The sequence below is a fragment of the Xenopus laevis genome, chromosome 4L (assembly GCF_017654675.1).
Source record: "Xenopus laevis strain J_2021 chromosome 4L, Xenopus_laevis_v10.1, whole genome shotgun sequence".
NCBI lineage: Eukaryota > Metazoa > Chordata > Amphibia > Anura > Pipidae > Xenopus > Xenopus laevis.
This window is the reverse complement of record NC_054377.1, coordinates 118,677,068-118,821,246: the sequence shown is the minus strand read 5'-3', so window position 1 is coordinate 118,821,246 and position 144,179 is coordinate 118,677,068. Positions and strand designations below refer to the sequence as shown.

Genomic DNA, 144,179 nt, shown 5'->3' with positions numbered 1-144,179 from the left:
AGCCTGTTTACTTACTCCTCATCACTCAGATCAGGTTCATCACCTGGCTAATGTGTCAGTGATCAGGTTAAAATATGCTGCTCCAGTAAAAAAAAAAAAAAAAGAAGCAGGACCAGCGAGGACAGGACAAAGGGCAGATTTATCTTGCTTCTGTGAATACAGAATCCACTCTGTGTTTGTTCTTTCTGGCCCTCAGCCCCTCTCTATCTTCAGCTTTGAGTTACCCAACAGTGTAATTTTATATCCTGTGCAGAAAATCTCTCCCTCGCTGCTACTTATACAGGGGGCGGAGGGATCCAAATGACTGCAGGGACCTGAACTTTTCTTGGTTTCTCTTTGTGTTAGCTCTTTTAGTTTTGGTAGTGAGACATACAGTAGGACAGGGCTGCCCAACTGGCGGGCCCCAACCCCCTGCTGTGTTTGTTTACCATGTGTAAGATTTAATGGTATCCCTACAGAGATAAACTGGCCCCTGCATTGTTTAAACCTCAAATCTGTAATCCCCTGTATTGTTCACACTTGTAACACTTCTATTGTTAACCCTTAAAACCCTGTACTGTTCACCCCTGAGACTAAGACTGAAACTGCCCACATCAGGAGTTGCCGTACTTTACTAATGCAAGGTCTACTTTTAGTGATGTTGTCCCATTATGATCTATATCCATAAAAACATTGTTAGCATTCTGTTCCATGGAAAATATTACTTAAAGGGATCCTGTCATCTGAAAACATGGTTTTTTCAAAACACATCAGTTAATAGTACTACTCCAGCAGAATTCTGCACTGAAATCCATTTCAAAAAGGAGCAAACAGATTTTGTTATATTTAATTTTGAAATCTGACATGGGGCTAGACATTTTGTCAATTTCCCAGCTGCCCCTGGTCATGTGACTTGTGCCTGCACTTTAGGAGAGAAATGCTTTCTGGCAGGCTGCTGTTTTTCTTTCTCAATGTAACTGAATGTGTCTCAGTGGGACATGGGTTTTTACTATTGAGTGTTGTTCTTAGATCTACCAGGCAGCTGTTATCTTGTGTTAGGGAGCTGTTATCTGGTTACCTTCCCATTGTTCTTTTGTTGAGCTGCTGGGGGGGGGGAGAAGTGAGGGGGTGATATCACTCCAACTTGCAGTACAGCAGTAAAGAGTGATTGAAGTTTATCAGAGCACAAGTCACATGACTTGGGGCAGCTGGGAAATTGACAATATGTCTAGCCCCATGCCAGATTTCAAAATTGAATATAAAAAAATCTGTTTGCTCTTTTGAGAAATGGATTTCAGTGCAGAATTCTGCTGGAGCAGCACTATTAACCGATTCATTTTGAAAAAATGTTTTTTTCCCATGACAGTATCCCTTTAACTATTGAATTGATTTATGATAAAATGTATATTGCTAGGTTTAACTAACAACTATTTAGTATGTAACTTTAATAAATAAACTGTAATAAATATCTTCTGAAAATAATTAAACAGGAAAAAAATAAGTCAAGCTGTTTGTTGACAGTGTCTTGAGATCTACTCATCACCAGCTGAAGGTCTACTGGTAGATCCTGATCTACCTTTTGGGCACCCCTGACCCACATTGTTCACCTGTTCACACTTTATACAAAATGCTAATGGGGCACCAGCACTGTGTCACTGTATGTTGTACATATTAGACTGGTCCTGATTCCTGTCTCCTGCTCTGTTCTGACTTCCCTATGCTCCCTGTGGGTGCCAAACTTTGTCTGCCCTATTCTCTTTGGGTGTGCCATACTCTGCCTGTGTGTGCCCTGCTCTGCCTGTGTGTGCCCTGCTCTACCTGTTGAACATAAGCCTGGTATTTGTTCTGGGGGTTTGTTAGCATTTGAAAATTGTTGTTAGGGGCCCCTAAGGTGTTTAATCTTGTGCTAGGGGTTGCTGTGTTATTGACAGGGGAGGAGGAGGTATATGGATGTAAGGGTATGTCTTAATATGACATTACTTTTTTCAAATAAAAGTGATATCCTTGCAGTGAGCACCACTGCTACCACAATTAATGTGGACATGGTCTTGTGGTAACATGGGTGTGGTTTAAAGTGAGTGTAGTTTAAAACAGGGCATGGTCAACACTAGCTTCATTATCGACCCTCCACCATTTAGGCCAAATAAATTCCAGGCCCTTAGCACCACAGAAGTTGGACAGCACTGCAGTAGGAGATTTTAATTACCTTTCCCACAAGAGTAAATAGCTCTGGCCCATTAAAAACCCTTTACTCTTTCTCTAGCTGTAAGCAGGTCCCATTTCACACCGCTTTTGCCAACTGATTACTGCACATATCTACTACTGGCAGTGGAAATAACATTAAATAATTCATAAATGACCCATAGCATGGTTCCTGGTTAGAGCATTCATATGTGCTGGTACCAAGAATCTCCTGGTGGTCCCCAGCCATAAACAACCCATATCAGCTCTTTCTGGTTGCCACCTAAGGCATGACAAATTCTTGGCCTGTAGGTAAACGCAAGCGGAGAATAGAATCCCCCCTGTCTGACACTATCCAAAAAACATATACAGGTATGGTACCTGTTATCCAGAATGCCCGGGACCTAGGGTTTTCCGGATAAAGCCAATTTCTGTATTTTTGATCTCCATACCTTACTACCTACTTAAAAATAATTTAAAAATTAAATAAACCCAATAGACTTGTTTTGCATCCAATAAGGATTAATTATATATTAGTTTGGATTAAGTACAAGGTACTGTTTTATTATGACAGAGAAAAAGGAAATCATTTTTTAAAATTGTAATTATTTAATTACAATGCAGTCTATGGGAGATGGCCTGTACCATTTATTGCAATCTACAGTCAAATCTTCAATGGAAAGCTGCGACAAACATTCTCCCACATTTCTGCCCCAGGGAAACTCCCTGAAAGATAATTTCCACATCCAATAGTCGCTAGAAGAAACTTACACAGGGATAATATTAGCCAATGAGACAAACCATAGCCAAATAACATCAACTACAGTGCACCATGTAATTACACTGCAGATCCATAAAATAAATTTCACTTAAATGAAAGTGGACATAAATGATACATGTATTTAAAAAAGTGCTAATCCGTCCTCTTTAATTATTTATTTAAAGGAGTTGCTCATCTTTGAGTTAACTTTTAGAATGATGTAGAGAATGGCATACATGGTGCTTTGTTTTCAGAATTGCCAGAAGTTGCCTCACCAGGAAACTTCAGATGACTTTCGAGAGCTGAAGCGCATTCCCGCCGGCAATGTAAATTGCCGGCAGGAGGGCATTTTGGGGAGATTAGTCGCCCGAAGAAGAGGAGATTAGTCACCCAAAGAAGAGATTTGTCAATGGGCGACTAATTTCCCCCGAATCGTAGCGTGTGCCACCACCCTAATAGAGCATTTGTTTTTGAGATGGGTCAGTGTCCCTCATTGAAAGCTGTATAAAAAATAAGGCAAATAATTTTAAAAAAACTATAAAAAATAAATAATAAAAAGTTGCTTAGAATTGGTCATTCCATAACACATGAAAAGTCAATTTAAAGGTGAACCACCACATCAATATACAGTATTTTGCTTGAAATACCCTGCTTGCATCATCATAATACTTTATAGGCATGTAGATCCTTAAATAAAAGTTTAGTAAACCCAATTCTGGCTGCATTTTATAGCTATATTTGAATTATTTCGATAGTCTGCAGAGTTAAAAACCATATGATTTCTGCCTATTTTTTGAAGAACCAAAACCTAAATAATGAGGCTAGAAATTGTGTATTTTGTATACGGAACTTAACCTGCCAGCCCAGAAGTTCTATAGCCCTATAAAGGTAATAAAGCATGCTATCAAAGTAGTCCACAGTAGCCCTCCATCTTTTTAGTCCACCTTTTGAGTGCCAGTGGAACTGCACATGTTCAGGGTGCTTTGGGCTGCTGTTGAGAAGCTAACTTAGGGGACATTGGAAATTATAAAAACTTTAGCAGAAATTGCATCATAGAAGCTATTATTACCAAGGCTTAATGTATTGGTTTATATACTGTAATGTGAAACTGCATTTGTTACTAATCAGCCTTTACTGTGAATTTTATATTGTATATTCAGTATCTTGTGTTTCGGCCCCTAAGCTCTTGACAGCAGCCCAGAGCATGTGCAGTGAAACAGCAGAAAAGAAAATGTTAAGCAGAGCACACATCCTGTTCCCCATGCATAGCAAATGCTGTTGGTGCTCCTATACAGAGACGGTCTAAAGTATGACTTTCCTCCTAATAGCCAAGTAGCTTCAGTTTCCCTGTTTGCTCTATTTAGCCAAAGAAACAGATTTTGTGAGTAAAGCAATAGGCAAAATGTATGTTCAGCACAAGCCCTTTTATTGCACTTATATTGAACAAGGAGGTATACTGCTCCTTCATGGTATAGACACACAAAACAGAGCTACTAGTAGCAGCTGCTTGTCATGGCTACAAAATAGACAGGGTATTGGCATTATGTAGCCACAAAAAGTAGTTGCTACTAGTAGCTCTGCGTCTTATCACCCTTAAGCACTGCAAACAATTGGGGGAATTAAACAATGTAAATCAACATATTGCATATTTTGCATATTTTGCCGAAAGTTTTCTCCAGAGGCAACTTTGCAATATGTTTACATGGACTGGAGTACAAGAACTTGGTTAGTTGAATCTTCTATTCTAAGCTGAGTTTGTTCTGTTTCTGTCTGTTACATGTCTGTTGTTTGACACTGCCAGGCAAAAAAGTCACATTACAGGAATGCGTACTGTATGCTTCTGTTATTTGTAAGGAGCACTGGTTTTTGGTTTAGCAAATCCCACTGTATGTATTTAGATTGTAAGCTTTGTTACATAGTTAGATTGGGTTGAAAAAAGACCAAAGTCCATCAAGTTCAACCACTCCAAATGAAAGCCAGCATCCATACATACACACTGACCCCTCCATTCACTCACATAAGCTAGCTATACTCATACACTAACTATAGAGTTTAGCACAATAGCCTTCGATATTATGTCTGTCCAAGAAATCATCCAAGCCATTTCCTAAAGGCATTAACAGAATCACCTACACTGCTTCAAATGAAAGTTCTTTTCCTCTAGTCTGAAAAAGTGGCCTCTTTTGTGATCCTCTTTGTGCATAAAAAGATATCCTGCAATTTGTCTATAATGTCCTCTAATATACTTGGAAAGTGTAATCATGTCCCCTCTCAAGCATCTATTTTCCAATGGAAACAACCCCAACCTTGACAGTCTATCCCTCTAAATAGTTTGGTTAGAAGGGACCCCCTTCATCCTATGTCTCAACACCTAGAACTGTATTTGTTTATATTTATTTATTGCACTGCCTATTCCCCCATCTGTACTATTGATGAATTAAATATAGAAATAAAGTTCTATACATACCAGCCCAGCTGGAAGATCAGCTTAGGGTTCGGATTTGTCTCTTACCCAAATGAGTCCATCAGACAGAGCAGCTGCTTCCTCTGAGCTTTCAGTATATGCAAATGTCCAGTGTTTGTATGCTGATGTACAGAAATGAAACCCAATATGTAAGTGTTGATATTACTTGCAAACGTGCAACTCTCAGTTTTCTGTAAGACTGCTGCCTCTTCTGCATAAACATAAACTATGATAAAAATATTGTATCTAGTGCTGCTGCTGGTGTGATAAATTCTTACTCAATCCCCTGAACTACCTGGGCTCCTACAACCACACATATTTGTGGGGTTAAAATGTGCTATTTAGGAGACAAGGGCTCTGAATTTGCCAAGTATGTGGTCCCCATCTGTGATCATGGAACTCTGAGGTGCCTTCTAATATTCTCATTGCTTGGATACAGGTTAACACCTAGAGATCCAGGGAGATACAAAGGTTATTGCACTCTTAGGCTCTTGCCTGTGGGGCACTGGGCCGGTGCACTTATGCCTGTTTATTAAAGTGGGTGTGAGTAAAAAAACATATTACATACCCTACACACAACAAAATCCTATAATAATGCTTCCTTAGAGCCATAGCATATTTACCAACATTTGAAATATAGAAAGACAGTCAAAAGGATCTGCTGCCGGTAGTATGGCAAACAATTTTGACCATGCTCACTTTGTGGATCAAATCAAATATCTGTTGAGCAGGCACTCCATTAAGGCAATCTCCCACCAGGCAAATAAAAGCAAGTAAAGACTTTTAAAGACAGATAGGTTTAGCGTTTTTGTCCTACACAGACTTTTGAGTTGTTTAATACACTTGTTGATGTGAATAGATTTGTGAAAGTTGATATTGAAAAAAACACTTTATTCTTTCCGTTTCTCAGTCTAAAAGTTCCAATTCTATAACTGATGGGTCCAGTCATCACTGTGATTGTAATGATCTGAATAGTTTTCAAGAGACTTGCATTCTCATACATCCTACAGAGCTACAGAGAGAGAATCAGCCCAATGCAGGCAGAGTAGGAGCAAACCTTACCTTAGATGTTGAAAGATTCAAAGATCCGTTTTCCCCCCGTCTATCTAAGGGATGACATCGTCAAACTGTTTCAGAAAAAGGTAGAGAGGGAACTTGCTAAGCTTAAACTCTCCACCAAAACGTATAATGCTAAACAGATCTTACTCATGCAGAATCAGTAGCTTTGGTACAACTACAGAATGACAAGGACATAGTCATCTGCCCAGCAGACAAAGGGAACACCATTGTCATTATTGATCATAATGACTACATCAGCGAAGCTATGATGAGAGAGAAAATAACAAGTGAAGACATAACATTAAGAAAAATGGTAAGGAAAAAAAAGATAATAGTGCATACCACAATGGAACACGTAGCCATTTTGAATCTTTTTTCTGAGTAGCAGGGAACTAGAGTTGGACAAAGACAAACAGGGCTTTTAAAATACAATTAAGGACAGTGAGCTGTAAACTGCTAAAAGTGGAACAGTTGGGAGGTATATTTGGGGACACATGACATTTTACCTGCCTTTACAGACATGCAAGCTGACAAAAGGGAGATCCACTCCCAGATCTGAATGCATGACCCATACCATGCCTCAGTGCATCAAGTGCATAACACAGCAGAGATGTTATCCAGGGGAAAATAAGTTGGGGATGGGGAACTGTGACATAATTGTGTTCATCTGTTGCCTTAAGTAAAGTTACCGTGCATACACATGCTCTGCTGAAGCCACTGAGTGATCACTGTAAGCATTTAATTAATTGGAGAAACTACAAAAACTTAGGAGAATGACAAAAACCCAGGAGAGTGATGTAAGGTGACAGGAGGCCAGGGGCCAGGAGGAGGTAATTGATATTAACCTTTACTGCCTTCTACCTGGCGCTAAAAAGAGAACTAAAGCTTAACAAAAAATAGGGTAAAAATGCTGCATATAGTGTTTTTGGATATTCTACCAGCCCAACGCAACCACAGCTCTGTGGGGGGGAAGATCTGTAACTCTGAAGATACCGCCAATTGTTCCTCATCTTCTTTTCTGCTGATTCAATGCACATGCTCTGTGCTGCTGTCATTTACCTCAGCTTAGGGACCAATGCACAATATATAGAATATGAAAGTTATGATATAAAGCTGATTACTAATAATTTAGATTCTCTTTAAATGGCAGCTCTTTCTGTTACATCACCTTCCATGACATTTGTATCTCATTTTTGGATAGATGATTTACCATGACCCCAAAGCTTGGCTTCTCAACAGCTGACCAAAGATAACTGAGCATGTGCCGTGCCACTGACATTCATAATAAAATCCAAGATGGTGATCTCCTGTTTAAAGTTCTGAAGATCTGAATCGTTACTGTTAGAGAGATTCTGAGACCTGCAACCACCTTAAAGGAGAAACAAACCCCTTATTAAAAATACTCCTCACAAGTTATAATACAACCCTGGTATGCAAAACGCAGATTAATTCTGATTATGGTTGCTATGTGGCCAGTATTTTACTGACCTAGCTGGTAAATATGATGCTATTAATAGGGCAGAAATGTAAAAAATATAGGAAAGCTGGTGTTTTTTCCCCCAGTAAAGGTGGCAACCCTTATTCTGATACAACTATTGGCATAACATTTCAGGAGAGCAGTGTGGCCCATCAGTGCAGAGGATTCTATGGGTTTCTAAATAATATACAAGTCCATTAACTGTTTCCTAGATCATCTTCCCACAGTTTGGGGGGCCTAGTAAATTTTAGTCAAGCCTCAGAATTAGGTAGTCATTACATTTTCTTAGTATTTATATTTATATTTTAGATCCTGTGATAAATAATGTTAAATGTTATCTTTAATTTAGGAGATGCTGTCTTAATTGTTTGCATTTGTTAAATGTTTTGCATTTTTTTATCTCCATACTCAGGAAGTTCTACAGGAGAATCTGGTGCTATATAAATAATAATACTTTTGCCTGACTATACCTGCCATCGCATCCCAACTCTTCCCTCCAGCTGAGACTCTGTTATCTCTATTCACTATGCATGGAACACAGGGCGTTTGCTCCTATTTGCATCCCTCTAAAGACATCTCTGCATAAGTTATGAGCACCTAGTTTATAATATATACAACACATTCCTTTTCTGAATATATAAGAATTCCTGCATACATGTAATAGTAGCCATATTGCTGGCTCCTGCTCAGTTTCCCCATAGATAGTTACAAATCAACATTTCATATGTTTCATTTGTAACAAATTCATACCCTGATCAATAAAATTCTTAATCAATTAGATCAAGAATCCAAATGGAGAACAGGAAGATCACATCTGCATTCCTGTGATATAGAACTAACACCTAAGAAATAATGAGCAAAGTTATGCTAAGTACCACATAGCAAGCAATATAGTCACCGGATTCCAGATGTCTTTATGTAAACTGTATTTTTAGATTTTTTTTTTAACATCCATGTTATAGTTAGCCTTCTATACTTAGATACATCTTACACAGACTATTCTGTATCTGTTGCCTGTAGCAGTGTCTATTTAAAGTGCTTGAAGATGTGTGTTGGCCTGACAGTTATTATTGGGCCAGTTTGAGAAATCAGTGTCATATAAATCTGATTAGGTCATTTGTTTATAAGAAAAGCTTTGATAAAGATGAGATTTTGTTTAAAAAAAAAAAAAAAGCCCCCAATTTCCAAAAACCACAGGGAATGAATAGCATGAGCTTGAACTGGCAATCTCCCTGTCCAATACCTGGTCTGAACAGTGCAGTACAGAAAGCTTTGTACTCCTGCTACAGACATATGAATTCCAGGAAATATACTTCCATTTGTAAGGAAGTAACCATACCAAAACTGAAGTAAATCACTTTTTATTCAGAGCGACGCTATTACACTTAAATTACATATTATTGCTTTTAGGCACAAAGAAAGAACAGACTTTTGTATTTTGTAAAAAAAAAACCCTATAAAATGAGCTAACTGGCAGTTTCCATGGCGAAACCGATGGGCACTCACACGAAGAAATGAAATCACGGCTAGAAATATTGGCGATAAAAACGCAATGAGAATATCAGCAATTGAGACAGAATGGGAAGTGGTGTGAGTACCTGAGGCCCTTGGTAGTTGGGTAAAAGTCCCAAATTCCTCCATGGGAAGTGCTCGGCAATAATGTCAAGGTTTATGGCTACCACTAATTACACAAACATACCTATAGAAGGGTCATATTGTTAAACCATTCTAAATGGGTTGCCATGTTATAGAGCAGTGATCCCCAACTAGAAGATTGTGAGCAACATGTTGCTCTCCAACCCCTTGGATGTTGCTCCCAGTGGCCTCAAAGCAGGTGCTTATTTTTATTTCCTGCCTTGGAGGCAAGTTTTGGTTTCATAATAACCAGGTTGACAATCTACATAGGGGCTACTAAATGGCCAATAACAGCCCTTATTTGGCACCATAGGAACTTTTTCATGCTAGTGTTGCTCCCCAACGCCTTTTACTTCTGAATGTTGCTCACTGGTTCTAAAGGTTGGGGATCCCTGTCAGTAACGTAACTGGAGGGGGGCGGGCCCTGGTGCGGGACGTACAGCCGGGCCCCGCCCCTCTCCGTACCAGATTACCTGCGCTGAAATCAGCCGATGTGGCCAGAAATCAGCAGTGCGCGAGCTACCGGGGGGGCCCTGAGGGGGTGCGGGCCTGGCCCAATTGTACCCCCTGCTCCCCTGGTAGTTCTGCCCCTGATCCCTGTTATAGAGGATAGGGACCTCCAGTCCAGTCTGATCTGTAGAATCTAAAGGGGCTTTATTACCTCAAAGCAGCTATGCCCTGAAGTGGATTCAATAGCCGTACCTAGTTCTTGAGTCTCTGAATATAGTAAAATGCAGGCTAGAACCATAATCTTGCATTGAATCTCATTTATGTGCTGAATCCCATATCATAACTGGCATTGTATCAGGGACTAAACAAAACAGTTAATAGTGCTGCTCCAGCAGTATTCTGCACTTAAAGGGGAAGTAAAGTTTAAAATAGAATAAGGCTAGAAATGTTGTATTTTGTATACTAAACATAAACATGAACTGACTGCACCAGAAGCCTAATAAAACAAATTGTTATTGTATTCAAAGTTAGCTGCAGGGGGTCTTCATCTTGTAACTATGTTAAACATCTTTGCAAGACCAAGACTGTGCACATGCTCAGTGTGGTCTGGGCTGCTTAGGGATCATCATAAATTATCAAAACAGCAGAAGTCAAATAATATCTGCCAGAAGCCAATACAGCAAGACTGATTAATAATCAGAATAGGCAGACTGCACTGGGTCCTTTGTTGTCATGTATTCTAAGGTGGATTTTATAGTTTTTGCATTGTTTAATACAAACTTTCTCCAACTCTGCAGAACCAGTGGCTGCAGCAAAATAATCCTCCAAATAGAATCCCAGTTTATCTGTTTAAATCTGGCTCCATGATCTTTGTTCCTGCAGCTGGAGTTGGAAACAGTAAGGGGGATGTAAAGCCAAAGTAAAATCCAATACAAATCTCTACACAGTCGCCGACTGCTCTACAGGGAAACAAACAAAGCTGCATGAGTTCTGCATGGCTGGGAAGTAAGGTGGGGGCTCTCCCTGCTGTTCATAAGTATAATTGTTTCCCTGCAGAGCATTAGGCACTGTCTGACAATTCCTATCCACAGCAGTATTGTTTTGCCTTTAGATGCCCTTTAAATCCATTTTTAAAAGAGCTAACAGATTTTTTTATGTTTAATGTTGAAATCTGACATGATGCTGGGTATTTTGTCAGTTTCCCAGGTCCCCCAGTCAAATGACTTGTGCTTTGATAAAGTTCAGTCACTCTTTACTACTGCACTGCAAGTTGGAGTGACAGAAGCGATCCTAGAGGGGGCGGGCCCTGGTAGGGAGGAGGTTTTTTTTTTTTAATAAGGGTTGAATTCTCCTTGAAGGATTCAGTTGCTGGAACGATGGTGCCTCCATGGGCTAATAGCACTGCTGCTACTGTCCTGAATTTTAGTAAGTGGGTGAACAAGCATAACTGCCTATACTGGATCAGAATCTGGCACAATGCTGATGGCTGCCATCCACACCAATATTACATTTGTTGGTTCAAGAACAAAATGCTAAATGGTAGAGTGAATTATTTGCAATGTAAACAGTGTAATTTAGAAAAAAAACCATATCAATCATGGTAGAATCCCTTTAATAAATGTCCAGTACTGATCTCAAAGTGTCTCTATAATGCACAGAGCTATAGTTGAGCAGCGAGGTGCCTGATATTCCTGCTGATTCTACAGGGGTAACAAGGCCAGTTTGCTGGAGACTAACTGTAGCGAAACAGATTCAATAATTTAATCATCACAGTGTAGTTTGTGTGTTGTGTATCCAATGTACTGATTATTGTTCATAATAACCTATGTTCATACATGGGGGTTATAATATGTGTCATTTGCTATATATGAGGGGGAGGATGGAAGTTGTGGTTAAACAATAGCCAAAGAGTTTTAGATTGGAATTACTTACCTATTGCACTTACATTCTTTCATTGAACTGAACTCACTTCTCCTTGCTGGATTACTATACATAGAACAATAAAGCTTGTTATCTTGTTCTTCTTATCATCGCTAATGTTGTAAAAAATAAGTAAATAAGCCACAAATAATATCAGAGAAGATAAGAGCTGGCAGTGAGTGACATTTGTCGTGTTTAGGCGTATTGAATATATTGTGTATAAAGGAACAAAATGGAGTGTAGCTATTCTTTGCAAATTTCAGTCTGGTTATGGAATTGTAGCTTGACTGATGACTATGTACAGCGTCTGCACACTTTTGTCTCACCCTTGGCCTGCTTCTATCCATCATTTGTAGAAGGTGCAAATGGTAAGAAAATCTTGGGCAAGAAAGCTACAGTTTTATAAAACATAAATACATACCATGGTTGGCATCAGGTCACAGCTAGACACAGGACCAGATTTACATAACGGGTGCCCCTAGGCCAGATTTCATTTGTTGCCCCCATTCCCTCCCCTTTATTTGAACAAATTTTCATCATCGGGACTGGAGCTATGGGGATTGGTGCACAGAAAATTTTAAAAACTATTCTATATATTTCTCCGGCGCATCCCCAGCGTTTCTGAACCAATGTGGGTGTGGTTGGGCCGCATGCTGCCCCCAAAAATTCTGCTGCCCTAGGCCCGGATTTTGGTGGCCTCTTCACAAGTCCACAAGTGGCAAAATCCAGTTTGCTGCACCAGTGGGAACAAGCCCTGTGCCTTTGCGACCTGCGTCCACCATCGCTTCTTAATTTTCAAAACTGAATTACAAGCAAGTTAGGTGACTGGTGGGGGTGGGAGGAGGGATGCTTACATGCCACTGTGTGAATTATATGGTCCACAGTGTCCCCATGTCTGATGCTCAGTCTACTACAAGTTAGCAAATAACTGATTGGCTGCTATAGTTTAACACCTATTCTAGCAAATCAACACACACAACTGTGAAGAAACAGATGTGAATACACACAATACAGACCTCCCATTCTTAGCTCACTGTTTCAGGTCCAGTCTTTACTTCTTTAGGGTTACATTTGAGCTTGATACCATAGTTAGTGAGTATAATCACATTCTGTCCTCCACTTTTGGCTCATTTGCACAGTTACAAGCTAAGCATGCTTGTGCTCAAAACAGACGTCGCACCTGAACTCACAGGTGAGATCCTTATTCTCTTGTACAAGATCTGCAGAACGTATGTGGAGGAAACCCTATTTGCCAGCAGACTTTAGCCATTATAAATTTCTATTGTCATGCCTCAATTCTGCCTTTTCAAGGCCATGCAAGAGTTCTACAGTGCTTCCCTAAACAATAACAAATTCAATCCAGAATGCCTGTTTTCTATATTCAATACCCTTCTGCATTCCTCATAATCAAAATTACTCAACCTCACATGCTTTCCTCAGGACTTTGCTGAGTAGTTCAGAAACAAAGGAGAGTCCATCTGCAATCACATTCCTAACTCTACTAACACAAACTATCTCCTCTTTTCTAAGCCCCCTTCTGCCTGCCTGTAACTGTCTCCTAAGCCTGCCAGCTGCCATCCCCATGCGCAACTTGCTCTCCGACCCTATTCCTTCTTCTCTACTTAAACACTGTACTGATGAGCTTACTCCAGCTCTTACATATTCAATTATTACTTTAATTCTTAATTTCATTCTGGTTTCTAGATTTTTCCCCTCTATGTTCAAACAGTCCTGTGTCAAGCCTATTCTTAAAAAGTCCATGCTTGACCCGTCCTGTTTCGGTGATTAATGTCCTGTCTGTTCCACTTGTCTCTAAAATCTTAGAATTGTGTTCTTCTGTATTACTAACTTTCTACAGACCCATTGCAATGTGGTTTTCAGCCTGCAGACTTTACTGAGACTGCATTGTGCAATTACACATGGTCTTCAAGTAACCAAAGCCAAAGTTCACTTATGTAATCTAATCTTCCTTGACTCAACATTTGTATTTGATACAGTTGACCACTTCCTCCTAATGCAAATTCTGTATTGTTTTGGTATCTGTAATCAGGCTGCCTCCTGGCTCTCTTTTTACATGTCTGACTGATCCTTCCCTGTCTCTTATGCTAACAAAACCTCCCATTCCACCGTTATGTAGTGGTGCTGCAAGGCTCTGTACTTGGTCCATTGTTATTCTCCCTGTACACTCTGTCTTTGGGAGATTTCATCTGATCATTTGGCTTTAAATATCATCTATATACTAATGATATCCAAATATATTTACCAACCTCTTCATTTAAATTGAAACTGAGACTGAAATATCTAACTGCGTCCTAGCAATCTCCAGCTGGATGAATCAAACCCACCTCAAACTGAAATGAGCAGGTATAAAAATGTAATCTGCAGAGGCACCACGTTGTCTGGTTCATGGTGGTTCAGCAGATGAGGAAGTGAAAAAGAGTCAAGGCTAATCCAAATTTCCTACTGTTCTGATCATTTGTGCTCTTTGTATGACAAACCAGAATGAAAGTAATGTGGCCATACCATGTATATACCCTCCGTCTATTTGACCCGGTAGGCCTGTGTCTTCAGAGAGTCAGAGGGTTCAAATAATGCTAGGGGTGCAAACAATCTTAAGAATTGCTTTCTTAATCTGACCATACATATAAAGATCCACTTTTTTGGTATGATCATCAAATCAACAGATCTTTGGCTGATTTTTCCGCCAAAATTGGGCTGATCTGATTGCTTGGCCCCAGGGCCAAAAACTGAATCATAACAAGAGCCAATCATGAGAGGAACTTATCAAGTCCTCACCCAATAGGATTTTCAAACCTGCCCAACAGATAAAGGTTAGATTTTCAGCCAGATATTTGTCAGGAAGGGCCTATACATGAGCAGATATACTTCTGACTCTTTTTTGAAGGGGCCACATCATCATCTTAAATCTGCCCAGGTGCAGCCATCTTAAGCGACCAATATTCTTTTCATCGATTAGAATGTTTCAGTATAAATTTCATATTGTAAAAATACTGATGCTTCGGTTGGTCAAAGCATAAAGTAGCTGCATGAGTGTCCCAGATACTCCCACCCAACTGACAAGTTGGTTATACAAGGCCAAAGAGAATAAAATCACTCAATGTAAGAAGTGTATCTGACATGCACATCAAGAGATCTCAAACTGTCTCTTTCAGGCTGGTGTATGAAGATCTATTTATACTCATGTATTTGGAGGCTGTGTAAACTGCAGCATGGATGTGGTAAGCTAGTTCCTTTGGGACAGACTTTACACAGAGAATAATGTGATGTTCCTGTAATATGTTATAAGATTAGCAGACTGTGCCGTACTGATTGCAATCACCCAGTGATGTTTATAATATATACGGGAGTGGAGGGAAGCTGCAAAGAGACATTTACTGATGAGAAAAGTGAGGCCACTGGGCCTATGTGCTTGATAAATTCTGTGCTGTATCTAAGTAGTATCTGGAAATAATGAGTAAACTAGATATGTGTTCTACATAGAGATTAACTTGTACTTTTTCATTATTAAACATTACTGTTACTCTTTTTCTGTTTGGGTGGAATATATTGATATTCAACTTCATGAAAATACGACTCAGGAATACCTGATTTGACAGGTGCGGTATCAAGAGATATTATCAAAATCCTGTTCTGACCAAGCCTTGGCTGCTGCTCAGCACTTTTCTCAGCATAAATATGGGTGCGTGGGTGACTGAAAATCAAATGGAAAATGTAATTTGCAATTTAAAAAAAAGTGTCTAGTGAACTTTAGATTGTATGTTAATGTATAGAAATCCACTCCTTAATTATCCCCTCAGTGGGGCAGCTGTGCACGTGTTATTTGCTTCTCATGGCAACAGCAAAAGTGTGCCCCTTAGTGCTCATTAAGTTTGGACTTGTTGCTAGAAGTGAGGGGTGATGTGCAGAGTGCAGCATTGACAGGTGCAAGGCAGTCCTCTGCTCAGTGGTGTAGCTTAACAGTGCCAGGCCCCTCAAAAATCTTTTGTGGGGCCCTGCGCACAGTGATGCCCTCCCACAACTACCCACTCTCTGCCCCCCCCCACTGTCCAGCCCCTTCCACCACCTGCTGAATTCCCCCACTGAAATCTCCTACCTGTCTGCTTCCCCTGCTTCGGGGGATTTTTTTCCCCTTAAACAGCTATAGAGAAAGCAGACCCTGTAGTCCAGGCCCCCCTATTCCCTGCGCCCAGGGCAGGATGTACGCAGCGGGAAGCCATTGACCCGATGTTGTTCGTCTCCCCATCCCCTCCCTTTTATTCGCTCAAATTTTCATCATTGGGACCAGAGCAATGGGGATTGGCTAATGGGAGATTTAAAAAACTATTGTATTTCCTGCTCAACCCCAGTGTTTCTGAACCAATGTGGGTGTGGTTGGGCAGCATGCCGCCCCCTAAAATACTGCCGCCCTAGGCCCAGGCCTTGGTGGCCTCTCCACAAATCCGGGCCTGCCTGTCCTCCCTCCAGTGACCACAGGGTCTGCTTCCTCTATGCACCTCCAAATGCACCCAGTAGTGCATTCACCAAGGAAAGCAGGTTTCCATTTTGAAGGCCACAGACCTGAGGCAAAGTGGTAAAGTTAGGGGTCATTTACAATGCAATACAATGTAGGCCGCACTTTGCACACTTCATGGTAGCCTTAAAGCAAGTGTTAAAAACAGGGCTTGGGATTCTTGATCCGACCCTTGCTGCAGAGAGCAGCAGACTCCTGGGTTAAAGTGTTGCTAGGATGAGAACTAAGGGTCTATGCGCTTCTGCCCCTCAATGCTCTTGCACTTGTGCCCAGGGGCATTGTAAATGAGGCCTATAGTCGAGCTTGTTTTTTGCACTTTGCTCCCTGACCCCCAAAGTTCACAGCGCAAGTTTAAGTCAGCAAAGTGATGTATATGTGCAATTTATCATACATAGTGCCCCTAAGCAAAGGTTCTGGCTTCTCCCTGCCCTTTTTCAAGTCATGTCGGGCCAAAATGCAAAAGCAAGCATTTTCAGCCCAATCCCAAATCCTGCAAATAGCAAAGTGATTTGCATTGCATTCCTTATTGTAAAATGATTTTATCTTTTTGACCAACAATCTCAGGAGGCAAAACCTATTGACTGGCTTCATTGGATGCTAGTGATTTTATTGCATGTTGATTACTTGTTTGGAACTGTGCAATCCTATGCTTACTGGGTAAGCCACCTTAAAATATTTAAGGTGTCTGTATCTGTGAGTTAGTACCCTCTGCCTCTCACTAGATACTGTTCATGGAATCATTGTACCATTATTTAGAAATGTATAGATGGCCTTTCAAATTTAGAGAATCTTAACAGGGGCAATCCTCACCCTTTGCCGCCAATGGCGGCTTTCTGCTGCGGCGCCCGCTCAACTTTTTTGGCACCAGAGGGGGCCACAACACTAGCCCAGAGAAGTGCAATTGTGCTCTCTACACTAGTCTTTGGCTCTTAAAGTTTCCAGGAGCAGCATTTTTGCCGCCCCTGGTAATCAGTGGAGTGCTGACTTTTAGACTGAATGTTCTTTTGGGCAGGGCCCTCTTTATCTTGACTGTTGTTTTTGTATGTCCTAAGTCTGTTGTATGTATATGCTCATTTACTGTACAGCGTTGCAGAATAAATACATGTTAATAATAATGAAAATAATAGCCTGCATTTTTTCAAAGCACAATTCAAGACAATGTATGTATGTATAACTTTATTTGTAAAGCACTGCTAAGGAGCCACATCTCTGCACAGTGCATAAAAGTACAATATATATATAAAAGTATACACAGGGAAGACAAATCACATAATAAATGTATACAGAATGATATCAGGACAAAGAACTTAAGTGCTATGTGGTAAGAGACAATGTGGGAAGGAGGTCCCTGCCCCGTAGAGCTTACAGTCTAAGTGGATGGGAGGCTAACATTTGGAGATGAAAAAGTGCACAAGGTAGGGCATAGTCAGTAGGCACAGGACTAGTCTAATATTCTAGTGCTCCATCCTGGGAAATAAGTAGAATGTGTTCCCCAATGTCTCAATTTTACTTTCAATATGAAAATAATAGATTTACTTTTTCAAAAATTGGATTTCAGTACATGGTTTTGCTTAGGAATGCTATTAATTGATGTGTTTTGCAAACAGCATGTCTCCCTGTGACAGTATCCCTTTAAGTATTGTCATTATTCTGTACCTGACTGCAATTCCATATTCTCTGATGTAATCCCAATGGTGTATTGTGTATCATCCATTTCCTGCTGCCAATAGAACAATATATTTTTGTAACATGATGTACCAACATATGTTTCCATATATAGAAAGGGGTTTGATCTTAGTGACTATATTCCGCTGGACTCAGCACAAATACTTAGAACATACAGCAGGGAAGGGCATTAGATCAATGTGCTAGAAAGATAGAGGGAGCCGTTGGTTAAATACAGCTCAGAATTAGGGAAAGAACGAGTGAAGTTACTAAGTAAGCACAATGCAATATATTCCCTTTTCCAGGGGTCCCCAACCCTTTTTCACCCGTGAGCCACAGAGTTGGGGACTGGGGAGCAATGCAAGCATCAAAACCTGTTCCTCGGGGTGCTGTGATTAGCTAAGTGTTATCCCCTATGTGGGCAGGCAGCGTACAGGAGGCTTTACTAGGCAATACAGCTGGTTTTTATGCAACTAAAACTTGCTTCCAAGCCAGTAATTCAAAAATAAGCACCTGCTTTGAGGCCACAATATCCAAGGGGTTGGTGAGCAACAAGTTTTTCATGAACCACTGGTTGGGGACCAGTGCCCTATCCCATTTGCTTGGTCAAACTCTTATAGTCCACTCTTCTTATAGCCCACTCTTCTAACAGGCTACTCTTCTAACAGGCCACTTTTCTAACAGGCCACACTTTTATAACAGGCCACTCTTCTTATAGACTCTTATAGGTCACTCTTCTTATGGACCACTTTTCTAACAAGCCACTCTTCTTATAGCCCACTTATAGACAACTCTTCTTATAGACCACTCCTTTAGACCATTCTTAGGAAATGAAGGAAATTGTAAATAATCATAACATTGTATAATATAGTAGTGTTTTTTCAGGATATGGGCAACCTTTTAGGAAAGCAATAGAAACTGGACTTACAGTACATCTACACTACAGTGTCCTTTCAGTTCTCCCAGATGTCCGTAACAACTCCTTGTAGGCCATTCTTGTAGAAATTGAGACTCAAGCTTTTTATACATAAGGCCAACAAAGCTGAATCTTGCCTTTGCTATTTACATTGCTAACTTGTGCTTTTTTGCTTGCAGCTGTCCCCTTGAGGGAGTCCAGAGGCACCCGAGGGTCACCCAGCTAAGGCTTCTGTCCTAGGCATGGGCTATTGGGTTCCTATATGGTAAATATAGCCCTGTTGCCTGTCAGAGCTTTATAAAGACAGGGCAAAAGACAGCAGATCACTATGTGACACTATTCTTAACAGGAAAAAAACATTAAAACGAATAATTTTCCAGATTCATTAGAAGGGTCACCATTGGAATTGACTACAATAACTTCCTCTGTTTGTCTCAGAGTTGTGCAAGACCTTTATACTCCTCCTTTCCAAGTACAATTTCATGGACAGTGTGGAAGTCTTGCTGTCTGGGGTGAATTGTGTACAGTCATACAGGGTCAAACTGGGGGGCCCAGGGCTGCTGTCCTGGGCCCCCCCCCCGGTGTGCCACCGCCCGTGTGTGCACTGTTCCCCCGCACCACCCTCTCTGCACCCCCACGCAGTCGATCGTGTGCGCTTGTGCGCAGGGGCTCATGTGCACTTTGTTTTCAACATTCACAGCAGGAAGCAGCCTGGTCTGGGTCGCGGGGCCCAATGGGTTTTTTCCTGGTGTCCCGCAGGCTTAGTCAAACCCTGCAGTCATATAAAAAAACTTCTACTTGTCATTTACTACTTTTGGTGAGGAGAAACAGAAATTGTCGATACTAGCCAAAATAGTAACATATAATCTATATTAGCATAATCTGAGCTTAAACTGCCATTATTCTTGCGAAGTAGGGACTTGAACGTTCTTTATCTTCTACCAGCCTGGCTAAAGGGATGCTATTATACATATTATACTTACTATTCAGTTTCTTTATAGGCAAATGTAGTTTCTTACGAAGGCATAGTGTATATTTATGTTGTGTTTAAAATCCAAGGGTTTATGTACTAATGGAGCAAAGTGTGCATGGCCTTCCCATAGCAGAACTGTACCCAGCATCCCTACTTGTGCCCTAATTATGGGTACCACTGTAGTAAACAGTGCCCTTCCCATTCCCTTGCCCCAGTTGCCAAGCCATTCATTCCTTTTATGCCTCCCAGTTCAACAAGTGCTGTTGTTTGGTTACTCTTCTATTGCACAGTACCGACCCTGAAGGACATCCTGTTAAATAAACATAAAATAGAACAGAATATAACATTCGCAATTCTTTCAACTTCAAAAGAGTTATATGTTATCTCAGGGATAATATTAAATCAATAAAGACCTAATCCAAGTGCATTTCATTTTGTTTTTTTATCAGCACCATCTGTTTCTAACCCCTAGTTCTGTTCTATTTACATCTAGGGAGAATGCTTCTGCCAAAGCAATTAATATGGTACAGTAGTTCACATATAAATGCAAACATGAGGAAAAGCAATGTTCCGTGCACACAGTTAACGATGTCCTCATGATACGCTGGCTCTATTTAAAGGGAAAACAAGAAAAATATTTCCTACAAACTGTATATACAGGCATAGGAGCCATTTGATCAGAAACCCTTTATCCAGAAAGCTCAAAATTACAGGAAGGCCATCTTCCATAAACTAATTTTTAAGCATGTAATTCACCTTTTAAAACATTATTTCCTATACTTTGTAATAATTAAACAGCACATTGTAGCTAAACTTTACTAAAATATAATTAATCCTTATTGGGGGCAAAACAATCCTATTGGGGTTATTTACTGTTTAAATGAGATCCAAATGACAAAATTACCCCTTATTCTCAAAACTCTGGGTCCCGATCATTCTGATAACAGGTCCCATACCTGTAGTTGCCTTTAATTCTACTATGTTGATACTTTCCAGCCACCAGTGTTCTGCACATTTCCCATACACTACCTCTGATGGAGTACAGCCTTTCTGCATTGCCAGCATTTCCTTTTCTCTACCTCTAATGATCAGTTCACCTCCTCTATACATGCCTGACCAGCCTGATCAGCACAAATACCACCTTGCTACCTACAGTATCTCTAGCAACTCCTTGTCGGTCATTTGATACCCCGGCCACCCACATCCTCATATAATCTAAATGGCTGTGGCAGCTGTTGTCAAATAGTTTGAGCTAAACTGGTACAGGGGCAGGATCAGCTCCTGTTCATCAAACTGCAGAACCATGCGCATAGCATAGACTCTATGGAAAAGGTCACACAGGCCGGCACTTGTCTGATTATCTCTACTTGCATTAATGAATGCAAAGCAGGGTAACCGCCCCATGGGCCATTTTATTTAGTGCAAATGTCACAGTTCAATTATATCTTCCTTTCAGGTCCAGACTGGATTTAAAACAGGCCTGGCATTTCCAGTACACAGAAGCCCAAAGATTCCCTCCCCAGCCCAATAAACAGTGTCTATCAGTGGCGTAACTAGATGTTGCTGGGCCCCATAGAAAATTAATTTTAGGGCCCCCAACATATCCAGTGTTTGTCCTGTTTTACCAATATATGTTCAAATTGCTCATCATTGAGAGCCTCGTGGGGCCCCTGTACCTCCTGGGCCCCCCTGCAGCCGCAGGGTCTGCTTCCTCTGTAGTTACGCCCCTGGTGTCTATAGCGGTGATCTCTAACCAGTGGCTCTTGAGCAACATATTTCTCGCCACCTCCATTGATGTTGCTTACAGTGGCCTCAAAGTAAGTGCTCATTTTTAAATTCCTGGCTTGGAGACATGTTTTGGAGCATACAGACACAGGTTTACTCCAAATAGATCTTCATGCAGGCTAGGAGTTCATATGGGCTTACCAATTAGACTATGACAGTTATGCTTGAGTGTCTCCCCAACAGTTGTTACATTTGAGTGTTGCTCACAGGTAAAAAAGATTGGGGACCCCTGGTCTATGGCATCTCACAGCAGCCCCTCTGGTATTTGCCATAATCAACAGATTGTCAGTGTGGTTGCTTCCCTTTTAATTGCAAGATCTTAATTACATTTTTGAAGTGTACAACAGCATCACTATCGTTTGCAGGTACATGGACTGTTTCAACTTGCCCTGGCACCAGTTTTGCTGCTACCTCTGTAGGGCCAGAACCATCCTGCAGTGAGATCACATAACTGAGATACAGCTTCCAATGTCACCTCAAGCCATTGATCAATAAATGAGTACAACTAGCAAATGCCACAGCAATCGCAACTCCCTGTAATTTAGCTGTTGACATTTATGCTAAACATACTGTATGTTCTTTAATAAGACATTTAAGTAAGTCATTCTGGGTACCACCTGTAACCTCTGAGTTACTCTATGGTGGTGGATGACCAATATGACTTATATTTCCGTATTTGTGGGGGCCAGAGATATTTTACAAAATCAGAACCTTGAGATAAGTAGTGGCTTGGAACTCCATAATTTGTTCCACTGGCAGGATTCTGTCTTTCCCAGAGATACAGTAGAACTGTGTTGTGGGGGACTTACCGGCATCGCCAAATAGTGGAGCCCCGCAGAGAGTAGTTGGAGGCATAAAGACTAAGAAACATTCATTAGTTTTCTAATTTTTGTTGATCACCATTCAGTTGGTGCCCACAACAGAAGACATTTGCTGCTAGTTGTAGATCAACAACAGGGATACTGGCCAAAAACTGTTTTGCCCCCATCCTGCAACTACTAATGACAACTATGTCCTTATGTTGCTTTGATGGGGTCTCTGAGCCATGGGGGGACTACCTGGAACTGAAAAGGCCTTAAGATGACGTGTTGTGCCTTAAAGGAGAAATAAACCCTAAAAATGAATATGGCCAATAATGCCATATTTTATATACTGAACTTATTGCACCAGCCTAAAGTTTCAGCTTCTCAATGATCCAGGACTTCAAACTTGTCACAGGGGGTCACCATCTTGGAAAGTGTCTGTGACACTCACATGCTCAGTGGGCTCTGAGCAGCTGTTGAGAAGCTAAGCTTAGGGGTCGTCACAAACTATCAAGCAGCAAATAAGGTTTGTCTGTAATATAAGCTGATGCTACAGGGCTGATTATTAAATTCTGATGCTAATTGCACTGGTTTCTGTGCTGCCATGTAGTAATTATCTGTATTAATTACTAATCAGCCTTATATTGTGACATTTCTATTCTATGTGTACTGTATATTGTGAGTGGGTCCCTAAGCTCAGTAAATGACAGCAGCACAGAGCATGTGCAGTGAATCAGCAGAAAAGAAGATGAGGAGCTACTGGGGCATCTTTGGAGACACAGATCTTTACTGCTAAAGGGCTGTGGTTGCCCTGGGCTGGTACAGAAGCCCAAAACATAATGTACAACATTTCTAGCTACTTCTTTAGTTAAGCTTTAGTTCTCCTTTAAACAGAAATATTCAGCTTTGATATACATGTAGTAAAATAGCAACTGAAGACTACCCACCATTTTACAGTAAATATCCATAAGTTGACTCTGTGCCTCTCTTAGAAAAAGATTTGGGGAGAATGCCTTTTAACTTTATTACATACACCTGGACGTCAGTTAAGAGAAAAGAGGAAGATTTGGGGAGAATGCGTATGAGCTTACCTAGATACACCTGGTAGTCCATCTTGAAGACATATTGGTTGTTATGACACAAAAATCAATTCAGACTCACCCCTGCTTCGCTTGCTGGTTGTTTCAGAGGGACTAGAAGGGATCCAGTGTGCCTGCAACTCCTCACACTGTAATCATATAGAACAAAAACAAAAAAAATGTGGAGCACAGTGTAAAAAACACTTCATGAAAAAAAAACAAAAAACCAGTGGCTGCTGTGTGAGAGGCATCTACCACACAGCAGCCACTTGTGGGTTTTTTTTTTTAATGAAACAATAAATAGTGTTCTTTACTTTTAAGGACACTGTGTTCTAGATTTTTTTGTTTTAATCTTGAAAGCACCTTAGGGAGAAATTTGGGGAAATACCTATTAGACTAAATCAACAAAAATGGCGTGCAAGTCTGCTCCTAAGGAATGAAATCGAATATAAAGTTGCAAAAAAGTAATACCATGTGGTCTCTTCACAAAAACCCCAGTCCAAGTGTTGCCAAAAACTTCTAAAATCACAAAGGTAAAGAGTCCTACTAATAGTAATTGCAGTAGCAAAGTAGTTGTTAAATGTAAAAAGTGTTTATTTATGTATAGTATATGTTTCGTGCCAAATGGGCACTTTCTCATAGAAATACCCATTAGGTCTCTTAGATACACATGGTTGTTCAGCCTGTAGGCCAGTTAGAGAGAGATTTGGGAAGAATTCCTATTAGCTTTCTTAGATACGCCTAGGGGCCGATTCACAAAGGGTCGAATATCGAGGGTTAATTAACCCTCGATATTCGACTGGGAATTAAAATCCTTCGACTTCGAATATCGAAGTCAAAGGATTTTAGCGCAAATAGTGCGATCGAACGATAAAATCCTTCGAATCGAACGATTCGAAGGATTTTAATCCAACGATCGAAGGAATATCCTTTGATCAAAAAAAGTTAGCCAAGCCTATGGGGACCTTCCCCAAGTTTTTTCTTAAAGAGACAGTACTTCGACTATCGAATGGTCAAATGGTCGAACGATTTTTAGTTCGAATAGTTCGATTCGAAGTCGTAGTCGAAGGTCGTAGTAGCCCATTCGATGGTCGAAGTAGCCCAAAAAACACTTCGAAATTCGAAGTTTTTTTTACTTCGAATCCTTCACTCGAAGTTAGTGTATCGGCCCCCTAGAGTTCAGCCTGTAGGCCAGTTAGGAAGAGAGTAAGGGAGAGATCTGGGGAGAATACATATTAGCCTTCTTAGATACACCTAAAGGTTCAGCCTGTAGGCCAGTTAGGGAGAGCGTAAAGGAGAGATTTGGGGAGAAATAATACTAGCCCTTTTACATACAACTGGAAGTCCAGCCTAGATTTGGAGAGAATTCTTATTTGCTGTTGTAAGTAGGATAAATATAACCGTGTTGGGATAAGAGGTACTTGTGCCAACTTGCTCGCTTTGAACTTATTGCAAGTCAGGGTGGATAGGATCAGAGGGCCTACTAGGGTTGCCACCTTTTCTGGAAAAAAATACCAGCCTTTCTATATATTTTTCTTTTTTCCCTATTAATAACATTGGAATCAGCCATCATTTTTATCGGCCAGGCCTGTAAAATACCAGCCAGATGGCAACCCTAGAGGCCTCCCCCTGCATCTGCCCCCTAGGGCCACTAATTCTCTAATGGGAGGGAATAAGGGAATTAGGCAGAATGAAATACATCCCATAGGCAAGCAAAAAATAAGTGTTCCTCATTCCTATACAGATGTCAGCCGTTTTACAAAATGTATTTCTGCCATTTATTCAGTAGCACCTGATTCCTAACCACCAACTTGGTGCCTGGGACTGCAGTTTGTTTCCTGCACAGAAGAATCTAGTAAGGTTATTGGTTGAACTGAGCAGCTGAGGCTTTGTGGTTTGTGTTGTTGTGTTGCAATGCGGTGATGTTGAGTTCACTTCTGCCCTGTATACTCTTCCTGATTCTGTGCGGTTTCCTCCATTAACTCACCCGCAGCGTATTCGGATAACTTTCAGGGGCCTATTTATTATGCTGTGTAATTGGAATTTTGCCAAAATGCTGTGCAAAATAGATGATGTACTTATCAATAATAAAGTTACATGGACGTATATGTTGCAGCAAATACATTACACTACACAAGCCCAGGGAACCTTAATAAAATGAAATAGAGTTGTTATATTGCCCAGTGTGTAGTTTATGTGCCATATGTTAGGAAATGTATGGGAGGAGCCCGAGTAACCAAAAATTTTACGGACTTTTGCAGCCTATCACCCTGAAAAAACTAGACGCCAGCGTTTTTTGGGATTTTTCAACAAAAAATTGAAGAAGCCCTAAACATTCCATTGCACTTCGCTTGGTCTGAGCTGGCGGAACAGGTAACGTTCAGTAACACTCTTTCGCCAGAGCAAAACTTTGCCTGGCATACGAGTGCAAAGTAGTGCTAGAGTCTATCTCCTTCGCTAGCGAAGTTACGCCACGTCACGCTGGCGAATTTTTGTTAGTCGCTTCGCCCTTTAGTAAATTTTCCACATTGAAGCTGTCAGGAGAAAGGAAGAGGCTGCTGTGATGTTCTTCTGGTTAGGAAAAGAATTAGAAACCTTTCTCACATCTTTCCTAAGCAGAACAACATCACAGCAGCCTCTTTCTTTCTCCTGACAACTTCCATGACTACTCGGTGGTCAGACTGGTCAGAAAATGACCAGCAGGTGGCGCTGTAGTAACAAAATTCATTCAAATAAACAGTAAATAAGTACATGTTTCCTTTAATATCATGGAATTAAAAAAAATAATAAAGGAACATTGCAAAAGTGCTTAGAATAGCACCTTCATCAATTTTACATTCATTTATGTTTAAGTTTTACTTCACCTTTAAAATGCCAGGCTAGAGAGGCAATTATAAAAAGCAAACATAAAAAGCAAACATAAAAAGCAAACACTACATTTAGATAACCAATAGGAAGAACATATTACTTGTGAACATTCTAGGCCTTGTTTAAAAAAAAAAAAAAAAAAAAAAAGGGGGAAGAGACAAAGTGCAAACAGCAGGCACAAAGCGCCCTGTCTTTACATCATGCATGTTGTGTCCAGGTGCCATGTTAATGATTTATTAAAGGGGCATGTTTAGATTCACTTTTAGTATGATACAGGTAGCAACAGGTGTCCAGTTTTTTCTGTGGTTCTTGAACTGTCTTTCTACAAAGTTGCTGAACCATTATTTTAATGAAGTTAAAAAACCTGCAGAGAAAACTTAAACATGCCCAGTTATACAAAGGGTTATGCAAAATTGCAGGAACAGGCCTTAAAGGGACATTTCATATAATCTTCATATTCATATATAGTAATCATCCATCTCCAAAACGTGTAATGATGCAGAAAAAAAAATGTTTTGAAAGCAATGTACCTGCTAAAACTGTCACTATAGCAGAGAGTTCCTTACTGCTGAGAGTCTAAGCTGAAATGAGGTGTGGGTGTGTCTGTTCATTCTCTCACAGGAAATGGTCACAACACTGACTGACAGGCTGAACTCTGCTGTATCAAGAAGAGCCCCTCCCCTCCCACACTGTCTGTTGCTGCTGCACATAGCTGTCTTAGCTGCTGCCTGATCTTGCTTTTTCACAGCTGTGGATTGTGGATCACTTACTGTACAAAGGAGTTCTTTGCCATTTGCACCATATCATCCATAGCAGATTACATTTTCCATGCAAATATTTTCCAAAAATCTACATTGTGTATCCTTATTTGATGATTTACACTAATTAATGAACATTGCCAGTTTTATGTGGGATAAAAGCTACAAAGAGTTATGGTGACCCCTAAAAACCATATTAGAAAACATATTTTTGCAAAGTGCACATTCTGACGAATCCAAAATGGTTATGTCTTTCCACTCCAAACTACCCAAGTGCAACGCTACGCTAAGGGCAGTGGTTTTTATGACATTTCTGAAACTCACCTAAAAATATTGCAATTGGTCTCATTTTTAAAAAAAAAAAAAAACTTTTGCAAAGTACACATTGTCACGAATCCAAAATGGCTATGTCTTTCTACTCCAAACTGCCCAAGTGCAAAGCTATGCTAAAGGCAGTGGTTTTCACGACATTTCGGAAAATAGCCTAAAAATATTGAATTGGTCTAATTTTTTTTTTTTTTTAAAAAAAAAAATTTTTTTGCAATGTACACATTCTGATGAATCCAAAATGGCTATGTCTTTCTACTCCAAACTACCCAAGTGCAACGCTATACTAAGGGCAGCGGTTTTTATGACATTTCTGAAAATCGCCTAAAAATATTGCAATTGGTCTCATCCTGCATTGGTGGACATTGCAGGATCTCCGGGATTAGTGCAAGGAGCTTGAACAGTGCGCACTCTGCGCTCGTGATTGAGAAGCTGGGCGGGGAATAGTACAGCAGCCACTGAGAAGGACATGTCTTGTAGGACCCCAGTGTGATGGCGCCAAAACGACGTCAGCGAATTGCGCCGCCCTGGTCTTTGCACCCTCTCCTCAGTGGCTTTGGCTCGATCGAGAAGGAGAGAGAGAGCCGACGGCCGCTAGCAGATTATAGTCAGACCCAGCAGAGGAAGTTGGCAAAAGGGGCGACACAAAGTTCGAAGCGCTCGTAAATAAACTGGATTGGGAAGGTATATAAACAACCACATTTTCTTCTATTTTATACAATGAGGAATGTATTTATTGCAAGTAATAAATAATGGTATATGTCCCCTTTAAATCCCCATACCAGTTGCAACTAGATTTCCAGCACTGTTACTGTGATTTGCATCATATTAAAAACAGAGTGTGACGCACTGACAGGTGCAAAGACGCCACAAGCAGGTGGCAAATACAGGCTTCCAGTGCACATAGGGGCTACCTCATAGCCAATCACAGTCCTTATTTTGCACCATCCAGGAACATTTTTCATTCTCGTGTTGCTCCCCAGTCTTGTTTCTCCCTGGTTTAGTCAATCTGAATGTCTTGAAAAACTGGGTTGTACCAGTGGCTGCCCATGAATCGCACCTCCCATATGCAGCACTGTTCATCTGCCCTCTAAATATAAAGGACTCTTATTGCCAGAGTTAGATGTTACTAGAACATGATTTATTCCTTTATCATAGACACTTCTATGTCATATATGGCCGCCATCAGAAATCACAGGGCCCCGTACAACAATTTTTTGTGGACCCACTGGTCTCCAGCCCAGCCCAAAGCCCTGCCACAGATCCTGCCCACCCCACAGTAAAAATGTCACACATTCATCAGAGCTAAAACAGTAAACCTCCACACAAGTAAAAAAAAATAAAAAGCCATTGGTGGCCAGTGCCTATGATATCAGGCTAATCGGATTGTTCAGCCCTAGGGTTATGAATAAAGCAAGGGAACAACTGCTGCTTCTCTTCATAGTGTATAAGCTGTTCCTATGGCACGGGGGTAAAAAAAGGCAAGAGGACACTGACAATGCCTTGTAAAAGGATCCTTGTCATCCGAAACATGTTGTGAGTCAATAAATATTTATTTGCGGCAGAGTCTGCGAGTTATGTGCTCCATCCATACCTATGTTTGCTGAAAATGTCTTGTAATACCCCAGTCGTAAGCCAAAAAGAAGCACTTTGTAGCTCATACACTGCAATGGAAGTGATTACCGTTAGGTCAGAGATTTTAGGGCCAAGGATAATCAAATGCTCAGTGTCCTCTGGTCTATGATTTTGCCCCATGCTCAGAAGAAAGTACTGTTTCAGAACACAAATGGCTCGCTGGGTTCCTAGGAGTCTCTGGACAAGAGGGATGTGAGATGTCCAAGAGTTTGAGGGTCCCTGTGTGATGTTCTTCATTGACATGTTGGGAAGTTTAGTAATTAATGTTCGTGTCACTGTGCAGTGAGCAGAGTCCCCGGATCATTATGCTCTGCATTCCAAAGCCGGTAAAAGTCTGTGAAGTCAACGTAGGGTTCCACGCGGCCATCCTCATCTGGCTGCAAAGAGGGCAATGGGCGAGATCGGAACAGGCCTCCATCAGAACTGGAACTGCTGCTTTGAGTGTGAGTGTTGGTGGACTGGAGAGTAGCACTTGGAGATTGCCTGGAAGACATTAAGGTACGATGTGATAAAAATATATATTCAAAAAGCAACTGCAAGCTGTTATATCTTTTCCAGTAGGAGGACGCTTTCTAAAATTGCTGCCATCCACATGACCCCACAGCAGCATACATCTTCTTGCCCAAAGTTCACACGTGGGTGTTTCTTACTGTGCTCCTGAACAGAGGCATTTTTTGTGCATTTCACCGCTTAGGAAGGCAGAAGTTAACACTGAGCACAGTCTTCTCTATGGGGACTGCACCCATGGGAGTGCATGAAAACAATGAAGGTATATAAAATGCTGTATGTGCACAAAAGGATCATCACACAGGAATACAGTTAACAATACCAGTGGGTGGGGGCCCTAAGAAATCAGGCTGCTGCTGCAGAAAAAAAGGAGGCAGAAAGCATTGTGCCATGGGATGTACTCATGGGACTGCAGAAAAACACTGAGCACAGGTAAAACATAGCGTATCCAATTTCATCTGAGTTCGGTGTTTCATTGTACTCTCGTGGGTAGAAGACTGGGGTCAGTTAAATACTGCATTGTGAAATGAATAAAAACACCAAAATGCAACGTATTTAGAAACAGCTGCGAGGCCCTAAGAAGTCACGTTGCTTCTCGCTCCCAATGAAACTAGGCTTCCTTTAAACCAGGCATGTCCAAAGTCAGGCCCGGGGGCCAATTGTGTCCCGTTTTCAAATTTAAACTGGCCATCACCCTCCATCAAGAAATTAATAATATTGTGGCCGCCAGCACAGTGTGATCAGGAATCGCGTAGCCGTAATATTTGGGCACATGATTAGTGAAATGATCTGCCACTTGGTCTATACTGCTGCCTGTGTGCTGAAGGTGTTGGCAATAGACACGTACTGGAACGTAGTGATGCCATACTTCTTTAGTTTACTGTACTGGCACGTCTGTACGTCTATTGACACCTTCAGCCCTTAAGAAGTATGTGAGAGCAGGGCATCACTACGTGCCAGTACGTGTCTATTACTAACACCTTCAGCACACAGGCAGCAGTATAGACCAAGTGGCAGATCATTTCACTAATCATGTGCCCAAATATTACAGCTAAGGCTACGAGATTTCTTGTTTAAATGAGGCGCAGAGAATAACTCCAAACAGACTCCACTTTTCCACTTCCTAAACGCCGTGTACGCGTCCATCTCCAGGAGTGAATGATCCTGATCACAGGCTAGCTACCTCGGAATGGATGTCAGGCTGAATGGTCGGCCCCCACACATTTTCACCTCACCAAATCTGGCCCTCGTTGCAACAAGTTTGGACACCCCTGTTTTAAACCTTAAAGGGATACTGTCATGGGAAAAAAAAAATTTCAAAGGGAATCAGTTAATAGTGCTGCTCCAGCAGAATTCTGCACTGAAATTCCTTTCTCAAAAGAGCAAACAGATTTTTTTATATTCAATTTTGAAATCTGACATGGGGCTAGACATTTTGTCAATTTCCCAGCTGCCCCAAGTCATGTGACTTGTGCTCTGATAAACTTCAATCTCTCTTTACTGCTGTACTGCAAGTTGGAGTGATATCACCCCTCCCTTTTCCCCCCAGCAGCCAAACAAAAGAACAATGGCAAGGTAACCAGATAGCAGCTCCCTAACACAAGATAACAGCTGCCTGGTAGATCTAAGAACAACACTCAATAGTAAAAACCCATGTCCCACTGAGACACATTCAGTTACATTGAGAAGGAAAAATAGCAGCCTGCCAGAAAGCATTTCTCTCCTAAAGTGCAGGCACAAGTCACATGACCAGGGGCAGCTGGGAAATTGACAAAATGTCTAGCCTCATGTCAGATTTCAAAATTGAATATAAAAAAATCTGTTTGATCTTTTGAGAAATGGATTTCAGTGCAGAATTCTGCTGGAGCAGCACTATTAACTGATTCATTTTGCAATATTTTTTTTTCCCATGACAGTATCCCTTTAACAACCTAGCCTAGTAAGTTGGGCTGCTATAAGTAATTTGGGACAATTACAGCATATTAGAAAAGTGTCAGTATCTCTTTTAAGGATGAGACATCAGAGGTAATGTACCATTTACTTGGACAGGGTGCTAAGTGTAAAAGCAGCTACAAGTCTCAATTTTTTTGTGCTTTGCACCCTGGACAAGTCTGTAGCACTTCCCCCACCTATATACAGTGCTGTTTGTGTTCAGCAGTGCTCTATCCATGGAGAGCAGGGGGTATGTAGGTGTACCCCCATCCTCTAATTGTGTTTGATACAGACCTGCAAGTCAGGCAGTGCCACAAAGGGACCCTTTGAACAGGGACAGGGCTATGCTCACCAGTACGGTACTCTGCACCTTGTGAGATGCCGAGCACAGCAAGAACCTGAGTGCTTTCTCAATGAGCACTAATGGGACACTTTTGGTTCTCTTAGAGCTCTTAACACTTTCACTATACAAGTGGGTTTTTAGTGTTTTGACTCCCACCCATTGAGGTGCTAATTGAAAGAAGGAATCACCCTGTGTACCATTGCCATAAGATTTCAAGGTTGAAAAAATCTTATCCGAAAATATATGGCAGCAAAATAATGTACTGTATGTTAAATGACCAAAGTCTCTGGAGTTCCCCTTTTATCCGACCCGTCAGTCTTCGTTTCTCCTCGAGTTTTAAATACACAATGTTCCAAATCCTATATGGGTCAGCTCTGAAAAAAAATCAGGGAAAAAAGTATAATGGAAAAGGAAAAAATATTTTTTTTTTTGTGTAGTATGATTAATAATGTTGTAGTTCCACAACTTTATATACTGCCACCTAAGGTGATTTCTAGGAGTAAGTTGTGGAACGACAACATTATTAATCATACTACACTATAAAAAAATATTTTTCCCGTTTTCATTATACTTTTTTCCCCTGAGTTTTTTTTCATCGCTGACCCATATAGTATTTGGAGCAAAATAATGAGTCAGGACTTACAGTGTTGACGTTGTTCCATCCAGTGTTGAGCTGCTGTTTGTTCCATTCACCATTGGACCCTGTGATGGCATCACCAGTGACAGTGTGACACTTGTTTTACTGGTATTCTGAGCACTGGAATATGGCACAGACACTGGATATAAACGTCCACCTGTGGGAAAAATAACTGGCTATAACACTTTAGACTTCCCAGTAAGCCACACACTATATCAAACACACAATGAGACAAACCTTGAGTGGGCGTGAGTGTGGGGGGGCTGATCTCCTGAAGCGGGTAGCCCAGGTTCCGCACAAGTAGCGTCATGTCTTCGTGCTTACTGCAATATTTTGCCCGTTCGCCACCACTTGCAAACGTATCATGGTGAATCCGTTTTACCCTCTCCACCAAAGCCTGTGCCACTTCATCCAGAGAAACCTGCTTGGCAAACTCGGTGGCAATCATGGCTGCTATTTCCTTGAGGAAGAGAATAATAAATACAATTGAGCCATGCTCTTCAGCCATACACTGATATTTAATGAGGTGGCGTTACCAAGGTAACAATAACGGTCTCCTATAAATAAATATAAATATACAGAATGTAGGGGACACCACAAATCACACACAGTCCAATTTGCTGGTATCACATGGTATTAGCCTGTGTTTGGCCAGATTAAAGTTCATTGTTAGGGTATGAATTAGCTCAAATGTTTACAGCTATTACAAGTCATTTCTTGTATTATTTATAGAAAACACAATGCATTCCTGAGACCTGCCCAATTCTGATTTGTGAACTCTGTTAATCTGCGTGGGTTGGAGGCTAAGAGCAACGGTTAGGTTACTGACTCAGATCCCTTTATCGACTCTTTTTGGCACAGCTCAAGGCACCTCAGACATCAATCCTATAAACTGTTTAAACTGTAGAGCTGTTTAGGCCAAGAGTTCAATAAACAAATGAAGACTTTCCTTTGCAGGTGGTTTTTTTTTTTTATAGAGGAGGAGGAAAGCAGAGCCACTCTTACACTCACACTCCCAGAGCTTCATTGAAAGGCCTGTGAGGAGTTACAGGGGGTTGATATTGGTACGAAAATGCATTTGCGTTTTTGCACCAATATCTGCTCTGTGTAGACACAGCCCTGTCAATGGAGCTACTCCGGAGTGTGTATATGAGCAGATCTGCTTTCCTCCCCCTCTATAAAAAAATTGCCTGCAGAGGAAAGTGGACGATCCACTTAGTGTGCCCTTAGCCATACATTTATCAGTGCCATATAAGAATAAAGAGACTGCTCATATAACTGACCAATGCTGCATGCCAATATGTGTTTATAACACATTCATATGCAGGGACAAGAAAGCACAAAGTCAAATGATACCTGGTTGGCCTGTCCAGGCCCATGGGCTGACTCGAGAGCCTTGTAAAGTCCTTCAGACATTAGAACCAAAAATCCTGTGACACCGTCTAATGGCTGGCAGCCATGGATCTCTGGCTCTGCAGTAATAGGCTTGGACTTGGCTGTGCTAAACAGAACAGACAAAAGATGGATCAGTGAATGTAGAGACACCACAAGCCTATTGTTTGTCATGTGCTAAACAAGCCAACGGAACGTATACATGAATACAAGGAAGCTGAAATGACTGAATATACCTTTGTTATGACCTGGTACAGATACTGTGCAGAGATGAAATCATGCAGGCTACACCTGATGGGCACTGTTTCCTACTCGGATAAGCAGGTGTTTTATAACAAGTATAAGTGCCAGTGCTTTGGCATCAGGGACATTGACAGCAGATTGATTACATTTTTTAAGAAGTGACAGTTCCATTATTTTAATTTCCCCTTGATTTTAAGAGGGTGTTACTGACTTTGCTTACAGTTTTATTGCTTTGGGCTGTCTGGCCTTAAGCTTTCTAATTACCTTATGTAATGTAAATGTAAATTTCTAATGTATATGTTAAGCAGGCAATATATGGCCAATATTAGCTGCTGACTCAAAGGCTGAATTGTTATCTTATTGGCCTGTGTGTGTAGGCAAACAAATAGCTTCCCTGGCAGTTATCTGGATAAAAAATATCCATCAGTCAGGTTTCAAAAACAAGCTAAGCAAGGGTGGCATGCAGAATTCACCCTGAAATTCTTTATAGGCCTGTTAGGACAAATAGAAACAGCCCATTCTGGCCAGTGAGAGGTTGCCAAATCAAGGAAAGAGCTATTCATTTGGAAACCAAGCCAGACCAGTGTATTCCCAGGTGTACGGTGTGCTTTGGCTTGACTGCATGAGAATAAGTAGGAATCAGCTCACAAAACAAATACCATTTTGGAGCTTCTGAGTCTTTCAAGTTCATTCAAGCCTAATAGCTTTTAACAAAACTAATGGAACCTGTAAATATTTTTAAATAAAGTAACAGGGTATGTCCGACACAAGCCTATTTATTGGATGCACCTTCCTTTACTATCAGTCTTTTCAACTCAATAAGCATTTGTACTTAATATGCTGCATTGTGTTCTTCTTTCCTTGGTGATTATATGGGTATGGGATCTGTTATCTGGAAACCTGCTCCAAATTATGGGCCAGCCATCTCCCATAGACTCAATTTTAAACAAATAACTCAGATTTTTAAAAATCATTTCCCTTTTCTCTGTAATAATAAAACAGTACCTTTTACTTGATCCCAACTAAGATATAATTGGTCCTTATTGGAAGCAAAACAATCGTATTGGGTTTATTTAATGTTTAAATGATTTTCTAGTAGACAAGGTTAGAGATCCAAACTACAGGTCTCGAGCATTTTGGATAACAGGTTCCATACCTGTACTACTTTAGCTTGATAAAAATGGCTATTTTTGCTTCCCATCTATTCCCTCTACTACTGCTATTATTATCTCCATCACTTCTGGCTGCTGGAATACATCTAAAATCTTTCTTCTACCAGCCCATCCTGCACTGCATCATATCACAGCCTCCTTGCGCTGGAGCACATGTCTCTTTCCATAAATTCACTGTCAAATCCAAGCTAAAATCCTACAAGTAAACCAAACAGAGCAGTAGTTAAAGGATAAGTAAACCTTTAAAATAAGTGAATGTAAAATTGATGAGGGTGCTATTCTAAGCACTTTTGCAATGTATATTCATTGTTTGTTTATTTTTAATTCCAAGATATTACGGGATACATGTACTGTAAACATGAATGAATTTTGTTATAAGAGTGCCACCTGCTGGTCATTTTTCCATCAGTCTGACCACCATGTAGTCAAGGAAGTTGTCAGGAGAAAGAGGCTGCTCCGATGTTCTTCTGCTTAGGAAAGATTTGAGAAATGATTTATTCCTAATCAGAGCAGCCTCTTTCTTTCTCCTGATCACTTCCTTGACTACTTGGTGGTCAGACTGGTTGGAAACTGACCAGCAGGTGGCGCTGTTATAACAAAATTCATTCATATTAACAGTACATGTATCCTTTAATATATTGAAATTAAAAATAAATAAATAATGAATGTAAATGACAAAAGTGCTTAGAATAGCCTCCTCGTCAATTTTACATTCATTTATTTTAAAGGTTAACTTAACCTAAAGGAACCAACAAATGAGTGTTTTAAAGTAATAAAAATATCATGTAGTGCACTGGTAAAACTGATGTGTTTGCTTCAGAAACACTACTATAGTTCATATAAACAAGCTGCTTTGTAGCAATGGCAGAAATTGAAAAAAAGTCTATATGGCACAGGTTAAATAGTGGATAACAGATAACACCATTATGTTCTACAGAGCTTATCTGCTATCTGCTGTGTAACCTGAGCATTTTCTCATTTGAATGGCAGCCCCCATTACTACACAGCAGCTTATTTATATAAACAACAGTAGTGTTTCTGAGGCAAACAGTTTTACCAGTGCAGGGCAACACTGCATTATATTTTTTAAACACTTTTTTTTTATGTTACTTTTCCTTTAAAATGGCCAAACCACGGCCAATTAAGGCAAAGCAAGTGTTAATGTGACATATAGGCAGCTTTGGTGTGTTTAGGGCTTTTCCAGGTGACGGGTGCATTATTTAATAGCATAAAAAAGTTTCAGGGAGTGATGTAACACAAATTGCATCTTTAAGCACCGATAATAACTGATGACACCACAAAGCATAATTTATAATGATATCATTTCCAGGATATTCAAGGCTATTTTGTATCATAAGGATATCATGTACATTTTGGTGCAGAGGAAACTCTAGATGCTGCTGCAACCTCCTTGCATATTTTATCAGTACTTCTTCATCTGAAAGGCTGTACAAAACATGTTCTCTCTGCACACCTTTGCCTACCTAGACTGTAAGCTGTTCAGGACAGGAATGTATTATTCTATATATGCATGATTACATATATGAGTAATTGTAACATGCAGCCTGCTGTCTAGTTCCAGTTTCTGCCCTCTGCTGGATCTGATCCTGCTATTGTCTCCAGACTGCAGGCTCCTTGGTTTATTCCACTAAATCTTCTCTTTGCTTTCTGTGTTACAGCTGTAGCTCACTCTTTGACACCTTTCAGCAAATTACACACCTACTAGTCACATACCACCCCCCCCCCCCCCCAGTTATCGGTGTTTTTCTGTTCTGTTGGCACTGGATTCCCTACCTGATGATCCACATTTTTAATAATGATTTCCCATTTCTCTGTAATAATAAAACAGTACCTTGTACTTGATCCCAGCTAAGATATATTTAATCCTTATTGGAAGCAAAACCACCCTATCAGGTTTATTTAATGTTTACATGGTTTTCTAGGAGACTTAAGGTATGAAGATCCAAATTACAGAAAGATACGTTATCTGGAAAACCCCAGGTCCCAAGCATTCTGGATAAAAGGTCCCACACTTGCACTAGTTTGGTGTGACTGTGGGTTCTGGTCAATTCCTGGTCCTTTTTATGACTCTCTGTACACATTTTTTTTCAGTGCTGGCCCTGTCTATACTGCAATGCCTCTTTCAACTATATTCACCTTCACCTGTCATTGTGGGTGACTGGGAACTGTGTAAAGTCTTTGAGCATCTGTAATTTGGTTTGCCCCAAATGACAACATGGATAGTGTTACATCTTCTCTTACCTTAGCAGCTCAATGTCATTGAAGTTGTACTTGACCTTGTAGTCTCCAATCCTGCGAGTGCTTTGCTGGCCTCCAATAACCCCCACCTGTTTAATCTTTGTAGTGTCCAGCCCTTGGAGAAGTAAGAGATATTTATGAGAAACAGAAGCCAACAGAAACACTATAAATATAATGATCTACTGCGCAATAAACCAAACCCAATACTCCCATCATCTGTAGCCGGCAAGAGCATGCAGACGAATGGCAGTCCTATAATTCATAATTTAAGGGTCGCAGGTTTTATATCTCCCCTTTACGGTAATATTTAAGCTGGCTGTGGGCCATATGTATAGTGACATATAACGAGTCCAGTAGATGAAGTCAGGGCGTGCACTGTTTGCTAATAGACCCATTCGTAAGCTGAATTTTGTTACAAGCAGTTTTTACCTTTCAGCTGATAGTCGCCATATCAGATAGTAGGTAGGCTTGCTTGCACAACAAGGAAGAACTAATATAGATAAATAGGTGTCAAAAGGAAACCAGCAATTGTTTCTTATAGCAACTATATTAAAGCTCGCACAAGTTAAAATATCCATTTGGGTTGGCTAATGAGCATAAATATAGGTACACTGGCCAACACACAGCTCCCCTATCAATGTGTTTCTTTGGTCGTTTGCTGGAATACTCGGCCAGAGGGCTCATTTACTAATGGAAAATGAAGTTGAAGACACTAATTGCATTCAGCCAAATGCTATTCATAAAGGTACATGTGATATCCACAACTCTATACTTGCGTCTTGCGCCAAATTGCTGGTTCCAAGGTGCAAAGTACATGAAACATTTATTTTAGTTACTTCCAGGATTCGCTTTCTGTATAAACCCACACATGCATGACTGAACTGCACCTAACATTTAAAAGCTATGTCCACTTCTGGTGCAGAAACATCATAGTGCTGGAAATGATGCATTTGCACCTTAAGGAATGGAATGCATTTGGAAATTGCACACACATTGTGGTGCAAAGTACTTTGCAGGCTCCTTCCCAATCCTGGGAAATAACACTGCATAACAGATAAAATATGGTGATTTGCATGCACTGCTCAGCATGGCTAAAAGCATATTACGCTTTTTAGCCAAAATAATCCAATGGTCATCTGCTGTTAGGTTTTTTTGTCCTAAAGATCTGTATGTCTGTACCCATCTTAAGGCTCTTACTTGGGAGTTAGTAGAGGGGATAAACCTCTAAAACTCCCAGCTAATAAAACATCACAGACGCAGGTCAGCCAGATTTACCTTCATTCTAAAATCTTCTCATACTGCACCGCCTTGGATGAAGTACAGCTACCAACTTAAAAGATAAGTAAATATTTCCTTTAATTATAGATTATAAACTACATTACTAGTAGGGCTTCAATTGTACTGCTTGCACTGAAATTATTCCTGCGCATGAAAATAAGATAAGATAATATAAGATGGTTCCTTTTATGTTGATGATTTTGTGTGTTAGGGAAATGGCACGCAGGGAGATTGGCTATGTACAGAGATGCAAAATCCTTTGAAAGGGTTCTACTGATTCCCATGGGGTCATTACTATGTCACATTTAGGCACATAAGTAAAAGAAATTGTAAAAAAATGCTTTAACCCGAGCTGGAAGGAAAAGGATTAAATCTCTGCTATGATTTCTTAATAAATGACTTTAGTTGTTAAATTCTTCCCATAAACCTTTAACGTAGGTTTTTCAGGATTTCAAACCCTGTAAAATCCAAGGAAACAGCTCCAAGACCAACACCCATTTTAAGGGTAAGGGCACACATGGAGATTCGGGGAGATTTAGTCCCCCGGCGACTAATCACCTCTTCTTTGGGGAGACTAATCTCCCCGAACTGCTTCCCCCTGTCCTCAGCCTGCTTCAATGAAAAAACGCCTGCGCCAATGCACTTGCGGCGCTTCGATTTCCAAAGTCGCCGGAATTTTCCTCACCAGTAAACTTCGGGCGACTTCAGAAATCAAAGCACTCTGAATCTCCAGGTGTGCCCTTACCCTTAAAGGGATGTTTGGTGGTGCTACAGTTAGATGAAAGTCTGTCCTGCATTCCTGCAGAATAACGCTGATAAAATACGAGAATTCAAAGGGGATTGTACTACCAAGCTAATTAAGTATATGTAAACGATAATCAAAGTGTAAATAATCAGGCAACCCTGTTGAAAGCATGAATTCCCTTTTGCCATAAATGATTTCCAGAAAAACATAAAATCAGCAGCCCTGCATACTATGCCCAACATCTCTGGACAAATCAGGGAGAGAGAACGAGTTGCGGAGCGGTATACTATAATAAATATGGTTGCTAAGCGGTATACTATAGTAAATACGGTTGCTGAGCAGTATACTATAGTAAATGAGGTTGCTGAGCAGTATACTATAGTAAATACGGTTGCTGAGCGGTATAATATAGTAAATACGGTTGCTGAGTGGTATACTATAGTAAAAACGGATGCGGAGGGTAACTTTTCATTGTGAGGCTAAAGTGATGCTTTCCTTTTAACCATGCAAAGGATGACCATTCTTTTAATGGCTTGCTTTGAGTGGTTCTACATTGTTCAGTCAATGTTCTACCTTCCACTGCTGATTCAGTAATAATCCATTAAAAACTGGATCTACTACTAAAATACTGTGTGTTATTTATGGGTAAGAAATCAGTCTCATTCCTATAGGTTGTATTCACACAGATATTGTAATAGAAATTAGCTATTTATTTCGTTTTGCAAGATTGCTTAATCCGTTCGTAAACATTTGTGCTTAGAAACGTCTGCTCTGAATACCCATCAGTATTACCAGTTTAGAAACAATAGTTTTGGACCATTCTCCCATTGGAAATTGAAGAGAAAATACTGTATTCCTTTACATTCCTCGTGAGGTTTACCAGACAAAGGTGAGCAGGCAAAAGTGAATTTTTATGGTTCATATATTTTTATCAACAATTTTTTTACATATATCTAGCTTTTTATTGAGGTACAGAACTTTGAAGGAGATTACTTAGATTGGCTCTCAGAAGAAAGAAACCCCTTATGGGGCATGTAAGTGCATAGTGAGACCAGAGGGCATCAGGAAAAGGCTCAGCGGGAAGATGAATTATCTTGAATTATTTTATGTGTGCTGTTTTACAATGGTTTATTAAATTTGGTGGACATTGGTTTTCTATTGTTTCAATTGTTTAAAGGGGATGTAAAGGCAAAAAATAAGATCCAATTTTTACTTTCTTTAATGAAAAAGAAATCTATGTTTTACTTGCTCTGACTGCTGCAGATAGGAAACTTCAGACCAGGGTCGGACTGGCCTGCCGGGGCTCCGGGTAAATACACGGCGGGCCAGAGCCTAGGTGGGCCCCTAGGTCCTCTAGTAATATTGGTGTGATGCTGCGACACAATTAAATGATTGGGCGGTGGGTCCAAGTCCCCTGCACCACTTGATGAGTGTAGCAAGTTGCATGTCAGCCAGCAGGTCTGATAGGTTCTGTCCATACTGTACTTACTGAGAGAGGCAATGGACCAGGGTGAACCTGGAATGAGACGTGTCATCTCTCACTGACACGTACGGCTGGCCTGGGAGTCTGTGCGTAACCCATCATCCCCCAGTGCATGCGCACCATTAACAGTGCGGCTGATCGGCTTTGTGGAAATCACGCTGCCAGCAGGAAACACTGCGTGCAAGATGGGAAGACGGGGCAGTCTACTTGACTACTGGTATCCCTCCCTTTTTGAGACACATTCAAATCTAAAATTAAGGATCTCCAAAGCCCCATGCTTGAAGTCTTTTTTTCTAGACTAATATAGGCTGGCTGCCCAACTCACTGACTGGGGTTGAGGGCCCCTGAGGTGGGAAGCCCGGTGGGCCCTGGACACTCCAGTCTAACACTGCTTTAGACAGTCCCTAACTGCTCTGCAGGGAAACGATCATACTTTCAAATGACAGGGGGGAGCATCCTTTCCTGACCTCAAGCAGCTTTGTTTGTTTCCCTAAAAAGCAGCCAGCGACAGTGTTGAGATTTGTATCTGCAGATCCAGTACAGTCTGCATATTCTGATTATTAATCAGTCTTGCTGTATCAGCTTCTGGCAGATATTATTTGACTTGTGCTGTTTAGATAATTTATGACGATCCCTAAGCTTAACCTCCCAACTGACGCCCAGACCACACTGAGCATGTACGTGGTCTTGGTCTTGCAAACTTGTTTAACAAAGTTACACAACGACAGCCCCCTGCGCCAACTTTAAAAACATAAATCATTTGTTTAATTAGGCTTCTGGTGCAGTAAGTTCATGTTTATATTTCGAATATAAAATACAGCATTTCTAGCATTATTCTATTTTAGACTTGTTCCCCTTTAAAGCCGTTTATTGATTATGGGGTTTAGTTGGAGCACTGAGAAAACTGATTACACTTGACTTATAAATGATATAATTATTATATTTCACTGTAATAAAATAATTCTGATATGGGTAATATGCTTCTTGTTCTGTTAGGAGTTTTTTTGCAGTTTTAAAAGCTAAATGCAGTTCCACCTAAATGTATCAAGTCTATAAAGACTTTAAAAAGGAGGGTCAGAAAATCAGTCATTTAAATAGCGTATGCAATACAGGTTGCTTCAGATTTCAGGGAAATGGTTTTCAAGTCCAGTATTCAGATATTAGAGCAGATAAAACTTGTGACTAACCCAATTGAGACAGACGCAATATCTCATCTTCATTTTCCGTAGTGTGGTCAGCATTGAGCTGAGTCACTTGAAGCCCATCTACAGTTGATTTACACAAAAGTGCTCTGTTTGTTCCTGAAAGCAAGAAGGATATCTGTTAAACAAGTTTGTAAAAGGGTTTTTTTTTTCCGTTCTCCTTTTTCTATGGCTAAGCCTCATTCATCATTAGTACTGAATAAATCATATCTGTGACCCCTTCAAGCTCCAGATATCCAAATAAGATCTAATGCATGTTTAAGCGACAACTAAACCTGTTTGTCTCATACACACAACCACGTTATGGAATTCCGCCTTTCACTGCCACATTTGCATCAGACAGGGCGCTTTTCACTGATTAATATTATGAGTAGTGACAGGTTTTAAACCACTGCTGTTTTACTTGGATAGCGGCAGCGTCAAAAACACTTGTATTACATTTATCTTACTTTTCAGACAAAGTGAGCAGTGTCTTTCCTTTCCCTTTTTGGGAATATGTGCTATTGTATTCAATTCTGTGCCAATCACTGGAAGTTGGAACAATTACATTGCCTGACACCATGTGTAAGTGCATCAGGCTACTGCATCACAGTCTATTTTTGGAGGATATTGCCCAAAATGAGAAAAGGCCAAGTGCATCTTGCATGATTTGATCGCTAGACCACTTGGCGGAAAGACGGTATCAGCGACTTTGGGGATCTGTGTGTGTGTTTTTGTAAGACCAAATTTCAGGTAAAAGAAAGAAGAGCCGTTACAGCCCTCGACTGGTACATTTAATACAAGTGGTGCTTTCACCAGACATTTTTGAGAAAAAAAAACACAAACTCTTTGCTCTTCTCTTGTCTCTATACGTTCCTGGTCGTCTTTTCCGCTCTTCTCAGAGCCACCTTCTCTTCACACCATCCACATCCACTGCCACCTCTCGTCTCAAACCCTTCTATCTTGCTGCTCCTTACCTCTGGAATCCCATCTCTGCATTCCTCCGTAAGGAATCCTCTCCTAATCTCTTCAAGAAAAAATTAAGAGCCTACCTTCTGGAACACTAGAACATTAGGCTAGTCCTGTCCCTACTGACTATGCCTTACCTTGTGCACTTTTTCACCTCCAATTTGTGCCTGTATGTTAGCCTCCCATCCACCTAAACTGTAAGCTCTACAGGACAGGGACCTCCTTCTCACTTTGTCTCTTACCACATAGCACTTAAGCTCTTTGTCCAATGATTCTGTATATATTTATTATGTGATTTGTCTCCCCATGTATACTTTTATATAAATTGTACTTTCATGCACTGTACAGGGCTGCGGCTCCTTAAAAGCACTTTACAAATAAAGTTATACATACATACAAATAGCTGCTGAACGCACATACTGAAGAACCCTTATCCAAAATATCACCACTGATCATTTAAGAGTCTGCATCTGCTTTACTGTTTTTCTCTACCATAAGCAAATTATTTATACCAATAACTATGCATCCCCTAAAAAGACTTGTGTGCAATGGATAAGAAACATATTATTGCTTCTCACTATAGAAAGCAACATCTGGGTACAGGCATCTCAATCTGCATGTATTTAACCCATAAATCAAACTTTTTCAGTCTTCCCACAACTTACCGACATTTGCAACATAAAGTTTGCTGTTCACAATAAGCACCACAATGACCATGGCTCCCCCATATATTTCCTTCTCAAGTATGTTAAGCCGGTCCACAATCTTTTGGTACTGGCTTGGAAGTGTTTGGTGCAGAGTACCCTGTACAATAAAAAGGAGCACTGAGAAAAATCCATAAATAGGACATGGATAGAACACATTTTCACCTGGGAAAATATCTGCAATGTGGCTAAAGCTGTGAAATGGACTATGAAGAGATGAAAAATGCAGTGCATATCAATGAAATATAATAACGAAAGGCGTGATTTTGGAAACAATACAAATACTGCATATTTTTCAAGGAAAGTCAACTGAATAGACAGTTTCAGAATAAGCACAGCATGACAGTAAAGTGTATAACTGTAAATATATAAAAGTAAAGGAGAGTGCAGTATATTACATGCTCCCTCAGTCAGTGCTGGATTACCCACAAGGTGCCCTAGGCACTTTCCTAGGGCCCGCCTGGTTTAAGGGGCCAGGTCCAATGGATGGCGCTGGCACCCTGAAGAGCCAGAGAGGAAATGCTGTGTAAGGCAGCTTTCTCTTCATCGCCTGTACAGCACAGGTGCCAAGGATGCAGAGGGAGGGCGGGGAGAAGAGCAACACAAAGGGAGGGAGGGCAGGGAGAAGAACAGCACAAAGGGAGGGAGGGAGAAGAGCAGCACGAAGGGAGGGAAAAAGAGCAGCATTAAGGGAGGGAGGGCGGGAGAAGAGCAGCCCGAAGGGAGGGAGGGCGGGGAGAAGAGCAGCCCGAAGGGAGGGAGGGCGGGGAGAAGAGCAGCCCGAAGGGAGGGAGGGCGGGGAGAAGAGCAGCCCGAAGGGAGGGAGGCGGGGAGAAGAGCAGCCCGAAGGGAGGGAGGGCGGGGAGAAGAGCAGCCCGAAGGGAGGGAGGGCGGGGAGAAGAGCAGTCCGAAGGGAGGGAGGGCAGGGGAGAAGAGCAGCCCGAAGGGAGGAGGCAGGGAGAAGAGCAGCCCGAAGGGAGGGAGGGCGGGGAGAAGAGCAGCCCGAAGGGAGGGAGGGCGGGGAGAAGAGCAGCCCGAAGGGAGGGAGGGGCGGGTGGAGAGAGCAGCCGAAGGGAGGGAGGGCAGGGAGAAGAGCAGCCCGAATTGAGGGAGGGCGGGGAGAAGAGCAGCCCGAAGGGAGGGAGGGCGGGAGAAGAGCAGCCCGAAGGGAGGGAGGGCGGGGAGAAGAGCAGCCCGAAGGGAGGGAGGGCGGGGAGAAGAGCAGCCCGAAGGGAGGGAGGGCGGGGAGAAGAGCAGCCCGAAGGGAGGGAGGGCGGGGAGAAGAGCAGCCCGAATTGAGGGAGGGCGGGGAGAAGAGCAGCCCGAAGGGAGGGAGGGCGGGGAGAAGAGCATCCCGAAGGGAGGGAGGGCGGGGAGAAGAGCAGCCCGAAGGGAGGGAGAGCGGGGAGAAGAGCAGCCCGAAGGGAGGGAGGGAGGGCGGGGAGAAGAGCAGCCCGAAGGGAGGGAAGGCGGGGAGAAGAGCAGCCCGAAGGGAGGGAGGGCGGGGAGAAGAGCAGCCCGAAGGGAGGGAGGGCGGGGAGAACAGCAGCACGAAGGGAGGGGAAAAGAGCAGCACGAAGGGAGGGAAGGCGGGGAGAAGAGCAGCATGAAGGGAGGGAGAGGGGGAGAAGAGCAGCACAAAGGGGGGGAGGGAGGGGAGAAGAGCAGCACGAAGGGGGGGAGGGAGGGGAGAAGAGCAGCGTGAAGAGAAGCAGGGCGGGGAGAAGAGCAGCATGAAGGGAGGGAGGGCGGGGTCTTCCAAATTAAATAACCATGCGTGCATCAGTCACTTTGCCTGAGAATGATGTGATTTTTGCTTTAGGAAAAGCTGAAACAAAGGCTTAGCTATTATATATTCAGTGTGGAGTGGTTTATAGAGATGTATCTCCAAAAGTGGGCATGGTCAAATAATTGCAGCGACACACCTCCTTTTGCCTCTAGCCTCAGCTTTCACTTGGAAAATTTGGTAGCCTTAATCTGACAGTAACAAGTGATTGGTGTCCCCCATCCTGTGCAGGACTTGTAAAGTTGGGGGGGCCCGGAAAGCATTACCCTGCTTAGGGTCCCATCTGGTCTTAATCCGGCTCTACTCTCAGTACAGCAAATGGCACTAAATTGGTGCTGAGGCATGGGGTGAGCAAGTCTTTGCCGTTACCCAGCATCTTGCTGCTGGCTGTAAAGAGCTGGACAACTGATGGTGGCAACTGTGTCTATGGTACAAGATGTATGGAGCACCCAACATTTTTTGTAGCCTAAAGCGGCCTATGCTTTTCAGTCAGAAAAAGTTTTTAAAAAAATGTTGGCAGTATCCCTTTTGGGTGCTTCTTTGGGTGCATTGTTGTTGGTATCGTACCAGGGAAAAAGAACAGCAGGCACTCACAGATCTCACAGGACTGGCATGGTAAAAGAACTGCAGACTCTATTAGGCAAAAGTAAACAAAGCCTTATGCGTTTCATGCACTTAATCATAGGCTGAACAAACAGCCTATGAACAAACTGAATATATATACCCACCAAACAACAAATGACATCAATCAACCAATAAAAAAAGTGTTGTTGGTACCTCTGGAAGTTGGGACAGTAGGCTGGCCTTTTCTGCTAAGCAATCATCGATGGACTCCAGAAAGCTTCTTTCAACAACATCAAATGCCTAAAGGGAAAAAAAAATGAGCAAATAAACGTATAGGTTCAAGTAACATATTAAATGAAAAACATACAGTTTACAGAACAAGGCACCACTTAGGTCTCCAACTAGCCATTATCAAAGTGCAACATACCAGCTGATATTACTACAAGGTGAAACAACCTCTACTGGCCTTCAGGATGCCCCCCCCCCCACACACACACAGTTTTGGAACCATTGATTAATTCCCCCACAGCCAGCTGGGGAAAAAGCTAAAGGCCCCCATACACAGGCCGATAAAAACTGCAGACAGACTGAGTCGGCAGCGTATTTGCCCGTGTGTGGGGCCATCCGACAGGCTTCCTTGATCGATATCTGGCTGAAAGTCGGCCAGATCTCGATCGGGCAGGAGAAAAAGTCCTGTCGGATCGCGGCCACATCTGTGCGTCTATGCAGTCCCGTGATCCGACTGACCATATCGGATCCATTATGATCCGATTGTTGGGCCCTAGGGCCCATGATCGGATCAGCCTGATATTGCCCACTTCAATGTAGGCATATCGGAGAGAGAGATCCACTTGTTTGGTGACATTGCCAAACGAGCGGATCTCTACGTCTATGGCCACCTTAACCGTGTGCTATGCTGCCATTGTACTTACCTTTCCCAGGCATCCCTAGCCTGTCCATAAATAACAGATTATTGGAATTTTACTCTACTGCACATGTACAAACCCAAACCAGGGACATAGTTAGTCATTTTTTTCCCTTAGTGTTTTATTTTACTGGGGTGGGTGCCTAACATTTTGAAACTTCTCAGTCAATGAGCCTTTCCTTTCCTTTTAAATCTAAACAATTATATATTCCTGCAGAACTGTGTTCAGTCAGGTGCATAGCAATGCTTAGATATGTTTATATTAAATCTCTTTATCTGCCCAGTTGCATCAGACCACACCACCAATAACACTAGGACACTGCCTTGGCAGGCTTCTATGAGGGTTTGTTAACAGAATCTATTGAAGGTGTGGTCAGCCAGCTTGAGACAGTTGCAGGATGATTGCATTTTCACCGAGGCAAAGAGAAAATGAATTCACATGCACCTTTGCATTAGGATAAAATGAGGATAAAAAGCAGCATTAGAAATAAAATATGAATACAATATACAGAGACAATTTATGTATAGTAGATTCTAATAGGTGAATGATTCAGTCACTGATGGTGCTAGATGTTGCCAAGCACTGATGCCCTGTTAATGCCCTTGAGGCCTAGAACTGGATGACTCTGTTCCTGACAGAAACCTTTCATCATAAGAGCGTCTTCCTGTACTGCAACCGGATAGTCCTGAGAGATTCAATTCCAAATGAATACTGTTTTATACTTAGAAATGGCAAGTTTCTAAGAAAAGTCATATTTTAAAAAAAATCTTATATTCTGTTATCATGTAACATAATAAAAGGTTATTGTTAAAAATATATTTATATATGATTTCTATCAGCAAGCAAGTCTGCACCATGGGTAAATTAGGTTACTCAAAGTTTTTAGCTACAGCTAAAGTGTAAAGCATTCGCACAATACCTGCAATCCACACCAAAATAGCAACTCAATGTGATATATACTTGGGACTGATTTACCTTTAGTTGATTATTACATATCAAAGGTTGAGTTTTAGAGTTATGTGAGCTTTTTAAAACCTCGAATGACCTTGAATGAACTCACAACTCGAATGGTTTCTGATTAAAGAAAAAACTCTAATGTAAAAAACCTGAATCAGCAAGTTCGGGGTTAAGCACTTGAAAACTTGAGTTAATCGAGTTTTCAGCGGGAAAAAAACTTGAATCACTTGTATTAGAGTTTTCTATGGAAGCTCTCCGTAAAAAAACTCAAACATCATGAAAGCTATTAACATCTTCAAATGGCTCAGGGGACCTCTGCCATTGACTTCTACATGACCTCGACTGGTTTGAGATGGTGTATTTTTGTATTCAAGCTATTTCCAGGTTGGGGTATAATAAATCTCTAAAATTTAGAGGTTTTTTTTTTTTTTTTACAAAAACCTGAAAAATTTAAGTTTTGACCCTTAATAAATCTGCTCCATAATCTCAGTAAAACTAAGCCCTTGACTGTAAGACAGGGACCTCCTTCCTCCTATGGGGCAGATTCACTAAGCGCCAAATTTGCGCTCGTGTCCACTTCGCTCATATCGCAACACTTCGCCCAGTGTAAATTCGCCCAGACAACGCTAATTCACTAATATGCAAAGTTACGTCCAGGGGGTCGAACGCTGGCGAAGTTGTGCTAGCGTTACTTCGGCAAGCAAAGCGAAATTGCGCTAGCGTTGGCTAATTTGCATACGGCGGGAAGTGAAAAACATTACACTACACAAGCCCAGGGAACCTTAAAAAAATAAAATAAAGTTGTTATATTGCTCTACACATGAGCCCAGTGTATAGTTTATTTGCCATATGTTATGAAATGTAGGGGGAACCCAAGTACCCAAAAAATTTTTTACGGAATTTTGCAGCCTATCAGTCTAAAAAAAAGTGAAAAGATGCTGGCATTTTTTGGGAGTTAGAAAATCTTTCAACAAAAAAATTGAGGAACTCCTATGCACTCCATTGCACTTCGCCTGGTCCAAGCTGGTGAAGGCAAGTCTGGAGGAACAGCTAATGTTCAGTAAAATCCGCATCTTAGTGAATTTGCGCAGTTACGTCCATTCGCCAGAGCAAAAATTTGCCTGCCATTAGAGTGCAAAGTTGCGCTAGTGTCTATTTCCTTCGCTAGTGAAGTTACGCCTGCGCCCGTTAGTAAATCAGTGAAGTGTCAAAAAGTGGTAACGCTAGCTGTAGCCACTTCGCCCTTTAGTAAATTTGCCCCCTAGTCTATTAGTAAGTGACATTGAATATTTGTAACTAGGTACATTTTTTTATTGCAGTGTTTGTCCTCCCTTTTTCAACTATTACTGTAAAAAAACATAAGATATACAGGACTATGTATGAAGTAGTGCTATATAATGATATACATACATATATAAATCTATACATCTGAAGGCAGGTGTTTTATAGATTTATCAGAACATTATACAAACCTGTAGCAATACTTTGTGGACCTCTGCATCTGTGACATCAGGGTCCAACTGGCCCAGAAGTAGTTCTGCTGCAAGCCGCTGACCCACAAAGCTGGTGGCTCTGGTTCCCTCATACCCGTTAAACACTCCATAAAGATAAATATTATTGTCGCCCCTGAAATAAAAGGCAAGATACAACTGATAGAGTAGGTTTCTACAAAAGCACAGAAAACCCTGAAAACAGGCAGGTTAGAAATCATACATCAGTTTCATCCTGGAATGGAATTTGTGTGTTCAGACAGTGATTTCCCACAAGCAACGTTGAACGTTAATACTGCATAGAATAAAAATGGAGCCAGAAGCCAAGCATTTACATCACTGGCACTTCCAGTTCTGAGTGCCACAGCTGTAGATGCTACAATATATGGCACATAATGGGTTAAATATACATTTTGATTTCAAATTTGCAGGACAAAATAATAATTTAAATGTGTGTATGAATTTTTTTTACTAGAAAAACCTTACAAAGCTAGCATTAACTATAAATGACATGTAATCTGCTATAGACTTAAAGGGATGGTTCACCTATAAGTAAAATTTTAGTATGTTAAGTTCCTAGCAACTTTGCAGTTGTTCTGTATTATTTATTTTTTATAGTTTTTGAATTATTTTTGTTCTTCTGACTCTTTCCAGCTTTCAAATGGGGGTCACTGACCCCATCTAAAAAACAAATGCTCTGTAAGGCTACAAATGTACTGTTATTGCTACTTTTTATTACTCATCTTTCATTTCCGTCCCTCTCATATTTATATTCCTGTCTTTTATTAAAATCGATGCATGGTTCACAGCAACCATATTGCTGAAATTGCAAAACTGGAGAGCTGCTGAATAAAAATCTAAATGACTCAAAAACCACAAATAAAAATGAAAAAAAATTCCAAATTGTCTCAGAATATCACTCTCTATGTCATACTAAAAGTTCATTTAAAAGTGAACAACCCCTTTAATGGAAAATGTGAGGTGTTTAGCAGAGCAAGTGTAGTGTTGAGAAAAGTATGCAAACAATAATTAGAGGGGATTGGTGATTAGAAATAAATAAATAAGCCCCAATAAAAGTTACCCATTAATGACCAATGAGATGTATGGTATAGTGACACTGGCTAAGTAACAGTTACTCAGGTAAACTCTATGGGCCAGTACAAGAAATACAAACTGCTTATCCCTGATTTTTCCATAAGGAGGCACACTATGGGGAAAATTTAGTTATGGTCAAACATCGAGGGTTAATTAAATCCTTCGACTTCAAATATCGAAGTCGAAGGATTTACCGCAATTCGTTTTCGCTCGAACGAACGATTAAATCCTTCGAATCATTTGATTCGAAGGATTTTAATCCATCGATCGAACGATTTTTCTTCAACCAGAAAATTGTTACAAAGCCTATGGGGACCTTCCCCATAGGCTAACAATGACTTCGGTAGGTTTTAGGTGGTGAACTAGGGGGTCGAAGTTTTTTTAAAAGAGACAGTTCTTCGACTATCGAATGGTCGAATAGTCTAACGATTTTTAGTTCGAATCGTTCCATTCGAAGTCAAAGTCGAAGGTCGAAGCAGCCAATTCGATGGTCGAAGTAGCCAAAAAAATCATTCGAAATTCAAAGTTTTTTTTATTCTATTCCTTCACTCGAGCTAAGTAAATGGGCCCCTACATACCGTATTTGTTTTCATATATAAATGTGAACATTCCCCATGAAATGAAATCATATTGTTATTTTGTAACTACTGCAAACTGCCAGCAGACTCAGATCAGAAGGGTTGGTAAATGCATTCAGCCGGCTGCACTGGTTTTACAAATGGTTATTTGTGTAATAAAATGTATCATTCCCCTCCTGATCAGTTGTTTGTGTGACTGCATATGTGTCTCCTCTTCCTCACAGATTGTAAGCTCAGCAGGGCAGGGTTTCAGTCCAATCGTCCACTGAATTCCTAGCACAAGTATTTAATTAAGTTCACCGTTCAATTTATTTTTTCTGTTTTATTTTTTTCTCAATTCTGTTTGTGCCTTGTAAAAGCCTGTCCTAAGTTTGTGGCTCTGGATAAATCAATACAATACAACGAAGAAGGCTATTGATAAAGAATACATTTCATGTCAGAGAATAAGGAAATTGATAAATGACCCTGAAGGTGTACATATACTGTATATCCATTTCGTTCCAGTAACAATAAATTCTAAGGACATAACTTATGTTCTTTCCTGTATATCTACATTCATACATGTAAGTGGGGGCTTCTTATTTTCTTTGCTTCTGCTGAGCCATTCTCCACAGACCTCTAACGTCACACATATTGTAGAGACTTGATCTTAGCTGGACTGTGTATTAATGGAGGATAAAAGTCACAGAAATCAAATGATATTTTAATATAACAGATTTTTCCAAGCCTTTCTTTATTGCAAGAGGGTATTTGTTTATTTGTTACCCAGGGTCAGTCACAGCAGCATAGAACATTCCAAACAGACTGCAATAATAATTCATTATTATGTCTGGCGGATATCCAAGTAACACATGTCCAGCCCACACACAATGATAAATAAAAATGACTGCTTCAATTGCTCTGCTAGTAGAGTCTGTTGAACATGAAATGCAGGCTCAGCGATCATTAGAACTCTGAAAACCTGACCAGCAGGATAAGTAGCAATTATCAGTTTAGCTTTGTTTTTTAGCTTCATCTAATGGATTATATGGAAATCCTAAACTTGATCACCGAAGAGGAATCTTATTCTGTATAAGCTCCACTTGATTGTTTTAATCAAATTAGGGATGCACCGAATCCAGGATTCGGTTCGGGATTCGGCCTTTTTAACAAAATCTGAATCCTAATTTGCATATGTAAATTAGGTGTGGGAAGAGAAATTACGTGACTTTTTTTTCATAAAACAAGGAAGTACTTAACATTTTTCCCACCCTTTCCTTTCCCGCCCCTAATTTATATATGCAAATTAGGATTCGGTTCTGTATTCGGCCCAAAAAGTGGATTCGGTGCATCCCTAGATCAAATGCCTAAAAAAATTCTAATAGTTCATTTTTTGAGGGGCTTTTAAATGACACGAGGCTCCATATTTTATGCTGCTGGATAACTCAACATGAGTGTTTATGAAATGTCATGCAAGTCACTACTTCCCTACCAGAATAAGCTAACTATATTACTCCTTTTAGTCTATTTGTATTGCTCAGTACCCAGCAGGTCTGGACTGAGATTCAACATAGGTCCTGACATTTCACCTACACAAAGGCCCAAACAGCCCCCATCAGCCCACTAAATGGCGACTGTCTATGGCAACCTGCATAGCCCCTTTGGCATTTGCCAGAACCCACAGACTGCCAGTCCGGACCTGATACCCAGTAGTCTTTCTATTACACTGCTTGCACAGCACCCACTATACACAAACAGTTTTTCCATAGAGGTGAGAAAGGAAGTAGTGATGACCCGCTCCCTCTAGGGTTGCCACCTGGCCAGTATTTTACTGTCCTGGCCGGTAAAAATGATAGCTGATCCCAATATTATTAATAGGGAAGATAAATATATAGGAAGGCCGGTATTTTTTTCCAGAAAAGGTGGCAACGCTAGCTCCCTCCCAACCCAAACCCATCCCCTCTCAACCCAAACCTGTACCCTCTCAACCCAAACCCATCCCCTCTATGTCAATGGTAGATATATACAAGGTGGAGAGTATCGCCAGTCCTGTAACTGTCTCACTGGCGCTCCGTCCTAGCACCAAAATTTAGTAATGCAACTTCACCAAAGTTGAGAACAGACAGGACGCTGAAGCAGAATTACTGCTGATATGCTCTTTTATTTTCCACACAACATGTTTCGGACAGCATATGTCCTTTTTCAAGTGTGAATACAAGTGAATTACAAAACGATTTATATAGACCACACAGAGGTGAGTGTAACCACACCCCCCACCTGATAAATTAATTAGTAAGCATTAAACGATCCCATATGTGGATATATGTAATATATCAAAAGTTCATGTTGTGACAATCATATAAAACAAAGTGCAGGATTTCCCATTTTCAAAGCCTGGAAGATTAAAAAAGACTGTTAAATAAGTGTTAATAATAATTCATGTGTCTTAAAAAATTTTTTAATATGTATCATAACCACATATATAAATAAACAAGTTAAAAACATTAGAAAACTTGATACAAAGCGGAAGCACTGCCTCGAATAGGCCTACTTCTGCTCAGGACACATATTGCACCACAAACATATATATATTAAGCTTTCCCTGCTGAAATATGCATTTCGAAAGAAGTATAATCTTACCCTTTAGAAGCGAAAATTTGATTTTCAAAATCTGTAAAAAGATTAAAAAATTGTGTTATCATAAGGCGAATTATAAAAAGGGTATTAAGCTCCAATGGTCATTAAGGCCCATGGGTGACATTGTATTGAGTTTTTTAATCCATCGAGCTTCATGTTGAAGGAGCATTTTCTGAATATTACCCCCTCTTTTGGGTAACTTAACATTTTCCAATACAAGCCACCTTAATTGCATTTGGTTGTGACCATGAGACGCAAAGTGCCTAGATACTGGGGTGTCTGATTGGGTACCTGATTTAAAATTTCTAATATTACCCCTGTGTTCTTTAATTTAAGTTACCCAAAAGAGGGGGTAATATTCAGAAAATGCTCCTTCAACATGAAGCTCGATGGATTAAAAAACTCAATACAATGTCACCCATGGGCCTTAATGACCATTGGAGCTTAATACCCTTTTATAATTCGCCTTATGATAACACAATTTTTTAATCTTTTTACAGATTTTGAAAATCAAATTTTCGCTTCTAAAGGGTAAGATTATACTTCTTTCGAAATGCATATTTCAGCAGGGAAAGCTTAATATATATATGTTTGTGGTGCAATATGTGTCCTGAGCAGAAGTAGGCCTATTCGAGGCAGTGCTTCCGCTTTGTATCAAGTTTTCTAATGTTTTTAACTTGTTTATTTATATATGTGGTTATGATACATATTAAAAAATTTTTTAAGACACATGAATTATTATTAACACTTATTTAACAGTCTTTTTTAATCTTCCAGGCTTTGAAAATGGGAAATCCTGCACTTTGTTTTATATGATTGTCACAACATGAACTTTTGATATATTACATATATCCACATATGGGATCGTTTAATGCTTACTAATTAATTTATCAGGTGGGGGGTGTGGTTACACTCACCTCTGTGTGGTCTATATAAATCGTTTTGTAATTCACTTGTATTCACACTTGAAAAAGGACATATGCTGTCCGAAACATGTTGTGTGGAAAATAAAAGAGCATATCAGCAGTAATTCTGCTTCAGCGTCCTGTCTGTTCTCAACTTTGGTGAAGTTCCATCCCCTCTATGTATAGACCTGCACCCAGCCCTTGGTGATGTCACGGAAGGGGCGGTGCAGGCGCAAGTCTAAGGCGAAGATTTTTTTTGTGGTAGCCAGCCCAAACCTGCCCGACCCGCGGGTTTTGGACCAGCCTGCATATCACTAAAAGGAAGTTTATTATTCTGCAAGTTCATGACATAACAGAGGAAGAATTTAACTAGAGCTCCCACAAAGTCTACCAGGGTGTTTGGCCCGGTCCCATAACTTCTTGAACCTCATTCGCAAAACTGAACATTTAAAGGGTAAACACAAAAATCTAGGTGGATTCCACGTCAACTCACTGCTGAGCAGTTCACATATGAATATATTAAAACAACTGTTATTCTGCACCAATACTACTTTGTGGGCCCGGAGTTTTGTTGGGGTTCATGAAGAAATATCAAGTTTTCAAAAATCGATTTTCTAATATCCATATTTTAATGTCCAAACCAGAGACAAAGTGATTAAAACTCTACCTGAACTTTATCCAGTTATCTTCATATGGGTGCTCGTCTTTCCCAAGGCCCTCTGAGTTGTAAGTCTGATTGGAAGCAGATCCAACCCCAGAAAGGTTGCAGAGAGGGAGATCATCTGTCCAGCTCTGCTGCTCATAGAGAAACAGAAATAGAAATTATAAGGGTGCCATATAAACAAAAGATAATCATATATAAAGTAAACTATGAAATGTTAAATAACAACATAAAAATGTGCAAACTTTACAAAACAAATCACAGCACTTAGTAATGCCACCCTGAGACTAGGTGCAGGCCTTTAAACTGGGAGAAGAATTACAGCCAATCGCAAGAGAGATTCTCCTCTATGACCCTGCCTAGGTACAGGCAGCATTATGCTACCTGTATATTGTACAAGTGCTATACAGCTAGAACTCCAACGCCTAACTTAGGATACTTCAAGTTGCCATTCTCAGCAGCTTTAACATTTACAGATATTAGCAGAATTCGAGTCACTATTTTAAAAGTTATTTGTAAATGTATTTGATATTGAAAAAAGTATTTGTTTGTCCCTTTCTGTTCTCTGGCTATGACTCAATGTTCATTTTTCAATTTGCTTTATTTAGCTGCTTCTGCCATTTCTCCTGTTTCATGAGTCAGAAGTGCAGAAAATGCATTTAAGAGCAATGAAATTTAAAAATAACTGTAAAACCCCTGAAAATTTGTAATTAATATCTAATGGAAAGTCTCATCTCTCTTGCTGAACCGAACCTGGACCACATTCTATTCTGAATTGTCATTATTTTGTCAAATTACAGATTGTGAGCTATGTATTATTGGATTTGACCTCATCCGGCTTTGGACTACATGGTCTAAACCATGAGTGTGGATAGCTCATTCAACATTATTTATAGGCCATTGTCTTGTAAACATTTTCAGTAATCATACACAAAGTGAAACAACAGTATCTTGTTAAAAAATATGTTCCTTGTGCTAATAAAATATTTCTGTACATTGAGGGCAATGGCACACAGAGCTGTTTCAGGTGTTTTACATTTATCGGGCTAAATATTCTTAAAGGGGTGATTCACCTTTAATTTATGTTTATTTTTTTATGTTACAGAATGGCTAATTCTAAGCAACTTTTCGATTGGGCTTCCTTATTTCAGTGTTATAGTTTCTGAATCATTTGCCTTTTTCCAGTTTTCAAATGGGGGTCACTGATCCCATTTAAAAACAAATGCTCTGTAAGGCTACACATTTATTGTTATAACTAGTTTTTATAACTCATCTTTCTACTGAGGCTATCTACTATTCATATTAAAGTATAATTCAAATCAATGCATGATTGCTAGGGTTATTTGGGCCTTAGCAACCAGACTGCTGAAATTGCAAACTGGAAAGCTTTAACAACTCAGAATATCACTCTCTACAATACTGAACGTTAATTTAAGGGAGAACAACAACCCCTTTAAAATTGCCTCCAGTCACCTCCTGCTGCTTCCTACCTAAAACCTGTGAAATATACAATTCAGGTGATTTTAAAGCGATATCCATCTTTTTCATGTGATTTGCATAGAAAGCAACAGGGCTATTCCAGATATTGCAAGAAAGGCAAAGTAAGTGAAATTTAGTCTCAGATCTTTCAATCTCATTTCAGTAATGTGTCCTTATACTTATGACTTCACCATCCTGTGATAAACAATGAATTGATGTAATTGTTGCTAAAACATCACCATTTAAGATTGACAAAAATGGATATTGCATCAAATCTGCTAAATTGAACCTGATGTCATACAATTTAAAATTTCCACATTAAGGCAACAGCGTACACTGCACTTTCTCCACGTAAAACACTGATTCACTCTGCCACAATATATGGCAGTACAGTCAAGCACAGCATCCAATTGTCAGTGCAACCAGGGGCATATTTTGGCTGAAAACTGCTTTTTCATGCCAAAATCCAGCATGTGAGCAGACAGGTGTTTTTTTCACCAGTGTATAAAATGCCTTGTGTGCCATTAAAAGAGAAGGAAAGGTTAAATCACTGGTGGGGCGGTGCCAAATATTAGGCACCCCCTTCCCAGAGATTAGAATCACTTACACCAGGGGTGTCCAACCTGTGGCCCAGGATGGATATGAATGCGGCCCAGCTTGAAACGCTCAGTTCAGGAAAAGTCATAATAGTATAATAATAAGTCTATTTAATATCCAGATGTCCCATATTCCAGTGTATCGCTCCATCTGGTTATCCAACTGGTATTGTAGTTCTTTTCTGTGTATTTTCTTTACTTTTACAAATCAAAAGTGTTTGTGTATTTCATGTGTGGCCCCAGACAATTTTTCTTTTTCCAATGTGGCCCAGGGAAGCCAAAAGGTTGGACACCCGATTTACACAATACCCCATGTTGGTGCTCCTAATACACTGGCTACTTCTGAGCAAACGCCTTCTTCCACTTTTTCGTTCTTCAATAAGCCCTGGGCATGTGTCCAGTAGAGATAAAAAGGAGGAAGATGATCGATCCGTGGTGCATGCTCAGAAGTACCCCAGGCTCTTGAAGATTTCTGCGGGTATCAGGTAAGTGATTATAATCACATTTGCCACCCCCCCCCCCGGGATTTAACCTTAACTGTTCTTTTAATCTTAGGATGGTGACTCACTTTACCAGCATAGACATAAGAGAGTGGCTATTTGTTTATGTCATTTGTTGGCTTAATATAAGTACCCTGCTGCTGTACAGCACTTTGGAATGTGTTGACACTATACAGATATGTGATAATAAAAAAGATGCCTAGAAATATAGCTATTCCCTTGCTGGGTTTATCTATTACCATGCTAATCCTGGTTTCTCCCCTCTCATGCCAAGTACACAACAGGAGCTGTTCTCCGTTTGTCATAGACTTTGGTTTCTACCTATCAGACACCACTCTTCCAAGGACTTCTGGATTTTAAACTGTAAACTACACTGGAATTTAGATGGAAAAAGTGTGAGGTTATTCTATTTTATCCATTGCCTTGACCTATTTTGCTTAAAGGGGTTGTTCACCTTCCAACACCTTTTTCCAGTTTAGTTGGTTTCAGATAGTTCACCCAGAAATAAAGACTTTTTCCAATGACTTTCTTTTTTTCTGTGTGTGACAGTATTTCTAATACTCTTTAAGTCAATTTTTTCACCTTCCCTTAACTGTTCTAATTGATACATTAGTTGATACATTTCTTATCTCCTCCAATCCCTGAGAATCTGCAACTGAATTACTGAGCTGCCAGACTGAAACATTAAAACTCAGAGACAGGAACATTCAAATGTAAACTTAGAAAAAAAAAATAGAAAGAAAGCAATTGAAAAAAAGTCTTTATTTCTCACAATCCAAAAACAACTCAACTGAAAAAGTGTTTGGAAGGCGAACAACCCCTTTCCTCATAATTCCTCATATACCAGGTATTTATATATATATAGTCATTTCTAGTAGTTATATAGAGATATTATAGTGGCTCCATTGCTACTCAGGTACACACTGTATGATCTATGACTGAGCAGCATCCCCTCCCTTCTATTACCACCTTCGTTCTCTCTACAGCAACTTATCCCGGCACAACATTATCATTCAAGGCAACGTTACTATTCCCGGCCCCCCTTCACACCCGCTGCACGACAGTCTCACCGCTTACACTATGCAGAAGATTCCTTCTAGGCGCAGCCATATTTGCACTGGGAGTGACGCCACCGGTCAGACGTGGATCACGTGATTAAGCATAACGCGGAAGTGAAGAGTGAGGAGAGAATGGTGCCGGGCTGGGACTAGCGCTTGGTGTACACTCAGCGGCTTTGCCTGTTTCATTTCAGGGTTCGGTTATTTACTACATTGCAAACATATATACGATTGAAGAAGGAATGGGACTATGTTTTGCCATGTTATAGTAAGTGTAACCCATATGCCAGAGGTGCTACTGTGAGATGTCACAGACAGTCATTGTGGATTGGCTGGTGGGAGGCTGGTCGGGTCTCTGTGTATTTAAAAATTCCAGGGCCTATAATGACTCCTAGTCCAGACCTGGTTGTAGGTGGTTTGTCCATACAAAAGCTCATAACCAGGGAACTACCGCTCACCCGTGGGCCCCCTACAGAGGAAGCAGGAGCGCACACCCCTGGGCCACATGGTAGAGTCCTGCAGCGGCACTCTGCAGAATGAGGGGAGGATCTCATCTAAATTTATTATCTTATGTAGTATTGTTATATAATACACAAAAGCCATGAATATCTTGTAAATTATATCCTTATAAACGGTGAGTAGTGATGTCATCAGTTATAAACGGTGAGTAGTGATGTCATTTCTGTCACATGACTCACTAAAATTTGTGTATTATAATTAATAAAGTACCCCCAGTTGTAAAATATGAGGATATTATAAGTTACCTCGGAGTTCCATGACCTGTATAAAAACACTCGGCCTTCGGCCTCGTGTTTTTATATGGTCATGAAACTCCTCGGTAACTTATAATATCCTTATATTTTACAAGAGGGGGTACTTTATTCACTATATAATACACAAAAGCCATGAATATCCTGTAAATTATATCCTTATAAACGGTGAGTTCTGATGTCATCAGTTATAAACGGTGAGTTCTGATGTCATTTCTGTCACATGACTCACCGAAACTTGTGTATTATAATAAATAAAGTACCCCCAGTTGCAAAATATGAGGATATTAGAAGTTACCTCGGAGTTTCCTGACCTGTATAAAAACACTCGGCCTTCGGCCTCGTGTTTTTATATGGTCATGAAACTCCTCGGTAACTTATAATATCCTTATATTTTACAAGAGGGGGTACTTTATTCACTATATAATACACAAAAGCCATGAATATCCTGTAAATTATATCCTTATAAACGGTGAGTTCTGATGTCATCAGTTATAAACGGTGAGTTCTGATGTCATTTCTGTCACATGACTCACCGAAACTTGTGTATTATAATAAATAAAGTACCCCCAGTTGCAAAATATGAGGATATTAGAAGTTACCTCGGAGTTTCCTGACCTGTATAAAACACTCGGCCTTCGGCCTCGTGTTTTTATATGGTCATGAAACTCCTCGGTAACTTATAATATCCTTATATTTTACAAAAGGGGGTACTTTATTCACTATATTTTACTCTTTTAAGTTTTACGAAATGTGTTTATGTCCCTGCCCACTTTTGATGATGTCACTTCCGGTTTGCAGCACCATCACATAGTGTTTGATGGTGGTTGGCGGGTTGCGGATAAGGCAGTTGCGGGCAGGGTCGGACTGGGGGGCCCAGGGCCCACCGGGACTAATGTCCAGGGTCCGCTCTGACCCCCGTTCCCCTACTATGAAGCGCCAAGCGCGCATGTTTGAATGCGCCAATAGGTGTCGCGTGCATGTGCAGATGGCGCTGCGCGGCACCTAAAAAACGTTCTTTCCCCCCGAATCTGATTGGGAGAAGGGACTGGCCTGGCAGGGGCCCATTAAGGGTCGGGGCCCACCGGGTTCTTTCCCGGTGTCCCACCGGGCCAGTCCGACCGGGTCCGGGTCAGGTAGCGGATCAAAGTGGGAAAATATGCGGGTTGCAGTTCGGGTCATGGGGTCAGGTCCAGGTCTTAGAAACTGGTTCTGCGCAGGACTCTACCACAGGGTCCACCAGCCAATAGGAATCGGTGTGCCTAGTCTCCATGGCGATGCTGGATTCCTTTCCTTACACCGAGCCACGCAGGGAGCTGTATATTATCCCAAGAGCTAAGAGTTGGTAACATGTTTAGTTTAGTTCAGGGAGCTGTATATTATCCCGACAGCTGTGAGTTTGGAAACAGTTTTAGAGCTGCAAGGACACGAGTGCCGAGGTCCGTGCTGTGCAGTGAATATATAGTTATATGTTAATGAGGACGCGCACCTGGGTTCAGGGGGAGGTATTTTGGCGCATGCGCAGTGCAGTATTATACAATAACCGAAGGCAGAAGGGAAGCCTTTAGTAAGATGGCGGCGCCGTTTTCTTAAACAGTCTGCAACTTCAGAGCTATCTTTTATTAAGAAAGTAAATGTGTTTTGGTTAAATAAACATAGCGATTCTGGAGGCGCATATGAGTTCTACAAAATGGGACAAGAAGTAAGGTTTGCCTTTTGTTCTCCTTTAAACTGCTAGTTCAACTCTCCCAAGAGACCTGCTTATCTTAAATAGTTACAATTGTATCTTTGCTTATCTTAAATTGTTAAATTATCCAAGTGCAGTTGCTGAGTGTTCTGGGCTCGCCAAAAAGCCTCTTATTTTATTCGGCTGAATACCAAACCGAATCCTAATTTGCATATGCAAATTAGGAGTGGGAAGGGGAAAACATTTTTTTCTTTCTTGTTTTGTGACAAATAATCACACGATTTGCCTCCCCACCCCTAATTTGCAAATGCAAATTAGGCTTCGGAAGGATTCGGCCAAATCCGAATTCTGCTGAAAAAGGCAGAATGCCAAACCGATTCCTGGATTCGGTGCATCCCTGTTTTCTATGGCATCTTACAGCAGCCATTTGCCAGAATCCACTGATTGCTAGTTTGGGCCTGGCGCTCACTGCACATATGCACAGGCAATGTTGGACTGGGTTATTCTGAATTGGACCCACCAGGGCTGCTCTCCCAAGGGCCCAGCTCCAGTCTCTCAATATGCATGCACAGTTTTTATTTATGGAAATTTAAAAATTGTAGAGACATGGCCGGGGAAAGGGAGTCTAAAATGGGCAACTCTCAGCAAAATTGGTGGTTGGCTGCTCTGTTAATGGGGTGGTTTATTCCTACATTATCTAACTACTGTATATAATGGGATTTTCATTAAAAGATGCAGAAATTGTAGATATAATAAAACTATCCCAGCAGCTTACTCCTGCAAGAAAACAGATTCAGTTAGAAACAGCCTGTGTAGTAATTGTAATAACAAGTAGAGCCAGGGCCACCATCAGAAATCATGGGACACATCACAGTAAAAAAAGTCAACACAGACGTAAGCACAGAACAGTAAAAACACTTTCGGCCAAAGGATTATTAAGCCTGCCACCATATCAAGGAAGACTTGAAGCATATTATAAAATACAAACAAGAGCCATTTTTTTTAATCCCTTGGCCAAAAAATAATCATTGGTGGCCAATGTCACCTACACAAGTAAAAAAAAACAAAAAACTTTGCAGGCCAAGGAGCCCTACACACAATAAAATCCCATTGGTGTCCAGGGCCACTCCATTAAAGGTTTTTTAAAAAATCAGTTAGCCAAGGCCCCCCATATGGTAAAAAAAACATTGGTGGCCAGGGCATTACAAAAAATGACCTACATTAAATAAAATTGTTGGCCAGCCCCCCCACAAAGTAAAAAGGAAAAACATTGGTGGCGAGGGCCCTCGTAGTGTTAAAAAAAACTCAGTAGTGGCCAGCCAACCCCAACATGTTAAATAAAATCATTGGTGGCTAGGGCCCCCACAAGTTAAAAAAAAACAAAAACATTTGTGGTCAGGGACCACCACCCACAAGTTTAAAAAAAAAAAAAAAAATAGCCACCCCCCAACAATTATGACATACACAAAGTATTTGAGGTTAAAATGCAGTAAAATCATCTCAGTCAGAGCAAAAAAGCACTTTCAGGGCAAACAATGATGTGTTGTTTTTTTTTAGAAGTGTGTTCTGCCGAATACTGATTTTGTTTTTCAAATGAGCTATATGTACCTGCCCTATTGAAATTGACCTTAGCGTAAGTGTACTAACAAAGTTTCACTAGGCAGCAATGAACACTAGTGAAAGTTCGCTATGAAATGCTCATGCTGACCAATTAATGACCATGAAATAGGCCAAATGTTTAGAAGCAAAAGGGCCCACTAACACCTGGGCCACCAGGAGTTTTCCTGGTATCCCGGTGGGCCAGTCCGACACTGGCTATCGGCACCATTTTGAGTCATGTGGGTCTCATGTGCACACTTTTCTAGCTGTGTTGCAGCCTTAGAGGCTCTATTTTGGCCCATAAGTAATCTACGGGGTAAGGGTCAGGAGAATATCAGGATTATTCGGACAAAGTGCAGGAGCTCTTCTTAGAGATGTCCGTTCACATGTAGCTCCAGGCCACTCCCCCCACTAATGTTTTCTTTTACCAAATATCATTAATATTAAGTAAATGATTTAAACAGATTAGCACTTAAAGGGCCCCTTCACATTCACCGCCAGGCCACAGATCTGAGAGTAGTTTGTGTGGAAAGCAATGTACAGTATGAGTTTAAGGCACATGATAACCTCCCTGTATAGTAGTGACACCTTGTGGTCAAATTGGGGAATATATTCAATCGTGCATGCATTTCAGCAGAGAAAGACATCTCTATATAGTATCTGCTCTCTCACTTGTTTCTGTACATCTGTGTTTGTTCTCAATAGATTAAAGCTGCCATATTGATTACTCTGGTAAGTATATATACAAACTCCAGGAAAACAATGTCCTTGACTCCAGTGACATTTGTGAAAAGCCTAGATTTCTATACCTGCATACTACTTCAACATCACTCCTAGGGCCGCTATCAGGGGGTACTACTGTACTGGGCCCTGGCCTGAAGGGGGCCTGGCTGTGCTGCACTTTTCAGAATAGCCAGGCCCCCCCTCGACAGCGCCGAAGCCGTACCTGAAGCGCCGGAAAGACCTGAAGTCACGAAAACAACCGAAATTGAAGTCCTGAATCAGCGAAAAGACCCGAAGTCATGATAGGAGGAGAAGTCCTGAAGCCACAAGATCAATTCTACTGAACACCAATGTGTGTTTTTTTTTAAATCCCCTGGCCACCAATGTATTATTTTAATACTCTATAGGCCCCTGCCACCAATATTCTTTAAAAAAATATTCTCTGGGGCCCCCAATTATTTTTTAACTTGTAAGGGGAGCCCTTGCGCCCATTTTTAAAAAAAAAAAAAAATTTACGGGGGGGGCCTGGAGCCAATGTGGGCGGGTCCGGGGCCCAGGGGGCCCGAAAGTGTTGTATGGGGCCCCATGATTTCTAATGGTGGCCCTGATCACTCCCATAACATTTTGAAGTTTGAAATTGTTTAAAGGAGAACTAAGGGTTAAAACACTGAGAGGAGGGTAATATGTTGTTCACCCCACAGTAAGGCAAATCTCTTGTGGCCCAGTCCAGTGCACGTCTGTCATAAGTAGCACCAGACTAGGCCACGACAGGTTTGATCCACCTCCCAAGTGTCCCCTGTGCCTCCTGGGGCAGTATTGTACTTTTGACAAGTTTACTATATATGGTGCCCCCCCCCCCAGAAACTTTATTTCCAACATCAATAGAACTAGTCAAGTGCATTGAAGTTGTAACCATTACCACTTCAGTAATTAATATATAATATAAATTCCTACATAGATTTTAAGCCTCATTTATGATAACAAATTCAAAGTATAAACCCCTTAAAGGGGTTGTTCACCTTTGAGATAACTTTTAGTATGATGCAGAGGGATATTCTGAGACAATTTTCAATTGGTTTTTTTATTTGTGTTTTTTTTTATTCAGCAGCTCTTCAATTTGCATTTTAAGCAATCTGGTTGCTAGGGCCCAAATTCCCCTAGCAACCATGCATTGATTGGAATAAGAGACTGGAATATGAATAGGAGAGGCCTGAATAGAAAGATGAGTAAAAAAAGTAGCAATAACAATACATTTGTAGCCTTACAGACCGTTTGTTTTTTAGATGGGGTCAGTGACGCCCATTTGGAAGCTGAAAAGAGTCAGAAGAAAATTTTATTCATCAAAAATAAATAATTAAAACTAACTGAAATGTTGCTTAGAATTGGTCAATCTGCCCTTACCTTGCCTGTACCTGGAACCGTTGTTTTGGCCTGGGTGCAGGCACATGGCAGATTTTGGAGACGAAATGCAAACGCTCGCATTTTACCCCTCGCACCTATCCCTTCCCCATGCTAGCTCTAAACATACATGGCTGCCATCAGTGGGGGGTACACAAGGTTCTGTAGTGGGAGGGGGGCATGACAGAGGTGTGGCCCAAGATGGAAAGGCATGCTTTATGGGTGGGGCTTGTAGAGAGTGGGTGGGGCTTGGGTGAATCAGGGTGGTTCTTGGCATAATTAGGTCACAGCTTATCAGGGAAATGATTGTGTGAGCAAGGGACATTATTTGTTCATTGAGGCTCCAATTTATTTGTGGGGACCCAGGTGACAAGTGGGCTACTAAATGGGGCTCCTTAGGGGGGTGATCATGAAAGGGCAAAGATTCCAACATCAGAACAGAATTGTCTGCAAAAGGAACATAATTAAACCAAACCAAAACTTTTAGAATATGTAACTGTATGATAATCATGAGCTCTAGTGAAATACATACCTCTACTAACTACATCTCTAATTTAGTTGGGGTGACCGGCACAGGAGAGCTTGACACACTTTAGGAAAGTAAAGCAAAGAGGTCTGTTTATAAAATGCTTATAAGGAAAAACAGACAGGCAATACTATATAGCACTGCTCGGAAGAGCATAGAATACAAATATAAAAAGTTTAGTGGAGGGTTTGAAAAACTGTAACTAGAGCCAGAACAGCTTTTTTCCCCCCATGCTAATGTCTGATAGAAGCTGGACATGCTGTACGGGGGCCAGTTCCTGCAATTCCTTACACATGGACTTTTGCAGGCTATCACTCAGAAAATAGGAAGAGACCCCAGTGTTTTTTGGGACAAACAATTGAGGAAGTCCTATCTACTCCATTGCACTTTGCCTGGTCTGACCTGGCGAAGGCAAGTCTGGTGCAAGCGGTAACGTTTAGTAAAATCCGCATCTTAGTGAATTTGCGGAGTTTTGTCCGTTGCCAGAGCGAAAATTCGCCTGGCGTTAGAGTGAGAAGAAACGCTAGCGTCTATCTCCTTTGCTAGCGAAGTGACACCTGCGCCCGTTAGGGAATTGGCGAAGTTCCGAAATGACATCACGCTGGCGATTTTTCGCTAGCTTTAGTCACTTGGCCCTTTAGGGAATCTGCCCATCAGTGAATCAGCTGGGTTTGTTCTGAGTCAGCAGAGAGAATGGAATGGGACACACACATTTTTGGGGTTTGCATTTGATATTCCAATGTATCCTGTATGCATTTGGTATTTAGCCTAATCCAAAAAACATGGATTTGCTGCACAACTTAATACAGGTATGAGACCTGTTATCTTGAATGCTCGGGACCTGGGGCATTCCGGATAATGGATGTTTCCATAATTTGGATCTTCAAACGTCATTGTCTACTAGAAAATCATATAAACATTAAATAAACCCAACAAACTGGTTTTGTTTCCAATAAGGATCAATTATATCTTAGTGTGGGTCAAGTACAAGGTACACTTTTATTATTACAGAGAAAAATGGAAATAATTTTTTTAAAATTTGGATAAAACAGAGTCTATGGGAGACAGTCAGATGTGCCTCTTGCTTCAACTACTAAGGTTTCCTTAAAGGGGTGCTTCACCTTTTAGTATGTAATAGAATGGCTAATTCTAAGCAACTTTTTATTGGCCTTCATTTTTTCTTTTTTAGTGTTTTTTAATTATTTGCTGCCTTCTTCTGAATCTTTCCAGCTTTCAAATTGGGGGGGGGAGTCACCCCATCTAAAAACAAATCCTGTGTAAGGCTATACATTTATTGTTATGACTACTTTTTATTACTTATCTTTCTATTTAGACCCTCTCCTATTCATATTCCAGTCTCTTTTTTAAATCAATGCATGGTTGCTAGGGTAATCTGGACCCTATCGACCACATTGCAAACTGGAGAGCTGCTGAATAAAAAGCTAAATAACTCAAAAAGCACAAATAATAAAAAATGAAAACCAATTGCAAATGGTTTTAGAATTACACTGTCAACATCATATAACCCCTTTAAGTCAATGTGTGCAATTCATTAGGCCGGGCCTGTGGATACCCAGCTTTAGTATCAGTACTTGGTAGAGCCACCTTTTGTGGCAATTAAGCTGGAAGTCACTTTGGATAAGTCTCTATGAGCTTGTCACATCTTGCCACTGGCATTTTTGCTCATTCCTCAAGGCAGAACTGCTCCAGCTCCTTCATGTTGGATGGTTTTCGCTTGTGATTAGCAATCGTCAAGTCTGACCACAGATTCTCAATTGGATTGAGGTCTGGACGTTGACTAGGCCATTCCAACACATTTAAATGTTTCCTCTTAAACCACTGGAGTGTTGCAGTTTAGCAGTATGCTTCAGCTCATTGTCCTGCTGGAAGGTGAACCTCCGTCCCAGTCTCAAATCACAGGCAGACTGACACAGGTTTAGCTCTAGAATATCCCTGTATTTAGCACCATCTTTCCCTCGACTCTGACCAGTTTCCCAGTCCCTGCTGCTGAAAAACATCCCCACAGCACGATGCTGCCACCACCATGTTTCACTGTGGCGATGGTGTTCTTGGGGTGATGGGATGTGTGGGGTTTGCGCCAGACAAAGCATTTTCCTTGGTGGCCGAAAAGTTCAATTTTAGTCTCATCTGACCAGAGAACCTTCCTCCATACATTTGGAGAGTCGCCCACGTGCCTTTTGTCAAACTCAAAACGTACCTTCTTATTTTTAACTTTAAGTAAAGACTTTTTTCTGGCCACTCTTCCATAAAGCCCAGCTCTATGAAGTGTACGGCTTATTGTCGTCCTATGGACAGATACTCCAGTCTCTGCTGTGGAACTCTGCAACTCCTTCAGAGTTACCTTTGGTCTCTGTGCTGCCTCTCTGATTAATGCCCTCCTTGCCCGGTCTGTGAGTTTTGGTGGGCGGCCCTCTCTTGGCAGGTATGTTGTAGTACCATGTCAGGTGTGTTTATACTGAGAGATCATGTGACATTTAAATTGCACACATGTGGACTTCATTTCAATAATTATGTGACTTTTGAAGGTAATTGGTTGCACCAGGATTTTTTAGGGGCTTCATGGCAAAGGGGGTGAATACATATGCACATGCCAATTTTCAGTTTTTTCTTATATATATATATATATATATATATATATATATATTTTTTTTTTTTTTCTCATTTCAGTTCACCAACTGTGACTATTTTGTGCAGCTCCATCATATAAAATAAGATTAAGAAACTTTTAAATTACAGGTTGGAATGTAACAAAACAGGTAAAAAGCCAAAGGGGTTAAAATACTTTTGCAAGGCAGTGTATATGTCATGGCTACGAAAGCGAACCTCGGACGTACAAACCGAAGCATACAACATGATAACACATTAGATTCACTTTTAACATCTTTATTGAGAATAACACACCATTAGAGTAACCGATCTCACATATTACATTAGTAAACGCAGAATATATTTATATATCAGGTGCACATAAATATTAGACATATATATTATATTTAAGTATGTACTGTATATAAATGTATTTTTAGGCAGTGACATTTAAGATACTTTGAATTTGAACAGGTGACTATTCGGTGGTTAGCATTTGGTGGAGTCGTGGAATAGAAGTGTTCATTTCTTAATGCCACATACTCTTTTGCCTACAATCACTAAAAGGCCAGTGCTGCTAGTCTGTGTTGGTGTGTTCATCTTGGCAGCTCAAGGAATTATACATTTATTACAGTTTGTCTACAGGTAAAAAAGTCATGAGTCAAGTGGTTCTAATGGGTTTCTTCTGGCGGGGGACGAGATAAGGCAGTTGAGGCACCACATAGCAAATGTAGAGGCTAAAAGCACCCATTGTCATCTATAGACAGTAGTGACTACAAATATCTTTTATAATGATTTGCCTTTTCGTTCTTGCCCTCTCCAGTGTCTGCAGTTTGGAGTTCAATTCTCCATCTTGTTGTTAGCGTAAAACAGCAATTGACAAATAAGCTCTATTCACACTGCTCCGCCATCTTTCTTCCTTTCTCAGTTATACCTTCCACCAGCACATATATCCTGTGTAGTATTTTGCCAGGATCTCCTGTGCATGTCTGGTACAAACAAATGCACCGCACAGTTATGTTTGCGACATTACTATATTGTACATGTGCTGATTCAAGGCATCCCTGGGAAACCTGGATCATCCCTGGATAAGATGGAAACTACACTGGGCTGTTTATTTATTTTTTGTTTTACCGATTCAGCCAGGGGTCCCACTATAGCGATCAGATTCCCCTGACTTTGCTTGTCCTTTAAAGAGGAACTATCACGAAAATTTAATATAAGCTTCATCATACTGAAATGAGAAGCTTTCTAAATACAATCATTTAAATATTCTGTACTGTTTCTGAAATAATCAAGTTTATTCCTCTCTCAGCATCTGTTTCTCTTCATTCTCTCTTCATGCAGCAGTTGGGTGTCAGATATTCATTGACAGATCCAATGGGGCAAATTTACTAAAGGACGAAGTTACTAACGCAGGCGAAAAATTGCCAGCGTCACGTCATTTCATAACTTCACTAGCGTAACTTCACTAGCAAATGAGATAGACTCTAGCAGTACTACGCTCCCTAACACCTGGCGAATTTGCGCTCTGGCAAATGGACATAACTACGCAAATTCACTAAGATGCAGATTTTACTGAACGTTACCTCTTGTGCCAGACGCCTTCACTACCTCAGACCAGGCGAAGTGCAATAGAGTAGATAGGAGTTATTCAAAAAATAGTTGAACATTTTTTTAAGTCCCAAAAAACACTAGCGTCTTTTTCTTTTTCAGGGTAATAGGCTAAAAAAGAGTGTAATTTTTTTTGGAGTACCTGGCTTCCCCCCTACATTTGCTAACATATGGCACATATACAATGGGCTCATGTGTAGGGCAATATAACAACTTTATTTTCTTTTATTAAGGTTTCCCTGGGCTTGTGTAGTGTAATGTATTTGCTGCAACATATACGTCCATTGTACTTTAACTTCCCGCCGTATGCAAATTAGGCAACACTAGCGCAACTTCACTTCACTTGGTGCAGTAATGCTAGCGCAACTTCGCCAGCTTTCAGCGTTGTCCTAGTAAATATACACTTGGCAAAGTGTTGCGATGTGAGCGACGCCATCGCTGGCGAATTTTCGGAGGTTAGTAAATTTGCCCCAATATATCTTATGGAGGGGGGCTTCCTTTCCTAGCAGATGAATTAGAGCTCACTCAAATAAAAATCTAACAAAATAACTGCCTTTTGCACAAATTCTGCATGTAGAGAGACATGATGTCTGGTGATTTTCATAGAGTGAGCTCTGATACAACTTCTAGGCAAAATAAGTCCCCCCAAAAAGATATATTAGATCCAACTGTCAATGAATATCTGATATGAAAAAAGAATGAAGAGAAACAGATGCTGAGAGAGGAATAGTGAAGATACACTTGATTATTTCAGAAACAGTACAGAATTTTTAATTGATTGTATTTAGAAAGTTTCTTATTTCAGTATGATGAAGCCAATATTACATTTTCATTCTCACAATAGTTCCTCACAACCTTTCCAACAGGGCTAAACGACAGTGGCATAACTAGATGTTACTGGGCCCCACATCAAATTACTTTTAGGGCCCCCAACATACCGAGGTTGTCCAATACATTTTGAAATTGCTCATTAATTAGGGCCTTATTGGGGTCCCCTATATCTCCTGGGCCCCCTGCACCCGCAGGTTCTGTTTCCTCTGTAGTTACTCCCCTGCCAAAGATCGACTTTTATTGCAGCTAAAACACTCAAATGTGAAACTGAATAACTCTTGAATCAAACCTCTCCTATAAAGTGGCAGGTCCCTCTTTCTATACGTTCCGTAACACATCACTTACTCAATCACTTACTCCTTGCTGCTACGGACCACAACACCAAGAAATTAAATATGCCCTAAATCTGCATCAGTTTTGAAAGTGTGAGATTTTTTTATAAAAGTAACTAACACCAGGTAGTGATTTATTTAAACAAAAAATGGCACAACAACCAACTGCAAAAAAAAGGTGTTATTGACCCTAAACTGGAAGAACTCTACAAAACATATTTTATCTCCCAAACTTGTTTCACAGGAAATTAATAAAAAGGGAGCCATTAACCCCTACATCACAGTCTGATGTAGAAAGAAACAATATAAGATATTGTAGACAAATTTAATATTGTCTTTTTTGTCAATTTGGTCAACCCAGTGATCAGTCAATCTTGTTTATAATTAGGTTTCCTTTTTTTCGTGCCTCAAAGGGGAACTACCATTGATATAAACATGCGCCAAATTGTAGGGGGTGCTTAATAATCAGTTGTTATTATCTTATTATTATTGTTGTGCTTTCTTAATCTCACACTCAGCGGAGCACTGAGAACTAATGCCTCATTATTCACAAGTGAATTGTGACAGTGACAAACAACATAAAGGAGTTATTTGCAGTGGAAATGTACTAGTAAATATACTCACAAACATATAACAAACAAATAAGACAATTTATGAATCAGATTAATTTGAGATGAATTAATTCTGAATGTTAAGATGAATTAAATCTCAAAGGAAAACTATACTCCCAAAATGAATATTTAAGCAACAGACAGTTTTTATCATATTAAGTGACATTTTAAAGAATCTTACCAAACTGGAATACAGGTGCTGCACCTAATAATAATGAACCAATCGTTTGGTGAAATGGTACCAGGTCATTACAGGAAAAAATTCAAACTGCTCACGCACACCCAGTAGAATACTAACCCTGGTGCTCGGGGAAAAGGGCTTCGGCAAACCCACGACAATATGAAGAAAAGAATTCACCGGCACACAGGTTTTGCTGGCAGGGTGAAAGCCCTTGCTTTAAAGTTTAATAGTGCGACATGCAAGGTCATTACAGGGGCCTAGGTCGACCCACGGCCTGATGCAGTTCTTGCCTTACTCAGTAGATATCCTTCCAGGCCACTATACACTATAAATACATGTTAATAATAATGATACATGGGCCTATTAGCTGCTGACTCCAGCCCAAGATGGCGACTCATGCAGTCCATCAAAAAACCAACATTTTTGGGTTTAGTTTTAAATACAACAGTTATGTATTAGCTTTTTTGTTTCAATATCTCTTTTCTAGCCAGTGCGCTTTCAAAATAATATTAACGCTATTGCTTGCAAAATACTAGCAGTGAAGTGGATGATTAAATATATAAAAGAATGACTTTTTCATCTTAAATACATATTACAATGACATTTATAATATTACTTAAGACGAGGAAATTGCACGAATGACCCCAAACTTTACCTTTTTCAAAACCAATCATATAAATTTAATGGTTGTAAAGCTAAACAAGTATGTGTCTTAAGAACATTGTTTTTTGAGCACCAAGAATAATGTCACTGAGTCAAAGAATTCTAAGCTTACGGGAAGGTGGAGCTTGGAGGCCGACCCTTGTGCCTACTACTGTTATTTTATTTATTCATTCATCATCTAAAGACATTACAAAAAAAGCTTCAGATGACTTATGTCAGGATTTAAAGCTGGTATATACAGAAGGTGCAAAATATACAGCTTCGTTGTTATCCCCCTCTCTTAAATAAACCCTGAAATTAAAAATATTCTTACATATTTTAAAATAGTTATATGGCAAGTGAACTATACACTAAGGGGGTTATTTATTTAAGTCGAATGCCAAAAACTCAAAACTATAAAAAAAAAAAAAAAAACGAATTTTCAGCATTTATTATACCCCGAGGATTGAAAAAGTCCGAATCCAAAAATTCGGCATCTCAGACCTGCCAAGGTTGTATATAAATCAAAGGGAGAAGTCTCTGTGCTGGGTTTCATTCAATAATCCGAAGATTTTGTGGATTTTGGGCAAAAATCTGAAAAATAAAGATTTTTTCAGGCTTAAAATGTGAAAAATTTGTGCGATACAATTTTCGGACAATTTTCAAGATTTTTTCTAATTTTTCCCGAATTGGAATTTTTAAGGAAAATGTATTGATAAATAAGGGGGGAAAAACCCCGTGCGGATTTGGTTGGATTATATTTCATAAAACAATGAGATAAATTCAGATTTTGATAAATAACCCTCTAAAAGTCATAGCTGCCGCATCCCGCATTTTATCAGTACAGTTGTATTTTGGGAATGCCAGAAAAGTCAATGATCTCTCTTTATATTATATTCTATAAAAAAAACTGTCCTTTCTGGATTTCATCTACCTATCTCCATAAACCTTTTCAAGTATAACAGAATAACAAATGAACACAAAGCAAAGGAGAATACTCTAACCATACAGCAATCCTTGAAAATAAAAAGAGTGGTCTTATTTGTTACATAGAAAATTGACTCTATTTATACTAATTGCTGACGCGTGTATACATTGGATCTATTCTGCAACTGTATCCATAGCGCCGTCTATATATGGCCACAAGATGGTACTGTTGCATTGGTGTCTATGAAAAATAGCTTCGGGTGAGATAATAATTGTGGCCAATATACTGATTATGTTAAGCCCTTATCATTTATGTTAAAAGTAATTAGAAGGGATAGTCTCCTAATACATAATATATATTTTATTTTCAATAGGACTTATTTTTCCGTCCATCTTGTACAGGTTTCTGACTCAAAGTGAACAAAACCAAAGGAAAAAAGAAATGATAAATATTTTTAATACTGGTATATTATCAGTAGGGTCGCATAAAGTGTCCCTGAAAAGGGCTCTTTGCTAATTTGTATGCAATACATTGTGGCTTGACTATGTCTTGAACATTAAACAGAACTTTATAGCACATGCACCATTTATTTATTTTATGAAATTATAGTATCAAGCGAGACATGTAGATATATGTGGAAGCATTACAAAAGGCTCTCGCTTTTGCATAATCCGAATCCTGTCCCCAAAAGCTGCTGATATGTGACTATCAAGGCAAACTATCTGTGTAGTGCCTCTGGAACTCCCCGCATCCTCGCTACAACTGTCGGAGAACCAACTGGTCTTATGGCTGATGTAGTGTCATGTAAAGATCAGAAAGTATTTGTGCGCAACACACAACCTGCTGCTATTGACTAAAGAACATAACACAATGCAGGTAGTGGATATTACCCGTACACATTCCTATCACCCGCTCAATACTTTGTATTATTTATGATGCTTACCATTAAGTGCTATATAGCTAATCAAATATGGCTCTTATTTGCGGTCAAATTCTGTGTATTCAGGGTGAGAACAGTTTCTTGTGAATGAAAAATGGGCTGTTCATATATCTTACTAGTACACAGTATGTATCCATTAATCTGATAATGTTTGCCATCAGAACTTTTGACAACATTTTTGCTAAAGCAAAATTAAAACATCAGTTTCAAGGTAGAGCCAAAAGGGCAAAGTAACATCAATAATTATAAATGCAGCAGTCAATAGCAGCGATTTTTACAATATACAATTTTTTTTCCTTGCCATAAACCCCTTTATGTTCTACTGTATCAAAAAATATTGCAACAAAAAAAAAATGTAGAAACCAAACAATGACTGAACTAAACGCTCCTAGAACCCCAACGTGTTGGCAAGTCATAGACCAACTGCAAGCCTTTATAGAAAATTGCTTTTATACGAAAATGACTGATATACGTTATATATATGTTAAAGGCTTTAGAAGCATGTTAGATTGTCCAATCCAAAGCTCAAAATCTCTTATGATTCCTGGTCATTTAGACCAATGCTGCAACGTGTTGCAACTACTGAGCCTCACAGAACTCTACAACTGAATAAGGAGGAGTATTTTCCCTATTTGGATCTTAGCAAGTTATGGATGGAAGTTATATTATAGTCTGAAAATATTAAAACAAACTATCTTATATAAAATATATATAATAAAGATATACAGATTTTTAACATTTGGCTCCTACCTTTGCAACTCCCATTGGAATGGCTGCTGTCTGCATTGAATTAAATATCAACTGTGTTCTTCCACTAATGGGGTTCTAAAGGACTTTGAATGATACTATTTCCTATTTATATGCTTGCATTTGCGTTGCATTCTCTGTAGCTTAAACATAGGAAAATCTCATCAGGTCTGGGAGACTAATGAATAAGCTATTTTCTTTCAGTACTTCTGTTGCTAATCCTCTATAAATACACTACACTCTCTAGTAGAATCTATATTTGAATTCAAAATTGTAAGTGGAATAAGTTGTAATCATCTACAATATAGAAATTTGTCCAGTGAGACTATAGAATACTAAGAAATGAAACGGGCAAAAGTCCTATCTATCATTTTAATGAAACAAGAGACACAAAAAGGATGGTTATGAAAACAAAAAAAAAGGAACAACATGGAATTGGATTGGCATAGCTGCAAATAATTCCAAAAATAACAATCAAAATGATAACAGGCAAGAAAAATCAAGTTTTAAACTAACCAAAAATAAAATACTCTCTCCCTCACCCTATGGTAAAAAATAAGAATATTTTGTAACCCTTTTTGCTATCGAAGAGGCCAGTGCCTTTAAAGGAAATAAAAACCACAAATAGTTGTCAACCTCTCAGCCAGGGACATTTATTATATGGGCTTTCAGTAATCCTGGGTCTGGTAACCATGCGAGCCAGCATCATAGGCTTCTGTGGGGGGCTGCTGATAGCCTGCAGAGGGATCTAAGTCTTCATTGCTGGCGTAAGGGGGATAAGGAGGCCCTTGGTCTTGGCTTGGGTCCATGTAGTCCTGAGAAAACAGCGCAGAGTCGGAGCCCAGGCGGTATTGTTGATAGGCTAGCACAGCTTGTCCCGCCTTTGTGCAATGGATAGGAGAGGGTAAGTGGGTGAGGATGTGCAGTGAGCAAGAGAAGCATGAGGGACAGGGGTGATATAGGGATGAGGAGAAGGAGGAGACAGAGACAGACACCCATTACCATGGTTAGTATTTGTTAAATCAGAATATTTCACATATTTTTAATAACAGTGAGTGCACCTCTTATGTTTATTTGTGCTCCCTTGGCCTTTAACAACAAGTTCCTGAGACAAGTGAAGTATTGCACAGCTGAGATGCACATAAATAATAAACATTACATTGTAAACAGCGGTGATAATTCCATTTCTTTCTTCCCACAGAGATGTGTGCAGGACGGCAGGTCCAGTCAGACTATACCAGTGTAAGTGATGTTAACAGACATGACTGTGCGCAAACAAAACAAGGCACAGAGACAGCTAGTTGTATGGGAGAAGCTTAAGGGTAAGGACACACGAGGAGATTCAGGGAGATTTTGTCGTCTGGCTACTAATCTCCTTGTCTTTTGCGCGACTATCTCCCTGAACTGCCTCAGCGTTTTTCCCCATAGGCTACAATGAAAAGTCGCCTGCGCTAATGCACACACGGTGATGCGTTTTCAATAGTTGCCCAAAGTTGCCTCAGTGAGGCAATTTCAGGCAACTATTGAAAACGCATCGCCCTGTGTGCATTAGCGCAGGCGACTTTTCATTGTAGCCTATGGGGAAAAACGCTGAGGCAGTTCAGGGAGATAGTTGCTCAAAAGACAAGGAGATTAGTAGCCAGGCGACAAAATCTCCCTGAATCTCCTCATGTGTCCTTACCCTAAGGGGGAACTATCACGAAAATGAAACTTTAAAGGGATCCTGTCATGGGAAAACATGTTTTTTTCCACACGCATCAGTTAATACTGCTACTCCAGCAGAATTCTGCACTGAAATCCATTTTTTAAATAGCAAACAGATTTTTTTATATTCAATTTTGAAATCTGGCATGGGGCTAGACATATTGTCAATTTCCCAGCTGCCCCTGGTCATGTGACTTGTGCCTGCACTTTAGGAGATAAATGCTTTCTGGCAGGCTGCTGTTTTTCCTTTTCAATGTAACTGAATGTGTCTCAGTGGGACATGGGTTTTTACTATTGAGTGTTGTTCTTAGATCTACCAGGCAGCTGTTATCTTGTTTTAGGGAGCTGCTATCTGGTTACCTTCCCATTGTTCTTTGTTTGGCTGCTGGGGGGGGAAGGGAGGGGGTGATTTCACTCCAACTTGCAGTACGGCAGTAAAGAGTGATTGAAGTTTACCAGAGCATAAGTCACATGACTTGGGGCAGCTGGGAAATTGACAATATGTCTAGCCCCATGTCAGATTTCAAAATTGAATTTAAAGAAATCTGTTTGCTCTTTTGAGAAATGGATTTCAGTGCAGAATTCTGCTAGAGCAGCACTATTAACTGGTTCATTTTGAAAAAATTGTTTTTTTCCCATGACAGTATCCCTTTAATATAAGCTTCCTCATACTGAAACAGGAAACTTTCAATGAAAAATTCTGAACCATTTCTGAAATAATCAAGTTTATATTCACTATCCCTCTCTCAGCATATGTTTCTCCTCATTCTTCTTCGGTGTTGGATAATAATTGACAGTTAGATCCAATATATCTTATAGGGGGGCTTCCTTCCCTAGCAGATGAATTAGAGCTCACTCAAAAACCTGATTCCAGTACAAACAAAATCTAACAAAATAACTGTCTTTTGCAAAAATTCTGCATATAGAGAGACATAATGTCTGGTGATTTTAATAGAGTGAGCTCTAATATATCTTCTAGGCAGAAGGAGACCCCTATTAGATATATTGGATCTAACTGTCATTGAATATCTGACACCCAACTCCTGCATGAAGAGAAACAGATGCTGAGAGAGGGACAGTGAAAATAAACTGGATTATTTCAGGAATGGTTAAGAATTTTTCATTGATTATATTTAGAAAACTTCTTATGTCAGTATGCTGATGGTAATATTGAATTTTCATTTTCCGATAGTTACCCTTTAACTATCTGATCTGTTTGTTAAACTGCATTATTGCATATTGGACACTCTTGCCTGTTATAACTCTAGGTACAACAATGACTGTATTGTATGCACATGTCTATGTGCATCAGACAGGGTTTTTTTTACATTCTGGAGTATTTAGGTTCTCTTAGGGCAGCAGCAGACAAATTCCTCTTGTGCTACAGCCCTGATGAGATAATATAACTCTCTTTGGAACACTGAAGGTGAAATGTGAAACTGGTATGTGGCAATATGTGCATGCAAATACTATTTGAAATACAGACGTGGTGGGAAGCAAGGCATAGTATGCTTGGCACTAATACAGTCATTTTAGACTGACTCTCCTAAGGCTTTGCCAAAAATGCAAAAATACTGATATGTACAGGTCCTGCCAGTGTGTTGCTGCAGGATGTAAACCATGGCACATCTGTAGGAGTAAAGTAAAGGCTTTGGCAACAGCATAACCGAACTAACCCATTAAACAATAAATTAACTATAACAGAAACCCTGAAACGCTGTAATAAAAAAAAAATTGGCACACAAAGGCTGAAGCATTAAAGTACAGTGCACCCCTTCATTTGTTAATCATCAGTTAAGGGATGGGCTGAGGGTTAGGGGGGAAAAGTCTGTTGTACTCCTCCTGGAAGACAATTTCTTTCAGATTCTGGTGCCTCAGCACTGCTATGAAGGCCTGCGGAAGGGATAAAGTTATAAGAAAGTGAGATCCATTTCTTACATCAAGAATTCTAATTAACCACAGCAGTCAGGCTGGAGGATGCAGGATATGCAGTTGCCTGGTTACTTGAAAAGAGTAATCATTATGTGATGAGAATCACCTAAATCACATACTGCATGCCCAACAATAAAAGTGGGTCCTCTAAGCAGTCCTATCACATGGCTGCATTATCTCTCTCTCTCTACAGGGATTTAATCCAGAAAAAGAAAAACATTCTACTACTTACCCAAGTGAAAATGGAGAAGAAGGAAAATGTGATGGCAGCTCTTGCAGCATCTGCACCTTCATTCATGGGATTGTCATTGGGGTTGGAAACCTGCCACTGATTGGCTAAGAAACAGAAGCCAACAAACCAAAAGAATGCCCACAGAGCTAGAATGGGAGAATAAAAAGAAAGATGAGTGAAGGCGAGAGGTATTGGTGAGGGTATGGTTTCAATAAAAAATTAATTATGTGGATAAGAAGCTTAGAAGAAGAGCATGGAGCTTTCCAGAGCAAAGTTAGAATAGGAATGCAAAAACAAAACAAAAAGCAGAGCGGAGGGCAATGGACAAAGAGTGTGGGCAGATAATATTAGTAAATAAAATGTGAAAGTGAAAGGTAAGAGTGTAAGAGAGGGGACTGCTCACCAGACACAGCAATATCAGATATGACCGTTTTTTTACGGTCCTTCACACTGCTGATCTGTGGGAAGTAGATATCAACTGCTAGGTATAGCAGGCAGGTTAGGAATGCCAGCACCCCTACAGTCACCCCATAGCTGCAGGCACTTGGATTTCGGTTGAAGATGCAGTGCTCTTCCTCTTCAGTTGAACTATTGATGTATCCTTCATTAATAATGCAGCCAAATACCACTATGGAGAAGACCTGGAGAAGAAAGTATTAGAATTAATAAAGATTATACCCATATAACCATAACATCCAACTGTGTTCCTTGTCTACATTGATGATTCTTTCTCACTGATAGGTTTCAGCTCCTACATAGCTTCAGTCCCACCCAAGGTAGAAGATTGAAATTTAAGGGGTAGAGCCCTCTTAACCAAAAAGCTACCACTGTGTGCTGTGTACAGTTAAGGAAGTTCCATCCATCATTTGAATAATAAATTGATGGAAGCCGTACCAAAAATCTATCTGAGCCCCTTTCCTTTGGGTTAGAAGGCAAATAGGACAGTACTCTCAATACAAAGTTAATTTTAAAATTAATAAGAAAATTATGCTTTCAGTGCTGGATATTTTATCTTTCATTTGGATAAAAATAACTATAATAAAGCTAGACAGTATCAAGTAAAAAAAAAAATCAGTGAAAAACAATAGGAACATACTATGCCTTTAGGATAATAGCACAACGGGAACTCATAAGTAGTGCCCAAAGCTCCCCCAAATGGATTAAATGGCAAACGTTCTTTGGGTATACCAACATACATATTCTTAGGCACACCACTTACTTGTCCTTTTTTCTTTAGGGTGCATTCAACTCCTCCAGCTACTTCCAAGCCCGGTTTTCATACAAAGATTCCCATAGGGAGGAAGCACACCTCCCTTCTTCCTCCCTATGGGAATCTTTGTATGAAAAACGTTCTTTGGGGCACTTTGGTACAACATTTTGGGCTACATAAAAATGCACTGCTCAAATGGCCCTGTGTGCCATTACCGTTATATATGTAGTAGACAGCAATATTCTAAGAACAACTGTATTCGGCCTTCATTTTATTGTAGTAATGCAGACAAGTTTGGGGAAAGAATACCAACAGGCGCAAAGCTGCTGCACAGGTGCCTTTATTCACACGACATGTTTCGAGCTAGTAGCTCTTTTTCAAGTGTAACACTTGAAAAAGAGCTACTAGCTCTAAACATTTTGTGTGGATAAAGGCACCTGTGCAGCAGCTTTGTGCCTGTTGGTATTCTTTCCCCAAACTTGTCTGCATTACTGGATTTTGCTTTGATGGAAGCAGGGGTTCAAGATACCTTTAAGAATACAGCTAAAGGGTAACTATACCAGTGCTCTATATTCATTTTATTGTGCTGCCCAGCTTACTCCAGCATTAAAACTGCTCCCTAGGTGTTGTTAAAGTTGTTTAAGAACCTACAGTATAACTAGATCAGCCTGTTATTGCTAGTAAGGAATCTAACACTATTTCACCCAAACAAATGAATCTCTGAATCACCTTATCGACACTGTACTTGGTAGCAGGAGAATATTAAACAAGTCTTGGTTTTTACAGTGTACAAGCATAACGTGTACCTAGAATTACATTTTAGCTCAAACTGTTAATTTAATTTTACTATATAACTCCTGCATCTCTTATGTAACCCTCTACGTATTATAATACACCCCCTACTAAAATGTATAAGGCTAATAGAATTCCCCCTAAGTGTTCTGTGACCTTTATAAAAGCACTAACCTTGCAACCTTCTGCTTTTTTATGTGGTCACAAAACTCCTTGGTGCCATCTAGTAGCCTAATGAATTAAAGTAACGTGGCTCATTTCTGTCTGCTACTTGCTTTTATCTACAATCAACTAAAACGGTTACTTGGACACCAAAACCCACAGCCGAAAGATCCCCAGCTGTCATCTTAAGATTTTACATCACAGCAGGATTAATCAATTGGATTAATAATATAGAACAAGTTTTAATGCAGGCTTAAAAGCATTTGTTATTCCATTTGTGATTCCAGTCCAATGGTCTGTCCTTAGATGAGCACAAATCTGAAGACCAACAGACCTTCGATGAATCAGATGTTTTTATGGAAATGGAAAAATTTAAGTAGAGCAGCACATCAGTTCCACCGCCGCTGTTTCTATTAACATTCTAAGTACTGACCAATGGTCTGTCCAAAGTGCATTTCTGAATATAAACTTTCAGCAACCCCTCATAATGTTCCCCACTGTGTATTTGGATACATAGTTCTATTGATTTAGAACTGTGTCTAGAGTCTTTATACACTTTTTTGAATACTGTAATGAAAAGTTATTTGCTCCTGTTCACTGTCATAGTAATGGCCTGCCTATTACTGAGCTAATCTCTATGATTACTGATGGTTATCATAAAGATTTAAAGTGGCCATACACAGAGATCTCTCCTCTATATGCCCACCTTCGAGGTGGGTGATATTGGGTTGATACGATCGTGGGCCCTAGGCCCCAACAATCGGATCATAATGAAAGTTATATGAGTGGTCGGATCGCACCCCACATCAAATGAACAGATGTGGTCTGTGATCCAACAGGATTTTTACCCCTGGCCGACTCTTGGCCAGATATCAATCAGGGAAGTCCGTCGGAGGGCCCCATACACGGGGCAATAAGCAGCCAACTCGGTCTGTCAGTAGCTTTTATTGGCCTGTGTAAGGCCACCGTTTCACTACCGCACACCCTGACTTCTACCGCAGTTTAGGGGTGTGCCCCTTTGTTTATATGGCTGAATAATTGCAGTGGAGTTCCCTGCATGGCTTGGTTTTGTCCTGGTCAGCTGTTTTGCTTATGTATCTACTCGGACCCATATTCACACTACTGGAATAGTTTTAATCAAAATTGTGCCCCTTAGACCCCATGCACAACACACTTGTGTCTTTACTGTCAGCAGGTGAAAGCTAAAAATAAAATGAGTACACCCATGTTATGAATGACAACACACTGTATGAAGCAGCTGTATGCAAAGTGAGGTGCAAAACTATGAGCTCCATTCTACAAATGCAAACAGGGACCAATACCTCCTTCTTACTCTCTAGCAGCACCTACATTAGTGGCGAGTTCAACCACAGACAGAGAGCAACAAGTACACTAAAACCCGAAATTTGAGATGCAAAGGAGTGACTTTGTTGCTTTAGAAAAATCGGGTTAATTAAATGAATGTTCAGATAAGAGAGATAAAGGTAAGCTATTAAACTCAACTTCCTTCCTGACGAATGAGTCAGTCTATTGCTACTCCTTTGTTATTCATATTAAAAAAGGAATGATGAGCTATTAATATCGGTCTAGTAAACAGATTTACACCCCCCGCCCGTCCACGCTAAGTAGTAAGTGATCATAACTTCTCTGGATATTCAAATGCTAAAATGCAAAATGCCTGGTAAAAAAGCTAAAACGATATATTCATTGTACAACACTTTTTTCACAAGAAGGTGTATAAATATATATATACCGGTATATATATATATATATATATATATATATATATATATATACACATAGATCAATATTAATATCAGAAATGAACACACTCCTGGACTTAATGCAGTGAAAAGAGTCACACAGTAAATTCCAGGAGTCTGTTGATTTCTGCAATCTTTGTCTATATAAATGGGACAGCACCTTGGCATGAAATAACGCATGTGGAATATATATGTATTATATATACAAGTATGGGATCCGTTATCCAGAAACTTGTTACCCTCCGCAGTACGGGAAGGCCATCTGCCATAGACTCCATTTTATCCAAATAAATAAATTTTTTAGAAATGATTTCCTTTTTCTCTACTAAGATATAATTAATCCTCATTGAAAGCAAAACCGGCCTATTGAGTTTATTTAATGTGTAAATTATTTTTTAATAGATTTAAGGTATGAAGATCCAAATTACGGAAACATTTATTATCCGGAAAACCCCAGGTCCCAAGCAGTAACATACTATTGATTGCTTGACTTTTATTAGCATTAGGGTTGCCACCTGTTCAATTTTTCTAAATGAGCATTGCTGTATTTCAGAGCTTTCTGGATAACTGATTTCTGTATAATAGGTCCCATACCTGTAGTTAAAGGATTGGTCTTACTCATCAGGCAGAATATATAGAGGTAGGTTTCCAGCCGCATGGGTTTCAACTGGACATCTCAGTTTGTCAGAGGGCTGTCTGTTTAAAACATTGTGAAAACTGGACAGAAATTCATCATCATCATCATTTTTTTCCCCCATCATCATCATCATCATTTATTTATATAGCGCTGTCAAGATACGCAGTGCTTTATCCATTTGCATATATGCGATGTAATAACCCTTACCCAGCATCATAGCTCCACGACATCATTGTGCCTGCCTCTGATGTCATCATGCCCACCCAAGATCACTGCTCCAACCCCAATGCTATCTATCTGCCCCAGTACCCCGCTCCCATTGTTCGGGCTTAGCCACCGGCAAAGGTGGAAACCCTAATTAGCATTAACTTTAATAGGTTAAATAAAGAAAGGTAAAAATAAATACTATCTTAAGACAAACATCTGTCTTGCTGCATTTAAGAAGTAAATGTATATGTTTCAACTTACATACAAATTCAACTTAAGAACAAACCTACAGACCCTATCTTGTATGTAACCCGGGGACTGCCTGTACTAAACTATGCAAGTCTGACTTCTATGCAAAAAAATAAGGTTTTTTTTTTTCCATCCCAAGATACAAATATTGGGAGAGTTAAAGAAATGTCTCTTTAAGATGTGAGTTGGGCTACATTCTTCAGGACCTCCTGAGTGTCACAAGGCTTTGCTCACGTTGCCGGCTCTAATTAAGTTGAGAAGAAACTGCATTACTGTAGCATGTGACCTGCAGGAAATGTAAGGCAGATGCCTCTCCCAGATAGAACTAATATAGTGTTTTGTTTGTGTATGGATGGGCTTTGTTTCTGACGGCAGACGGCACATAACTGCAGTTCAAATGGGAGTTATTGCCTGTAGCACATGAGGAGTCTATCACTGCTAGGGAAATGAAGCAACCAAATAGCAGTGGAAAGTACAAGCAAAACCGTTTCATAACATCATACAGAACATCTACATCATACTAAAATACATTCCCATTTAAATATGCAGTTTACTATAGGAGGGTCTTTGTAAATCCTGCTTGATTACCTTGTGACACCATAAAGTAAGCACATAACTAATTATCAGCAAATATAAGAAACAGTGCAGGAACCCAAAAACAAACAAAAAGATAGCACCGCGAAGGCTTTACATTTTAAAGGTAAATAACATGAAACGTGAGGCTGACAGCTATGAAATGAGCCTTACACTTTCATGCTGACTACAATGTGTAGAAGACAGGCAGCAGAGGGGTTGGATAGCAGGAAGGTTGGCCCTTGGTATTACTGTTGATCCAACAATTGCTGGATTATTGTTTCCTTGACAATAAAAGCACACTTAAGGGGTTATGTAATAAAAGGCACTAAGTTTGCCGTGGGCAGTAACCCAAAAGAGAACTAAACCCCCCCAATAAGAAAAGCCCCTACCTACCCAAGATATTCCCCTACCTACCCAAGATATTCCCCCACCTTGGTTCCCCTCCCGTATAGTTCATTACCCCTGAAAGTGTCCCAGATACATTGCTCACGTATCGGTGCAGAGTACGCGCAGCAGAGCTCATGGGCGCCATCTTGTAGATCTTAAGTCTTCACCTGTAAGGGAGTGCCATATTGGGGCATGCGCAGTTGGAGCAGTCTTCCGGATCCGGAAGATGGTGCCCATGAGCTCCGCTGCGCTTACTCTGCAACAATACATAACCAATGTATTCGGGACACTTTCAGGTGTAATGAACTACACGGGGGGAAGCAGGGTGGAGAGACTATGTAGGGTAGTAGGTAGGGGCTTTTCTTATTGGGGGGTTTAGTTCTCCTTTAAGGAAAAACTCAAATGAAAAAACTCAGCGAGTTTGGGGTAAACAAAAACGTAAATTAATCAAGTTTTCAGCAGGAAAAAACTCAGGTTGCTGGAATTGGTCGAGTTTACGGGCAAAACCCTCCAAAAAAAGCTCGAACATCATGAAGGCTATTAACATCTTCAAATGGTTCAAGGGACCCCTGCCACTGATTCCTACATGACCTTGACAGGATTTTAGATGGTGTATTTTCGGATTCAAGCTATTTCCATTGTCAAGGTATAATAAATCTCAAAAATTTTAGGGTTTTTTTTTTAACCCAAAAAATGTATTTTTTGACAAAAGAAACTTGAAATTTTGTGGGAAAACAACTCAAACCTTAAAGGGATCCTGTCATCAGAAAACCCAATCCATTTCTCAAAAGAGCAAACAGATTTTTTTATATTGACTGTCACATGACTTGGGGCAGCTGGGAAATTGACAATATGTCTAGCCCCATGTCAGATTTCAAAATTGAATACAAAAAAAATCTGTTTGCTCTTTTGAGAAATGGATTTCAGTGCAGAATTCTGCTGGAGCAGCATTATTAACTGATTCATTTTGAAAAAAAATGTTTTTTCCCATGACAGTATCCCTTTAATAAATAACTCCTTACTGTTAGCACACTGTAACAATAACAATATGTGGGAAGAAGTGAATAAATGAGGCAATATGAAAAAAAAAATAACAGCTCACATGACAGGTACAGTTAAGAGGCAGAAGGAGTGAAGCAAAGAGAACGTCTACTGAATGAGGATGGGCAGTGCATGCACAGGAGCTAAAGCTGCACAGACATTTCTCACCAACCTGCCCTGGGTTTAGTGTACTCGCATAGTTTTCTAATTTATTAATTAGTTAAATGAACAAGTAAAGGAACACGTTTATATTGGTAGGACTGTTGCTGAAAGTGGCAAAAGATCCGGTAGCAGAAATACTATAGCACTGGGAAGGGAAGAGACAGAGGAAATGGGAGAAAACAGTGAGGAGAGCAAATATAAATAAGGAAAAAAAATCTGAAAAACAATATAAAAGAGAGGTGAAGAGCTACACACTGGGTCTGTATATCAATATGTAATGAAAAAATTAAAGAATACGCACACTTATCCAACTGATATGAAGACCTATTTAAACAAGGTTTCTCATTTTAGAAATCTCACAATAGAGTGGAGATAAGGGCCACATCTAGTTTGTGCTGTGGCTTCTCAGTTGCCCGCACCAGGATAAGGGGAAGACTGATTGCAGAGAATGATGAGAAAGTAGCCCAGAATTAATATTTGCAGCTATAAGAACAGTGGAGATGTTCGGGGTTGTGCCTATGGGTGCAAAGTAACCAAATTCCTGTAGTACAGCAATTAGGAAATATTAAGTACAGCACAGGGTGCCACTTTTTACACTGAGCTTTGCCAGGATGTTAGTCAAAGTCAAAGTAAACTTTATTATCATCTCAGCAGTATACGAATACACAGTGAGACGAGGCGACATGGCTCCAGCTAATACAGATCCCAAAAAGGCACATAGAATACACAATAAATATGTAAACATTTAAAATGAGCAATATATTGCCACAAATTGGATATATACATGTGTAAACCATTAGAATTGTGCAAATAAATGAAGTATTAAGTATATTATAGCAGGGATGTCCTGTGGGTTTGTCATAAGATGTGTATATATATATATATATATATATATATATATATATATATATATATATATATATATATATATCCAAAACGTTTGTAATGAAAAGGATTTGGATTGCTAGTCCTGTGAGTTCAGATCTCTTCGACAATGACACAGTATCGCTCTCTTTCTAAATATATATATATAATGTATCGGTGCATGCTGGTAATTGATTTGCTCTTGGGGATCAAGCACCACCCCTACAATAAACCTACGCTTATCCCCTTTAAACAAATGTCTATGTGCCACTGTATATTTGTCCATACTTGTCTGTAGACATCCCTGTTACCCACAGGCAAGCCTTAATCTTAGGGTATTTATTCATCTAGAGATTAGTCTTAAACTACAGAAGGAAACGGCACTCTATATATGTAAAAGCACCAATGATTTTATTATCCATCCATCCATCAGTACATAAAATAAAAGCATTTCCAGTATACACAAAGCTGAAGCCTTTCGTTCCTCTCATCTCCGAAAAATGCTCCTTTCCTGAGCAGATTGCCATGTGGGCGGGCCATACCTGGACAGCATACAAATGACTGGATGTTACTGGAGGCCCTGTACTTGAGTGATTTGGGTCTGTCCAGCTCTGCCTGCAGATGGCTTTGCTAGCTTTCTTGTCATTCTTTGAAAATGAATTGACAGGGGAGTATTAAATTCAAAGATTTCAAAGTCAAACATAAAGATATATTTTTATTCAACAGGTGTTTTGCATAATACCACCACAGATATTATTCAATGTATTTAACGTTTCAATACTGACATTCCCAAAAGTTAAAGAAAAAATATCTCAAGAACATTTAACAAGCAGATGAAGAGCTAGTTTGACAGTAAAGCCCAGCTTTTTGCCCTTTTGTCCTACAGCTCAGAAATGAACAGGAAGATCCATCTCCCGTAGACTCCATTTTAATTATATATTATTCAAATTTTTAAAAATTATTTCCTTCGCTGTAATAATAAAACAGTTTCTTGTACTTGACCTAAATCAAGACATAATTAATCCTTATTGGAAGCAAAACCATTGAGTTTATTTAAAGTTTAAATAATTTTCTACTACACTGAAGGTATGATGATCCAAATTATGGAAATATCCATTATCCAGAAAATCCCAGGCCCTGAGCATCCTGGATAACAGGTCCCATACCTGTACAGCAATCTGTGCCATAACAATAATTCTGGATAACAGGTCCCATACCTGTACAGCAATCTGTGCCATAACAATAATTCTGGATAACAGGTCCCATACCTGTATAGCAATCTGTACCATAACAATAATAATAGAAAGTATTATTATGGTAATATTATCCTGTTAGTAAAGACTCCTCCTCTTTTTGTGGTTACAGCATTTTGTACAACTAGTAGCATTATGTAAATCAAAAGATTCTAATTATAATAAAAATACATTTAGCCCTTTCAATTTCCACCATAAACAAGAACTAAACAATTTCTTACATGACCATCTACAATCAAAGGCATATTTGTTATTGAAGGAAACTCCAAAAAGTATCTTGTCATAACTGGAAAAGGTAACTGAAAGCTAAAAACAAGACTACTGTGACTATTACATTGCTATTCCATTCTGGCTGAGGCCTAGCAAGAATGCCAGATGGATGCTGCCCGTCTGTAGTGCGCTAATCCCTCCTTCTCATTACCCTTTGTCTTAATCTCTATCCTGCTCTTTAGCCGACATCTCTGTACCCAACAGCCTGACCTCTAAGAGTCACAAGATCAACAGAAAAGCACAATTATAAAGACAAGAAAGAAGCCTGATGCTTCAAGCAATTGGTTCACAAGGAAATATATTCATTAATGAGAAGCAGCAGTTAAATCACAGGGCCAGTGGATAATTTTATTTTGCATGTATCTATTTATGAATATGTGTAGGGATTACAGGGCTAAAACATATGGTCCTGCTCTGTAATAAGAGTGTATTACAGGCATGGGACCTGTTATGCAGAATGCTCGGGACCAGATAAGGGATATTTTCATACCTTAGGTCTACTAGAAAATCATTTTAGCCATCTTCCAGGTCTTCGGTAATCTGAGAATGAGACAGGTGGAGCAGCGCATGCACAGTTGGAGCAATTTCCCAGTTTGCGACAACTGCGCATGCGCCAAAATGGACAGAAATTGCCAAAGTGCCTGGAAGAAGACATGAAGACCCGGAAGATGGCTGCCGTGAACTCCGATCCCTGAATCTTCACCGAGGGCTAAGTAAAAAGTTAGGGGCATTTGCCCAGGGAAGCAGCTAGGCTGGGGGTGAGGAGAGAGAGAGGGGTCTATGTGGGGTAGGGTTTTTTTTATTAAGGGGTTTGTTTCTCCTTTAAGACTACAGAGAAAAAGGAAATGGTTTATGAAAATTTGGATTATTTGTATAAAATGGAGTCTAAGAGAAATAGTCTTCCTGTAATTTGGAGCTTTCTGGATAACGGGTTTCCCGGGTTAATGGATCCTATACCTGTACTAAGCTTAACAGGTACATTTACCAGGCAGCACTACTATAAAAATGTTAGCATTACAATAAACCAATTAAACCATTTATATCAATGTTAAAAAAAATATGCACAGATGTGTGTGTGTGTAAAAGGAGCAAACATCACAAAATTCCTCTGAAAGGGGAAGCCAGCAAAGAATTTAGCACATGCCTTTTCATGGGACCCTCTCCTTAACTGCCAATGATTTCAACAGGTCCAAGCAAGCATAAGCTCAAGTCATCATTAGCTATTAAGCAGGTGTTCCACATAGGGATGCACCGAATCCAGGATTCGGTTCGGGATTCGGACAGGATTCAGTCTTTTTCAGCAGGATTGGGCCGAATCCTTCAGCCCGACCCGAACCGAATCTGAACCCTAATTTGCATATCCAAATTAGGGGTGGGGAGGGAAATTGTGTGATTTTTTGTCACAAAACAAGGAAGTAAAAATGTTTTCCCCTTCCCACCCTTAATTTGCATATGCAAATTAGGTTTCTGAATCGATTCCGTATTCAACGAATCTTTCACAAAGGATTCAGGGGTTCGGCCGAATCCAAAATAGTGGATTCGGTGCATCCCTAGTTCCACAATATTGCTAGTGAGAATGCATGCACAAAATGCATACAGGGATTCTGTCATTGGAAAACATGTTTTTTTTTTTCAAAACGCACCAGTTAATAGAGCTACTCCAGCAGACTTTTGCACTGAAATCCATTTCTCAAAAGAGCAAACAGATTTTTTTATATTAAATTTTGAAATCTGACATGGTGCTAGACATTTTGTCAATTTCCCAGCTGCCCCTGGTCATGTGACTTGTGCCTGCACTTTAGGAGAGAAATGCTTTCTGGCAGGCTGCTGTTTTTCCTTCTCAATGTAACTGAAGGAGTCTCAGTGGGACATGGGTTTTTATCACTCCAACTTGCAGTACAGCAGTAAAGAGTGATTGAAGTTTATCAGAGCACAAGTCACATGACTTGAGGCAGCTGGGAAATTGACAATATGTCTAGCCCCATGTCAGATTTCAAAATTGAATATAAAAAAATCTGTTTGCTCTTTTGAGAAATGGATTTCAGTGCAGAATTCTGCTGGATTAGCACTATTAACTGATTCATTTTTTTCCCATGACAGTATCCCTTTAAGCAAACAACCCGCTTCACTAAAAGCCAATGGACGTGACCTCTGGGTGCCAAAGGTGAACTCCACCCACCTTTTTTTGCATAATAAAGAAAAAAGGAAATCTAAGCAATTTTCAATTATATTGATTTAAAGGGGAACTATAGCAAAAATGAAAATTTAATACAAGCTTCATCATACTGAAATAAAAAACTTTCTAAATTCAATCCATTAAATGTTCTGCATTGTTTCTGAAATAATCAAGTTTATCTTCACTATTCCTCTCTCAGCATCTGTTTCTCTTCATTCTGTCTTCATGCAGCAGTTGGGTGTCAGATAGTCATTGATAGTTAGAGCCAACTTATCTTATAGGGGGGCTTCCATTCCTAGCAGATGTATTAGAGCTCACTCAAATATCTGATTCCTATACAGGTATAGGATCCCTTATCTGGAAACCCAATATCCAGAAAGCTCCGAATTACGGAATGGATGTCTCCCATAGACTCCATTTTATCCAAATAATCCGAATTTTTTAAAATGATTTCCTTTTTCTCTGTAATAATAAAACAGTAGCTTGTACTTGATCCCAACTAAGATATAATTAATCCTTATTGGAGACAAAACCAGCCTATTGGGTTTATTTAATGTTTAAATGAATTTCTAGTAGACTTAAGTCATGAAGACCCAAATTACGGAAAGATCCGTTATCCGGAAAACCCCTGGTCCCAAGCATTCTGGATAACAGGTCCCATACCAGTACAAACAAAATCTAACAAAATAACTGCATTTGGCACAAATTCTGCATGTAAAGAGCCCCCCTATGAGATATATTGAACAACTTTTTATTTCAGTATACTGAAGCTTAGATTAAATTTTCATTTTTGCAATAGTTCCCTTTTAAAAAATGATCAATGATTAGTTATGAAGTAATTTATACTGTACATGTTATTGCCATTGAAAGCAGCATCTACACAATTGGTTTCCACTCTTGAAACAGTGTAACAGAAACCAGGGCCCCTCAAACCAAGACTCCAACTCCTAAAACACCTTATATGCTTCTTCACAGGTCTGATAGGGCTCTTACACAAAGGTGTTGTTTTTATGTGTTTACAAACTCACAAAAAAAAGTGTATAAAACACACCAAAAAAGAAAACCCTGCATGTGTGATATCTAAAAGGTTTCTGCTACATTGTTGAAGACTCAAAACTAGCAGTGCATAAAATAGAAAGGGAAAGGTTGTGCGTTTAACACAAGATTACGTTTACAAATAACACATCAACCTCTTGCATTTTTAGTTATTGCATATGGCAAAGTAGCTAACTACTTAGAATAATGGTTTGTTTTTTTATTACGGAAAAAACATTTGTGTGGAGTTCCCCTTTGAGTTTTCTATGCAAATAATCGGTCAATCATCCAGAAAACAGAACGCATGCAAGGCCTTTATCTCTATCCTGGATTATGTCAACGAGCCGAGAAGCTGCAAGGGTGCAACAACAATTCAAAATGCAAATGTTGAAAATACTGTAAGTTATAACAACTCATGGATTTTCAATGTTTAAAACAGCTTACACGATAGCTTACACATATTAGGGGTAATGTAAAAACAGTCATACAATTTGCACCAAATATTAGTAACTCATAACAACCAATCAAAAGGTCAAATTTACTAGTCACCTGTAAATATCCGACTGGTTGCTATAGGTAACAATATGTTGCATTATAGCACTTAGCTCACACAACCAAGATCTTTAAATTAAACTGGCCATACACAGAAAGATCGACTTGTCTGGTGACCACGTCAGCTTTTGCCCAATTTGGCCAGCCAGGTGGTGAGCCAAAATTAGGCCTATGCAGGCCTGGCCTATACAGCCCAATCCAATCTATGCCCAGGGGGATTTTTTGAACATTTGCTATGCATAAATGGAAAATACCCAACCAAATATTGTTAGGGCAGGCTTCTATTTTGGCTAAATTAACTGCCATGTTGGCCTGTAAGCCCATTTACGGCTAACCCTTTAGGGCAGCTAACTGACCAGTCTGTTAGCCAAGTCTAGCCATATACATTGATGGCCACAATCATTCCAGAATGGAACTGTGGAAAGTAAAGACAAGCCATAGTTGCTCTCTTCACATTCTCTCCATTACGCTCTCAAAATGATGAATTTGCAGATGACAGATTAGTTTGAACAGACCGACTGTGATCCAATAGCATATGGGATGTTCTGTCCAAACGGACAAGATGCCCAGATGGGGGGGGGGGGACATTATGTTTCAATTTCAATCCTAACATGACATATAGAATAGAGATTCTGAAATAAATAATAGCAATAAAGTAAAATAAAACCGCTGCCTCTTTATTTACCTGACTTTGATCTGATTATTTGTATTAGTATTTAGTATTAGTATTGCATATAAATTGACAGTATATATACAGTATATACCCCTTCAACGTGAACGCAAAAGCTCAAGATATCGCTGAATATACCTTTTGCCTATTCTTTTATTATGAAATATGTGTGTTTTTTGTTATTTTTGACACTAAACAAGAATATGAAGTTAGTTTAATTTAAGAACTTCCTGTCCTGCTGAGCAATGGAGGATCTGATAAAACAAAGAAGTCCCTGATAATGAGCTGCTCCGGAACTGCTGTTTATGGCCATGGGACAAAGGGAGATTTGTCGCACGTGATAAATCTGCGCAACAAATCTCCCCTGAAAATGCTTTCCCACCGGCAATAAAGTATATTACTGCCGGTAAAACTTACACTTCCTTTTTCATGAAGTTGCCTCTAGATTCCTTGCGAGGCTCAAAATCTGCTTTCCCCTCAATGCAATGGCAATTACCTGGAAGCACCCAATACATTTTCTTCACTGGCAATTATAACTTAAAAACACAATAGTCATGTTTGTAACTAGTAGTCAACCAAACTAGTTGTTAAGCACACACACACTGACACACAGGGGCAGATTTATCAAGGGTCGAATTTCGAAATGCAAAAAACGTCGAAATTCGACCATCGAATAGGCTAGTCCGACATTCAAAGTCGAATTCGAATGATTTTTAATTTCGTACGATCGTACTACGATTGTACGATCGTACTACGAACGTACTTCGAAACGAACAATTTAATCGAACGATTGTACGATTTCACTTCTAAAAACTTAGCCAAATGTTGGCTATGTGTTCTAGGAGGTCCCAATAGGCTAACATATTAATCCGGCAGGTTTAAGGTGTCGGAGTGTCGAAGTTTTTTTAAAGAGACAGTACTTCGATTATCAAATGGTCGAATAGTCAAAGCATTTTCACTTCGAATCTAAGTCAAATTTGGCCTATTCGATGGATGAAGTACCCAAAAATTACTTCGAAATTCGAAGTTTTTCAATTTGAATATTCACTTTGAATTCATTCGACCCTTAGTAAATGTGCCCCACACTGTTGAAGAGACTGTGAGGTCATAGTAATAAGTGATATTGATTCTGAAGCTATTTAAAAATTCTAGATATGCCACCCCAATATATTGGGCATTTACTGTCCTCTTGCTCAGTGACTAAAGATGTGCATAACATTGACCTGCCATGTATATCAATGTGAACCTCGGTGAGTCACAATGAAAACATCTAGAGTGCCTAGGAGCTGAGAATGCAACATAGGCATTGGTATTTATTACTATGAATGCAAATTTATAAAACACCAACATCTTCTGCAGCGCTGTACAATAAATAGGTGTATACATCAAACATACCAATATTTACCACTACAAGAGGATAAAGAGGGCCTTGCTCAGTTGAGTCTGCAAGCTAATAGATGATGTATACGCTCTGTAAAGCACTGTGGAACATGTTGGTGCTATATAAATAAAGGACAATAAGTATTTCCATTGCACAGCTGGAGCAACAAGGCCTTTAAGTTGTGTTTGTATTTTTAAATTGCGAGTTCATTGATCTGTCTGCTTGTAGTTTAAGACAAATGTTTGCAATTTATGGTCAGAGGAGATTACAGTCTATTGTCTCTAGCATATTTGTACACACGAGTCCATGTTATCAGCCGATTAACCTGCATGTGTGATTTTGGAATGTGGGAGGAAAGCAAAGTACCCGGAGCAAGCACAGGGTGAACATACAGTTTCTTTGCAGACAATGCCCTGGGACAGCTATGCCAAACACTGTGCTGACCTCTTCACATTAAGTAAGATTAGCAAATATGTGCCCTGTGAGAAGGCTGAAAATGAGAATATCCCATTAATACAGCATTGGCATTCAGCTGGGAGACTTTGTGCCCACAAAAGGTCACTTCAAATACATATGTGTATATCGATGTTCCTGAGAGAACTTCGCTTTCTATTGAAGCAATGGCAACAATTCACTGGTTGGCTAGCTTGCCTGATCTTGAGGCTAAAAGGAATTCAGCATCTAATCCAGGAGTGCCTATACATCACTAATGCAAGGTCTTCTTTTAGCGATGTTGTCCCATTATGATCTACATCCATAAAAGAGTTGTTAGCATTCTGTGCCATGGAAAATATTACTTAAATATTATATTGACTGATGAGAGAATTGATATTGCTATATTTAACAAACAGCTACTGATCACCAGCTAAAGGTCTGCTGGTAGATCCCGATCTACAATTTGGCCACCCCTGATCTAATCCCTTGTGTGAAGGGCTGCTCTAACCTTGGTAAATGTCATATGATGTTGCTCAGCTGTAACACACAGCGGCAGTGGGTAGGAGGCACTGTGACTGGGACTTGTTCATGACGACCAGGGATGCAAACACCCATGCAATGTCCAATCATCAGCGCTTGATCTGCTGTTGAACTACAACTCCCAGCATCCCTTTCAGGTGTCTGTGTGTGGGGGGGGACATCACAGACACAGATTTGCAATGCACCAGGGATAGGGGCAGCCTCATAACAACAATGACATCACACACACACAGGGCTGTTTGTGTCTCATTAAATATATATTAATGACTGTAACACAAAGTTGCTGACAGGAGGCGCTTGTGTGGGGAAATGTCAGGTGGGCACAACACAACAGCACTTACCCAGGAGACCATTCTAAGGATTGTATGGGGCTGCCTGATGAACGTCTGGGGGTCAAAGGCTCCTCCAGCTTTGCCAGCTCCATAGGCGCCTCCTTCCATGTTGAAGCGTAAAGTCTCCTTGGAAAGATGCGGGCTGTAGAGGGAGATAACGGCTGGTGACTGACTGGTCGGAAAAATCCGTCAAGCGAACACGAGTCGGATAAATATGACAGCCACTGGCTTATACCACGTCCAGGCTTTGGAGGGGAGCGGCGCACGATATAATCGCCACAGCTGGTGCAGACGGTTTGCTTAGCAAATGCAGGCGAGCCCTTAACTCAGTGTCAGTGCGGCAGCTCCAGGCTACTGCTGTGTCTATAGGCGACCTCAGCGCATGAGCAGGCAGCCCTCTCCTTCCCAGCTGACTCCTCTGCCTAAACCATGTGACCCCCCTCCCCACACAAGTCGCCTGCCATCTTGAACTGGGACCGCGGCTTATTACTATGGCAACGGAGGAGAGAGGGAAAAGATGGCGGGGAGGCTGAGGGCTACGTTTTCTAAATGTTACCCCACGGTGCCTGCCACTATTCAGTATTTGCAATGGAAAACAATTTTGTCAGTGAATAAAAGTGACTCTTCCCCTTTTCAAAATGTTACCCCACGGTGCCTGTCACTATTCAGTATTTCCAATTGAAAACAATTTTGTCAGTGAATAAAAGTGGCTCTTCCATTTGTACATTATGTGATCTTTGTGCATTGACTTTATTAATTGGAGAAATGATAAAAACAATAGATTATCTAGCAAAAGCCTTATCAGTCAACATATTGAACTATGTAGGGTTTTAAGACCAAAGTATTTATCTACTTAATGTATATTAAGGGTAAGGCCAGACGTGGCGTTTTTGCAGCGTTTTTACGTTGCGTTTTTAAAAAAAAGAACCGCCAGGCGTAAACACAGTACTGAAACCACACGCGACCGTCAACATGCGTTTTTCAGCATGTACGATTATTTTCCCAACATGCACTTCTCATTGTTCTCATTGTTCTCATTTAATTTGGATGCCATATTTAAAATACGCTGCGTATTTACGTAAAGTGCGGTTTCAAACGTAAAGTGTGGTTTCAAACTTGCAGATCCCATAGAGTCTATTGATTTGGTAGTTTCTTGACATATTGGTGTTTCTGCTAAAAAACACCAATACTGGCGTCCTGTGGTGGATTTCAGCTTGCAAGCGCCCTGTGTGAATTGCCATAGTGCGTTTTCCATTAGTTTCAGTGGTAGTGTAGTTTGCGTATTTATGCCTGGCTGTTCTTTTTTAAAAACGCCGCAAAAACGCCACGTCTGGCCTTGCCCTTAGGATGCATGAAGCATCATCATTTCAGAGAGTTGGAGGTATATTACAGCATGAAAGGACTAGTAACACCAAATTATAGGGTTTTAAAAACCTATAGAAAAAACCTAGAAAATTGTTTCCCCAACTTCAATTGGACAAGAAAATCCCCCCCTTGTGAACTCCTGGTGCCCATTTTTGGGCATACGCATAATGGTTGCTCATTTTGCATAAGCGCAGAGACACACGCTCAGATTCGGGGGCATTAGTCGCCCAGCAATAATCGGCTAGAATGTAAATCGCTGTCAGGATGGCGATCATGACACTTCGGGCGTCTTTGGAAAACAAAGCGATCTGAGTGCCATTCCGCCAGCGATTTAGATGCTAGCCGGCAGGAGGCAGTTTAGGGAGATAAGTCACCCCGAAGAAGAGGCCATTTATCACCAGGCAACTAAATCTCCCTGAATCTGAGCGTGTATCTCTGCCCCAAGTTTCCACGTAAGCTTGGTCAACACAACCCCCAATCCTATTTCATAAAAGAACATAGATTTTTCGTGATTAAAACAATAAGCTAAAAGCATGGTCAGCACATTCCTATTTAATGAACTAATGTTGAACAAGGGGTAAAAAGCTAAAAGCATGGTCAGCACATTCCTATTTAATGAACTAATGTTGAACAAGGGGTATTGCTGCCCCTTTATTATAAGCTTTTTGGATATAGAACACTTGCATATATGCTTTTTATTTAAAAAAAATAAATAAATAAACACCACCCATTTGCCTTAATTATCTCCTAGTATTTAGTTACACCATGTTATCTCAGACACCATTCGAGGACAATGGCAGGTTGATTATCTCAGTTGATAAATAATGAAGCTAGTTCACCTTTGTTTCAAAAGGTTTACTGTCTCTGACATCACCATTAATATAAATGATACACAGGGGCATGTTATTGTAGCAGTATAGAAAAATTAAAAGTTAAAAAATAAACAATAAAAGTCTACTTGACAAATTCCAAATATATAAATAAGTTATTAATTTCATTATAGATTTAAATAATTTTCCTTGAAAAGTAGAAAGAATGGGTTTAATTAAAGGGTAAGTAAGCCTTAAAAATAAGTGAATATAAAATTGGTGAGAGTGCTATTCTAAACACTTTTGCAATGTACATTTGTTATATATTTTTTAATTCCAAGATATTAAATGATACATGTACTGTTAACATGAAAGCAAAGAAAATATTTTAAATATACAAGATATATATAGCTGGTATTTCAGTTCAGAGGACTACTAGTTCATATACAGATCATCCCATAAAAAACTCAAACTGAAGCATATATAAAATCTGAATAGTGTATTAGTGCCATCTGCAGGTCAGTCAAGCAAAATACATCTGTTGTGAAAGGCAGGTAGTAAATATTGGAAACAACATAAAAGATGAATATAGCATACATTTAGGGGTATATTTATCAAGGGTCGAATTTCGAATTCAAAAAACTTCGAAATTCGAATTCAAAAAGACCAACCAAAATTAAGTCAAAGTTTTTTTTGGTTCGAATAGGTCCGTTTTCGATCGAATAGGTCCGAATTCGAATTGTACGGATCGAAGGAATAGCGCATTCGATCAAATTCGATTCAAAGTTTTTCCCCAAAATAAATTGAATTTTTCAAAGTCCACCAATTGATTCCAAATAGGTTCTAGGAGGTTCCCCATAGGCTAACACAGCAATTTGGCAGGTTTTAGATGGCTAATGGTCAAAGTTGAATTTTTGAAGAAAATAAATTTCGATATTCCAATTTTTTGAATTTTTTTCTAATTTGAATCTAATTTGGACGATTCCCTAGTTAAAGTACACAAAAAATAGCTCGAAATTCAAATTTTTTTCATTTGAAAATTCACGTCGACCTTTGATAAATCTGCCCCTTACTGTAGGTTTCTTTGAGTTGCGCACTGGGAGGATGTAAATGATAGATGCAAGGCATGGCCTGATTGCTTTTGGATTACAGATTACAGTTCTTCACCTGTGTGCTAGTTAAAGGAGAACTAAAGCCTAACTAAAGAAGTAGGCTAGAAAAGTTGTACATTATGTTTTCGGCTTCTTTACCAGCCCAATGCAACCACTCTACTTTAGCAATGAAGATCTGTACCTCCTAAGATGCCCCCAGAAGCTCCCCATCTTCTTTTCTGTTGATTCAATGTGCGTGCTCTGGGCTGCTGTCAGTGAAGACCCCAAAACCTAGCTTCTCAACAGCTGCTCAGAGCGCACTGAGCATGTGAGTGTCATAGACACTTTCCAAGATGATGACCTCCTGTGACATGTTTGAAGTTCCAAATCATTGCTGCTACAGAGATGCTGAAACTTTAGGCTGGTACAATAAGTTGAGTATGTAAAATATCGCATTTTAAACCATATTCACTTTTAGGGTTTAGTTCTCCTATAAATGGATATGACAGTTTCATCAGTCCTGTACATGTTAAAAAATGTGAAGCCCAGTTTTATTGCAGTGTGCTTAGTTGCTGCTCTGCTGTGTATTGCCTTATTCAGCCATGTTTATCTACAAATAAACTATTCATTGGCAGCAAATGTCCTATTATTCACTGTATGTGTCATTTGATCTGAATTTAGATTCCAGTATAAGAACAAAAATATTGTATTCTACACAGTTTATATGCTATGTGAAATTAGGCCCTATAAACCAATTTCATCTTAAATGGCTCCCTCCATGGCTAGGTAATGCCCTGTCTGGAATCAAACCCAGGACCCATGCTCTGCAACGCCACAATGCTAACGTATAGTCTCATTCATAACCCCAAATCCTATACATATATCACTTATCCCATCATATGCATAGTGCCTACACCCATCCTTACACAAGGCCTATGTACAACTTGGGAATATACATAATATAGAGGAGATTTTTTTTCTAAAGAAGACTATCCTTCATTGTTGGTGAGGACAACAACCCAACTATATCAGGAATATTTAACATATTTAAAACTTCAATAGAAACATGAAATCTCCCATTCTCTATTCATACCCCCCAAAATCCATAGTTTTCAGCTGATATATCTAATATGCCTCCTTTTCAAGCAATTTCCTATTTCAATCTCCTTATTTTCACCTAGATCAACCACATCTATAGTTCCCCTTATAATGAAGCCATGAGCTTGAATCTCCTGATTAGAACTGTATAGACTCCTCAAAATCTATGATGATATATCCCTATTTCTTTTAAATACAAAATATGGATATTTGTCTAAGATCTTAGCCAAAACAGGGTCATGTAGGAGCACCCCCCAGTATTTGGTGGCACAAATAGTACAAAGAAAGTAAGACTTTGAGAAAACCCGTTATGAGCATCCTAGCATGATCTTTAAATTGCAACCCTCAATCCATTTACAGATTTATTTTCAGATATTTATTGCTTGCTCTGATTTTTTTCATCCACCGCAGAGTTCACAGACTGATGCTGATGAGTTTGTACACCAGGCACTGTTTCCATAGCAGCAAGTCATAAAACTCATTGCGGGTCAGTGAAATCATGCATCCATTGCAATGCAGGGAGTGAGCAGTAACTATAACACCAAAGCCATGAATCACTCCACATTAGATCTTGTGCAAGAACTGTCATGATTCACTAAGCAATGCTTTGTTTACAAGGGAGATTGGCAAGGTGCAAAGTGCAAAAAGCCTGGTGTAAATACCCCTTTTTCTTTTTTTTTTTTGTACCCCCCCCAGCAAAGGGAAAAGCAATTTTAAGGCCTTCTGCTGGGGAGGGTGGACAAAGAAGGGTCTTTCCTTTTTAAAGGAGAGCATGAAAACTTTGCACTTGTTGTGCACTTTTTCATCACTTTTGTCATTATTTTTGAATAGGATCAAAAGACTTAAAAAAAACCCCATAAAAACCTTTTTGCTCCTAAGGTATGGAGCAGAGTGGTCAGTTTACAGCAGCATGCTCCCAAGAGTTGCCACCAGGATGGTATTTTACCAGCCCAGCCATTAAAATGGGGTGGGGGGGGGATTTAATCATTAAACATCTGCCATCCTGGTTGTTCAAAAGTTAGTAGTAAGGTTGGAGCACCCCCTAGAATCACTTTAGATTCCTTCTTTAACCCACTTGGAACCCCTCCCTCAGCAATTTCTGTCGCCTGTTGGCTACGGAGCATGCTCAGTTCAGGCTTAGGCAGTGACCCTTCTCAGCTCAGATTACAAAGCATACCCACTCCAGTCTAGCAGCCAATGGAGATGTGGCATTATTGATTCCCATAGCTGTCTGCTCGTGTTTTTTTCTCCTAACCCTGTCTCCTGATCTTAGATTAGTTTACAATCCAAGCAGGACTTTTTATCAAACTAAATTCTGCCTGTGTAAAATTGCATTATTGAACTTTACATTGAATAAGGGTCTGTACAAACATGTGCTGTACTGCTGATGTGTCAGAGGGAAAATGGCTGCCGGGTAAAAGCTGCAATTTGTTTTAGGCAAATATGACGGTACTGGAAAATGGAGGGGATATATGCAGTAAATATTTGTTGTTTGGATGGGGGAGATATGTCCAACTTATTTAGGTGGCCATGAAAAAATATTATTAATGTTAAAAATATAATTCTTTACTGTTGCTCTTTCAGGATTCACAGTGGCAATACCAGTATTTTTCAGCAGGTCTAAATGGGAGGGCCTTTCATTTAGGACTGACCACAATAAATAAAACAGCAAAGACGAAGGTATGTGCACTCTCAGTTGGAAAAAGTACCCCAGACTCGTGTAAGATGTGTATGTTGTGTGAGAGGGTACAGATCCCTCCAAATTAGGTACAGGAATGGGACCTGTTATGCAGAATGCTCGGGATCTGGGGGTTTCCAGATAACGGATCTTTCCACAATTTGGCTCTTCACACCTTAAGTCTACTAGAAAATCATGTAAACATTAAATAAACCCAGTAGGCTGGTTTTGCTTCTAATAAGGATTAATTCAATCTTAGTTTGGATCAAGTACAAGGCACTGTTCTATTATTACAGAGAAAAAGGAATTCATTTTTAAAAATTTAAATTATTTGGATAAAATTGAGTCTATGGGAGATGGGCTTTCTGTAACTCAGAGCTTTCTGGATAGCAGGTTTCTGGATAATGGATCCCATACCTGTTTCAGTAATCCCTAGTTTCATTGTGTGAATTCACTGGTTAAGCACATGAGCAATCAATCTGATGGCACCTGCCAGAACATTAGCCATTGTCATCTCAGTGTTGTCTCATGATTGTTCTCATTTATGGGCTCCTGTCCTATAGATGTTTGTACAAGAATCTTACGATTCCCTTTTTTCAACACAGTGACTTTAACATTAACCTCAAACCGCTGCTTTCAGAAAACTCTCTCCTTGCCTATTATCAGCTTGATAGAAACTGGCTGGAGAATAGTAGCACCATAAAAACTGTCTCTGTGTGGAGGAAGAGCAATTCTAGAAAATAACCACTGACCCTCATTGTCGCCTTGGCTATTGTATAGTGCTCACTCGTTCGATAATACACATGTGGCAATTATCCTGAAAGCAATAGCAATAGGATTTGTGTGTAATGTACTAAGAAGCAGTGTGATTTCTTATTAGGAGGAGAGACACTGCCGGCGATTATAGTTGAGAGCACCATTGACACTTGGTAATCCAAGTTTTTGTTGCCTGTCTTGGCAGATTACAGTGAAGAAGTTTTTTTTGTATTTATTTTTCAAGCATTGAAATGCAACAAACATTCAAAGATACTGAAATGGCATCACAATTTACAATAAAGGTCTGCAATTGTTCCAGGTTTTAATTGTGTTTGCTTTCTTGTAACACAAACCCAGCAAGCAAAATGTGAAAAATCATGACCCTATCAGCTACCATAGCATTGTGCAAGATATGCTTTGAGCCTTGTGCTACACTGAAAATCTAGTGTAGAGTGCAGCACTCTACACTAGTGAGTTTAAATGATTGGTTTGTGTTGTTGTAATGCACTTTTAGAAAGGCTAAATAGCTAGCCGAAACGTCAGTTACTTCTTTGCTGAATAAACACCATTTTTTTCTTCAATAAGACCTGTGAGTGCATGGCCATCTTTCAGACTATTATATATAAAGAGATAATGAGTACTATATAACGCTCCCTTTTATTGTGCTGTCTCAGTCTGACAGATAAGGGGAAATTCAAGATACAGAAAAAATATTCACTGAAGCAAAAAACACCATTAACTGCAACAAACTGGCACATCCTGAGATCTGGCACATCCGTAGTTGTTCTGTGGGTAGAGTTTCCACCTCAGCCCTTTAAACCGAACACATATGGAATCCAAAGCCTGCATGGCTAATTAGCAATCCATTTAGATGCATGATGCAGACTGAACTGATTTATGTGCAGCCATGCATCATGCATCTAAATGAATTGCTAATTAGCCATGCAGGCTTTGGATTCCATAAGTGTTTGGTGTTAAAGGGGTGAGGTGGCAACCCTATCTGTGGGTAGGGTTGCCACCTTTTCTGGAGACAAATTACTGGCCTTCATATATATATATTTATCTTTTTCTCTTATTAATAACTTTGGGATCAACCATAATTTTTACTGGCCAGGTCGGTAAAATAACTGCCAGGTGGCAACCTTATTCACCACCCAGATCCTTGTTAAAAAAATGACATAAAAAACAAAAACAAGAGTAGTGGAAATAAGAGGCATAAAACATTTTAAATATAATCTGAGATCGGATTGCAAAATTGAAATCCTGAAAAAAAAACTGAAATAGAAAGTGCAAAATGCAGTTTTTGGAATATTGCTTTTTTTTATCCTACCAAGCAGCTAATGTGTCACAATGAGTACAAGAAATCCAGTTTTAACACTAAAAACTATATAAATGGACTTTGTTGTCAATAAAGTTTTGCTTACGGAAGAAAAAAAAAGCGCAGTCGTCCGGGCGTGGCCTGTGGAACGTGTGTCTATAAATAGCGCGTACAACGCCACGATCTCTCTCTTTCAGTTCGGTCAGGGCTTGAAATGGTGAGTGAAACGGCAGGGGGTTCTGATCTCAATCCGCTTTTAATCGCTGCCATCCGTCGTTGTCATCCTATCTCTATTTAATATAGATGTGTTATGTACTTCTAACTAACAGATGAGCGGGTTATTTTGTGACAGTAACAGTTTTGGGGATATAAATTGAGCGAACTTTGCGGCCTAGTTACGGAGGCCCATCAGGCCATGTGCGCGTCCGATATAGTCCGCATTTGTTACCTGTGTTTATTTTATCAAGAGTTTAGTTGAATAAAGCGCTGCCTGTTTTATGTTTGGAGTGGTGACATTTATGCTGTAGAATGGACAACTTGCGTTTGTTCAGCTTCTATAGCCCGTGTTGTAAACGTGACTTGCCCATCATTTGTCCTGTAGTTCTCTCCTCTGAGCTTTGAGGGAAGCAAAATCTGTCACTGTCGTGTAAGACCTCGTGTTGTAGTCTGACTAGTCTGTCACTAAACCAGCCCAAAACTAGCCAAGAGGCTCTTCAAAAGTAGCCCAAAAATAGCACAATATGTGCAGTAAAAGAATACAAAATTAATAAATATGAAAATACGCCTTTTCTCCAATGTAATGGTCTGCCATGTTTTTTCATGAAGCAAAATTGGACAGATTGGCCTGTCACCAGGGCTTTAACTACAGAGAGGGGCCCAGGAGGTGTATTAAACAAATATTGGTAAAACTGGTTAACCTGTAGCTATGGTTGCCACTTGGCCTGCTAAAATGATGGTTGATCCCAATGTTATTAATAGCGGAAGAAAGAAAATATATAGGGAGGCAGGGGTTTTTTTCCAGAAAAGGTGGCAACCCTAGTTGTAGACATTCTGGTGACCTGCAGTTGTGTGGCTCAAAATTGTCTGAAATTGAGTAAGTCAATGGAAAATGCAAGAATGCTTGAGAGAGAGACTGAGGTACAAAGCCCAAAATCTGGTAACTCCAACTGCTACACAATTTGGTCCCATAGTTGCTGGTATTAAGTCTTGCGTTCACCTTGGCAGTTGACAGAACTACATTACCCAACATGCACTGAGATGCAGGCTTGGCACATTAGGGCAAGAAAAAAAAAACTTACTGGTTTCCAAAGTACAAACCAGCCAAAGGCCCAAAAAGTAGCTCAAATCTGTACCTTGGCTAGTTTGTCCACCTGGCAACCCTACGCTGGCGCCTCTTTAGTAAAGCTGGGCTGCGTGATCACTTTCATATTTGTGTGACTTGCAGTATTTGAACTTGCTGTTAGTGACGTTGGTATCGGGCTCGGGCCATGTTTGTCCTAAAGTCTCTTGCTGATGAATTTTTTGATACCTGTCATGTCCCACTTTCTCTTTGCACCATCGTCATGTAAATGATTTTCTGTCTTTATATATGTATTTACACAGTGTGAAGGGTGGTGTGGGTGCATTTGTTAAAACTCTTATCAACTTCCCATTGAAATCCCAGAATAAGGCAAACCCTATGCTGAATGAAAACTGACTCATGTTTCTTTCCTACAGTCTCACCGAAAGTTCTCAGCCCCCCGACATGGATCCCTGGGCTTCTTGCCCCGCAAACGTTGTAAGAGACATCGTGGCAAAGTGAAGAGCTTCCCCAAGGATGACCCAAGCAAACCCATTCACCTGACCGCTTTCTTGGGCTACAAGGCTGGCATGACTCACATTGTTCGTGAGGTCGACCGACCTGGCTCAAGTAAGTAACAGATGTGAAAGTAGTATCTGCAAAAAAGTAGGATTTGTTTAGTTGCTGTAGTTAACAGCATGTAGAGGAGGCTTTCTTGGTCTTGTGAAGTGAACCTTTACTAAAATGTCTTGGTCTTCACTAAAGGCTACTCGGCCTTTGTGTATAGGTATATTTAGTGTTCTTACAGCTGGTCTATTTATCCTTTCACAGAGGTGAACAAGAAAGAGGTTGTGGAAGCAGTAACTGTGGTTGAAACACCTCCCATGGTAATTGTTGGTATTGTTGGCTATGTCCAGACTCCTCGTGGTCTGCGCAGCTTGAAGACCATCTTTGCTGAGCACATCAGTGATGAATGCAAGAGGCGCTTCTACAAGAACTGGTAAGGGCTGTAGGACCACCTCTCAAACTTGATTTGAAATACAAAGGCCCGTAGTTTCCCTTTAGAAAGATGTATTTTTTATTGTCTTGCAAATTGGATGAACTACAGGCTTGCTAGTGCAGTTTAGCTATTTATATTACTAGTGCAGCCATGCTGAAATATATGGATGGCACCTAATTGGGGGGGGAGTCAGTTCTAAAGATTTTTATGTTCAATTACTGTCCCTATTGACTACCAAGTCTTCTGTCTGTGATAACATGTCTGTTGCAGGACTTTTACAGACTTTAAGGCAGAGACTTTTTAACCCACTAGAGTGCTGACATTACCTTGTTAGTAGTGGCTTGCCCCAAAGATGCTTTATATGATCTTTATATGACACGTTGCTTATTTAGCTTGTATTGTTATAGGAATATTAAATATAATGTATTAAATGTCCCCACCGAATTATGGCAGCTCCTCTCAGCTACGGTCTGATGAGCTCCAGGCTCCACTTGCTGGTTGAAAACCTCCTTTGACGCCACGCAATGAGCCAAAAAATTTCCTTGGTTGGTCCTCTTCCGCTCATGATCCCTTTATGGGTCATGATGAAGGGCCTCTCCAACTCTTCTGATCTGCCGTTAAAGGTACAAATCCAAGAAGAAGGCGTTCACAAAGTACTGCAAGAAATGGCAGGATGAAGACGGAAAGAAACAGCTGGAGAAGGACTTTGCTAGCATGAAAAAGTACTGCCAAGTCATCAGGGTTATTGCCCATACACAGGTATGGAATATCCACGGTATATATGGTTTATTCAGTCCTATCTATTGCTACAGTGCAGACTGTAGTTTCCTGTAGGTTTCATAGTTCATAAATGATGCTTTTGAAAGCAGAAAGTACTTCTTTGGATAAAGAAACATAGCGTTGTAGGGGGGTACACTAAATTGCCGGGCAATGCCTAAAGGATGAACTTTTTCGACGGGCGGACAGACTGATTGCCACAGGCAGTCATTGTTGAATGTCGAATTCTGATCATGCTTGCCTAAATTTCACAATCGCTGATCTCTGCTTCTTGTATGATGTGAGGCTTGTGGTGACTTGCTGACAATACCTCTAATGGACCATTTGTTTGCTCCAGATGCGTCTGCTTCCCCTGCGCCAGAAGAAGTCTCACCTCATGGAGATTCAAGTGAACGGAGGTACAATTGCAGAGAAGGTGGACTGGGCCCGTGAGAAACTGGAGCAACAAGTTGTAATTGGAGGAGTGTTCGGGCAGGATGAAATGATTGATGTGATTGGTGTCACTAAAGGAAAAGGCTACAAAGGTAAGATTCAGTATTGTGTGAATATTACATTTTATTTTTGTCAAACATCGCAAGGTGTCTGTAACTTGTTGCTGCATTATGTGGCTTTCCATCACTAGAACTCCAGAGCAGTACATAATCTTATCTACAGTTCACTTTTTGCCACCACATGTGCTTTAAGCAACGTGTTTCCACAGGTCTTTGGGAAGCTGGAAGCTGTAAGATGTTTGCATGGAGTGTTTTGATCTGATTAATTAGTGGTTCTCAAAACACTGCCAAACTTTGTATTGGCTCAGACCCCCCATCCTGCTCACTGGCATTTGGTGATCCTGCTAAGCACTTTCCTGTAAACTGGTCAACACAACTGCTACCGAAACATATTAATTTCTGTATTGCTCTGTTTAGTTACCTGATGTCTAAATTTTTCCCCCGCAGGTGTAACTAGCCGTTGGCACACAAAGAAACTGCCCCGTAAGACTCACAGAGGTCTTCGTAAAGTGGCTTGTATTGGAGCTTGGCATCCTGCCCGTGTGGCTTTCTCAGTAGCCCGTGCTGGACAGAAGGGATACCACCACCGTACAGAGATTAACAAAAAGGTATATTTAGCTTAACAAATTGTGGTTAATTCCTTTTTGCTCCAAGATTTTTCAAATGCCTATTGACTACTTAGTAATTCCTTTTTTTTTTTTTTTTTTTTTTTTTTTTTTAAGATTTACAAAATTGGCCAGGGCTACCATTCAAAGGATGGTAAACTTGTGAAGAACAATGCTTCAACAGACTACGATCTATCTGACAAGAGCATCAACCCTCTGGTAAGAATAAAACCCGTTTCAGTATTGAGCTAGAAGTTATACAAAGCAGTCATTCATGGAACATGTATGAATACCATAAAACTTCACAAGCAAGTGAAGGTAAACAGCTATATTCAACATTTAGTGCCTTTGTTGTATTTGCAACATATTCTAGATCTTGTAGCCAGATTTGCCTTTCAGGTGAACAGTGTTAAGCTTATCAGAGGCCATTCTGACTTTCAAACCAATCAAAATGTGACCAATGGATGGGTGTGCTGAAAGTATTAGTGTGCACACACATTACTAACTATTACATATTGGCCAAATTCTCCCATTCTAAAATTCAAAGCTTTATATAAAGATTGCTTTGGTTTGTAATAGAATGGACTAAGTATATCAAAGAATGACTTCATGTAGCTTTGGCTTCTTTAATGCCAAAGCTGCTGATGTCCTGTGATGAAGAAATGGAATTAGCGCTGGGCGCAGCGCCTGAAATGCATGAGGAACTATTCCATGCTGCCTTCCTTCTGAGGACTATAAAGCTGAATTCTGGCAACAAATATTCCGCTCTTGGTAAATGAAGCAATTATTGAAATCATGTGATAGTTTTAGGACAAATTGTAAAGATGGCAGATTTTAACACTGATTTCTAATTTCGGTCCATAGGGTGGGTTTGTTCATTATGGAGAGGTGAAAAATGACTTTATCATGCTGAAAGGCTGTGTTATTGGGACCAAGAAGAGAGTACTCACACTGCGCAAGGTCAGTATGTTTTGGAGAGAGTAGTTACCTCCAGCTAGGCACTTATTTTACTGAACCTGATTTATATAAAAACTCGAGCTGATTAATTTTTTATTTTTTTTGCCCCTTAGTCCCTCCTTGTGCAAACCAGTCGCCGTGCCCTGGAGAAGATTGATCTCAAGTTTATTGATACAACATCCAAGTTTGGGCATGGTCGTTTCCAGACAGTAGAGGAAAAGAAGGCTTTCATGGTAAGTTTATAAAAGTAAACTTTACTCTAAAGTGTGCTCCCCCTGGAAGGTAATTATGGGGGCAGGGGCTGGTTAGTGTTGGGGAAATGGTTGCTGTGTATGGAAAATGCTGATGGGGCGGGGGGGTAATGTAAGGTTCCCCATAGATGCAAAGATCTTTCATTGGTGACCGATCTATTTCGGTGCAATCCGTCAAATTATCGTGAGGTTAGTGGGAATCTGAACGATCGTGCATCTTACGATTTTTTTTTTTTTTTGACTGACATCTGTCAGAAAATCGGCCAGGTTAAAAAAAAAATCAGTCCCAGTGCAATCTGTTTGCAGGGCCAAGCAGGCAGCTACTCTGTTTTCCTGGCAATATTGCTGAAATGCTCTTTTTAGTTGATGGGACATCGTACATTTAAAACTATTGTTTCGAGAGAAGTGTGGTCTCGCGATATGTAAAGATCTTAAAAAAAATCTTTACATCGATGGCCAGCTTAAGTCAGACATGGGTCTGTGACTAGACCCACACAGGCCTTTACTGTAGATTTTAAAGAACCTTCAACCCTAACTAGTGTTGGGCCAATATTTAAAATGTTCTCTTAATTCTTTTACAGGGACCACTCAAGAAAGACCGTTTGGCAAAAGAGGAAACTGCATGAATATGAACTTTATTCCTGTTTGTCTGAGATTGCAGTTTTATTTGTGAGCTCTTAATAAAAGTAACATCTAAATACTGCTGTTTGTGTGTATTGTGATGATCTGAGAAATTAGACTAATCTGCGTACAGGTGGCTTTTTGAGCAGTTGTGACAGCCTTTAAAATGTAACTGCATCTTATGGAGATCCATGCAGAGAACTAGCCACAACTCTCAATAACTGGAATGACTACAGAATCTAGAGATCTGCCTCAAATGCTGTTAAAAACACCAATGTTTAAATCTGTGAAACTTATTTGTTTGAGCCCTGTAACTGCTAAAATCATGCCTCGTCTAGTGCCATCAGATTGACTTTACAAGATTATAGGATACTCTAATGTGTAAATCAGAAGTAGAGGGACATGCTTGGTCTATATGCTTTGATGTTAAATCACAATTTTAATCAGACCAATAGTACATAAAGGGGCTATGTAATTAAGATAAGTGTGCCCCAGGAACCATAACCCATAGCAGCCAATCAGCAGGTAGAATTTGCTAGTTACCTATCTAAAAGAACTTCATTGGTTACTGCTACTATGCAAACTTGGCGTTACATATGGGTGATAGTATTTAGGGTGCTTGTCACTTGCAATGAGAAGTTCATGGTGGCCAGCTGCTGTCAATGGGAAAACTAATGGTAGTGTCACCCCTTCTGCTTTTATCTGTCTATGGCATTCATAGTTCTGCAGCTGAAAGTGTTAGGCTATTGGTAGGGGAGTCTAGTGCAGTGGTTCCAAACTATAAAGCTGCTGCCCTGGAGTGCCAGTTAAAGGATAAACATTAAACAAGTGAATGTAAAATTGATGAGTGCTATTCTAAGCACTTTGCACTAATTCGAAGATATTAAAGGATACATGTACTGTTAAAGGACACGTCAACCCCTGCAAAGAAAATGTTAGCCAAATGCCTCATTACATTTTTACATACCAAGTATTCAAGTCTTTGACAAGCGATCCACTAAGCAGCTTTGTTTTAGGCATCATGCTGCTTTCCGCCACTGTCTGCCTCTCTCCCCCCTCCCTTCAGAATTCCACTCCCAATGTGCATGTGCTAAATTATTTTACACAAATGCGCATGTGCATATCGCCAAGTGACTTCAGAATGAGTGACGTCGCTTGGCGATATGCACATGCGCGTTTGTGTAAAATTTAGCACATGCGCATTGGAGTGGAATCGGCTTCTGCTAAATCTTCCAGCCGCATCCATCAGTGCCCTCTGAAGACACGACTGTGTATTCAATGCGCCAATAGAAAAATAGCATTGGCAGTTGCTATGGGGACTTTTTACTTGTAAGGTTTATCCTTCCGCTCCCCCGCTTCTAGGACCTATTTCTTATGCTGACTGCAGGGAGAGAGCTGAGATTTTAACTATCGCACTGCCCTTTCAAACCAGAATAACTGTCCAGCAACTTCAAGTTTTATTGAATCAGACGTTACAGTACAGAGGTCAGACGGGTGGGATTATTGGCACATGCGCAGTGTATACAGGAAGAGCGCAACCCGGAAAAAATGGCCGCCGGGTTAATGATAATGAAGAGAGGCAAAGAATGCATCCGTGCAGGGAAGTGGAGGTGAATTGCGAAACGAAAATAATGCGGTTCGGGTTAGGTAAGCTATACATACATGGCAATATTGAATAACGGCTTGACATTTCCTTTAACGTGAGTGAATTTTGTTAGAGCAGCGCTACCTGCTGGTCATTTTCCAACCAGTGATGACTTAGTCCAGGAACTTGTCAGGAGAAAGAGACTGCTGATGTTCTGCTTAGGAAATAATTTAACAGTTTCAAATTATTTTCCTGAGCAGAACAGCAGATCTGTCCTCTTTCACACTTGGTAAGAGAATGACAAGCAGGTGGTGCTGTTGTAATAAAATTCATTCATGATAACTACTGTATACTTTAATATCTTGGAATTAAAAGAGTAAATGTGCTTAGAATAGCACCCTTATCAATCATTATTCTTGCTTATTTTTTTAAGGCAAGATCTGGAGAGACCCCCCCCAAGAGGTAGATAATATTGTTGGGGTGCCACGGGGGGGGGGGCAAATACACATTTTTGAGGGTACCACATCATAAAACTGCAGGAAAATGTAAAGTAGAGCATTAAATGGATGGATAATTCTAAGCAGTTTAGTAAATTGCCTTATTCCTTCCAGCTTTCAAAGGGGGTCACTGGCCCTATTTATAAACAAATGCACTGCAAGGCTACACATTCATTGCTGTATTCAGGCCCTCTTATTTATATTTAAGGCTCTCATTCATATCACTGCCTGGTTGGCGGGGTATTCTGGACCCAACAACCACACTGCTAAAATTGCTAACTGGGAAACTGCTGAGAAAGCTCAACTCAAACAGCAAATGAAAAACTTAATTGTCCTAGAATATCACACTCAATCATACTGTAGGTTAATTTAAAGGTGAGCAACCACTTCAAAATCTGGGAGTAAAAAAGTTTAAACTACAGTGGGTAAATTGTGTAAAATATGGGAAATCCATTACCTGGAGGGAACAAAAAAAATGGAGTGAGGTTTGACTGTATGAACCTATTTCAGGGGTTAAACCTGAGCTACAATTGAGCAGGTTACAGATTAGAGGCTAAGCACTCCTTGGGCAGAGGGCTTGGAGCAGCTAAAACTCCAGTAAGGAATTTAGGATGGAGCTATTATACATGAAGTTGGAATAAAGTAGAAGTAAACCTTAAAGTGAATATAGAATTTGAGGGTGGAATCCTAAGCACTTTTGCAATGTACATTTATTTTTTTAATTTCCAAGATAATTATGGATACATGTACAGTTAACATGATTGCATTTTATTACAGCGCCACCTGCTGGTCATTTTCTGTGGAGAAAGAGCGCTGGACTGCTTAGTGGGGAAAAAAAATATGCTTTTCTCAAAACTTTCTTAAGCAGAACATCAGACTAGGCCTCTTTCTCCTGATCACTTCCTTGACTACTTGTGTGTTCAGACTGGTTAGAAAATGACCAGCAGGTGGCGGTGTTGTAACAAAATTCATTCATATTACATGTATCCTTTAATATCTTGGAATTTAAAAAAGAATAATGTAAATTACAAAAGTGCTTAGAATAACAATTAGTACCAAGAAAAAGGACGGCACTCCGGTACAAAGGAATATAGTTTTATTCCATACTCCTTTAAGGATCCAACGCCCTACGCGTTTCGGGAATCACTCCCTTAATCATAGGCATACATCCTAAGCTACACAGACAGGTTATATACAGAATGTAGATAGCGGCCCCTACTGGGCACAACATTATAACACGTTTAAAATTCACATACTTTATTATCACTATATAAACAATCTGGGGGTAAACCTACATGGTCAACAAGTGTGTAGATATATAAATATGTAAATGTATAAATATGTAGATATATAAATAGACAGATGTAAATAGAAAATTATGAATAAATGTAAATCAAGGAATCCAAATAGAAAAAGAGGGGGGAGAAAAAGTTATTAAAGGATCTTAAGTGGAATAGGAATTGCCTGCCAAGCTTAAGGTTTGAAAAGCAAGTAAACACACACGGGTGTTAGAGGTAGCAGACCCTTTGGACCAGGTTATTAGTCATCTGGGCCAGCTGCAAGCTATATTAGGCATAAAAAAAAATAGAAATGTGTATTGTAGAAAGTAGTAAAATGAATCCAAAATCATTTTTTATTTTCAGAGGAGGTCAGCTGGTTGATGAGAGCAGGGAAAAAGCAGAGATTCGAGGAACCAAACAATGATTTCCTTTTTAACAGACCCTATTCTAATAATATAACTATTGATGCATGGGTCACTCAGGAGGAAATTCAAAATAGATCCTAAACATGTAAAGGTAAACAAAGGTCTTTAATCAAATGGTATTCATTCTATGGTACTAGAGGAGCTTAGCTCTGTGATTGCCAAGCCTCTTTACTTATTGTCTCACTATTCCTTGTGGTCTGGTTCCAAGAAACTGGCAAATAGCTAATGTAGTGCCTCTTTAAAAAATGATCCTGTTCCCAGCCTAATGAATGTAGGCTTTGTTTTATATTAAAGGGATACTGTCATGGGGAAAAAAATGTTTTTTCAAAATGAACCAGTTAATAGTGCTGCTCCAGCAGAATTCTGCACTGAAATCCATTTCTCAAAAGAGCAAACAGATTTTTTTTATATTCAATTTTGAAATCTGACATGGGGCTAGACATATTGTCAATTTCCCAGCTGCCCCAAGTCATGTGACTTGTGCTCTGATAAACTTCAATCACTCTTTACTGCTGTACTGCAAGTTGGAGTGATATCACCCCCCTCTCTTTCCCCCCCCCCAGCAGCCAAATAAAAGAACAATGGGAAGGTAACCAGATAGCAGCTCCCTAACACAAGATAACAGCTGCCTGGTAGATCTATGAACAACACTCAATAGTAAAAACCCATGTCCCACTGAGACACATTCAGTTACATTGAGAAGGAAAAACAGCAAACTGCCAGAAAGCATTTCTCTCCTAAAGTGCAGGCACAAATCACATGACCAGGGGCAGCTGGGAAATTGACAAAATGTCTAGCCCCATGTCAGATTTCAAAATTGAATATAAAAAAATCTGTTTGCTCTTTTAAGAAATGGATTTCAGTGCAGAAGTCTGCTGGAGTAGCACTATTAACTGATGCGTTTTGAAAAAAACATGTTTTCTTATGACAGGATCCCTTTAAGGGTAGGAAGCTTTTTATAACATACTTGACTTCATTGCAAATCACAAGTTTGTACCAGCATGTTTTTATGTGTAATAGATCTTGCCAGACAAATCAAACTGCCTTTTATGAAGAGGTGGGCAGGAAGCTTGACTCTGGGATGGCAGTGGATGTGATCTACTTGGACTTTGCTAAAGCATTTGATACAGTGACTAAAAAGAGTGGTGGTAAATGGGACATTTTCTGATAGGACCAGTGTTATTAGTGGAGTACCGCAGGGCTCTGTACTTAGTTCTTTGCTTTTCAACTTGTTTATTAATGACCTGGAGGTGGGCATGGAAAGTACTGTTTCTATATTTGCTAATGATACTAAATTGTGCAGAACTATAGGTTCTATGCATGATGCTGCCACTTTGCAGAGTGATTTGACTAGATTGGAAAACTGGGCAACAAACTGGAAAATCACCATCGTTTATTTACATGGCACCAAGTTACGCAGTGCTTTACAGTAGATAACAAGGAGCAAACAGTAAATAACAAACAAGGGAATACAAAGTACTATAGAATTAGAGGGCCATACTCACAAGTTTACAAACTAATGGGTTAGGGTACATTTGAGACTTAAGGATATTAGAAACAAATTTGTAATTTATGATACAGCAATGACTGATTAATTATGGTACATTGAATAAGCTTCCCTAAACAGGTGGGTCGTTACGGAACGTTTGACAGTTTGGAAGAAAGGAGAAAGTCTGACAGCTTGACGCAGAGAGTTCCATAGAAAAGCAGAAGACCGAGAGAAGTCTTGTAGATAAGAATGGGCAGAAGTGATGAGAGGAGAAGCGAGGCGAAGATCAGAAGCAGAGCAAAGGTTGCGCAGAGTGTATTTTGAGCTCAGAAATGAAATAAAGGGAGAGGCTTCATTGTTCAGGGCTTTGAATGTAAGTGCGTAGTTTGAATTTGATTCTAGAGGAGATTTGGTGCCAGTGAAGGGACATGCAAATGGGAGCAGCTAAATTGAGCGGTGAGCATTTAGAACAGATCAGACTTGTGAAAGGTGACTTGTTGGAATACCTACTAGGAGTATGCTGCAGTAGTCAAGGCAGGAGATAAGAGACTGGATACAAGTTTTGATTTGACATATAGCCAAATTCAGACAATGTTGTGCAGTTGAATACGACAAGATTTTGCAAGTGTTTGGACGTGTGATGAAACAGATAGATGAGAGTCTAGGATAACTCCTAGGCAAGCGTGAAAGGTGATGTTGAATGAAATATAAGTTCTTTTATAAAAGAGTCAGGTGCAATGTTAATAAGTACAGAGTTATGCACTTTGGTAGAAATAATATAAATTCAAGTTATTTGGGAAAAGTCTAAAATATAATAAGGCTAGAAATGCTGTATTTTGTATACAAAACATAAACATGAACTTACTGCACCACAAGCCTAATCAAACAAATGATTTATGCTTTCAAAGTTGGCCGGAGGGGGTCACCATCTTGTAACGTTGCAAGTCCAAGACTGTGCACATGCTCAGTGTGGTCTGGGCTGCTTAGGGATCATCATAAATTATCAAAACAGCACAAGTCAAATAATATCTGTCAGAAGCCGATACAGCAAGACTGATTAATAATCAGAATAGGCAGACTGTACTGGGTCCTGTGTTGTCATGTAATCTAATGTGGATTTTATAGTTTTTGTATTGTTTAATACAAACTTTCTCCAACTCTGCAGAACCAGTGGCTGCAGCAAAATAATCTTCCAAATAGAATCCCAGTTTATCTGTTTAAATCTGCCTCCATGATCTTTGTCCCTGCAGCTGGAGTTGGAAACAGTAAAGGGGATGTAAAGGCAAAAATAAAATCCAATACAAATCTCTACACAGTTGCCGACTGCTCTACAGGGAAACAAACAAAGCTGCTTGAATTCTGCATGGCTGGGAAGTAAGGCGGGGGCAATTCCTATACACAGCAGTAAAGGAAGGGAAAATTTCACTGCATACAGTCAGGTTTCTTATAAAAATGGTACACATTTTTTTATTAAAGTATATTTGAGATATGTTTCTTTTCCATTAAAGAAAGTAAAAATAGGATTTTATTTTTTTACCTTTACATGCCCTTTAAGAAGATATTAAAAAGCTGGAGAGCTGGAGTGCAGAGACATGCAACTAAATAGAATATTTCGACTATGAGGGTAGAAAGTTGCATAGTTAAGTTGAAAAAAGACCAAAGTCCATCAAGATGAACCCCAGTGCACATACAATATATACACATAAGTATACCAGCCTATATAGACACGTGTAATAGGCTAGACTAATTTAATTGTCACAGTTGGCGATGTTTTCTCTGAAAAAAAGGTGCCTTTGAGGGAACATGATTACTCTTTACAAATACATTATAGGACATTGTAGACAGATAGCGGGAGATCTTTTTTTCTCTTAAAAAGGATCACCGTACCAGAGGCCACCCCTTCAGACTAGAAGAAAAGAACTTTCATTTGAAGCAACGTAGGGGGTTCTTTACAGTGAGGACAGTGAGGTTGTGGAATGCACTGCCGGGTGATGATGTGATGGCAGATAATATTAAAGTGGTCCCGTCACCCCGACATAAAAAGCTGTATAATAAAAGTCCTTTTCAAATTAAACATGAAATCCAAATTCTTTTTTTTATTAAAGCATTCATAACTGTTGAAAACACATTTAAAAATCCCAGCTGTCAATCAAATATTGCCTGCCCCTCCAATATGCCTTAGTCATAGAGGCGGGGCAGGCAATTACTTTTACTTTCCATTCAGCACTTCCTAGATGTCACTGTTCTCCCCACAGTCCCCCTCTCTCTTCACCATTTAATTTTGTAGCCAGGGCATGGGGATGGACATCAGATCCCCCATTCTGGTTCACAAACAAGATTCTGAGATGATGTAAGGCTTGAATTAATAAGTGGCCAAACTAAACAAGATTCAAATAAATGTCATAAAATAGTATTTGGAATAATTATTTTGGGTGACAGGTCCCCTTTAAATCATGGCTTGGATGATTACATGATTATCTAAGGGTATAGTGATCTTAAGAGCTACAGTTACTTAGCATGGGTATATACAGTATGTGAGTCTATAAATAAGTCTGTATAAGCATGTGTATAAATGTACATTATTTGGAGCAGTTGAACTTGATTGACTTTGGTTTTTTCTCAACCCTCCCTACAGTACCTATGTAACTATGTTGAATACTAGACTAATGGAACACAGCTACTGGGCGGTGCCAATTAATATTACTTTCCTACAGTCATTGCCCTACAGAACAAAGGTCAACTTCAAGAAAACACTGAATATCTCAGCAAACTGAAACCTTGCACTTAGGCAAGAGAAACTGTGGCAATTCCTTCCATTCCCAGGTTATGAGGGTGCACTGTTAGCTGACAACGTCCATTATTTATTGCTTAGCAAATGGTAGTGTACACACTGCTAGTAAGGCCTAGTCCTACACTGAATCTGAATGTGCTTTCTTTAGTTGGATAACAAGGCGTTCAGTATATCCAGGAAGCAACAATCCTTACATACCATCATTTATGAGCTGCATGTTCTTTTGTGATATCCATATATATATATATCTATCTATATTTATATAGCACTTTAACCCTAGGTGCCCCCTACACTTAAACAACAGTAAGGCAGGGTGCATGGTCAATCAGTAGAACAGAAATACTGCTGGGTCAGCCAAAAAGTGCTTCTGTCAATCTCATATTGTACAGTGTCCGATATTTCACTCCCCACTGAGCCCTTGAGCGTGGAATTCATAGCGACTAGTCACATCACAGATGCTAAACCAAGAATTTTCTATATGCTCATTATAAGTGACTTTTTTCAAATTAAGATTTTTGATAGAATGCTCAATAAGTAGGTTCTTAAAAAAAATAAGCCTTTTTTTAATACCAGAACATACCACCAGATGGCAGTGTCACCTCTTATTTTCTTCAGGCGCATTTATGAAACTGGGGCAACATCTCAATAATTCCTTGTGTATATGTGCACCCTGTACTGGTGCAGTTGTGTCTGTCTGTCCCTTTGCTTGGTGGAAATTTAAACACACTGGGGCTCATTTATCAACACTGGGCCAATTTGCCCCATGGAGCAATCTGATTGGTCGCCGTGGGTTACTGCCCATGGCCAAATTTGCCCAGTTTTGATAAATGACCCCCATTGTTTGTGGGGCAAACTAACGACTTGAGGCAATTGACAGCAGGGCTGATTTATCAAAGGTCGAGTGTTGACCTTGAATCGCAAATGACAAAAACCTGATTCTGTGAGTTTGAGTCCCGCAATCCGAATTGATTGCATTTTTGGTTAAAAAAAACTTGAATCGCTCAAAAGTCATACCTCAAGCACGCTGTTAACCTCTTCAAATGGCTCAAGGGACCTCTGCCATTGACTCCTATAGAACCTCAACAGGTTTTAGCTGGTGTATTTTCGGATTCAAGTTATTTCCAGGGTCGGGGTATAATAAATCTCGAATATTCAAGTTTTTTTTGTTTTTTTATCAATTCTAGTTTTTTTGGAATACTCAAATTTTCATGGAAAACACAACTAAAACCTTAATAAATCTGCCCCTCTGTGTCAAGGGTGAAGCCTGCTAGTGCAATTTCATCTTTCTTGTGGGACTGGCATAAAGCTAGAGACAGTAACATACTTTAAAACAGATAGTTAGTCTTTCAAGTGCTCCCTTCAAGTTGTGTCTCAAGTAATCATGGCTTTGTCCAGCACATATGTCTTAGTGACCCCTATATAATGGCACTCTGAACCCCTGCATATGTTGTTATATGCAGGGGTTCAGAGTGCCATTATATGTTGGGGGTTACCATGTCAATATTTTTCTTAGGGGTCACTAAGACATATGTGCTGGACAAAGCCATGATTACTTGAGACACAACTTGAAGGGAGCACTTGAAAGACTAACATTAGCACCCCCAAACAGGGCAGCCATCAGAGGGGGAATGGGGGGAGAGTTGTAGGGGGCCCGAGGGTAACACGCCACACTTACTTGATTAGCCGGGCCCCCCAACTTTCTGAGAGCTGCTGACTTCGGGAAGGCATGGACGTTTAAGGGGCCCTGGCCACCAATTTTCTAAAAAAGTCACTAGCGTTTTTGGGACGTCTTATCTAATCTATTGTACTTTGCCTGGTCTGAGCTGGCGAAGGCAAGCCTGGCGCAAGAGGTAACGCTCAGTAAAATCCGCATCTTAGTAAATTTGTGTAGTTACGTCCATTCGCCCGAGCGCAACTTTGCCACACGCAAGGGAGCAAATTACCTCTAGAGTCTATCTCCTTTACTAGCGAAGTTACGCCAGGGACCATTAGTAAATTGGTGAAGTAACTAAATGAGGTCACGCTGGTGAATTTTCGCTAACGTTAGTCACTTTGCCCTTTAATAAATCTACCCCTATGACTCCCAGTATGAAAGGATAACAGAAAATCAATACATACTTACCGAGATTCTCGTTTCCTGTACTGGAACATGGCAGTGGGCACCATAGCCTTGCCCACTGCCATGTGTAAGTAACAGGAAATGGCGAATCCAGTGTAAAATGCCTTAAATTCACTCAATTGGCCTCAGGTACAAACTATAAAACAGGGTACAATGTGCAGGACATGCCCTACCTTTTGCACCAAATGACACAAACCTTTGTGCATATAGAATGGAGCACAGAGAGTTTTTAGCTTATTCTGAGTGCAGCTGATGATTCTAGTTGAGTAACACAGGGAACTGCCTAGATGAATGGCATATAGGACTTGGTTGACATTCCTGTACAGATATGGGACCTATTATCCAGAATGCAGCTGAACCTGGGTTTTCCAGATAAGAGATCTTTCCGTAATTTGGATCTTCATATGTTAAATTATATCTTACAAGTACAAGCTACTGTTTTATTATTACAGAGAAAAAAGGAAATAATTTTCAAAAATTCAAATTACTTGATTAATGTAGTCTACGGCAGATGGCCTTCCTGTAATTTGGAGCTTTCTGAATAATGGGTTTCTGGATAAAGGATCCTATACCTGTACTTTCTGCCTGTGGCTCCCTTGCACCCGGCAGCACTTTGCTCTGCACCTTGTGCCGCAGCCCACAATGGTAGAGGTGCAAGTTCTCCATAAATGGCATCAAGCACTGGTGTCTCTACCATTAGTAAGTGATCCTTAGTAGCTACTAATTCATTTTTAATGATTCGCTCATTGTCATTGCCATTATATTATTATTTGGAAGTGGAATGGAATCATAATGTTAACTAAAGGTATCATTCAATTGGTTGTTCACTTTTCAAATACTTTTTTCAGTTCAGTTGTTTTCAGAATGTTCACTGGGAACAATGATGTATTTTTAAATTTCTTTCTATCGCTTTCCTTTTTTTTTTTAAATTGTTTTTCCAAAATTGAAGTTTAAAGTTTAATGTTCCCGTCTCTGGCGTTTTCAGTCTGGCAGCTCAGTGATCCAGATCTAAATGATTCTGAACTGTTACAATTTGCTACATTAGTTGATCCATTTCTCAGCAGCATCTCTGGAGTATTAGCAAATATTGTATCAATTCTAACAGCTGCCTGTAATGAAACTCAGCAGGGACAAAGATATGTATCAAATAAATGTATAATTTAGAACAGTTACAGAGCCCCACCGCCAGAGCTCTTTTAGAAAGACATAAGGTGAAAAAGAAAACTTGCTGGTTCAATTGGTCTTAATTTTTTTAATCGTTTTTGAATTATTTGCCTTCTTCTTCTGACTCTGACACAGCTTTCAAATGGGGGGTCACTGACCCCATCTAAAAAACAAATGCTCTGTAAGGCTACAAATGTATTGTTATTGCTTTTTATTACTCATCTTTCTATTAAGGCCTCTCCTAGTCTTATTCCAGTCTCTTATTCATATCAATGTGTGGTCGCTAGGGTAATTTGCACACGTTGCTAAAATTTTAAACTGGGGAGCTGCTGAATAAAAAGCTAAATAACTCAAAAACCGCAAATAATAAAAAATGAAAACCATTTTCAAATTGTCTCAGAATATCACTCTCTGCATCATGCTAAAAGTTAATTGAAAGGTGAACAATCCCTTTTAGCTTCAATGTTAGAAAAACAAATAGAAAATATGAAGCTATATGAACTGAAAATGTGATGGGAGGTAAACAAACTTTTTAGGGCTATTTATCATATTAGTCACACCTTAAGCGTTATTTTTAATCACAAGTGCAAAGTGCTAAAATAGACACAAAATTGAACATGCAATACTGCTACCCATATCTGCCCATACTTGCTCCTAATAACTTGCAGCAACATCTATGCACCCCTCAAACTGCTCTGATGAATTACACATAATGCCCCAGAAATATCACCAGCCTGGATGCAGAATGCACAAGAAAGCCACCGCATAAGGAACGCATTTTAGGACATCCTGCGGCGAAATACCCTTCCTAGCATGACTGACGGCTGAGAAGGGAGGGTAGAGGACAGAGGTTTGACTGCAGATTTGGACAATGAGTGACGGTAAAAGCACCCGATGCGCCATTCCGAAGGCATAGGACATCACAGGAAGGAAGGGTATTTCGCCGCAGTATGTCCTAAAATGCGTTCCGTAACCGCACAGCACCATTTGGAATGAGACAAGATTAATTGTGAAAGACAGATCAAAGCTAAGAAGTTGCTATGGATTACTGTATTGGTGTCAGTTTGCTCCTATGTATGGAAATAAACCCTTCTTTTTTTGTATAATTTTCCCTCCTTGGTTGAATAAAATGTTAAAACTGATGGTGTCACCCCCTATTAATAGAAATAAAGAGCCGCTGGCAGAAGAAATGGGGCTGAATAAGAACAGAAGCTTAATCACATACAGGAAACAAAAGCGGTATTTTTCTTTTTCAACTTTTAGCCCCTTTTTCATCTCTTAAGAAAAAAAAAATCAGTTTATGTTATAAATAGCACAATGCTTTGAAACACTGTAAAATAATAAAGGGCCTCCAGCCACGACATCAAATATTCCATTTCTATAGATGTTTCGCTTTTCTTATAACTTCACCAGAAATGGGAACGTATATATTTTTAAACTGCTCTGCCCACCAGTTCCTGCCATTGGAAGTGACAAGTGAGGATAGGATGTGCCGCTAAAATTACATCGCTTTTACTTAAAAAAAAAACCCCCGCAGGCCAACCACAGGCACTGCGAAATATTGTGCCTTCCAATGATCATCCAACTTACGGTGTTCTCAAGATTCTAGCTGAGTAACAAAGGGAACTAGTCGTCACAAATTTTAAAGAGAAACCAAATACCCCCAAACCACTAAAAATTGCTCTTCACTTTTGTAATTTACAACGTTTTATTTCCTTTATTTATAAATGCAGCACCCCTGCAGCTGTGTTAAACCTGTCAGAGAGCTTAGTTGTCTCTCTTCTTGTTAGCGTTAAAGGGATACTGTCAGGGGGAAAAATTCTAAATGAATCAGTTAATAGTGCTACTCCAGCAGAATTCTGAACTGAAATCCATTTCTCAAAAGAGCAAACAGATTTTTTTATATTTAATTTTGAAATCTGACATGGGGCTTGACATATTGTCAGTTTCCCAGCTGCCCCCATTCATGTGACTCTTTACTGCTGTACTGCAAGTTGGAGTGATATCACCCCTTCCTTTTCCCCCCAGCAGCCTAACAACAGAACAATGGGAAGGTAACCAGATAGCAGCTCCCTAACACAAGATAACAGCTGCCTCGTTGATCTAACAACAGCACTCAATAGTAAAATCCAGGTCCCACTGCGACACATTCAGTTACATTGAGTAGGAGAAACAACAGCCTGCCAGAAAGCAGTAATTAATCCAACTAAGCAAACCTATCTATATTTACAGTATAGCTTATATCATTAGCTTCCTTAACTTATATATTCCAGTTCCTCCATGTCTTTTCTAAATAGATAGGTGCCCATAACTGCATCCTGTATTTCATAGGAATCATTCAAAAATCATTAAATGTATACATCATTCAAATGAGTGATTTATACATAAGTAAAGCTGTGCTGACTTCCTATCTAGTGTCTGTATGGATTTTGTCCTGGCTCCTGCAGGTTTTAGGCTGCACATCACTAATGGCATTGGCATCTGACATGGAATTTAGAATGAAAACCTGGTTTTGAAGGTTATGTACTAGAACTAAAAATTTGGTCAGTAGCTTTTAGCTGGTGGTGTGGCAGAAAAAGAGAAAAGACAGCCTAAAAACAGTTGAAATAAGCTGACCACGTAAGACCTAACAGGGTTGTGCTTTCGCAAGTTTCCCCACAGTAAATTCCACACGTTAAACGCCATTCAGTAAAGGAACTTGAGTCAAAATGTGTTGCTCAGTCCTTCCTGCTTCCTGAATCAAGTACACCTATTAAATCATAGGACCCCTGGAACAACTGCCACTTAGCTTCAAGATTCCCTCAGTGCCATTAATTAATAGGCACTTGACTATAAACAATTGGGCACATGCTTCACTTGTGCTAAACACCTAAATGACACCAACCAAACTTGAAAAATTTGCAGTGCAATTGCATCTCATTTACAGCAAGGTACAATCGCAACTGCCGTCATTTTGATGCATCAGATGCAAATTGCATCAGACACAATGCAATCTTGCAACCACAATGACACTGGAATTCTGCGGGGGGAAAAAAAGAATGTATTCTGTATGACTAGGATATGCAGAAGTGAACAGCTCTAGAAAAGTTTTTTGCAGCATTTAGTCCTATTTGACTTTCCCCCTCTTGTAAATAGTGCTAATGAACCAATTATTTGGACTGGGATCAGTCTTATGAGTTGGATCGTAGTACTGCAGTGTTATACAATGTCAGGCGCACTAATAATAAGCTGTTACTAGGCACTGGCATGTCTACAGGTATATATAAAATGTATTTCTTTTGAAGGACACTGCCATATTGCTATTTTGCCCACCTGACAAACCGCTCATATTCTCCTGGGTTAATTACCGTTAAACCATTTCCAGGGCTGGATTTCAAGATGCCTGCACCCTTAGGCCCCCACTGCTCTCACCTCCCCCTTGCACTTAGCCTCACACTCACACACCCCCAAACTCTTCCGCCCCCGCTGCTCCCAATTCTTGCAACAAACTGCTTCCCCTGCCAGTTCTGCGAAAAGTTGCTTAGAACTCGCCATTCTATAACATACTAAAAGTTAACCTAAAGGTGAACCACCCCTTTAAAGCTGGAAGGCAGGGCACAGAGTGCAACAACATGGTGCACCAATCCTATTTGTTGCACTTTACACCCTGCCTTCCAGTTTATAAATAAGCCCTCTTTTTTCTCTTTGTTAAACTTCCTAATTGCAATACTGAAGAAAAGGCAGAGTGTCACATTCTAGTAATAATGGAGTCAACACAATAGCTACATTTACCCCAGGGGGCTGTTTGTTGATTTGCTTCCTAAGTATTTCCCTTTCAATATATCCTTTAAAATGACAGTAACTTCAATAACAGTGTAAGCCAGTAACAGCAATAACACCCAAAAAAGTCCTTATCTTCCCCCTTTCACTTATTTTTCACTGCAATCTGGAAGTGAAACTCGTTTCTGTTGAGAACAAAGGCTCCTTTCCTCTTTCTATGATGCTGACAGAGGACTTTTAAACATAAGTATTAGGTAGACAGCTCGATGCACGACATAGAGAATCTGATTTTGGAAAAAGAAGAACTAAGTCTCACTATAGTATACAATATTGGACATCCCCTGTTGTTGTGCAGAATAAGTTATGTGCCCCTCACACACATTAGTTTATGCTACAGTTATTACACAGCCATCCATAAACATTTTATCAAGACAGAGGAGGCCCTATATCAAGCAACATTAATTAAGATAATAATGAGAGCCAATGCAGAAATAGGTTGGCATTCCAGTATAGCTGCATTTTAGGCAGATGGTTACACATACAATACGATTTTATTAGACTGGGCTCAGAGGCATTGCCAGATATTCTGTTGTTGTGATTGTATAATCTTTTTGAAGTGCAGCATAATGTGTTGGTGCTGTAGGGTAATATCATTTTATGATTCAGGTAGAGTTACCATCTATGGTTACCTTTCCCTTGGATGAAAGTTGCTCGTACATAGCAGGGACAGTGTGTGTGTAGAACAAAACGCAATGTGCCGGTAAATTCTTTAATCATGCTCAAATGAAATAGTTCTTGGCATTCATGTAATTATAGACTTATTTGTGAGTGAGCCACAAATAATGAGAGCAGATTGAGTGTCTGTTTAGTCTTGGAGTATGTGTAGTTTTAGTATGACCTAAGATTGCTACCATCCACAAAAGTTATTGACCTGTAAGGCAGAGGAGGTCGCTTACAAATATGCCACAATTTATCAACCAACATGACCCTCTTGTTGCAACTATAATTAAATCCCACACTTCTACTTCCACCTCACCACAATAACACCACCCATACCACAACCACCACACACTCCTATGTTTTAGGGTACGTGGGACATGTTAACTGTTTAATCATCAAAAATCCTGCAGTTTGGATCAATAAACTCATAACTGTGGTCTGAGGGTTGTGGAGGGCAAACCACATTGTTCTCAGCTGTTTTGCTACTTCATCTTTTCCCCTGCAGCTTTATACTTCTTTTTGAACTTCAGCTTCCAGCAGCCCCAAGTTTTGTCTGCTAAATGAATGCAGATTATAAATTAATTAAGTTAATTAACGTTTCAGTCTCAGTGAAGATTACATATTCATATGGAGCAGGTGCTGGGCATCCCATGGGCTCATTCAGACTTGCAGGCTAGGGAGCTCCATTGAGCACAGGAGAGTTCTGTATGTATCACCTGCCCAAGTCTTGCACCCAACACAGCTGTGCTTGGCACCTTGCCCCAAATTTTTAACCCCTGCAAAATGAAGAATGCAGCTTGCACCAGTGGTCCATGGATGGTCCTAAGGGGCACAATTTTGTTTTCCTTTTTCCTACAGGGGGAATTTTCACCTGGGAAGGCTTCGCCACACTTTGTCAGGCACAAAATCGATACCACTACGTTAATTCACTGAAATGCAAAGTTGCGTCTTGGCAGCCAAACGCTGGTGAAGTTTTTATTATAGCTGTTGGGGCAGAAGCTTGAAGTGGCCACTTATTATTAAAAATGTCCAAGGAAGCAAAATAAAGACAAAGATATCCTCTATTGTCCTAGACATGAGCCCACCCGAAAACAAATGTGGCATGAGCAGGCACGTTTCAGGGGCTGCTGCCGCCTGAGGCAGCAGCCCCAATGCAGCCCCTCCTCCTGCTCCACTTTCCAACTACCAGCGTCGGAGCGGGTGGAGGAGGGGCCGCATCGCTAGTGCAGTGAGCGCTATTGCGCTCGCTGCGCTAGAAGAGCCGAATTTCCGTTTTAAAAAACGGAAATTCGGCTCTTAAAGTTACCAGAGGCGGCTTTTTGCCGCCCCTGGTAACTGGCCGCTCCATGCCGCCTGAGGCAAGATTCTCACCTTGCCTCATGGCCGGAGCGGCCCTGGACATGAGCTTCCAATGGTTACAAAAATGTTAAAACAATCATTTTTAACAGTTACAACTTTTAAAGACAATCCCTCTTTAAAATATGAAAAAAAACACCAGAGTATTTTTTGATTTTTTTGACACTTCGCCATACAGGATATGATGTCATGGACATAGGATTGAGGAGGATGTAGATTCATCTTATCAGTTCACCAATTAAGTATAACTAATATAGAGTAACGATCGTTCGTAGGAGAAAAATTTTGCTAGTGATGTACTCTTTTGCTAAAGAATTGTCTTCTACGCCTGTTAGTAATTGGCGATGTCCCTGCAGATTGGACTTCTGGCGAATTTTTGCTAGCGATGGCCACTTCGCCCTTTAGTAAATTTGCCCCTATGACTTTCAGCTTCTTCTCTTGTGAACTCCTCCTCCCTTCATTTCTCTCAATGGTGTAACAATACTTCTCTATTTCCTGTTCTCTCTCTTTCACCTCCAGCCTCACCCATTTCTCCCCCTTTCGTCTCTTCCATGTGCCGTGTTCTGCTGCAGTGTGTGTGTGTTCTTTTGCTCAGACACCCATGTGTGCTGTGTGTCTCATTCTCTGTCTGGCTGTCTCTCTCAATGAGTCTATTGTTCTGTGACGTTATCCACAGCCGGCTGCAGTCCAGGAATTAGACCTGGGGACTCTGTTACTGTCTCACAGATTCCAAGTCAGCCTGACCTGGGGAAGCAGACAGCACCGTGTGTACAAGGTTAGACATTGCTCTGCCAGTATGTACATGCTCAAAGTTGTATTAGTGTTTGCCGTTGTGAACATGTATATTACAATACTACATCTCACTCAAATACATATCGCACATGCACAATACCCACAAACCAGGTCAGGTGTAATAGGAAATAACAAGACCTGAAGTCTTTCAGAGCTTTCTGGATAACAGGTTTCCAGATAACAAATCACATACCTGTATTAGAAATGCGTACATACAGACTCCATGGTACGCCACAGTACATGTTTTGTACCCTCTGGTATTTGTTCATTGGCAGTGCCAGTACCAGGGAGTCTGTAGGTATGTATTTTTAATATGATGTATTGAATATGTTTCTATTTTCATATGAAGGATTTCTGAGTTACATCGTATCTTTATTATTTTTATTTAAAAAAAAAAATGATATAAACCGAGCCTGCAGCCGTTCAGTCCTTGGCTGATTGTTTTCTGGGATCTGTAGCTCATCAACAGATCCTTATTGTATATGCAGTTTATAGGTAACTATGTGTCTATTAAAAAACATAGAAACTCATTTATAAAGAATGGGGAAAGGCCCCCCCCCCATTGTGTAGAACAAACAGCAAATAATTCGACTTCTTTCGAACCTCTGGTAAACTCCTATCCAAACTGAAGTTTTAGAAGGGGTTATTTGGGTTTTACACAACATCAAGATCTATGTCATCTCTTCTGACTCACCCATACCTCCCAACTGTACCGTTTTCTGCCGGACAGTAACAATTTTAACAGCTTAGCCCACAGTCCCGGTTTGTTACTTCCCACGTTTCTGTTTGATTTACTGCACTAACATCAGAAAAAGATACAAAGTTTCTAAAACGTAATTAAATGAGAGGGTTTTGGCACTCAGCACCTGCACTTAGATACAATTGTAACAATTTAAGATAAGCAGGTCTTTGGGAGAACTGAGCCTCACAGCTTAAAGGGCAATTCACTTTCATTAGCAAAACTGTAATAACACTTAAAACATGACCCTAAAACCACTGGAAATGTGTTCAAACTTTCCATAACTTGCCACATTTTGTAATACAGACAGTATTTATGGGGGGTGTGCATGGTCCATGTTTTTGGTCCCTCTTTCCATTTTTCAAATGTTGGGAGGTATGCTTACCTTGTTAATACAAGTACAAAAGTTTCCCAATTTATATTCTGGTGTAAAATTGACAAATCCTGTACTGGGATCGGGCCCCCCCCTTGACAGTGCCGAAGCTGTGCTGCCTCTTCCGAAGTCCAGAACCACCGAAAAGCTGAACCGTCAAAGTCCCAAAAAGACCAGAAGTCACGAAAATAGACGAAGTTGAAGTTCTGAAGCGGCGATTAGACCCAAAGTCACGAAAATCGTGAAGCCACAAGTTCAATTCTACGGAACATGTGTGTTTTTTTAATTTTTTTAAACCCCTGGCCACCAATATGTTATTTTAATACTCCTGCCACCAATGTATGTTTTGTTTTTTAAACTTGTAGGGGGCCCTAACCACCAATATTTTTGTAAAAACATTTATGGATGGCCCTGCCTCAATTTTTTATTTTTATTTATAGGGAGGCCCTGACCACCAATGATTTTTTTTCTTACTTGTAGGGGGGCCCTGACCACCAATGTTTTTGTAAACATTTTTATGGGGGCCCTGCCGCAATTTTATATTTTTATTATAGGGGGGTCCTGACCACCAATGTTTTTTTAAAAAAAAATTAGGATTCTGGCTGCCAATTTTTTTTTTAATTATAAGGGGCCCTGACCACCAATGGCTTTTTATAACTTGTGAGTAAGGGGGTTTACCGTTTTTAGCACTGGAGTGGACTTTTACTGTGGGGTGGGCGGGGTCTGGGTTGTGGCTTGGGGACGGGATCTGGGTCAGCGGGGACCAGGGGGCCCAGAAAATTTTGCTGTACGAGGGCCCCGTGATTTCTGATGATGGCCCTGACTGCACCTTTAAATGCAAATACCGTAGACACAGCAATATGCTATTTCTGTGAATGTGAGCATACAGTATTCATGTATTGTCACAAACTAGTGAAATCAGCATGTATATATGTATAAATTGTGTTTACATGTAGTTTTTAAAATGCAACAAAGTGCAAGTTAAACACATATTTCTTTCTTTCATTGTATTGTAATCACGGGTTGAATGCATAAAAATGCAGCATGTTGCATTTAAATAACACTGATTTTGGTGGGAGTGGGTACAAGCAGGCAGAACAAAATGGAATTAGTTAATGCATTTTGGTGCAATCCTGCATCTCAAATATTCATTAAACTCACCCAAAATGCCAAAATGCCCATGTGTAAGAGCCGTTTGAGCCATTATCTGCCTGATATATATATATATATATATATACACACACACACATGTATGTGTTTGTGCCTGTGTGCATTATTACTACTGTCCTGTGCATATATAGATCCTTTTGCACCCACACAAGTATACTTATTGTGGTTCTCTAATATACACATGCTATATACACAAGCAGTCACAGACATGAAGCATGTAACATACTGTACCTTGGTTACTGTAAATGAATTGTACCTAACCACAAGTACACAATGTCATGCCAGTCACACCCTCCTGGGCGGGGTGCTCTCCTGTTCTCAGACCTCACTCCCTGCCAGATCTGATCTTTTTCAATAGAGCCAATCGCCCTTTTCCCTTACAAACAATGGACAGTCCGGGTATATTGTCTAACCGAGCAGGACAGACTAAATATAACTTCACAGGCACTCTCCCTCTCACTGAACCTCTGTCCATCTATCTGTCATCTGTTCCACTTAGTGCCACCTCCACGAAAAAATATATAGATTCATGCATGTGTTTGTATATACAGCATATTTTTTATATATAATACATATACAGAGCAATTGCATAGCACTCTCTGTATGGGCCATGCTGGGGATGAATGATCTAGCAATAGTTGCAGTGCTCTGCAGGTTCTGGCTACCTGTAGGTCCTAGGCTTGACTCATGCAGAACTGCATGCATATTTGCAGCTCCTTAGATTAGAATGGACATAGCATCCAGGCCTTGACTGACAATCTGTGGATTGAGGCAAATGTCAGCAGGGCTGCTGTAAGATTTCATAGACAGTCTCTATTTATTGGGATGGTGGGGGGCTGTTTGGACTTCTCTGCACTCTGAACAGCATTAGAGAACAACTGAACCCCTTGATTAAGAAGGTGCAGAATGGCAGAATGCTTAATGGCTACATCTCTTTATTTTATCAGCAAGCAATTATTCTGCAGGTAGGTAATTCAAATTTATATGTACTACCTCCTTTTGGGTTATGACACACAGAGTGATTTCTGCAGGGTGACAGATGGCACATGGGTGCTTTAGAGCTTTTACCCATTACCTGGGGGAGGGAAACAGGCTTCCCCTCATTCTGGCCACTAACTTGAGCATCATGCAGACTTGCAAGTTGAGGAACGCCAGCAGGTACATGGCAAGCAGTAAGTACAGGGCTACCTTGTGCCCACCAGTGTTGTGCTTTGCACCATGCTCCGGCATTTGTAAATGGTTTGTGTTTTCCAGCAGCAAGATACGTAATATCCCATTTATAGAATTGCTTCAAATAAAGTCAGATTAAGCCATTCTCTACTAATAAGAATATTAATATAAATCCCATGTTTGAAATGAGCAGGAAAAAAATATGAAATTCGGTTGATGTTTACGAATTTGTGAATAGGCCCCGAGGAACGGCACAGGCAACAAGCTGAGATGTCCAGTGCTTGCACTGCTAGGTGCTGGGAACAAATTCTAAAATAAACCAGCTTGTAATTCTAGATCCAGGTCCGTGATTACACACCAGTATTCAGTCCAATGCAAAGACACAATTCAAGGCAATGTAGTGCATAAAGTTGGCAGCAATTTTTTAGAAAAATGGCAGGCCAATTACTTTCTTGCATATGAAACAACATTCCTACATTACACTGGCAGTGTTTTGCTTCACTGCTAATGCAGTTCCCTGCTAATTAAAGCAAACAACCAATGTCAATATTATTCCTATGCCTTTTTACTAACCCCTTTACCTAATGGCCAATAAAACCAGTTGTTAAAGCATGTAAATAAAAGTGCGCCACTTGTGAAACTACTTATAAGACCACATCAAAGACTCGTCGGACAGCATATCAGTGTTCTAAGTGATTGAATGCAGTGAATGTCAACACAGATGTTGTATGAGTTACTTCAGACTTAACTTCAATGCCCAACTCCTGGTTTCCATATATATGGAGGCTTAATAATAAAACATTTTTAGTTTTTTCACTAAAACCCTGTGAGTGCCGCAATCCTTTTTCACTATATATATATATATATATATATAGTATTCTATTAGGTCAAACTGTTCTTACAGTCTACATTTAAACCAGCAAAATCTATGAATATCTGAAAATATACAAGAAATGCAGGATAAGATGGTTTTGGGTTTGTGTGGTTAAATGGACAATACTTGACCTGGTCTAATGAATAGAATAATGGAAGAAATTTCAAGGAAAGAGTGAAACTTTACCCATGTAACTACATGACTCTATATTTCTATACAACATGCTTACGGACAAGATGGGGCAGGAATAAGGTCTTTTGTATGAAGCTCCAATGCTGAAGGACAAGCTGGGCACAGAAAGATACAAGATATATCAATTGACACATTTCACCTGGATAATGGCAAAGACTCATATTGTGCATGTGATATAGTAATATACAGTATAACAATTGGCCTCTGTTTTTCAAATATCCAGCAACAAAAATAGGCATCTGAAAAAGAGCAAAGCCAGCGGGACATATCGTGAGAGTAAGCCCAATACATAATAATACCGCATGCTACAAACATTATTCACTCATTGGAGATTACAAGTCTCATATTGTGCGGAGCCTACTACTTCTTTCAGTATGGTGTGGGGCAAACAATTCTCGCACTGTGTGCTGCTGACAATGCTATTCTCATCTTGTATAAAGATAACTATTCTCATTTTTGTGCACGGCCAGATATGACACTCTGCGGAATAATCAAATCTCCTTTTCATAGTTGGTTGAACTAGAGGTCTCATTTTTCATTCCTGATCATTATATTAGAGCCACATCTCATACCATGTCTTAAAAGGGTCGGTAAAGGGTATAGAACCGCAGAATGGATTTCCACCTCCATACAGCATTTATGTATGCAGAGCTTAGATGTTGCTACCCCCCCCCCCCCAATATATCACTGTGAGCTGTCAACACAAACAAAGGCTCATGGCTAATGCCTTTCTGAGCACAGGGATGCTGTATGCTGTACACACAATTATTTATCCCTTTAGATGTACGGCAACATTGCAATACTGTGGTGCTAGTTCTTCATTTACTGCTTACATGCTTTCCCATCAGAAATAGTCATATATTATGTTGGGGCATATTGGGGCTAATTAACTAAACAATTAGACACAGTTTCTTTAGTCTACAAATCATTATTTTCAGTCTATCAATGACAGTTATTAAAGACAAGTGGAAGAATGGTAAAAGTTATGGAAGATGGAAGGGGCTTTATAAGTAGCCTGGCCATTTCCATGTACTTTACCCATAAAATGATACAGAGGCAAAAGCTGTAGCACAAGGTAAATCTTGCAGAACTGGATTTTGAGTATAAACAGTATGGAGTATTTCCTAATCTTTTATTGAATGGAGATGTGTAACTGTAGTCCTTGGATAACCCCATGCAACAGGTTAGGCAATGTTATCTGCCTCCGTTTAATGATTTCGGTCCAATTAGGTATCCAAAGTCTGTCATTGATTTGACTAATACATCAAAGAAAATATTATTACTAAGAGAGCAGTTTTACACTGCTTATACAATTCTTTTGGCAGCTGGGTGCAGTGGGTAAAAAAACAAATGCAGAAGGCTTCACTGGATGCTTATCTGCATAGATCTCTCACTTCCTATTTAGATTTTGCCAGATTGATGTCTGGAATGATTTAGAATTAGTTTTTTAACCTTCTTGCGGCCAGTCAGCATTGTAGCATGATATTTTCAGCATAAAACTGTTATAATATAGTATGGGTTGCAAAAAAGCAGACCTCTCTGAGCAATCTTACATTTAGTTGTTGGGGTCAGATCCCTTGAATGAATTTGGCCATATTGTATATTGCCTGCTTATTTGTCAAAACAAATATAAGCTGAAGGGAGATATCATCTTATCACTTCTACCAATTCTCCACACCCACATGGCAACGTTTATATGTAAACAGGCCTGAGGGTCCCACAGATGTAGCAATGCTCTAGAAGCAAGGTTGAAATTGGTCATATTTCCGGTAGAGATGTGCTTGTCAGGGAAAAACTCTACCTGAACCCAACCCTAACCCGCATCCAACTCTAATGCGCAGAATGTTGCTATTGTAGGAAAAGTTTCCTACAAGGATCCAACAGAATAGTCAGTACAAGAGCAAAGGTCAGCACAGGCAGCAAACTAGACTTGGTCAGGCAGGGTCAAGAACAGATCAGACACAATAGAAATTGCACATAGGAAATATTGAAAATAGACCTACGTTTGCAATGAGTTAATGAGTGTGGACCCTTTAAGAAGTAATTCAATTTCACACCATGCGCTATGACGTCATATGCATCGCTCCATCAAACCCTTCACATGTGCACGCGCTAAGATCAAAGACGTGGTAGGCGTCTCGCTGCACCACCGCTAGACCACTAGGTACTCTCACACAGTACACACGAAGGAAAGCCACACAGACACAGGGAGAACCTACTGACTCCTTGGCTGGAATTGAAGCTAAGACCCCAGCCCTGCATGGAAGCACTATTAACCATTAAAATTATATTCCATAAATCATATATCAATTCTTATACAGGTATGGGATCCAGAATGCTCGGGAACTGGTGTTTTCTGGATAAGGGGTCTTTCCATAATTTGGGTCTCCAGACCTCAAGTCTACTAAATAATAATTAAGACATTAAATAAATAGAATTATTTTGCCTTCAGTATGGATTAATTATATCTTAGCTGGGATGAAGGACAAAGTGCTGTTTTATTTTTACAGAGAAAAATAGAGTCTCTGGGGCAAATTTACTAAAGGGCAAAGTGACTAACGCTGGCGAAAATTCGCCAGCATGACGTCATTTTGGGACTTTGCCGATTTACTAACGGGAGCTCACGTAATTTCGCTAGCGAAGGAGATAGACTCCAGCGCTACTTTGCACTCTAACACCAGGCGAATTTTCACTCTGGCGAATGGACATACCTACACATAATTCACTAAGATGCGGATTTTACTGAACGTTGTCTCTTGCGCCAGATTTGTCTTCACCACCTCAGACCAGGCGAAGTTCCTCAAAAAAAAAATTGAAACATTTTCTAAGTCCCAAAAAATGCTATCAACTTTTCAGTTTTTCAGGGTGATAGACTGCAAAAGATCGTTAATTTTTTTTAGGGTATCCGGCTCCCCCCCTACATTTCCTAACATATGGCACATAAACTATACACTGGGCACATGTGTAGGGCAATATAACAACTTTATTTTATTTCATTAAGGTTCCCTGGGCTTGTGTAGTGTAACGTATATACATCCATTGAAATTTAACTTCCCGCCATATGAAAATTAGCCAACTTCACTTTGCTTGCCGAATTAACGCTAGTGAAACTTCGCCATCGTTCGGCGCCCTGGACGCAACTTCGGATTTTAGTGAATTAGCGTTGTCCTGGCCAATTTTCGCCTGGCGAAGTGTGGAGATGTGAGTGAAGCCATCTCTGGCGAATTTCCAGAGGTTAGTGAATTTGCCGCTATGAGAGATGGCCTTCCAGTAATTCAGAGCTTTCTAGATAACAGGGTTCCAGATAATGGATTCCATACCTGTACCAAAATTGTTATGCTCCACTGATGGTGATCCACATTTTTGAGGGTCACTGGTAAAAGTGAATAAGGCTAGGACCAAGAGCAAGTGATATTACATGTTTATTGATACAAAAAGAAAGTTGATTTTTCATTTAGACCAGTGATTCCCAACCAGTGGCTAGTGATCAACATGTTGCTCATCAATCCCTTGAATGTTGCTCCCAGTGGTCTCAAAGCCAGTACTTATTTTTGAATTCCAGGCATATAGGCAAGTTTTGGTTGTATAAAAACCAGCTATACTGCCAAAGAGAGCCTCCTGTATGTTGCTAATCCACACAGGGGCTACCTATACTCAATCACAGCCCTTATTAGACATACCAGGGACTTTTTTCATGCCTGTGTTGCTTTTCAATGTTTTTTATTTTAGTGTGGCTCAGTGGTAAATAAGGTTGGGGGTCCGTGATTTAGATACTAGGTTACCCATTCAAACTCACAATTTTAAATGTCAAATTGATTGTTCTGTTCATCGGCAATGTTTCATAGAAGAAGATATGTTTGTTGTATTAAATGTATCCTTACCTTTGCTAGGTCTCTAAATATTGAGAATGTAATCCATATGTATTTATACATATGAACAATATAAATATGATGAATAGGAATTTACAATGGACTGTGACACATTAGATTTTAATGGATTTACCTATATGGGACTGTATAATTTGTAAAATATCCATATTTTGTTCCCATTAATTCTTTGTCGTATTTCTACTGGTGAGTTTATACAAATTCAACATCTAGTGGGGGTTATTTCCCTTTCTACTATGTTAGTATTAACCAATGTGACACTGTGTATCCATGCCAAAGCATTATAACTGTACTCTAAAATTTCCCAATGCAGTTTTATACTGCTAGACAGACCAGCAGTCAGTGAGCGATTTAATAACAGTAACAACAGCACCCCTTAACTGTCTTTCATCACCCCCTCACCTCTCCTTCCCTGCGGAGTTTATTAGTCAGAAAGGTGCCCCTGAAAAAAAAACCTGATCCTAAAATGCAGAGCTGCACAGTGGAGTTCCCTGGTGCCATCTTCTGCCCATTTGCATTCTCTTTTCGAATTCATGTGAGTTTTTTAAAACTCCCCTAAACTCCCATAAATTTGAAATCCGACCAATCAAAATTTATTATTAAAATCAAATTTTTCTCGGGTGAATTGAAACAACCCGAATATTTGTATCGAATTCGAATCAAATTCTATCAAACTCGATTCGATTTTTTTTCTTCGAATGTCATGAAGGCTGCGAACAGATCCAAATTGATCCCTGGACATCTCCTATTGACTTCAAGGTTTGGTGGCAAATAGTCAAATTCTAGCCCCTTGATAAATCTGCGCCTAAGCCTGCGGAAACATGCTCAGTTGGGCCTAGTCAGGAATCGGTTTCAAGTGCGCATACTGCCGCAGGCTTCGTGTGAAGAGATCTGAAATAATGTGAACTGGCAGAAGATGGCATTGAGGAACTACAGTTAAGAGGGGCTGTTGTTACTGGGGGGGGGGTTGTTCTCCTTTAAGAGTCCTATCACATTTACAAACTCTGTGGTCAGCTTTATTAGGAACAAAAAATAACAAATAAAAAAACAAACAAATACAAAAAGTATTGTAGAAGTGACACCTATATTGGCTAACAATATAAATACATTTCAAGCTTTCGGAGCACCAAGGCCCTTTCGTCAGGCAAAATACAAATGAAAGCTAGAAAGACACAGCATATATACGGATAGATCAGTGAAAGGTATTTATTAGGAACCAAGTAACCTGCCAGTATGTTCTTGGAATATAATATCTCCCCCTACACACACCCCCATACTACCCAACACATTTTAAACTGCATTGGTAATGAGTGGGATTGAGGATGCCCAAAGTCCTTGCCAAAGTCAAAGGTGCCATCGGATTCATATTTCAATGATTATTTTCATCCCTACCCACTATATTATATATATTTCCCCTTCAAAAGACACAAGTCTCCTCCTTACAGTATTAATCTAAAGAAGAAAAAACACTGCCTCTAGATATTTAGACATGGAAATCGCTTACTCTTCCTGCCCTCTGGACTGTTGCTATATTTTGTCTAGGAACCCGTGGGTGGCAGAAAGGACAATTCGGTGTCACACAAACAGGATCAGACAAGGCAAACAGAGCTGTTTTTTCCTGCCTGGCTGAGGCAGTAAATGACTCAGCGAAGGAGAGGTTAAAGGCTTTTGTGTATTGCCCTCCATACAGAGTTGCTATGAGCTCATATCACCTGGAGGCAGGAGGAGAGAGAACTGACTTCATGCTCTCGGCCATATGGGAACTGATGAGAGTTTTTGCACATGACATCAGCATTTGCACTAGAATTCCAAGGCATTCTGTTAGTTTATATGCATGCATTTATGATAAAGCCGAACTCCCCAAATGTTTAGGAGAATTCCTGAAGAGTTCTCATTTGTTATTAAATGCATAACAGAACTGACAAGACAATGATCTGTTTCACATTACACAGCAGTCGGAGCTGACCTCCCCACTAGTATTTATATACTTGTTACTTTCACTACATACAGTCAACCTCCTCAACCACCTTTTTCCCAGGGGCGAATGTACATGGGCCCTGAGACACAAAGGGGCCCAAGCGGGTGCAAATAATTAGCAATTTTAATAGAAAAATAGAAAAACTGTTGTGTGTGATACATTTCACAATTCCACACACGGGGTAGAAATTGGTGATGTTTGGGGCTGTTAGTAGGACATTTCTAGCTAGAATCAAGTACCGTAATTTGCAGAGTGTGGATTTTCACCATGTAGAAAATTTTTACATTCAATTGTGTTGAGGAATTAGAGGAAAAACAATCCTATTGGGTTAATTTAATGTTTACATTTCTTTTAAATTATTTTATTAGTAGACAAGTATGGAGAAATCTGAAAATCCCAGCACATTCTGGATGACAGGTCCTATACCTGTATATAGACTTGTATGCTAGCATTAAAGTATCAAATATGCAGTGTATTTCGCTTGCCAAACAACTGTGAACCAAATAGAGTTTTGTACAATTTTCAAGTGTGGTAGAGTGACAATCCTAACTCATATCTATGTAACTTGGATTTTGGGTTGTCAGCTGGATATGTTGGAACATTTTAGCTGCCTATGTGCCATATCTGCTAATATATGGTGAAGCTCCTGTTAATTTGTACAGCTCCCATCATTCAGCTGCCAGCTTGATTGAACAAAGCAATACAAAGGTGGCCATACCTTGAATGGTGTAAGTTAGTTCACCCTGAGGGCCAATTGGTCAGATAACTACACTGTTACAAGCCTGTACTTATGTTAATAAATTAGTCTAACTGAGGGTGGTCTAGACCTACACCAGAGCAATTTAGGCAGAGGTTTTTCCCTTGCAAATCGGGAGAAAGTTTTACAAGAATCCAGAAATGTAAATATTGCAGCATAGCATATTTGTAACATTGGCTCACATGCTCTTGGTATATGTTAAAATGCTGCCCACATCTCATCATAATCATTAAATGGGTTGTTCACCTTTAAATTTGCAATAGGTTTTAATTTTTTTTTTTTTTTTTTTTTGATTTATTTAACTTATTATTCAGCAGCTCTCAAGTTTGCAATTTCAGCAATCTGGTTGGTAGGGTCTAAATTACCCTAGTAACCATGCACTGATTTGAATAAGAGACTGGAATATGAATAGAAGAGAGACTGACAGAAAGATGAGTAATAAAAAGTAGCAAAAACAAAACATGTGGAGGCTTACAGAGCAATTGTTTTTAGATGGGGGTCAGTGACCCCCATTTGAAAGCTGACGAGGAAGGCAAATAATTAAAAAAATATAAAAAAGAAAAAATGAAGGCCAGTTGAAAGAATTAGCCATTCTATAACATACTAAAAGTTAACTTAAAGATGAAACACCCCTTTAAATCTAAGTTATAGAACAACCCATCTAAGATATAGAAATAGTTTAACTCAATCTATTAGCAATTGTATTTGATCCCTTAAAAGTTTGTTATCTCCCCATAAATCCTTTGCATTCTCCTCCTGGGTATCCCCTTATTTCACTACTTCTTATCTCACGTTAGACATCCTCCTAATGTCTTCCGCATATGCCGCAGCACAATAGCTGCTGGAATCCCCCCACGCAGCTCAGCATATAATAAGCCTTTTGGATTAGTCAGCCTTTCCTGTCCCTGCTAAGCAGGTGACACCAACTGGGACCAACCACCTGGGATCCGGTCTGAGTCAGTGTCCAGGAACAAGCAAGAACTCACAAGGAGGTAAACAGGAACTGCTGGGACAATCAATAAAGTCCATTTAAGGGTCTCACATCCTTTAATACACCTTTTATATAGCTCTGCTATCTGAATACCAGTATGATGACATAACTACACAAGACGGAAACTACCAAATAAGGCAACCTGTTGTAATAGATATAGGTATAGATAATTAAAGATAGATAGAGCTAGAGAGAGAGAGAGAGAGAGAGAGAGAGAGAGAGAGAGATATGATAGATAGATAGATAGATAGATAGATAGATAGATAGATAGATAGATAGATGATAGACAGATAGATAGATAGATAGATAGATAGATAGATAGATAGATAGATAGATAGATGATAGATAGATAGATAGATGATAGATAGATAGATAGATAGATAGATAGATAGATAGATAGATGATAGATAGATAGATAGATAGATAGATAGATAGATAGATAGATAGATATCGGACTACATATATCACACTACTGCATGCGAACTATAAATTGTAAAGCTATAAATTGATAGATGATAGATAGATAGATAGATAGATAGATAGATAGATAGATAGATAGATAGATAGATAGATAGATAGATAGATATTGGACTACATGTATCATGCTACTGCTTCAGAACTATAAATTGTAAAACTATAAATTATAAAACTATATAGCAGTTGCCAGTTCTCACTCTTTACTCAAAATATTGAATGAAAGAGAAATGAGTGATAGATAGATATTGGACTACATATATCACACTACTGCATCAGAACTATAAATTGTAAAGCTATAAATTGATAGAGAGAGAGAGAGAGAGAGAGAGAGAGAGAGAGAGAGAGAGAGAGAGAGAGAGAGAGAGAGATAAGGAGAGAGACAGAGGGATAGAGAGATAGATAGATAGATAGATAGATAGATAGATAGATAGATAGATAGATAGATAGATAGATAGATAGATAGATAGATGATAGATAGATAGATGATAGAGGGATAATAGACAGATAGATAGATAGATAGATAGATAGATAGATAGATAGATAGATAGATAGATAGATAGATAAATATTGGACTACATGTATCACGCTACTGCTTCAGAACTATAAATTGTAAAACTATAAATTGTAAAACTATATAGCAGTTGCTAGTTCTCACTCTTTATTCAAAATACTGAATGAAAGAGAAATGAGTGAATGTTTTTCTTTCTGTCCCAGTGCACTGAACACTCACCTTCCAACAACCAAACCACTTTAATGCTTCAATGGCCTGGGGAGCAATAAAATTCCTTGTACCTTGAAACTAGATATTCAGCCACCTTAGCAAAGTAAAACTCCCATCTTGCTGCTATTTGTATAAGAGGTTAATCAGTAACAAATAACAAGAAATATACTCTGCCTTTATAAATAAAAGATAATTAAAACATGGCAAGCATTTAGCCTTTGGGTTAGAAGGTTTCCTCATTACACCAAACCCCTTGAATTGGGCTGTTAGTAACCCTCTGTGTTGGGTGGAGAAGGGCGGCTGTGGCATGTCTGTGATCACAATCCTATGAGCACTATAAAGTGAACAGGACAGTAAAATGTAGAAATAACTCGGCTGTGTGTGTGAAGGATCATGTTTGGAACTTTTGTCCCAAATATGTTTGGTAAATATCTCATTAAAAGGTATATATATTTTATTTGCTCATACCTTGTAATACACTTTATGAAGTTGTTGCAGTGGTTGTCTGCCATATAGTCTATGGTACAGGCTGTTAAATACTTACTGCCAGCTCCTTAGAGTCTACATTTTGCTTCCACCTTTGATATATGCCATGCTGTGTGCTCTCTGGCAAAATCAGAGACAAAATCAGAGGTAGCAAGATCACAGGGGCTTGGAGGTAAAAGTGTCTAGATGTTAAAGGGGACCTGTCACCCTAAGAAATAATTCCAAATTATTTTTCATCATGTTAGTTGAGCAAAATAAAACTTAGTTACACTACATTTATTATTTAAATTGTGTTTCCTTCAGTCTTGGAATTACATAATCACAGCATGCAGGCAGGAGCCATTTTGTGGTGGACTCTGTTATTAAGACAAGTTGTGTATCACCCCAAAATCTTGTGTATGCGCCCGAATGGGGGACATAATGCCTATACACATTGCCCTAACCAATTATAGAGTGTGAGGATGGAGGGGAATGTGGTGAGAGCAGTGACATATAGGAAGTGCTGAATGGAAAGTATAAGTAATTGACTGCCCCACTGCGGGGCAGGTAATATTTTATTGACAGCTAAGATATTTAAATGCCTTTATAACAGGTATTGATGCTTTAAGGAAAAAAACAAATTGGGTTTCATGTTTACTTTGCATACTACTTTTGTTATACAGCTTTTTATGTGTAGGTGACAGGTCCACTTTAAGTTTTCTCCAACTGGAACAATTTATCATAAGAAACTATCACAAAAATAAAATATTAAAATCGCTGTTTCTACAAAACTGATATCCATTTAAAGGAGAACTAAGCATATTCAGTATTCCACAGTCATATGAAGAAGGCTGCCGATCCCATCCAAAAATTCTATACACAAAGAATCCCTTGGCTAATGTAGTTCCTGCATGTGGCACTGGACTCTTAATCCTAACATGAGAATAAAAATGCGGGTGTCAGACCCTATAACTTCTAGGCCCCAGAATACAAAGGACCCAATGTGGCCCTTACTAACATCTTAGCCAAGACTTGGTTCTCTGAATGTTTTGAGACAAGGAACAAACAACTTTTCTGTCACCAGTGACTATGTGGGTATTTCCTGTAGGAAAATTCTTATAGTCTACTTGTCCTTCTCCAGTCCCTGGACCTTATAATATTTTTTGTGATTGATGCCTTCTCTGTACTAATTCTCATGTCAGAACAAAAGAACTATGTAGAAAAAGATACAGAAGATACATCAAAAAGCTGAGCTGTAATGTTTTCCCTGATGGGGGATCTGTAAATCACAGGATGACTTTGGCAGCAAAATGCATTATGCCATCCATAATGATGTCACTTACATCCTTTCCCATGTTTTCTGACACTTCAAACCCTTTCTCATTCTTTCATTGAGCTCTCTGTTTTTGTTCCAGCCCACAAGACATGTATCAAGATTTCTTACAACTCTCATGAGCCGTACATTCTAGCCTTTGATGTGGATGTATAATACTTTACCTCTGATGAAAGGTGGGTGCGAGAAATCCTTCAGAAGTGAGATTTACTCAAGATCAAACTCTCATTTTGTTTGATCCCCTGGCTCTGCGGCTGATTCCATGAGATTCGACTGGGCAAATCCCTTCTTAGCCATACGCAGTTCTGTAAAGAGATCATAATTAGCAAGGAAATGTCCTCTTGTATTTACATAATGTCTTTCATCTATTAAGGAGCTGTTCCCTAATGATGTGATCAGATTTCAGTTTTTCTGTCTTGATAATAAAACATGCTTATTTTACGTAATATTTTCAGTGTTTATAGCAGTGGCTTATAATAATTGTGGGTAAAGTGTATTGTACTACAGGAAATGGAAGCAAAGTCTAGCCATCCATCCATCCATGAATCTATCATAGATCATAGTCTCAATCAGCTGCTGTCTGTATGTGGTATATATTTAGTCTATGCACAGTAACTATAAGCTCTCTATAAGCTCTCTATCTCTATTAATCACATTTGCATACACCTGAGTTGACAGGATATATCCTCAGACACTTATGTACATGAATTTTGGTCAGGTGTCATTAAATTTTTCCTGGCAGGGGTATGCTCCCCAGAGGTGCGTCTCTTGTGAATAGTGGACAACCTCATTCTACTTAAGAACTCTCCTGAGATTGACCCTGTTCTATAACCAAAAATCCATAGTTCTCAAGTGGATCAGCCCCTTTGACCCAATAGTGCCACAATAGACCAGTTTTCCAATCAGATACTAGAAGTGGATAAATTAACCTCTATTGCAATGGGATGCCCCCCCCCCCCA

At 39.9% G+C, this 144,179-nt stretch overlaps 3 protein-coding genes, 1 long non-coding RNA gene and 1 other non-coding gene across 6 annotated transcripts; 2 read left to right on the top strand and 3 right to left on the bottom strand.

The window, feature by feature from the left end:
- Nucleotides 1–29,162: 29,162 nt before the first annotated feature.
- Nucleotides 29,163–59,399, bottom strand: tab1.L (TGF-beta activated kinase 1/MAP3K7 binding protein 1 L homeolog; the record flags this gene model as incomplete). Its single annotated transcript, NM_001088271.1, is given in 11 exon segments — nucleotides 29,163–29,748; nucleotides 32,691–32,841; nucleotides 32,922–33,144; nucleotides 34,041–34,185; nucleotides 37,754–37,865; nucleotides 42,444–42,557; nucleotides 44,072–44,210; nucleotides 46,674–46,760; nucleotides 49,816–49,969; nucleotides 55,695–55,822; nucleotides 59,341–59,399. Coding segments are annotated over 11 exon segments (1,497 nt in total). The 3' UTR covers nucleotides 29,163–29,537.
- Nucleotides 53,627–54,234, bottom strand: LOC121403103. The gene is made up of 2 exons (XR_005967050.1): nucleotides 54,126–54,234; nucleotides 53,627–53,879 (listed from the first exon to the last, which is right to left on the bottom strand). It is a non-coding gene; the product is annotated as an uncharacterized LOC121403103 (long non-coding RNA).
- A 16,416-nt stretch (nucleotides 59,400–75,815) lies between the features above and the next one.
- On the bottom strand, nucleotides 75,816–96,531 carry syngr1.L (synaptogyrin 1 L homeolog). Of its 2 annotated transcripts, none has more exons than NM_001090320.1 (4): nucleotides 96,029–96,430; nucleotides 79,729–79,966; nucleotides 79,326–79,471; nucleotides 75,816–76,338 (listed from the first exon to the last, which is right to left on the bottom strand). In NM_001090320.1, the coding sequence occupies exons 1-4, from the start codon at nucleotides 96,125–96,127 to the stop codon at nucleotides 76,126–76,128; spliced, it is 696 nt and encodes a 231-aa protein (NP_001083789.1). In that variant the 5' UTR covers nucleotides 96,128–96,430; the 3' UTR covers nucleotides 75,816–76,125. The 2 variants fall into 2 exon arrangements, with proteins under 2 accessions (NP_001083789.1, XP_018112057.1); XM_018256568.2 differs by lacking the exon at nucleotides 75,816–76,338 and adding an exon at nucleotides 78,823–79,054 and having other exon boundaries at nucleotides 96,029–96,531.
- Nucleotides 96,532–104,340: 7,809 nt separating this feature from the next.
- On the top strand, nucleotides 104,341–110,194 carry rpl3.L (ribosomal protein L3 L homeolog). The gene is made up of 10 exons (NM_001086872.1): nucleotides 104,341–104,351; nucleotides 105,851–106,043; nucleotides 106,245–106,413; nucleotides 107,037–107,172; nucleotides 107,528–107,714; nucleotides 108,129–108,289; nucleotides 108,404–108,505; nucleotides 109,151–109,246; nucleotides 109,357–109,476; nucleotides 110,076–110,194. The coding sequence occupies exons 1-10, from the start codon at nucleotides 104,349–104,351 to the stop codon at nucleotides 110,118–110,120; spliced, it is 1,212 nt and encodes a 403-aa protein (NP_001080341.1). The 5' UTR covers nucleotides 104,341–104,348; the 3' UTR covers nucleotides 110,121–110,194.
- LOC121403560 lies at nucleotides 108,930–109,022 on the top strand. Its single transcript, XR_005967411.1, has one exon. It is a non-coding gene; the product is annotated as a small nucleolar RNA U83B (small nucleolar RNA).
- Nucleotides 110,195–144,179: the final 33,985 nt, after the last annotated feature.

Bases quoted from the DNA above. Each gene is read 5' to 3' on its own strand.
- syngr1.L (NM_001090320.1), bottom strand. From the start codon at position 96,127: ATGGAAGGAGGCGCCTATGGAGCTGGCAAAGCTGGAGGAGCCTTTGAC. The intron at 79,472-79,728 runs GTGAGCAGTCCC...CTCCCATTCTAG, and splicing joins ATCTGATATTGCTGTGTCTG to CTCTGTGGGCATTCTTTTGG. The intron at 76,339-79,325 runs GTAAGTAGTAGA...CATTGCACAAAG, and splicing joins TCTTCTCCATTTTCACTTGG to GCGGGACAAGCTGTGCTAGC.
- rpl3.L (NM_001086872.1), top strand. The intron at 107,715-108,128 runs GTAAGATTCAGT...TTTCCCCCGCAG, and splicing joins TAAAGGAAAAGGCTACAAAG to GTGTAACTAGCCGTTGGCAC. The intron at 108,290-108,403 runs GTATATTTAGCT...TTTTTTTTTAAG, and splicing joins GTACAGAGATTAACAAAAAG to ATTTACAAAATTGGCCAGGG.